At 47.3% G+C, this 116,436-nt stretch overlaps 7 protein-coding genes and 2 long non-coding RNA genes across 16 annotated transcripts; 5 read left to right on the plus strand and 4 right to left on the minus strand.

Moving 5' to 3' along the window:
• Positions 1–30,377: 30,377 nt before the first annotated feature.
• On the plus strand, positions 30,378–45,928 carry LOC103533075 (actin-related protein 2/3 complex subunit 1A). 2 transcript variants are annotated; one of them, XM_030459564.1, is made up of 10 exons: positions 30,378–30,601; positions 33,783–33,864; positions 34,582–34,686; positions 36,879–37,101; positions 38,490–38,597; positions 41,944–42,156; positions 43,308–43,383; positions 43,551–43,744; positions 44,459–44,549; positions 45,452–45,928. In XM_030459564.1, exons 2-10 carry the CDS (start codon positions 33,801–33,803, stop codon positions 45,488–45,490), a joined length of 1,113 nt encoding a protein of 370 aa, XP_030315424.1. In that variant the 5' UTR covers positions 30,378–30,601; positions 33,783–33,800; the 3' UTR covers positions 45,491–45,928. The 2 variants fall into 2 exon arrangements, with proteins under 2 accessions (XP_030315424.1, XP_030315425.1); XM_030459565.1 differs by lacking the exon at positions 41,944–42,156 and having other exon boundaries at positions 30,410–30,601.
• A 2,389-nt stretch (positions 45,929–48,317) lies between these two features.
• On the plus strand, positions 48,318–55,887 carry LOC103533108 (actin-related protein 2/3 complex subunit 1B). The gene is made up of 10 exons (XM_030459566.1): positions 48,318–48,440; positions 51,229–51,302; positions 51,932–52,036; positions 52,493–52,715; positions 53,113–53,220; positions 53,545–53,751; positions 53,995–54,070; positions 54,150–54,346; positions 55,056–55,146; positions 55,630–55,887. Exons 2-10 carry the CDS (start codon positions 51,239–51,241, stop codon positions 55,666–55,668), a joined length of 1,110 nt encoding a protein of 369 aa, XP_030315426.1. The 5' UTR covers positions 48,318–48,440; positions 51,229–51,238; the 3' UTR covers positions 55,669–55,887.
• A 1,540-nt stretch (positions 55,888–57,427) lies between these two features.
• PDAP1 (PDGFA associated protein 1) lies at positions 57,428–65,300 on the minus strand. Its single transcript, XM_030460072.1, has 6 exons — positions 65,224–65,300; positions 62,749–62,840; positions 60,895–61,002; positions 60,072–60,193; positions 59,192–59,343; positions 57,428–58,307 (listed from the first exon to the last, which is right to left on the minus strand). The coding sequence occupies exons 1-6, from the start codon at positions 65,234–65,236 to the stop codon at positions 58,249–58,251; spliced, it is 546 nt and encodes a 181-aa protein (XP_030315932.1). The 5' UTR covers positions 65,237–65,300; the 3' UTR covers positions 57,428–58,248.
• Positions 65,301–65,521: 221 nt separating this feature from the next.
• BUD31 (BUD31 homolog) lies at positions 65,522–67,914 on the plus strand. 5 transcript variants are annotated; one of them, XM_030460079.1, is made up of 5 exons: positions 65,522–65,606; positions 66,039–66,200; positions 66,834–66,956; positions 67,165–67,331; positions 67,638–67,914. In XM_030460079.1, exons 2-5 carry the CDS (start codon positions 66,107–66,109, stop codon positions 67,686–67,688), a joined length of 435 nt encoding a protein of 144 aa, XP_030315939.1. In that variant the 5' UTR covers positions 65,522–65,606; positions 66,039–66,106; the 3' UTR covers positions 67,689–67,914. The 5 variants fall into 5 exon arrangements, with proteins under 5 accessions (XP_030315939.1, XP_030315937.1, XP_030315940.1 ...); XM_030460077.1 differs by having other exon boundaries at positions 65,525–65,606; positions 66,105–66,200; XM_030460080.1 differs by having other exon boundaries at positions 65,583–65,818.
• A 455-nt stretch (positions 67,915–68,369) lies between these two features.
• On the minus strand, positions 68,370–72,271 carry PTCD1 (pentatricopeptide repeat domain 1). Its single transcript, XM_008498930.2, has 8 exons — positions 71,789–72,271; positions 71,408–71,548; positions 71,006–71,224; positions 70,627–70,728; positions 69,594–70,331; positions 69,258–69,374; positions 68,930–69,112; positions 68,370–68,683 (listed from the first exon to the last, which is right to left on the minus strand). Exons 1-8 carry the CDS (start codon positions 72,173–72,175, stop codon positions 68,507–68,509), a joined length of 2,064 nt encoding a protein of 687 aa, XP_008497152.2. The 5' UTR covers positions 72,176–72,271; the 3' UTR covers positions 68,370–68,506.
• A 202-nt stretch (positions 72,272–72,473) lies between these two features.
• On the plus strand, positions 72,474–79,036 carry CPSF4 (cleavage and polyadenylation specific factor 4). Of its 3 annotated transcripts, XM_030460073.1 has the most exons (9): positions 72,474–72,721; positions 73,563–73,613; positions 73,863–74,015; positions 74,765–74,860; positions 75,210–75,303; positions 75,726–75,798; positions 76,465–76,500; positions 76,598–76,690; positions 77,960–79,036. In XM_030460073.1, the coding sequence occupies exons 1-9, from the start codon at positions 72,619–72,621 to the stop codon at positions 78,026–78,028; spliced, it is 768 nt and encodes a 255-aa protein (XP_030315933.1). In that variant the 5' UTR covers positions 72,474–72,618; the 3' UTR covers positions 78,029–79,036. The 3 variants fall into 3 exon arrangements, with proteins under 3 accessions (XP_030315933.1, XP_030315934.1, XP_030315935.1); XM_030460074.1 differs by lacking the exon at positions 76,465–76,500 and having other exon boundaries at positions 72,475–72,721; XM_030460075.1 differs by lacking the exon at positions 73,563–73,613 and having other exon boundaries at positions 72,475–72,721.
• Positions 79,037–79,414: 378 nt separating this feature from the next.
• Positions 79,415–87,434, minus strand: LOC115599181. The gene is made up of 3 exons (XR_003988187.1): positions 87,236–87,434; positions 86,971–87,041; positions 79,415–79,427 (listed from the first exon to the last, which is right to left on the minus strand). It is a non-coding gene; the product is annotated as an uncharacterized LOC115599181 (long non-coding RNA).
• ATP5MF (ATP synthase membrane subunit f) lies at positions 80,217–81,937 on the minus strand. The gene is made up of 4 exons (XM_008498899.2): positions 81,852–81,937; positions 81,654–81,761; positions 80,699–80,815; positions 80,217–80,337 (listed from the first exon to the last, which is right to left on the minus strand). The coding sequence occupies exons 1-4, from the start codon at positions 81,862–81,864 to the stop codon at positions 80,309–80,311; spliced, it is 267 nt and encodes an 88-aa protein (XP_008497121.1). The 5' UTR covers positions 81,865–81,937; the 3' UTR covers positions 80,217–80,308.
• On the plus strand, positions 81,737–92,536 carry LOC115599180. Its single transcript, XR_003988186.1, has 5 exons — positions 81,737–81,795; positions 82,842–82,962; positions 87,147–87,231; positions 90,862–90,963; positions 92,095–92,536. It is a non-coding gene; the product is annotated as an uncharacterized LOC115599180 (long non-coding RNA).
• Positions 92,537–116,436: the final 23,900 nt, after the last annotated feature.

Genomic DNA, 116,436 nt, shown 5'->3' on the forward strand with positions numbered 1-116,436 from the left:
GAAGCCCAGCAGATGGCTGGAAGGGTGCATGAGGAACCCACCTAACATCAAGCAGATTGATGAGATGGCAAACATGACCTTCCCAAATGAGGCCAGTGCCCTGGACAACCTGTGTCAGCACTGCACCCACATGAGGACCCATGATTTGAAAGGGCAGAGGGGAATGACAAAGCAGCAGGACAGGAGCTGCTCCTACCTCAGAGGGCCAGTCTGTGCTGCTGGAAATTGGCTCTGTGTGTGACTTAAAGCTTCCAGTGTCAGCTCATGCCCAAGTCCCTCTTCCTGGCCTGTCTGACACTTGTTAAAAGCAAGTGGGGAAGCACCAGGACATCTGAGTCTCCCTGCTTTGCTCTGCCTTGTCTTCAAATTAATCCCCTGCACTTCTTTTTTTCCCATTCCTAAAAGAGAGGGTGATACTGATCTGTGGCTGCAATGAATCTATCCTCACACAGAGCTCTGGGGGCTTGCAGGTGGTCTGGAAACTGAAACAAATAGCAGTGGGAGGAATAATCACCCTGTTTGCAGAAAGCATGGAGATTCTTGAGAGAGCAGTGCTGTAGAGCAGCCCCAGGGATCCTCAGCCAGGTGGGATTTCCCAGCAACTCATTTCCTGCCACCTGCAAAACCAAAACATAGTAAAAAGTGTTTTATTTGGGTAAAACATTGTGTAAAGCAAGTTGTCCAAATAATAACAGAGATACAAGCATCAATAATCAGGGCTGGAGACTTGGTGTTTTTTCTCCTGATAGCAATGAAGTGTTGTTGTTTGGTAGCAACAGAGAGAAGCCCTCCATGCTTCAGTCTGCAGAGGCATTGCAGCTTCTGAGAGCAGTGGTTTCTCTCCTCTCCTCTCCTAATGGGGGTCAGTAGAACAATTGAGAATTTAGAGACATAAATAGCAGCTCCATTTGGCCTTGCAGCAAGAATCCTGTTATTCCAGCCTTGTGGGATTCCTTTGGTAGCTTCCTATTTCTCCTTTCAGCTTCCTCACCACCAGAGCTCTGGATTGTCATGTCCCAGCTTGTACCTCTCTGCCTGTTTCCTCCTCCACAACTTCTCCCCCCGAGGCTGTCCCTACCTTACACACATTCCCAGCCTGTCTTATGCTGCCCTCTATCCTTGGAATCATCTTCCTCTTTCTACAAGCAATAAACCTCTCTCCTCTTTCCTCTTCTTCCTGTAGATCCCAGCGCTGCCCTATGGATCTCTCAATCCTGGCAAGTCTCAAAATCCTTTTCCTGGAAGGCTGAAGTACTGGAAACTGCATCACACTTTGTATTGGGTGATCAGCCAGACTTCTGCCAAATCCACAAGGCTGGACTCCTGTGGAGAGCCTTCCATAGGGCTGAACCTCCAAAGGAATTACTGCAATTCAGGTTTCTGTGGAGGCCAACTGACAGAAAATGGATTTATTGGGTTGCTCTGGAGAGTGAAGAATAGTTGTGCTCAGTGTTGAGCATCCTGCTGATGCTGACTTCTATCTCCTTTTTGTAGGAACCCCTGGAAGATCAAATCATCCAGGTGAATCCTATTTTGGAGACCCTTGATAATGCTACAACTCTGAGGAAGAGCAACTCATTTCGCTTTATAACTACCAGCTCTTCACTGATAAATCACCACTAGGTTATTCAAAGATGTATCCTCAGAAAAAATACAAACAAAAATTATTTTTAAATGCTTACTCAAGCAGTAGAGAAAGTTTCTATTTGCTGACATTTCACATAAAGCATAACTTTGTCAGTTGATTTTGTTTTGACTTCATATTTTACATGTCAACAGAAAATAATAGCTTTGATAAACCCCAAATCAATGCCCTTTCACCTGTTTACTGCTTCAAAGCTTCAGATGTTTTCATTTTGGTTATTTTTAATTTTGAAATTGTCAGTGAAATTGTAAAACATCAGGGGTTTCAACTGATGTCTCATTCACTGTTTCTGTGTGCTACAAGCTTCTGCCATATGCTGCAGAGAAAGGAGTTTTTCTTTAAGCTCTAATACAGAATCCAAGAAGAAAGAGGTTTTTTATAGATCTGATCTTTGAAAAGATTAAATTTCCTCTCACTGACTTGCAAATTTGCCCCTACAGGCAATGCTGTCTGTCCCTGGTGAACGCTCAGAACCTCTCAGCTACTTTCTGTTTTCCTACAGATATTGCAATCTTGATTAACAGACTGATCTTTTATTTTCTCATCTAGGGCAAATTTATCTGAATTCACCGTGGTAGCAGAGGGAAGCTGGCTGGGGCAAACACTGAGAGTTGTAAGTAAGCACCTCATTCTTTTTATTAATTTGCCTTTGGATTTTTTATTGTGTTAAACAGACCCTGTTCTGATTACTTCAGACACGTGCAAATCTGAAGTGAATTCTGTTAACCTGAGGGACTGCTGGAAATAAAACCAAAATCTGCCACAGCAGTTCCATGCTTTTAGATGATGACAAATTTATTTCTTCTTTCTTGAGTTGCCTCTGAGACTCCGTGAGAACACAGGAAAGACACAATGCCTCCTCCAAAAGCTGTACATTTTTCATTCCACAATTCTATTGTGACCATTAGTCACATTCATCAGCACAACACTACAATTGCCTTGTGACCAGGATCCTAAAAATAGCTACCAAGGAAGGTGCATTGTTCTTTGTTTGCAGATGTGCAGCCAAGACTGAGTTGAGAAGCGCAAATCCCAGCTCTCAAGGTAAAAAGACCCCACCATGTTTCCTGACTGAAGCCCTTTAGCATGCAGAAAAAGGAGAGAGGAAACATATGGACCAGTTATTCTTTAATGTGGGATTGTCTGCAGCCCTCCTACTTTCAACTCATCCCAGATTTGCATCACACCATATGTTGGATTTGCCTCTCTGGACTGCGGGCCAAGGCAAGTTTCAGGTTGTTTACTGGCAGGTTAAAATCATGCTCTGAAAGTACCACAAAAGGATACTGTGGTTCTTCCTGCACTCACAGGGCTTCCAAAGGATGCTGCTGAAATGTTGGTTTTTCTGATATCAAAAACAAAATTCTCACTGACATCCGTAGGGTCACATCATGATTTTTCCAATTTCTCTCTGCTACCTCCACCTGTATGTGCTTCCCTCTGTGTTCCAGGCCTGGAGAAGTCATGTGTCCTTTCCCAAGAAGTAGCTAAAAGAGATTATCAGAACTTCCATCAGATTCGCTCCAGGAAGAAACTTTAACATAAAGGTGTGGCCCTTTGTGTGTTACTCACTCCCTCTAATGCACCCAAGCCCTGCCCCATCCTGTTTCTAGAATATGAAATGTACTCACCAGAGCTCTTTTTGGTTGGAGACTGAAATGGGTTTTCTCCAGTAGGGGTTTATTACTAATTAGCCAGGAAGAAGAGGACTGCAAGTGACTTTTCCTTAGGCAGGCCAGGGTGAGAAAAGAAATCTGCCTTTCCTTATCTTGATCAGTGCATGGCGAGGTGCTGCTTGATCTGGCAGGGCTGCCACTAAGGTAAAAATTATCATTTTCCAGCTGAAGTGTTGAGCTGCTTTGTGTCAATTGCTTGTGTCTCCTCAGGTCAAGAAAGACAGCCAGGACAAGTTTTTCAATACTGTTGGAAAGGTCTGGATGTTCAATCCCACTTACTTTGACACAGCTGCTATGTCAAAATCTCTCAGGCAGCCCTAAGTAACTCAGCCCACAAAAGCCTTGTCACTGAAGTGCTACACTCCACACATGCTGAGGAATTGAAAGCCAGAAGAACCCTCAGACTCCAAGCAGAAAGCTCATGTTATGCCTTGCCTGGTGTAATCACCTCCTGCTCTGTCTTACTGCAGAAATTGCTTCTTGTGCTCAATCCTCATCATTACCACTGGGTGCATCCAGGTGTGATCACAGCAGACAATTTGGGTGTTGGGGAAGTGTCACCAATCACTAATGTAAGTCTGGAGAAAAATCAGTGACACTGCAAATACAGAAAACAAGATGCTGCCCCCTAACCCTGGCCTAAAACCCTCCTAGGAATAAAATTCAGCTTTTTCAACCCAAGGAAGAGTTGAATAAGCTTCTGAAAGAGCAGCTAGAGACAGCATTAAGATTTGTTCAGTTCCCTGTGAGTAGTAAAGCCTGAGTATAAAAGATCCATTCCAGAGCAGATGAGCTTGATGTAGGGGTTCCTGGTTAACATTCAACGGCCTGGGGTTTGCAGGGCTTCAAACAAGCTGGATATGGAGGTTGTTTGAAGCCTGAAAACTGACAGATCAGAAAGCTATAGCAGAGTGTAGTGTAACAAGGCAACCAGGTGCCCCTAATTGCCAGGGAGTGGGCATGAGCTTGTGTTAAACCCACCTGTGCCCAATTAGGGCAGGGCCCCACTGCATGAGCAGGACCAAGGGGCCAATAAAAGGTGAGGCCTGAGACACAAGCTCATGCCCACTCCCTGGCAATTAGGGGCACCTGATTGCCTTGTTACACTACAGAAGAGACCAGGGGTTAAAACCTGCTCATCTCACCTACATATGTAATCTCAAGTAGCTTTTGAAAGAGAAAGACTTGATTCTTTGTCTGGTTTTGACACACATTTTCCTTTTTAATTTTCCTTTCTAATATCGTTTTGAAGAGTTATCTGTTACTGAGCTTATTGGGAATGTCTGCTGGCTCCTGAGACTATTATTATAAGCAGGACTTGAGCTACAGAGAGATCAAACAGTCTCCAGCTGCCTAACTTCCAGTGCCCTTTCTAGCAGCTGTTGGTATTTTACAGCTTCCAGGATTTGTACATTGCAAACAAGCCCTTTGTATGAAGCAGATATGATTTTCACAGGCAAAGCATGGCTCACGAGTAACACACTGCAAGCTTCTCTGGCATGATCAGAGTGGTGAGCTCTGTGAGAGCAGAGCATGATGTTCCAGCAGAGCCACACTCCCTCCATGGCTGTGCTAGCTGAGAGGAGGGATAATTGCTGTAAGGAGATGTTGCTGCTCATGTCCTGCTGGTTTGAAAAAGCAGGGTGAAGAGTGGAATGAGCTGATATCCCAGCTGCTCCGTTGCATTTTCCTCATGATATCAGAGACACTTGGAACAACTGCTGTCAAAGCACACAGTTCTTAGCTGGCATCATTCAGGATCCAAAAGAAAAGCAGAGTATTGGTGGTTTACAGTGATGTTAAACTTCTCTGTCTCAGGGTAGTCTGAAGGGACCTGGCTGGTCAAATTTCAATGGGCTGGAAAGTTATTGTAGATGTTTAGTGCTATGGGCTGCCTTCCAGTTTATGGTACAGATTAAGAATTCCTGTGTCTTGATCTGTGTCCCTTCTGTCAGGGGAGCCTTTGATGTCCTGGGCCCCAGTCCAGAAGAGATCTGTGTTTACAGGCTGACTAAGGGCATCAGGCACTCAGGCACTATGAAGTTCAAGCAGCTGCCAAGAGAGGAGCAGGAAGAGCAGGACAACATGGAGGGACACAGGGATCTCATGCTTGGTGACTGCAAACCAGGACAAAGCCAGCATGCAAAGAGCTTAGCCAGTTCAGTAAGACTGAAAAAGCTGCTGAAATCAGATTGTTTCTGGGGAATATAGAATGACCTTAAATAACACACTGATTTATTTCCTTTTAAAATTAACAGACGTGGTATTGAGAGTCAGAGCTGGCATTCACAGCTGCCACAGGGCAGCAGGCCTAACCAGATGGCTGAGCTGTCAGCTAAGGACTTGATCCTTCTTTGTTGAGCAGCCCTGCTTTGCAGGTGCTTTTGGAACCCTGGTGGAGCAAACAGGCACATCCCTCCCAGAGCACAGGTGCCCAGACACTGCACAGCTGCTTTAGGTCCTTGTTTGAGGTGTGTATTGTTACCTCTGCTCCACCCAGCAAGCTCTGGGGCAAATGAATGTCTCTGTTGCCTTCAAGAAGTCCTGCAGGCAGAGATGGGCTCTGCCACACAGAAACAGCCACCTCAGGAATCTGTTCCAGTAAAAATTAAATGAAAACACTGTGCAAATCTCTGACCAGTGATGCATCCATTGAGCATTTTCACGTGCAAAGAAGAGTGAGGCTGTTTTATGACTCCTCAACATGTTGCCACTGGCCTTGATTAAAAATCTAATCCTTACAGATATCCTGAAAAGGAACAAAACCCAAAAATTCAAGCCCAGGCTTGTTTCTAGTGCCATAAAACTGTAGAAAAGCTACCCAAAAGGCACATCAGCCAAAGGATTAAATTCATTTTTGCTTCTGTTGCTTACATTTTGCTGGAGGAGCCAGAGCCCTGCAGTTCAGTGCAGCTTGTCTAGCTTTTCCTGGTCTATGTGACTTGCCCCTCTGCTGTGTTGTCAAGCAGCCATGCTAATACTTACCAGCAGGAACAGTATTTAAGCATATTATCAAACTCCACCAGTTATTCATATACTCCACTGCACAGACACAGTGACAGAACATGACCCAAGTGTGAATCACAGGGCCTTTGCTCTCTCTTTTTTGCACTCAGCAACTATTTCCTTTCTTTGCTACCAAGCAGGTTTTTGAAAGTGACATTTTGACTGTGGCGGAATATGTTCTGATTGTGCTTGGTTACACCAGTCTGTAAGCCACATTGTTCCCTTTGTCAGCGTATCAAATACGAGCCTAAAAGGTAATTTATAATCTCTCCGCAACATCCCTTCCTTTGGCAATTCTGCAGAATCCTTTATTCAGGGCAAATGGGCCTTCCATGGTAAGCCACCTCCATGAATCCCAAGACTCCAGGGAGTGCATTACAACATTAACTGTACCCCCAGAGGATTTCCCCACAGAGGATTTCTCCATCTCCCTACACAGATTAACAATCAGAAATCTCCCTCCTCATGCACTGCTACTGCTCTGTTCTCTTGCTGGTTGTGCCTGTTACCCCCTGCTCCTTTCCAGGTGTGACAGTACCACATGGTGGCTAAAGAAGAGCCAGGCTTCCCTGAATGAACCAGTGGTGGGCTTGCACCAAAATTCCAGCATTGCTCCTGCTCTGAAGAAGCCAAGCAGGCTGCAGGTAGGGTGAGCTTTATGCAGTACAATCAATACTGCCAGCTCCACATGGGGGGTGCTGCTCAGTGCTTCCCCTTCATTTTTCTGTGGAAAGGATTAAGTCTGCAATTCTGACACTCTCTGCACACAGGTAACAGCCTCTGCCTGTCTCTGTACCTTTCTCTTTCGTGCTGAAGGACAACCCAGCTCTGTCCTTGAAAATTCTGCCCCTCCAGCACTAGGAGGCAGCGGGACAGCCCGTGCTCCCTTTGCTGAGGGAAGGCACTACAAGCCCTGCTGCAGCAACGTGCTTTGCACAGATGGAAGCTGAAGTGCAGTCCCGGTTTAATGATGAGCTGCATAATCCCCTCCTGGCAGGCAGTGGCCTTCTGCTGCCCAGATAAATGTCAGGTTTCTATCAACTAGAAAAACTTGCTGCCTACAAGGATTGTCATCAGCCCAGCCCAGGGTTTTGCAGTAGAAAGGTGAACGGGAAAGAGTTCAGAAAACTGGTTTGAGGGGGTTGAGCTATCAAGTAGGGTCAGAGCTTATTTCTACTTCCTGCACTTGCAACTCCATGTGCTATCCTGGCAAAGCAGCAGCAGGCTAAGAGAGAGGGGAGACTCTTGTAGTGCAAAAAATGGTGTGTGCCAACCCCTTGTGAATGCAGCTCCTCTCCCTTTCCCTCCTGGATTTCCTTAGAGCAGTTAACAATGAAAGAACAACCTTTAAAGCTGAGCAGAATGCAGATAAAATGATGCATATTTCTATTTGGTAAGCAATTTATCCAGACAGCAGTGCTCACTGAAGTCAGTTAAGACAGGTTTCCATTGGAGGCTACAGTATGCTGCTTCAGCTTGACTCCTTTTCAGGAGCACTTCTGGTATTCTATGCGATAATAATGATTTTTAGCTGATGGCAGCAAGAGGCAGGAGAGAGGGTCCTCTTTTGTGACTGGCTCCACCTTCTACAGGGTAAGCAATCATCCATGCCTTTGTATAGCAGCAGCACCTCAGGCTCCCCTAGTTTATCTTCAACCCTGCCCACTGCTGGATAATGCCATTACCCTGATTTTACCAGTGCACAACTAAAAGAAAGAGGTCTAAAGCAGCCTGTTAGTATTTTGCCTTGAAAGCCACAAGCAAAGAGGGGAAATAGATCACAGGGAAATCCTTGTGTTACCATTTCTGTGGTATGCAAAGCTGACTGCCAGCTGATATGGTTATGGATGGGCTCAATCCAGTCCTTTCAGACATCCTTGTTTGCTTTTATAATGCACTGTGCTGCCACTCCACCCACTCCTGGATCACTGACAGCCACGCAGGACTTTTCACATAAACCTAAACAAGTTCAGTGCATGTGTGCTGCCTCCCTGTCCTCCCTAGCACCTTCTCTCCCTAGGGGCTGGTCCACCCAGCAAGTAAAAGCCCACTGCTGGTATCATGCAGCTCTTCCTCTCAGTTTGCAAGGGGAGAAATCTTTTCATTGTCAACTCTTTGTAAGATGATGTCATACAAAGCAATAATGACACCACACTATAAGCCAGAATCATGCAACATTTACCTAAAACAGTTTCAAGTTCAAACCAGGCACAAGGTTGCTTCCCTACATGTAAGTTTGTTCCCCTGGGCCAGTAGTACCAGGCTCACTTCCTACCCTCCTCTGGGGAGCTTGTTTTGGGGTTTTTTTCCCCAGCTGTGGAACACAAATGACTTTATAAGACAGATGTTTTTCTCTCTCCAGCCTTGGTAGCCTGTTGGGTTTTTTCACTCCATTCCTCTTTGTCTCATTCCAGGAGCAGCTGAACAAGCTGCTGATCACTTTGCACAGCACATCCCTGCATTTCATCCACTGCATTGTTCCAAAGGAATTCCAACAGTCTGGTAGGTGTCTGCAGCACTGCAGAGCAATCCTCAGGCAAAGTCAGCACAAGCCGTGGCTGCTGAGCAGCAGATCCATATTCAGGAATGAAAGAAGTTGGGTCTTCAGTCTCAGACTACCTGGTACTCCATCCCTTCAAGGGAATGTTAGCTTGAGGGATGCTTCTAAGTGCCAGGTCTAGAGACAGGATGTCTAATCAACCTCTAATCAACCTCTCATTTCTTAAGAGAAGCATGAATTAGGAAATGCATGACCTGGAACCAGACAACTTGGCCCCGTTATTTACTAGGCTGCATTGCTTCCTGCAACCCTTTTTTTCCCAGGATCAGCCATGGGAACAGTGAGTGGCTGGGAAGAAGAGCAACCTAGGTTTTCACCTATGATAAACAACAAAATGGAAGGGCAAGTAATGAAAAGCAGGGAACAGCAAACAAATCTGCTGTGAATAAGCAGTTTCTGATGTTTGAATCCCAACAGTGTGCCTGAATGCACACCTTCCACTTTCAGATGAGGGCAGTAGGCAGACTGGGAACATCTCTTGTTCCTGGGAAATCAGAGGGAGTGGATGTGAATGCCTTCCTTCCCTTCCTTTCCCACTTCTGCATCCCCCTCCAGGTACTGCCACTTCACACAGACTGGGAGAAACGTTCCCAAGCTTCCCTGCCACCACTATTCCACTGCCATGCCCCTGGGCTAGGAAGCTAAAGCAGAGAAGATCTTAAGCAGAGATTAAGCCTTTCTACACTGCCACTAACTGCAGCTCTTATATCATTATACCTGTCTTTCTCATTTTAGATACCAGAGCCTGAATCCCAGCATAATCCCTCCAGGGTTTGTGGACAATAAGAAGGCCTCAGAGTTGCTGCTTGGCTCTGCTGACCTGAGGGAGAAAGTACAGAACTGGATATAACAAGATACTGTTTACTGCTACCAAATTGAGCTAAATAAATTGATGGCAGTTATGACTCAGCATGCCTTTGGTATAGATAGAGCTGCAGAGTTAAGAGTTTCTACAGCAACCCACTTCCTCATGCATATGATGTTCTCTCTCACATGCTCCCCAAACTGACTTCTAATCAGACAGTGCAGTTAATACAATGCAAATGAAGCACACCTTAAGCTCTGCCATAAATCTCACTTGTTCTTTGCTCTTTCTTAGGCTAAAATCTTACTGAGTGATCATTTATCCAGTTTAAGACTGGAAAGGAAAAATGGAGGGAGACTGTTGTAGCTGCCCAATATTAGCAGCACAGATCCTCAGTTTTGCACATATGTTTTTGTCATATCATAACAAAAGCAGCTCCTGACACAGCCGTGCAAAGCAGAGCATTCTGTCCTTTGCAGGAACCAAAAATCTTCATTTCCTAAGTTTTATAATAATTAAACAATATTCATCACTCCTCCAGCCTAATCTGTTTTTAAATTTCAACTTCTGGATGGAGGTAAAGTGAGCCAGACATTGCCCCCATCTTACTTTTAAAGACAACAGCCACAAGATCACTACTATTATTTTTATATTGTTACTGAAACTACTTAGTGCCTATCCTGGCCCAGGAAAGGACAAAGTCAGCAAAGACTTTCACCCCTGCAACTTAATGAGATCTTATGGTGATCCCAATGGTGTTTTTTATAGCTAGATGCCTTGGGCACAGAAAAGGCTAAAGAAATCTGGAATGCTCCATACTAAAAGTGAATGGAACTCAATTCCTAAATATTAGTCTTCCATTCCCATAATCTCCCCAAACTTTATCCACTTTGTAAATGTAAGCAGAGAGACAAAGTACTCTGTGCTGGGATCCTGTTCACATTGGAAGCCATGAAATGAATTTCTGGCAAAGATCACGACCATGTCTGAATGTCATGCTCAGAGCTTCCTGTTGACGACTGAATACAGAAAGATGCAGGAAAAAAGGCATCTTTGCAGAAAAAAAACCTAGAAACTATTCCGTAAATCAAGGCAGCATTAGAACCAACCACTAATAATTTACTAGCAAGAACTATAAAATTAATCTGGGACTTCCAAGCTCTACATCCCAGTACATAGCACACTAATGAAGCTTTCCTGTTTTTTCCACATGGCTCCATGCAGCAGAACAGCACTGCAGCCAGAGCTCCAGCTCTGTTACCTCCTGTGCATCCCCCCAAGGACCAACTGTTGGAGAAGCTCTGTGACTTTGCAGAAAGCCATATCCCTGTCCAGAATCCCAGACTCCTGTGGAGATGCTGTGAATCTCCTGGAACCACAACACACACATTTATGAGTCACAAGAATCTGGTTTTGAGCTGTGCATTCTTTGTGTCACTACCTATGGCACCTGTGGCTGCAGGATAGAGGGAAGATGGGAGGCAAGAAAACACCTTTTCCATTTCCTTCCAGTTCACTTGTGTAGCTATTTCTATTTGTAAATTTCCTGCAGTTTTTGTTTCTTCTAGTGCATGACAACTTCAATTTCTACATTCACAGTAACATTTTTTTAAACAAAATTCTGTCATCCTATTTCCTATGTCAGCAACTGCCATGACTCTTCTTGCACACCAAAAAATTGTGGGGCACGAAGGCTTCCCCCATTTGACTGAGACTACATTCTGACTCCAGCACTTTGCTGCCTGGAGTCGCCCTGCATACATAGCCTGGAAACAGAACTCTTTCTAAGCCTGTTCTAAGCCTGTTCTGTTTGTTACAGGCTAAACCTGATGGCAATTCAGAGGAAGGTCCAGAAGTTTCTGCAGCTGCTTTTCTGGGAAGGGTGGAAATTGTACAGCAATATACTCAGATGTTGTCCTGTTCTGCAGAATTAAACAGTGGTAATTACAGACAATGAGAACCTTGGGATGTCTGGGCAGGGAAGATAAGGGTTGGGAAGAAAAATAACAGCCATGCTCACTTAAGTAGACACTGAGAAAGCTTGTGACTTTCTTGTTAATTATTAATAGTGCAAGGGGCCTGAATAATTTCTTACCAAATCAATGTCAGAAAAGTTAGTAAGTGGAGAAAGCCCTGAAATCTGAGTCAAAGCCTGCTGCCTCCAGGGAGTGGGAAGAGAGTGCCTGTAGAAATTCAAGACCTGGACTTCCCAATTCTAAAAACAGTACTGAGAGAAGTGGTGAGGTTCTGAAAATGGGAATACAAGATTTCACCATTCAGTAGCATTAAAAAGCTGAATGAAAGCTGCTTGGTTGACTTCTCTCACACAGGACCACACTGTCAGCACAAAGTGGCAGTTTCAGCTCAGGCTCCTTCACTCAGCGCCCAAATGGATAATAATGGTTTTCTGGTAAGAGAGGAAAGAAAGTGCTGACCAAGATATCCAAGTTTAGTTGAAACAAAACTATGTTAAAGCAAATTTCCCACATACAGCTGAAACAAAATCTACTTTTTTACCTGAGGTCACACCTTCCCAGCTCCAATGTGAACCAAATTCACCTCCAAAGGCTTAGAAAGAAACAGCTTTCAAAGGGTTCTGGTCCCATTTGGACTATTATTAGTATGTATCATTGTAAGATTGCATTTTTATCCATTCAGAGTCTGGAATGTAGTCCTGATTTCTATGCTGGCACACAGATCTGCTCCTCTGCACCATAACAACCTTTTCTAGGAGTTGTATTACTCACATTATGCATATAAAATGCTTTGCACTACACAGGCATTTCAGGAAGCAGCAGGCCTCCCACTGGTATGCAAAAAATACAAGAATCTGATAGTAAAAGGACCACCTTAGGGCTTTCAGGGACCATTATAATAGAAAAAAAGGCTTGTTTTGGGAACCTCATTGCTAGAACTCACAAAAGAACAGAGGAGCAGACAGCTACCTTCAGCCAGGAGAACAACCAACTCCCCATCCAACTGCAAGCCAAGCACTATCAATAGGGGATAGGTAAAGGCTTAGTCTGCAGGGCATCATCTTTCTCCAGTGACTCAGGAGGCTCCTTTTCATAATACAGAATGAACAAAGAGTATCTGGGGATGATGCCTGAGATTCACTGACAGCCTGACTGTATCTTAAATAAAGTTAAGTCCTCAGAAAACAGAGGAGACTGAGAGGCCTCATTGTCACAAGTTCCTTTCCTGGCCAACCACTGATGCTCAGCATAACCTACAGTAAAGCAGGGTGGCAGCTTCTTAAAATGTAAGCTCTTCTTTAAGGACTCGTCCATGTACAAACAGCTTTTTTTAATGCCTAACTTTAAGAAGCTATGGTTTGAGTCACAGAGATTCACATCAACTATAACAAGAGGTATGTTAAAGGAACCTTCATAAACTCTGCAGAGGCAAAATCTTGCATTTCCTGCTAATGGCAGTTTGCTGCTGTGGAGCAGGTTTCATAGGATGAACACAGGATTCCTTCATTAGGAACAAGAGAACTCAGATGATGAGATGAATGCTCAAATAATGACATCAGAAATGGATCCACTGATCCACACCCTGGGTCTGAAGGAGCTTATTTGAGTGCCAGCAGGTGGATTCTGAAAGACTAGGCCAGCAACTTGAAATGGGGCTTTGAAAAATTGGAACATTTCAAAGGGCTGGAGACCACCTTGGCTAAAACTGAGAGGAAAAGCAAGTATGAAACATGACAGAGATGTTTTTTTTCTGCTTCATTCTTCAGCAAAATAAGCCCTGACAACCATTATAGGTCGCCCAGGCAGAGCACCCTTTGGGATACTCTTATCTCCTCAGCTAATCTCCCCTCCAGTTTCTTATATTGCCTTCCAGTATCTCATATAATGTGTGGTAGATTTAATTCTACTCTTTGTCCTTCTACCCCACTGCAGTAGACATCTCACAGCAATTTCTAGAGAGCACTCTACATAGAAGACATCATCTCCTCTACATTCTTCATTAATTATACCCACTTCTACATAGTGCTGCTTCTACAGCACTCCCCTCCACAGCCATGGAACTCCTTTCCACCTAGCCTTGGGGATTACTTCTCCCTCTCCTGCACTGTTTTTCATTTAATATAACTGGAGGAGTTTTAATCTGTACTGTAGCAGCCATGAGGCTGTCTGCTGCTTCTTCTGAAGTCAGTGTTAACATCCAAGGGATGAAAAATCTCACAGATGCCTCATATGTCTCAGAATTTATTAACTGAATCTCATATGCCTTCTAAAGAAATGTGAGCTTCCAGTGACATTTTGTCCTGATGCTGTGTGATCCACAAAACCTGTGTGATGTTCCCTTTCCTGTCTGCAGGCTTCAGACCACAGAGTTCAAACCCTGACTTCAGATCTCTCTGCTCTGAATGACTCAGTCACGAAATTCCAAAAGAAGAGGGCTTTGGAGGAAGTTCATCAGGCAGAAATAACTGTTGCATTTTTCTTTACTCTCTCTCTCCCATTCTCATTTTCCCAGTCAGGGGAAAGGAAAAAAAAAACACCCAACACTGTCTGCTTGCTTAAATACTGCGAGACTACAGCTTGCTACACAAACAGGAAGGGAGCTGTGTTTTTCTGGGTATTAACTCGTGGCAGCACAGCAAAGTGTTGCCAATTTGTGCCACTGTGAATTGCTGAGGGCAAGCAGGATTCTTCTGTAAGAGTCACTGCTGGTCCAAGTTCCTCTAGGCCTATTGAAAATGCACACACAAAGCACACACTGCTTTCAGGAAGCACCTCAGATGAATCTGTTCTTTGGGTTTTCAGTCCACTGCCAAAGCAGGGCAGTTAGGTTCTCATCCAACTCTCTGCACTACTCTTGGTCTCTCCCTTCCTAGAAAATTTCAAGGTGTTCTTGCAGGCCAAGAACAGCAGCAAACCACTCAGATGCATGAGGTGAGGAGCAGTTACTCTGGTCTGTATTTTATATGGCCCTCTTTGGTCTGTTTTTGACATCTTGGGCCCTTCTGATGACCATCAGCTATATCTGTGTAACAAAGTTCTTTATACCAGATTCCACATTTTTCAAGTAGCTGGAGGACAAGTGAGGACAAGAAAAGAAGATCCAGGGAAGGTGGAAAAGGCTTATCATAAAGCAGAGAATGACCTCAAAATGACAACCGAGAACCTCAGTGAGATGAAAGGAGCCAAACTTGGAAGAGGTTGTAAAGAATTAAATGTCAAGTTTAACAGAACTTCCCAGAGTACATCATAGCTCTGACAGCATTAGCTACACCTGAAAAGTCACTTGATTATAAAGGCACAGAGAAAACCCACAGGCATACCCTCAACTCTTCAGTATTAATCCAGTGAGAAGCCAAGTACAGTTCAGTAGCTCAGGAAAGCAGAATCAGAAATGCAGGATTTTTTTCCTAAGTCTTTCTCTGACTCATTGTCTGATATTTGGAATTCATCTTACACACTCACCCACATACAAAATGTGTATAATCACTGGGAAGTTCTGAGGTTTAAATGATCCATGTTTATGTAAGGCCTTATGATCCCCAGATAAAAACTATTTTAGAAATGCAAAATATTATCACAAATTATAAGTTTATTTTAATGTCACTATTGATTACTCTAGTGATGGGTCTGCCAGAGCTTATCTGACAAACCTCCCCATAGAAATTAACTTCCCAGAATACAGATACCCAACTCTATACTATCCAAACCACTAATTTACCTAGCTAAAGAGCTAAGTAGCTAAGACAATGTGCATGATCATTAATAAATACTGTCAAGCTTTGCCAATTCAAATTCTACCACAGTGCTTCACAGGGAGTACAAGAAATTATGCTTCAGGGCGAGGCCACTGGGATGCTTAAGTGACAAGAAAAATGAAGTGCTGGTGTTAGTCTCTGAGAGCAGCAAACAGACAACTCAGCTTCCTGGGGTGCTCATGCCTTTACCTGCAGATTAACTACTGATGGGGTAAGGAGGAGCTTCAACAATGGAAAAAGGGAATCAAGTGTCCTGCCAGTCCCATGAAGGAGACAGGACACTACATCTCAACCCACTTCCAACACAGATTAACCTGGACACTGTGGAGGAGAAATTCTTATTTGGGTTAACTCATTTGCTCTAACTTCTCACCTCACAGGTGCCTGCTTTCACAGCTTTATATTTTTTTATAAGCCTGAGTTGGCACAGAAGAAATATAAAGACTTTTTAAACCTACCCTGCCAAAATGGAGTCAGGACCTCTATTATGCTTTAAGCCCTTGAATAGCAGAATTACCTGAGATTTAGTATTTATTTTTCCCCAGGTGTATTTTGAGGGTTTTTTTCTACAGCAAACTCTGACTACTTCCCTGTTAGCTTGTGAAAACCCTCAGCTGGGAAACATTTGCCTTTTTAGCTTCCCATGAGTCAACAGTTAAGCCAGCTCCGAGATCCAGCTTGTCTTGTATATTATCCACTCACTCTAAATTCCACTTAGTTTGAAGCCTGGGGAACTGTATGCTCACTGCAACTCTCCTCCCACGTTGCTATGACCAGAAGAAAAGTGATCCGCTGCAGGGATCTCCTATTCTGCAAAGACAGATGATAGATCTTCTCCTCCACATCAATGCAAAAGGCTACTGCAAGGCACTCTCCCTCTGACCATGGAAGGAAAGGTGGTAAATAAAACCAGAAATGAGTCCACAGCTCACAGGATGTACAGTGTTCCTGTTCTGAATTCAAGGATTTCTCTCATCCAGTGTCCTTCAGTGCTCAAATATTTAACTAAAACATCAGCATTGAAAAAAAAAAACAAAAACCAACCCCACCATCATGAGCCACAAATCTTGATTACAGCTACTTCTACAAACAAGCTTCTCTTTTCCTAAAGTAACCAAATCAGCTTGCTTATATTCCTGAAGGCCAAATTCCAACATGATGCAGGAAGCTAACCACACTGCAGATAACATCAGTTGTCTACTGAGACACCTGGCCAGGTCTTTCCTGCTTTGTTGGCTCAATATTCCCAGATCATTCCAGGACTGAAAATCCAGTATGACAAACACACAGAGGAGTGAAGAAATGAAGATTCTTGTTTGTATTTCCACAAATTGCTCTCAAACCTCTTGCCCGTGGACACAGCTGTGCTTGTGTGCACCCTCCAGGCCCATATATTGAAGAACTGGAAGACCTGGAAGCTGAGCATGCTGTAAGAACACAGGGAGCAGTAGGTAATGAAGCAAAAACTCCTCAAGGGAGTGATTACACCTCTGAAAAGATCTGATGACATTAAACTACTAATTAAAAACCAAAATTACTCAGGAAAGAGTAATAAGATGGACAACAATGCTGAACTCTCATTTTAGCCTATGCAAACTCACCATTAGAAATTGCACACACTGCTTTTTTTTCGTAGAAACCTCTAAAGCAGCCACTTACTGACAGGAAAGGTCCTCCGCAGAGCAAGAGAGTAGCAGGCTGGGGATTTCTCTGCCCTGTGCTTCAGCTACCAAATCACCCCATCAACTTTTTACAGTTCTGTAGTGATGGATGGATCTACTCTAATAAATCTTATGTAAATTGCCAGGATGTGGTTGTTAAATATATGATCAGATTCATTAGCAATGGAAAGGCCTGAAGATAAAATACAACCTTTTTTGGGACTAAAATAATAGAGTGCTCTCAATACATTCTGGTGACTAATACAAATGGATATCATCAATAATAAGTAACATTTCAATTTGCTTTAGAAATGCTAGCTAATTAATTCTTAACCAGATCAGGAGATAGGTCAGTTTTTAGGCACTTTGCACAGGTGGGGAAAAAGAGGAAAAGGAACTTGTCCAGTGACATAAAAAGCAGCAATGTCAGTTAATGCAGAGCACTTGGAAATTCCTGTTTTCTCTTTGATTATGCCTCACCCTTGCTACTGTTATTTCCAAAATGGTTCTGCTTCTTCCCCAGCAGGGAATTCCTTAAAAAAAAACCCCATCAATGCAGCCACAAGCGCAGCCATGAGTGCAAGGCAGACCTCAGCCCTCTGCAGTGCAAGCTCACTGACGGGTTGGGCATCCCCCTTGCTAAAGATCAGGACACTGCACTCCCCCTGCCCAGCAGAATTATCCTATTATAATTACAACCAAATGGAATAAACTGAATTTGCAAGAGAGGAAGGGCTTTTTGGCCCTTCAAGCAGTCCTCCTCAGCATCATGACACTGACCTCTCTTACAGCTGAACTCAGATGCTCACATTCATGAGCTGGAAGATAGCCTGTCTGAAACCAATGCCCAGCTGGCTGAGGTGGAGAAGAGCCAATTTGAAATTAATGCCATTAGACTACAAGGTAAATTCCTTGACAGCTTTGTGCAACATTACCTCCTTCTGATCCTTCTCTTCCCCTAACATTTCATCTGACTCTGGTAGCCCTGCCCTGTCTGCTCTGGACAATCTGCCCAGTCCTTCCAGCCTTTACTTCTTTTTCTCTCCAGTCAGATTGAATTAGTTCCTCTCCTGCTTCTTGATGCAGTTTTCTCACAGCCAAAAACAGTCAGCTGAGTTGGGAGCACGAGGAAGCTCAGAGCAGGCTTAACCAGACTGTCTACATAAAGATTTTGCTCACCTTGCAAGCAGGTGACCTCAAGACACAGCTGGATGAAGAATCAGTACTGGGGACCACCAATTGTCTACAGAGGTTTCTGCTGCTGTGGGACATGCAGTGTCTGCTCTTTCACACACTGTCCTCTTTAGAGTAACAAAGCTGTTGTGTTAGCTCTCACAAAAGAAAACTTTCTCATCCAAATTAATCTCTGGGCTTGTTACCAGCTGATCTTGGAGGCAGCGTGGGGTACATGAGCCTTGCATGGATATGAAAATAAGCTACAGAATCTCCCATGAGTCAGCAGTAAAACAGAACACACACCTCTTGATGCTCAGCCCACTGCCCATTCAGTGGGTCATGCAGCAGTTTATTTGCATAGATCACACAAGTTTGGCTCCAAATATGCCAGTATTTCAGGTCTCAGTCTGACACATCTGTCTTGGAAATTTCTGCTTATCTCCAAAGAGCAATTTTAGTGCTGCACCTGTGTATCAAAAGTCTGGCAGGAATTCTGTGTTTAGAACAATCACCAAATGGGTTTACTGTCATAATGCCTTTGAAATACTGTTTGAGAGAAAACAGTGATGATGACAAGCCAAGTGCTGTTTTCAGTTGTATGAGCTCAATTAAATTCACTACAGGATGGCAAAAAAAAAGGTCTTATGGAGAACAGGAACTTTGTTCCTGACCAGGAGGATATTTTGAAGCCTGAAATGTTTCTAGCAGGTCCAGGAAAGAGATGTTCAAGTCAAACACTGCAGCTCTGGGGAGTGAGGTCAGTGTATTTGTACTTCCACCGAGACAGACACACAGTAATGCTGTGCTGCCTCTAGTCCTGCACTGCAGCTGTACTGAGCCTGGCAACACACAGCATGATTTGGACCCAATGAAAGAGCACTTGGAGGAAGAGGAGAGCAAAGCTGAACTGCACTGCCTGGTTTCTCAATACCAAAGTCATAGTCTGGAGGACTAAACACAAGACCTGATGCCATTGAAAGAACCAAAGAGCTAGAAAAAAACCAAGTGAGCACACAGCTTTCAGGGAGCCTGGGATGAGACTTACAGCAATCTCATTATTTGTTTTGGCTGCTTACAGTACTCAAAAGTTTGTAGGTGTGATCTGTTAGGACTTAGTTTGGAAAATCAGAGAGAAAACAAAGGGCTCCTGCCAAGAGAAAGAAAATAATACAATAATAAACAGGGACTTTTTAGACCTTAACACTTATACACTAAGAGCAGAAAACCAACACTAATTCCTTCTGATAAAGGCTTGAATTTGGATAGTTTTTCTTCATTCCAACAAGGACTTTACTCTTCCAGCAGCCCTGCAAAAGCTACTGGCATTTCCTCTGAACAAAGTGAGCATCAATTCAGATTAAGACCTTTAGTCTGGTATCACAGGCTAAAAGTAGGACCCCACTGCTCATCTGGAGAAGACAAGAAATCCAGGATATTCAGGAGAGCATCCAGCACAAGCTGACTGGAGGCCTTGGGAGTCTTACTGTTAACTCAGGTCAGCTTTAGACTGGTCGCTTATTTCTTACTATTTTAAGACCTTCTTATTAAATCTCAAGTAATGTACAGCTATATGAAGCCAAGCTAAGATTTATCACAGCAAGAAAAAACTCAGATGAGATCCACAGCTAATTCCTAGGCACACACAGCATGCTTTTCCTAAGCTCATTAGCTGACTTCCAAAAACAAGAGTACAGCTAGAGCAAAAGTCCTCCTTTACTGCAAGGCAAGGTATTCATCTTCTTTTTAAGGATAATGATATCCTGCTTTGAACTTTTCTGTGGTGCAGTACCAGTGGGTTGGCCACTGGTTATTAACCAGGCTCAAAGCAGATCTAAACAACATGCAGCTTAAACACCAGCAACAAATGCTCCTTCATTAAATTAGTATTTCCACTCTTGCTAGTGTTAGTGTAAGCACATGAATAGTAGTGTAACTGTGAGACATCTGAATAAAAATGTTACTTAAAATAGGCACAAAAGGCTGCTGCAAATCCACTGAAGTCCTTGGGTACCTGCCAGTGTCTGCAGTCAGCTTTAGAACAGGTCTCAAGAGCTGAAAATCCCACATACAGCATTACATTACTGGGCTGAAAAAAAGAAATCTGTTTCACCGTTGCTTTCTTTAATGAAGCAGTTCTTTATTCTCTGGTTCCTGTGGTGTGCTTGTCACCATGGTATCTGAACACATGTGTGGATCATAAGGGTATGTAGAATATTTGTGACTAAAAGCTCCTAGGAAAGAAAAATGTGGCTTTCTTCTTTCCCTTCATGACAAGCAGTTAAACACAGTCTAAAATAGCATTGAGTAACACCTTGTTTGCAACTGAATTATCTTTGAAATAAAGTCACACTAATCAACCCAGGCAATTACTTACAGCACACATCTGCCCAAGGAGGATCTGAAGTGGAAAACATTTGATCCACAGAAGCATCATTATAACCACAGCAGTAAGGAAGACCACCATACTGATGGGAACTGGGTGATCTTGTTAAATTCCTAATGGTGAGGAAAGAAAGCCTTGTAAACATTTTAATCATCCATTCAGAGTGACCAAAAGAAACTTTGCCAGGCATTAGAGTGGCTGCCAATTGAACTGCAACGACCTGGCAGGACATGCAGGGAAGTGAAGTGTAAAGAAAACTCGTGTGCAGTAAATGCTTGGCTTTATCTTTCCAGGCCAATGCTGCTTGTGCTGCTCTGGATGAGAATCAGGGAGCTTTTGATAAGATGCTGGTGGAATGGCAACTGAAAATGGAAAGAGCTGCAGGTGGAAGTGGATAGTTCCCAGAAGGACTGTACATGACTGAAAATTTTCAAATTAAGATGTCTTAAAGACCCCTTGGAGCACCTGGAATCTATGAAAAAGAACAAGGGTACTTCAAGGTAGTGTAATGTTAAAAAAAAAAGAACAAAAAAACCTGCAAATCATAAGCCCCTTGATTCTTACTGAATGATCTTTTGTGGGGTCCTCCAGCTCCAGTTCCACTTCTCTTATTTCAGTGCTTCCACTCTCTGGGAACACACATTTGATGCACTAAAGTCACAGCTTAGATTCTGCCCTGGGGACAGTCTGCACTAACACACCAATCCTACCCAGTCAACCAAGATTGTAACCAGCACCAACTGCTGCTTCCAGGGCTTTGAGGATCACATCTGAGATCAAGGTTTTCTGACCCCAAAACACAATCAGAGGAGCTTGGTTGAACTGAGAGTCACATCAGGAGGTCATTAATCCAGGCTGGGTCACAGAGCATCACTCGTACTTTGCTGAAGGGAATACTGAACTGGGTACAGCATTAGGTTTAAACAAGACACAGGCTACAGTCCCAGTTTTGGCTATCAGCACTCTTGAATTCTGAGACATTCACTCATGGGGCAATTAATAATGAGCAGCTTTACCCTGAGAAGATGGCATCCACTTGAACCACAGTGGGGAGGAGGCAACTCCAGGACTCAGTTCAGAGCAAAAAAGTTAAAACTCCTGCCCAGTCTCCCTCTTTGCATCACTTCTTCCCCACTGGCTGTACAGGCAGACCAGCTGCCTTGGCTCTTTTCCTCTTGGTGTTTAGAAAAAAAATAACACAAAACCAACCAACCAATACAAAAATCCAAACAATCAACCCCAAACTACTTCCATAAATTGCTAAAATTGATCTCTTACAGGAGTCTGGGAGATGACACTGTAAATATTTAGAAGATGCTACAATCTGCTGCCCTTGTGGCCAACAGAAAACAAGTGATGGACTCCCTGGCACAGACCCAGTGTCTTCTGGGCTATCTTCCCCAGCCCTTTGCTCTGGCCTACACTGGCTGGCAGAAGGCCCCATTCTGCTGCACAGAGGTGATGTGGTGTCCTCTCTGAATTTTGTAAGAGCAGCCATCTGAAAGGGGGGGAGGGGAAGGCTTGATAAAAACTGGAAAAAGATTTTCTTGATTTAATAGGCTTCATTCTTCCACCTCCATGAACACACACAGCAAGCAGGGCTCATTCAGAAATCCAGGATAATATTTAGCAATGAAAGAAAAGGGCAGCCGATATAAAGTGACTGGAATCATTTCATGCCATCTCCATTCAAAGAATCTGCCTGGTGCACTTTGTAAAGTTTGCAGTCCTGAAATAAACCTGTCATATGAAATACCCGTTTTCCTCCCTAGAGGAAATTAAGGATCTAATCAATCAGCTAGGGGAGAGAGGGAGGGAGAGCGAGAGGGTGGAAGGGAGGGAAGAGCATTCATGAGCTGCAAAAGACAGAGTGTGGAGATGGAAAAGGACAGACTGCAGATGGCACTGGAAGAAGCAGTCTTCCCTGAGGTACCAGTGCAACAGATCCGAGAGCTCCTGCCAGCCCTGTGCCTGCTGCCCACATTCCATCAGATGGATTTTGTGTGTTTAACCCCACAAAGGGCATTTGCTCATCCATTTGTGGCACCCTCGCAGGCTAAAGATTGTAAACTGGTTTGCATTCTATTCATGTGGGCTCAGATTAAAGCTGACATGGATCCTAAGAAGGAAGAACTTGAAGCAATCAGGTATAGCAATGATGACCTTGAGTCACAGGCAAAGGCTGTAGCATGGAGGCTTTAAGTTAAACACTAAGGAAGTTTTACTATGATTAATGGCAATGAATCGTTGGACCAGATTGTCTGGAGGTTGCTGAGTCTCCATTACTGGAAGTTAAATGCATTCTGGTGATACCTCATCAAGTGGGAATGGTTTATCAGGAGGTGATCCAAATTTTAGGAGGAGATTCTTAAGATGACCTCTTGAAAGGACTCTCAGCTCTGTGTTACAAAAGAAGGCATTTATGAATGGCTGGGTGCAAAATCCTGGTATCTCAAGCAGGTTTGAAAACTTGCTGTATTTTTACTAGTTGGTGGGCAACAATCTGATACAAATGCTGGATGAGACTCAACAGAACAGAATGCTGCACCATATGCTTCACTGGACCCTGCAGAAATCATCACCAGCATGCAATTGAGTCTCTGCAGGAGAGTCTGGAGACTGAAGCTAAGGTAGCTGCTGAAGCACTCAGGCTCTAGAAGATGAGATACTGACCTGGGCAGCATGGGAATGCAACTGGATATGGTGAGCTTGTCAGGACACTGAATAAATTTCAACATCAAGGTAAACTGGAGAGAGTGGAAGCAGGTTCTGGGATGGAAAAGCACAACACCAGTTCTATTTTATAGCTTAAGCAACAAAGCAGTAGATTATTTAGTCTTGTTTAGACAGACATCTTGCACAAATTGAGACTTTATATTCAAAAGACCTGGCTCTCCCACTCATACCAATTTCAACCTGCAGTAGTTCCAACAAACCTTATACAAGACAAACGTTGCTATCAGTTTTTGTCAAACTGGAAACCCAAAGAACTAGTCATATGTAATTAAAGCTAAGATCTGCTTTTAAAAGCAGTTGAAATCCCTGTTTGAGCATGAAACACACTAGAAACTAACAAAGATGTAAAACTAATGAGCTTCCCTTGGCTCTTCATTTCTAAAATAAAATAAAACTCAGTAAGCCAGTACTTTAAAAAGCACCATCTTAGCCCAGCTTTGCTCCCAGCGAGGCCGACAAAGACTTCTAGCAAACCTGATGGAAGACCCAAGACATTGCTGAACTCTTCTGAAAATCCCACCTTAAAAGTATAGAATTCTGCCTCCACTGAAACAGTAGCTTCACTGGTTGTTTCCATGGTGCTGGGATTTCTTCCCTAGGCTGTAGCCCACAGTGAGATGCACTTTAATGAAATTTTAAGCATCGCTGCATTACAGATTGCAGTATGAAATAACATACCTGCCAGTTTATTTTGTGTGTAGATTTAAGAAAGTACTTTTTACAGTCACCATTAAAGTCTGCAGCTCTTTTGCATAAAGACCACACCTGCCAATGTTTCCAAGGAGAGGGAACTTAATATCTGAAAAGGACTGATAATGCAAAAAGCATTTCTCAGCCACAGTTATGGATCACCAGTTATAGAACCTGAGTCGTAAAAGTGGCTTTTATTCAAATAGGTTAAAAAATGCAACCAACACAGTCACTTCCAACTGATGGATGATAAAAGGATAGGTTTTTAGCAAGTGAACTGCTATCTCCATATCAAATTATGGGTTTAAAACTTATTTGCTATACAAAACCTCCATAGCACAGAAATTGTGCAGCATTCTGTAACACAGTGGCACATTTATTTGAAGTTGTTTTGCTGAAGAGCAGCTTGTGTGGCTAGAATGCAGTTTTTCTACTAAAGCTTCTGTAGTTCTTTCCTTAGAGTGGGTTTATCTTTTTCATTATTTTTACAGCAGCAACAACAGCCCTCCAATGATTCATATCAGTAAACAATAAGCAATAAATGACCTGTGGGGTTCATACTTTGTGAGATAAAAAGACACATACATATTGCAAACTGTTGAGCAGAGACTGCCTTTGTTGAAAATGCAATCAAATAGTTTCAGTCATGTCTAAAGCCAGCTGCTGCTACTGCAGCATAACACTGAAACAAATAATATTGGTATATAAATGCAAATTCATACACACAGACATTCAGGAAAACATACTCAAGGCCTTCATAAACAACAGGGTCTATTTCTGCCTCAGAGGTTTATCATCATTCTGGCTCTCATTTAGTGTGCAGGTGACTACAGGTCCTGATGTTCTGTAGGGCAGATTCAGGAAGGATGAATCCCACTTGGCTTAACAGTGCACAATTTTCTAGAGAAAAAACAAGCTACAGAAAACTGTGATGCACAAATCATCTCTCTGAGAGCCAAACAGAAGAGCTGAACAGGTAGGACATTCTGGATCTCTAAGAGTACCTTCTGCCCTCTAGAATCAGTCTGCTTATTACTAAATGAAAGCTGGAGTCTGACATTCAATACACTACTAATGAGCTGAGGAAATCATCAGTGTGTACTGAGCAGCTGATGAGAGAGCAAAGAAAGCAGTGGCTGATTTAAGTCACCTCCCCATCTTTCTGCCCTTCACATTGGCAATTGGAAGCCCTCAGATATACATTCCATTATTTCTCTCTGGTTTGAAAGCACAGTGCTAATAATAGACGTTCAGCCCTTGCATTGCTTTTTACGATCCTGAAAAGCAGAATGCACGTTAGCTCGCTGATTGCAGCCTGGCAAAATTAATCCACACAAGAAGAAAGCCACATCCTCTCTGCCTCCTGGGTAATCTACATCACAGATGGCACCCCGAGGAATTCCTCCACTTCCTGTCGATTTGTCCTTTCTTTCACTCCTTACACAACTCCACTCATCACACCTAACAGGCCTCCAACAAAGAGTAGGCTGGCTTCCCCCTCTAGCTAGTCAATGGCATCTGTAATTGGCACAGAGGGAAGAGAAGTTGCCAGCACTGAGCAGATTGCTCCTTTGGCACTGTGCTGACAACTGGCACTTCAGAAATATCATTGCTAGCTGTGGATTTAATGCAGAGCATTTCCTCCCAGAGTGAGCCTGAGGCTTCTGCCACTTCTGTGATTTCACCTACTGCATGTTCAGACATCTTCACCTTCTATTCACAGCATGCTCTGAGCCACCCTTTCCATTCAGGGGTAGAAATAAAAGCCTGCAAGGTCATTAGAACTAAAGCTACTGACTTAATTATGAGAGGGGAGATTGACTAGCCCAGTGGTACTAGGTGAGCATACCACTACCTGGTTTAGGGTTTGATCTACAGTTGTCCAAACCAGCTGGGATTACATCCAATGATTTCAGTGAACTGTGGATCCAGTCTTTAGAAAAGCATCCAATAATGCACAGAAAAATTAAAGACATGGCAAAATTTATCAGAAGGTAACAAAGATAGAGTCTGCATATCCTAGCTTGTGTAAGTAGCTGTGCTGTCAATCTGCTTCATACCTTCCTCACAGGCATCCTGCATGGGAAAAGATCCAACAGGAGCAGCATCATCATGTGCACCTGGAAAAGATTAAGAATAACTCTTAAATTGCAACCCTAATTCAAGATGTTATAGGCTGAGCCCTTAGCCCTGAAAGTAGAAAAAAGCAGCACCATCATGAAATACCAGGCTAAGAAAAACATGTCTAAATATATAAGATCATTTCAACACAGCAGCCAAGAAGCTTCTGCTGCACCTGAGCTTCCACATTCAGTGCAAAGACCTGAAAATAAACACTTTTCTTTAACAGTCAGCATCTCCCAAAGGGAATGCATCAATTTTAGGAAAACCAGACTAGGCAGAAAAAAATGCATGTAGGACACTCTCAGCCCACTGAAGCATGAGAGGACTTCAGCACTCTGCACCTTGCACACAATTCATCAATCAGAATCTTTATGGTGCTTGCTTAGAGTGGTAACAAGCCACTGGTATCAGCAGATGATCTACACCCACAACAGAGAATTTTGCAAGGTGTTCTGTCATTAGTGGTGTGACTTGCTGTTGATTTTTCAGCTGCAGCAAAACTCTAGAGAACAAGTAGCTTCAGATTCCTGGGGCTGATACCATCTCCCTATTTCTTTTTCTGTTCCTTGTAATTCCACATCAACACTTCAAAAATCCCTTCTGTAATCATTTAACCTTCTACTCCTTCTCAGATTAAGAAACTAGAAATAGAGCAAGAGTCCAACAAGAAACACCATGTGGAGACTGGAAATTCTGTACAGGAACAAGAAGCCTCTAAAGGAGCCAATCTCCACAAATAATGGCCACAAAATCAACTGGTGCATGCAGGAACGGCTGGAGAAGATGCAGAACAAACTGATATAAACATACAAGATGCAAACTGAGGAGGCTGTGTGTATTCCCTGCTCCATCACCATCCCATACTGACAATGCCAAAGCACAATTTTGCTGCCATAATCTAAAAAAAAAGTGAAATACTGCTGCTCCTTCTTTTCTAGCAAACATTTTCTTTAAGAGCAACATTAAAACCCTGCTGTCATCCAGTGTATCACCTTGCTGCTGCTCACCAAGCCCTGCTTGGACAACTGGAACAAATGCATTTAGGCACACAACCTTTGGCCAGCAGGCTAAAAGAGCCCAGATGCTGCCAGATGTCACATAATTTACACTTGGCTCTGAAGGTGGTCATCTAGAGCTGGAGCCTGGGGGCTCCTGGCACGAGCACACAGGTTCCTACCCTCTTCACCACAGATCTTCCCTGGCAGCAGGAGAAGAGCAGTCAGCATCAACCTCATCGTTATCCAGAAAGCCAGGATGCAAAAAGACTGCAGTCAAAGCCTGGTTTGAGCTGCACACAGCAGGAGCAGTCTGTGTTCTTTCTCACTCTGTGCCATGACCACTGCTCACATTCCACATAAAGTTAGAACAGGAGTTGGCAAGGGGACACAGTATTAATAATAAAAAACCCTAGGGCACTGTCTTTCCCTACTTAAAAATCCCAAATTTGCAGTTATTCAGATAATCAGTGACTTTCTCTGATCTTCAGGCAATGATAATTCAAGAATGCTGCTGCTGAAAACCAATTTTGACAAATCACTGTGATCTGGGTGGCAATTCTAGAGAATCAGGGAGTACAAACAGGGGAATAAATGCATTTGTTGCCTCTTTTTAAACATCAGGCATGACATGACACTGTGCTGGAAATTGCTGTAATTTCAATTTCTGAGGTGAACAATGCAAATATTCTAAATTGCCTTTCAAAACAAGTATTTTCATCTTCAATTACCACTTTGTGTACATAACAGCCAGCTTTCAAAAGACCTCTTTTTTACTAGCTTCAACCCATCCCCATGCTTTTGCTGTTTAAAAAAATAAAACCAACAACCTCAAAGGATGTCCCAGCTGAATCTTTTTAATAGATATCTTGAGGTTGGACTGCATCTAAATTACTTTCACTAAAATCAGTTTGGCCTTGCTTTGAAGGTCTTAATCTCAAAACCACTGGCCTCCTGTCTGGCTAAGCACAGCATAATTGTATCAGCAATCCAGCACAAACAAGGGTGGAAAATTCTCTGGAAAGCTGCACTGGAGACAGGGCCTTAGCTTCTAATGCATCAAAGCTCTGCGGAGTTCCTCATTTAGATACTTTCACCCCATCTGGTGAAAATGATTTTGTATACATAAAACCCTGCTTAAACAGAATTTCATCCCTGTTACATAACTTCACTTGGCCTACTTGGGCATCTTTACTCTGTGCAACTGATCTAGTTTTATTGTTGAACCAATAAAGGCTGTCATGATTAAACATCTCCCAGCCAGAGCAATACCACCACTGGTTTGGGAGACCAGTGGCCTCCTAGTGCACTTTTACCATTCTCACAAATATTTGCAGGATCCATTCCTGAAAACCCCTCAAGGAGAGTCCTACATCCTGCCAAGTCTGCTCAGTGCAGGGCTTGACTACTTCAAAGGAATCACTGAGGATTTTTCTCACTGTAACCCTGATCTGCCTTGCTGTTATCTTGGCTTGTGACTTCTCACCCTACCCCCAGTTGGACACAAGAACAAATTGTTCCTTCCCTCACAGCAGCAACCTTTTATCTGTCTGAAGGCTTACCACATCTTTCCTCAACTTTCTGTCCTCCTAACAGGCTCAACAGAAGGAACATGATTAAAGACTGATTGTTACTATGACTTTTTCCCCACCAAATATTCACATTTCTCTTGTGCAGAGCCCAGGATGGGGCATAATCTTCCAGCATAGCTCACCAGAGTAGATTTTTGTGCATGATTTACTACTTTTTCTTAACTGCACCATGTTTTTCTTGACTGCAACAGCAAGATGTTATAAACTCCAACTTAGGACCCACAGCAGCCCCTCCATCCTTTCCTGCAGCACAGACAGCTGCTCAGTTCTTTAGTCTTGTAACTGTAAATTTTAAGTGTACAGCAGTGCACCTTCTTCTTAAGCCTTTTTTTTTTCCAGACCTCCCATTTTGAAGCGTAGCTCTGCCACTGGATTTATTGTCTTCAAACTTGATCTCATCTTCAAATACAGTAATTACATTCTTTATTTCATCATGGATGAGTAAGAGACCCAGAGTAATTCCCTGAATGAGCACTGATATCAAGTATGTTTTTTCCTCAACCAGTTTTACAACTCCCTCAGAGTGGCATCATCTCGATCGGTTTCCCAGTTTATTATCAGAATATCCTGCAAGCCAGAGTCAGAAACTCTACTCAAAATCAAGATATACGACTTATACTGCTTCTCCTTATCAGCAAGCCCTGTTATGCTGCCAGAAAAGGAAATGAGATTGGCTCAACTCATTCACAACAAAGCCACACTGGCTAGCAATCACCTTCTTGTTTCCTTCAAGATGCTTATAAATTATTTATTTTCCTTAAGACTCAAATTAAACTCAAAACTGCTCCTCAGTATATCTGGAAATCACTAAATCTTTGCCCACCTGCTTTTTTTTCTTTTTTTTTTCCTCTTCTGTGTGTCCTTGAGTTCACAAAACCACGCAGGCAACGGGAGTTCTAAGTTTTACAGAAGCCAAAACATGAGGCCCCAAACAGCAAGCAACTTCTCAAGGGGATTAAGTTGCAGGGCAAACTACTGCAAATGCACTTCATTCTACATTCCAGTCAGGAGCAGAGCAGCATCTGACTTTGGAGAGGATTGTTACCTCCTGCAGTGGGGAGCCACCTTCCTTCCACCCTTCAGCCTCCAGAAGGAAACTCACAAAGCTCTCCAAGACCCCTCACATGGTAGCCCTCCAACTCCTAAGTCAGCACGGTGTCTGCAGAGGCTCAAGAGATCTCCTTTTAATTCACAACCTCTTCATGCCTGTGGGCTCCTCCATGGCTCCTTTCCTCATAAGCCCTCACACAAACCAGCCCCCACCTCCCCTAGCAGCCCTTCAGGCCTCCTGGCACCCACACGACCTACACGCACCGGGCTCCAAGGGGGCACCCACACCCTCCTTCACCTTACGAGGCTGCAAACACCCAAGGATGACCAAAAAAAAAAAAAAAAAAACAAACTTTCTAGGAGAGAAACCACCGCCTCTCCCACAGCCCCTCCGCACTCCCCTTCCCGCCCCTCACTGAGGTAACGAACGCCCCCGGACGCGCCCCCTCCGCCTCCTTTGTCTGCGGCGCAGCCCCGCCCTCCCTTCCGCGCATGCGCAGAGCGGCGCCCGCCGCCGCCCCGCCAGCCCCCGCCCCCCCCGCAGGGCAGCTTCGGCGCATGCGCGGTGCGGGGAGGCGGCCGGCGGGCAGCGCGCAGGCGCAGTGCGCGTTTCCTGGCTCCCTTGTCAGTGCCGGGCGTCCCCCCCCAACCCCTACCCCCCCCCCCAGCCCCTCGGCCTCCGCTGACGGCCGCTCCCTCTCCCGCTGCCCGGAGCGGAGTCGCGTTGACTGACCAGAGTCCGCGAATCCCGCTCCGCTCCTCTCGCCTCAGGTGAGTTCTCCAGCCGGGGGAGGGAGGCTGTCGGAGCGGTGCTGCCGGGCCGGCCTGCCCCCGCCCTGATCGGGATTGAGGGGGGGGTATGTGTGAGGTGGGGGGAGACTGCGGGCCCGCCGGTTCTGAGGGGATGGCAGGGGGAGAGTTACCTCAGCTCCGGCCTGCTCGGGGGTAAGGGCCGTGCCCGGCCCTGCTGCTGCGTGGTGGGGCTGAGGGCATCTTCTGGGGGGGTACCTTGTGGGGGTGAGGCGGTGGGGACCCTGAGGGGACGGGGAGGGAGCAGCCGGGCGGGCTTTGGGGGGCAGCCCCGGCCTTGCCGCCTGTCCCTGCCCTGCCGTGGCCTCGGCAGCAGCTCTGTGCACCTGTGTTATCAGCGCCGGGCAGGGCCGCAGCCCGCAATCCATCCCAAACCGGTCGGCTTTATCATGCTAATGGTGTCCTTGTGTCAGTGGGCTTACCTGTGAGAAGTCAGCCTCTTGGGAAAGCTGCGCTGAGTGAGTTGGGAGGGAATGACAGGAGGAGGAGGAGGAGGCAGTCCGCAGTTATAGGCTTTCCACAGGCTTGAAAGGAATGGAGGTGCTCTGAAAATAGGGGATTAAAAAGATCCCGTTCTCTCTCTCTCTCTCACATGCACACACACACACACACCCATGGTGTCGGCACTTCTGAGTCTGCATCCTTGCCTGGTGCTTGTCCAGGGATGGCCTTATCCCACGTATTTCTCACCCCACTGAGAGATGACAGCAGCCAGGTCCTGTGCTTCCCAGACTTGATCGTTTCATTTTGCAAAAGAAAGAACTCCTGCAGTACCAGGGTGCAAGGTTTTATTCTTATTTATAAATTTTCTTGAAGCTCGAGGTTACCTTGCATTTGGAAAAGAGGTGAGGGATAGCTACTTAAATACTTGGCTGACAAAGTTATCAAAAGAATATCATCCCTGTGCAGAATTCTAAGGTTGGCTGACAGGATGGCATTGGATTATATCACAAATCATAGAGCCAGTTGCATTTTCTCTTGTGAAATATGAGTTAGATTTTGTCTTTGTATTGGTAAGGAATAAATGTAACTGGAAGACTTCATTAAAACTTATCTTCTGGAAGAAAATAGCACTGCAGCTATCAGATGACAAAAATAGTGCTTTTTGAGATTATCATCACTGTTGATTTTCAGGAAATAGCATTCAAACCAAAATGGAAAGTGGTTGCTTGCTACAAGTTGCTCAAGAATCTCATTCAGTAGGAAGGAATGGATCCTACTGTTTGTCTAGGCTGTCTTTGGGTACAGCATGTAGGTTCATCAAAATCAGACCTAGAAGCCAGAATGGGACCATATCATGTGTACGTAGTGCAAATCTGTGGAGAAAATCCCAGGGTTGTATTAGAAACTGTTTCAAAATAGCTGCGTTCCTTGGGGAGGGGAGGTTGGATATTTTTACATTTGATTTCAGAAAGAGTAGAAAAGGCTGAGCATTCCTGGTTGGTAGAACAGCTCTTCAACTTTTCCTGTATATGGAAATGTGCTGCTACTGAATGTTGGCATGGGCTAAAGCAAAGTGGAGGAAAAAGCAATTTGCAGTTGTGTTTTGCTTATGTTAACACAAGGAATGTCCAAGGTCAAAGGTAATTTGGATTATGTCAGCATTTTCATAAAAAGCAATTAATTAGTTTGCTCGAGTTATTAATAAAAAATAATTATTTTGCTCAAGACTGCCTGTATTTAGTATCTTCATTTGATTGGTAAAATATGATTATTAGAAGACCCATTAAAATCACTCTGGTTAAAATGGTGAATTGGACTTTAAGCTTGTAGAGCTAAATGTTATATTTGAAATGTAGCCATAAGGTTTTTTTCTTTAAATTATTTCTTTAAAAAAAGGAAAAAAAAAAAAAAAAAAGTCCCTCCAATTATCTGCATTGGTGAAGTACTGGATCAACTCTGCTTCAGGATTCATCACTTTCAGCATATTTTTTAACCTAGTGGTGTGGTAGCAATTGCAGAGCTCCCTGTGCAGGTACTCCTCATTGATTCACTCCTGAGTTTCAGTTGGACAGCCACTCATTTCCTGTTTACTTCCAAATTCTTACCTTTCCTGAGGTCTCCACCCTCTGCTAACATGGCCATACTTGGGTATGTTGTAATTTCAGGCTACAATGGGTGTGGATGTCTTGGAATGTCATTACAGAGATGGTTCTTTTTTAGATGTATATCTGGGGATAAAAAGACTTCAATTCATCCACCCAAGGATAAATTAGTAAAAATCAGTAAAAAAATAATAATTAAGTAAAATAAGTAAAAAGAAATAAAATAAGTAAAAATTAGTGGAATATATGGAAGGACTTGATAAGTCCAATTTCTATGTATTGAACTACTGATATTGTCACAGGTGGCTTGGAGTTTTTAAGATGTTACCTTCCATCCATTTATGCTGCCCTTCCTTAATACAATCCATGGAATAAAATATAGTATTTTAAACAATTTTGTAATGGTGGGTCAGCATGCCACCCACTGCAGATGTTCAACACCTTCTCTTGTAGCAGTCATAAGTTAAAAACTAGGTGTCTAAAACCAAATTAAAATACAGACTAGAATGATTCAGCTTGTTAGTGTTTGAATTTCATGAGGGCAAAAATCCAACTATAAAATAGCTGATTGCTAGGGTTAATTTGGAGACATTAGTAATTGGTTAATTACTATCTTAATAATTTTTCCCTGGGATACATAAAATGGCTTTATCAAATAATACATCATCAGATTACAGTTGCATATCAGTATTCTGGACACACCAATTTCATCAGTTCACTTAGTTATTTTTTTTTTTCCAAGTATTTTGTTTCCACAGTAAAACTCAGGTTTGTTAGGTTTCCTAAGAGTTTGGCTTCTCTCCTGTGAGGGTGCAGAAAGAAAAACATCCATGTGGCTTTTAGGGCAACTGCAATTAGCCAGAGAGAGCAGGACAGATAAAATCCATCATCCTGCTGAAGATCCTGGGTTGTGTGGCAGAGGCAGCTCTTCAGCAGCATTACCTTATCTACTGGATAGGTTGGGATCTCCTTTGAGTAAATTGTAATACTGGACTTGGTAAATGTTGAGGGATTATTTTGCTTTAATAATCGCCTAATTTTGGAGTGTCTGGTTTTTGATTTTACACCTTTCAGCTCTTTCAATTTTTGCACTGTAGGAATATCCTGGACTCGGAATGTCTCTACATCAGTTTTTACTGGAGCCAATCACCTGCCATGCGTGGAACAGAGACCGGACCCGTAAGCAATACCAGACTTTTAATTTTATTTTCAATTGCTGGTTTATCTTTGCTGCCAGTTTGTGACCTGGTAGTGTTCTGGATCACATGTAGAGGAGGTCTGGTCAAATACATAGTGCTGTCTATTAAATGTTTCACTTATGAGCCAAAAAGAATCTTCTAAATCTGAACTTCTCAAAGCCCATAACTGGATTTCTGGTGTATGAGCAGATCTGGTTTTACAGGTGTTGCAGAAGCTCTGCCACTTGGTCTGCACCTCATGAGAATGATCTGGCCCTTACCCTCTTTCATCCTCTATTCCATATCCCAATATGTAGCCATAAGGTTTTTTTCTTTAAATTATTTCTTTAAAAAAGAAAAAAAAAAAAAGTCTCTCCAATTATTTGCATTGATGAAGTACTGGATCAACTCTGCTCCAAGATTCATCACTTAGGGATTCCAATAGGGATACAGCAGCCTTTTCTTTTACCAGCCTATTTTCTGCTTCAGTGTGCACTGTTATGTTCCACGTGTGCTGTCTTTCTGTGCACTATACTCTTGACCAGGCTATAAACATAATTATTTTAGATTATCATCTTGGCCCTTTATTTACAAAAGCCATGTAATGCTCTGAAATTTGAGAACACAGCTTTTTAGATTGGAAAGACTTCCAGAGTTAAGCATTTGGTATTAAAAAAAAGCCTTTTGGACTTTTGAATTATTTTCTTTCTTCTTCAAGAGATTGCCATTAGCCCCAATAATCATGAAGTCCACATCTACAAGAAGAGTGGGAACCAGTGGGTGAAGGCTCATGAGCTAAAGGAGCACAATGGACACATTACAGGTAAGAGAAGACTGTGCTGTGCCAGATACTAAGTTTGCCTGTCCCCTGCTTTCCCCAGCTGAGAATCTGAACTGGAAATCTGCAAGTATTGAGTAAATAGATCATTTTTAGGTCATCATTCCCACTTATGGGGAGCTTTGCAGCATTTTGCTGGACTGCATGCAATGATTGCCTGCAGGAAAAGCACTGTTTCATTTCCAGACATTTTGGTAGAGTAGCCGAGCCTTTCTTTTTCACTTGTTGCTTATTTTTCATCTGTAAGGACATAATGAGAATAAATATTCAGAGGTTGTGTCACACCCTCTTAGTGATACATGCTGCTCCCTTTCCAGTGCTAGTGTTAAAACTTTGTCACGGGTACAACCATTGCATTGATTTGAGGTTTCTGGCAGCAATAAATATTCTTTTATAAAGACTGTATAAACACTTGAGGTGGTCAGTCCTAGATGTGTGACAGGCCATCAGTGAACAAATTTTACTGCAGGCCCAGAGTATCTGTAGCTGCACAAGGAAAATGCAAAAGAGCTGCTATGATGAGTCACAAGGTGTTGCTTTTAAAATGTGGTTTTCCTGTGATAGTCTCTTACATTACTTTTTCTTTACATGGTGATATAAGAGCTTAATTCTCTGAGGAAATGAAAGTAATGAAAACAAGCACTTGCTCAAAACAGCAATATCCTTCCTTGTGTTCTTAGCTCACTAATGGGCAGAAAACTATCTGCCCAGAAGTGTTTTGCAGGAACTTAATTCAATATATCTGATTCTTGCTGTCACGGTGCACAACTGCACGTGCTGCTTTGTGAAGAGTCACTTGGGCTGAATTTACAACCAACGTGCTGTTCCCCAAAGGCACTTCTGTGCATTTTTCTTGTACCTGTTAGTGTTAGAAGCCAAATATTCATGGCTTGGGAGGAAGAGTTCTCTGTATAGCATCTGCCTTTGGAATACTCAGTGCTGTGGTTGTTGTAAAGAGGAGGCTTCAGCTGTGGTTAGACACAGGAGACAGAATGATCAAACCACTTGAGGAGTGATTCAGCTCCTGCCACTCCAGCTTCTGATCACAAGGGACAAGGTCCCTTGCCTGGCCTCTGTGTCTTGATTCAGAGATTTGTGGTGAGCTGCTTCTGTCCACTTCCAGGAAGAGCATTATTCCCTTTTTTCTGCTGGTTTAATTTTCTGCTGAACTTGTCATGAGTCAGAATGCTAGTGCTGATGCAGAGGAGGTGGTGGGTGTGAGAAGTAGAGAGAGGCAGGGTGATCCTCCTTTCAAAGGCACTGCTAGATTTATACCTGTAAGTGGTTTCAGGCTACCAACCTCTTCAAAACTGAACTTTTAAAGCCTAGCCCTATTTTTAAGTAGATCATATATGAATTAATATACTAAAATTACTACAAATTCTTTCCTTGTATCTTTTTTTTCAGTTTGTGTGCTTAAGGAATGATTTTTTTAATACAGAACCCAGTATGAAAAACTATGGAAATATGATTTTGTGACAGCAGAGTTAAGGATTACATTCTGCATCCTAACAAACGTTGCTAAAGAAAAGATGAAAAATAAAATTCCTGTGAGACTTTCCAGTTGAGAACATCCTTCATTTCATAGACAGAAGCAGTTGCAGGCTTATCATTTTTTTGCTTTGAATCTGTTACTTTTGCTTGGGCGGTTTTTCATTCTCATAGCACAGCTTAAACCAGCCTGGAAAAAAACGTGAGGATTGTATCAGTACATAAAAACTGATAACATCCAGCCCAAAAAACCCCGGCTATCTAAACTTTTAGAAGATGGCTGCGGTCTGGCAGGAGGCAGACAACCGTGTCAGAGGTTTGTGTGCACAGCTTCAGGATTGCTGGCTTTCAGCTCTTGAAACGGGCTCCCCGCAGGAGCCTGTGGCTTGGAGGCCTTATCCAGCCTGCAGAGCTCCACCTGTTGGCCAGCCAGCAGAGCGGGCTCCCCCAGCGGGCAAATTCCCGGTGGGATCTGGAAAACTGGGATCTCGATGAAGGCAAGAGGGACAAACCGATAGCCCCGAGGGGTTAAAGTGGTGCCTGGAGAATAAGTGAACAGGGGAATACTGACATAACAGTGATAAGAGTCTCTGTGGGAGAAGGCAGTGAGGTTGTCCCTGCTTTGGCTTACTGTAAAGCAAAGAGGATGAAGGGAAAAGTTAATTAATGGGAGCTCTAAATTGCAGGAATTGATTGGGCTCCCAAAAGCGATCGCATCGTAACTTGCGGCGCCGACCGTAACGCCTACGTCTGGAGTCAGAAGGATGGGGTCTGGAAACCAACCCTGGTGATCCTGAGGATCAATCGTGCAGCCACCTTTGTGAAATGGTCTCCCTTGGAGAATAAATTTGCTGTGGGAAGTGGAGCTCGCCTTATATCTGTGTGCTACTTTGAATCTGAGAATGACTGGTGAGCTCTTTGCATGCCTTTTAGTCATTTAAGGTCTGCTTGGGAAAGCTAAAGCCTGGAGTTTAATGTTGGTTACTAGGTTACTGGTACACTAATTCTTCAAATCTACAGAAAATGTAGAGGGATAACCCTCATCAGTTCTTTCATGGACTTTTTACATCTTAAAGAGTAGGTTCCCTCTTTTGCTTCTTTATTCTGCTGTGGTACCTAAATCTGGATGCGTTCTGCTTGACTGCCATAAACATGTTCTCAAAGTGTAAGAATTTCTGCAGAGTAAAAATCTCTTTACCACAACTGCTTGATTGAAAAAAGAAATGTTCCCCCCCCCCAAAACACCTTTTCCGTGATGAACGAAGAAATCTTCTCTTGACTGTAGTTCAGTACAGGTTATTTTGGGCCATTTCTTGTTATTAAAGAGTTGAAGTGTGTCACTTATCTCCAAGGTGGTCTATTAGGAGTTTGAGCACCTGGTTTGTGTTCTGGCATATATTCCTGTCACAGTTCATAGATTTCAGCCAGGACTATTAATGTTTTGGGTTTATTTCTCTTTGGCATCTAAACTTAATGCTTCTGATTTTTAATCAATCTGCACTCGTAGCTGTACAGGCTGGAGCTGCATCCACTGTGTCCTCTGTAGGTGACATTAGTAGGTTAAGTAAATTATTTTGCATTGAATTAATGTGCATAAGACCCTAAGTGTCTGTGCCTGCTCCCTTGTGTGCAGTCTTCCACCTGGAGATGATAAACAATGAGACCATTTGCAAAATACGGTTTAAAGATTGTTTTGGCCTTTTATGCTTTATTAGCATTCCATCTGCAGAAGAATCAAAATCCCATATATTGAAGACAAATAATTTCATGTTGTGCCTGGTGGAAGCAAATTCAAAGAAAAAAATGCCATCATCCCAAAGGCCACCCAGTGTATAACAGAATTCATTATTATTTTGTAAACAGATCAAACAAACTAAATCTGCTGAGTCATATTTAGGTTAATATTGATGCATTTAACATCAGGACCACTTTTCACTCTACTTCAGATAATTGAGAAGCATACACTGGTCGTGTCATTGACAGTTCACCCATTTACTTGTGTTTTGTAGTTATTGTATTTTTAAATAGTAGAAAAGTCAATAGTCAAGAGAGAGGACTATAAAACTCATGGGAAGGACGTGGAGAGGAAGAACACTTAGTGATCTAAGAAAACAGTGCTCCCTCTGCCAGGGAGAAGGCAAGGACCGTGCAAAATTCACTTATGAAAGATTTGAGCAGAATGTTGCAAAACTGATGTGTTCAGTCCCTGGCAAGGGGTGATCTTTTTGAGGAATGTTTCATGGGTTTATGTGAATCTGGTAAAACACTTCCCTATAATTTTTTCTCTTTTCATTTAGGTGGGTGAGCAAACACATTAAAAAACCCATTCGTTCCACTGTCCTTAGCCTGGACTGGCACCCCAACAACGTTTTGCTGGCTGCTGGATCCTGTGACTTCAAGTGCAGGTGGGAGAAAATAAAGCATCTATAAATCAACTGGGATTACTGGGGCAAATTAGTCAGTACCATGAGCATCTTGACCATGCATTTGCTATCAGAATAGAAGATTGCTCACTGCATACTGTCATTGTTACCAAAATAAAATACCCAGCTTAAGAGACTTTGGCTTTGGTGCTGCTGCATGCAGACTTTGGGCTCCTGACTTTTCTCTGTTGAGGGATACAGGTGAACTTAATGAACTGGTGGGTTACTTTACTAGCAGTATACAGTTAGTAGTACTACTGTGCCTAACTGAGCCCTGAGTTGTTAGGCTGAAATTAGTCTAGCAGGTGCTATCTTGTAGAACACCTACACTGCTTGTTAGAATTAAAAAACCAGCACCCTAATGGTGTGCTTCCAAAATTCAGTCACTTGGCACTTCCAAAGGTTGGGTCTCATCTTTCTCTTCCTTGAGTCACTTGAGTTCTCCCCTTTGCCTGTGCTGCACTTCAGGTTCTTGCAGCCCCGTGGTGAGCAGTGTCAAGGAATTGATCCACCTGAAACTCAGGGCAGCAAAACACATTTTTGAAGAGCATTTTAAAAAAAGAGAGGCTGTTGAAAACAGATTGGCAGATGAGTGAGATGGTGAAGTCTTTCAAACTGATGGTGAAATTACACCAGAACGGATGTGTCCTGCAGGTCAGGGTCACTCCCTGCATGGGAAACTGCAGAGGGGTTGAGTAATTCTTATTTTACTTAATCACTTGTACCTTGGATAATAATGAAAGCTTCTTTTCTTACACTCTTCATGTAATAGAGCAATTTTTAAGCTTCAAAGTGTGTACTAAAAATGACTAAGAAGGAGTAGGAGAGGGAGGTGGGATCAACAATTGCATTCCTTATTTCAGAATGAAATCCATGCATCTGAATTTGATCCTTTGATACCCTTTGTGAAAGGAGGGACATTAAATGAAAGGTGGGAAGATGAAAAGAGTTGTCTCCCCAGTATTAATTAGATAAACTATACATATTCCCTTCCTTTCACAAAAAAGTGTGGTATAAAGCACTCATTCATCTCCCAGAAGCAGCTGCTTTTCACATGTGAACATTTTTTCATGTGTGTTCAGAGAGCATCTCAGGACTCTGACATTGGGTCAGCTGATTCTGTATCTTTTACTTTGGACTTCAGCTACAGGCTTTGTTTGGTGCTTGCTTTATGTGCATTGCATCCCTGATTATCTCCTCCTTCCTGTTTTGGCTGAGAAGTTAGACTTGAATTATTTTCTGTTCAGGATTTTAGGGTCTTTTCAGGGGTTGGATTTTTTTTCCTTTGTCTGTCTTGGTTGGTTTTGTTTTGCTTTTTTTTTAAGGCAGTCTGTGGTTCAGTGAGTTTCCTAGGAGCATTCTCTAGAAGATTTGCTTAATCTTTTTGCTTCCCATCAAAAAACTCAATTGTGTCCTGCATCTTATTCCTCTGAAAAATGGTGTTTGTTTTTCAAAAAACAGATCTTGTTTTAAAACACTTGGGAAATCTTCTGCTCTTGCTTAACATTTTACTTTAGGATGAATTATTTTATAATTTTGCTGTTTTATTTTAGAACTCTCCATACAGAAACCTTAAAAGAAGAAAGAAAAAATAGTGTGTTTATGATTTTGTTTCTTCCCCAAAACCATAAAAGTGTTTTGGTAAATGATACCTATCTCTAGAATTCTAATTTTAGGGAATGTTCAGTTACATATCCAAGGTAATAAAGATACCTGGGCCTCTAAAACCCATCTGTTCTGATAGGTGGTTCTGAAGAAAATTATGAAATGGATCTGCCAGAGCCACTGCCAACTAATAATCAGCTAAGTGGGAGACATTTTGGAAAAAGAATGGAGAGCAGAAAAGTCTCCAAGTTTCTGGATTTTCAGCAGATTTTTTTTGGTGGCTGGCCTAGATGAGCTCCTCTTACATTTATCTGGAGAAATGTATATATATGTATAAAAATACATATATCTACATCTAACAGCACTGCATAGGTGTGAATTTTTTATTCTGGGTGGAAAAATGTTTCTGTAGGAATGAAAGTCATTTCACAATGTTCTTTGAAGGCTGAGGCCTTCAAGCTGAGATGGTTTGGATTTTAAAAGAGAGGAAGACTTCAGTAAGGGAAAAGACTTTTTTTTTGACTAGCAGTTATCTTCAAGGTCTCCCACTACTTATGACTGATTTTTCTACCTTGTGTCAAAGGCTGTTGCTTTAAAGATCTTGTCCTATTTCCATACATTAAGAGAGCCTTCCTTTCAGATGTCCCTCTAAAATTAAGTTTGTTGAAGGATTATCATTAGATTGCATTTAAACTGATAGAGCCAAATATAAATTCCGACTTAATTCTCTGAAAATCTCTACCTAATATAGCTGCACTTAAACCCTTCTTGTTCCAAGTGATCAGCTTTATTTGAATAAGCTGAATATAGGTACCTTTTGAAGTGCATTCCCCACATATGTAAAGGATTTAAAAAACAGGGGGTGGGGAAGAACATTTCCTTAAACTCTATAAAATAACTCCTCCTTGTGTTTGGCTGCAGCCATGAATATTTGATCCTGGCTCTACCCTGGAATGTTTTCCTGGTAGTAGTATGGCACAGCTGACTTGCTCCTCCTTTTCAATGGACTCTAATCCTATGTTTGTGACGTCCCAGGAACTTCCATGGTAACAGTCAGGAACACCATATTGTGGCACGTCTGAATCATGCAGAAGGAATTTGATGAAAGGGGGAGGCTTTCTATTTAAACATATCTTGAGGATTGTAGTGCTAGGGAAAGAAAAAAAAAAAAAAAAAAAAAAAAAAAGAACCTATAAAAGTATCGTGGCATTTCAGGTTTTCAGGAATGAGCCAGAATAAAAGTGGCTCAAAGCTCCTTTGCTGGCACATGAACATCAGTTTTCTTTCTTTGAAATCCTCCTAAAAACTGAGTGTTCTTCAAAAGTGGGTAATTTTGTAGGTGTTTGTATTAGCTTCTAATTATACTGTGCAATTTGTGGGGTTTTTTCCTAACTGGAGAATTGACTCTTCAGAGTTAGTAGCTCCACAAAAGGATGAAAGGGAAATCTCAGCCCAGTGGAAAACGCAGTGACAGTGTATGGTTTTGTGCCATCTTCTGGAAGATGAACAGAATTTCTGAGAAACCTCTCTGTGTGTGTTACCCTTTGTGCTGCTGTGTTCCCTCTGTGTACTGACACTTCCCTGCCACTTGTGGCTTTTTGTTTAAAGATCCTGTGGTGTTTTCTTTTAGCAGAATTAGAAAGCATCTTTTTTGCTTCTTACGTGAAAATGTACAGCAGCTCCCTGGAGGCTTTTCCTTCATGCTGGATTCTTTTATTTGCAGGGTGTTTTCTGCTTACATTAAGGAAGTTGATGAAAAGCCAGCCAGTACACCGTGGGGCTCCAAAATGCCTTTTGGGCAGCTGATGTCAGAATTTGGGGGTGCTGGAAGTGGTGGATGGGTGCACAGTGTCAGCTTTTCTGCCAGCGGCAATCGCCTCGCCTGGGTCAGTCACGACAGCACCGTGTCAGTTGCTGATGCTTCAAAAAATATGATGTAAGTAGGCTCATTCTGTGAGTTATTAGCTGCTTGACACGAGAAGGAAGCAGTATGTGGAAAGCTGTGACTGCTTTTCTTGACAACTTTACTGTAGGTTCCAGGAATCTCTTTGAGGCCTAAATAAATAAAGCAGATTCCTTGAATTTTTGATGATCTCATTTAAATTTCTTATAAGACTTCTTCAGTGAGGGTACATTCTTTTGCTTTGAGGGGGTGTGTGGAGCATTTGAAAAAAACAAACAAACCACCAGCCTTCCACTCTTGTGACTGGGGAAACAATATTTCTTTGTAATGGATCCAAGAGACCTGCAGGGACATGCTCACTCCCTAACTGCTCAGACTCTCCCCACGCAGACTCTGCAAACAAGTTGTTCATTTCATGAAATGTTAACTACTCAACCACTGTCCTTAGGGAATCGTTGGTGTGAGGTTTCACACCTCCAGGTCCAACAAACTATTTTAATAACAGTTCCTTCTCCTGCTCTTCATCCTGAGCTGAATCCCTTTTTGCTGTTTGTGGCTTTCTGACCCAGAGGGATGAGATTCCCCATACGTTTTGGTAGCTCAGATCTCTGGTGGATGATCCAGGTGCTGCTGTCCTTTATTTTGAATTATGGTTCTGATGGGTACAGCTGTGTAAGTACCTGGTTGGGGATATCATTAAGTATAAAGTGTTCTAGAATTCTTTTCTCATTGGTTGTAAAACCCCAAAAGTTGAGGGGTTTACATATTATGTATGTATATATATATATATATATATATATTTTATATATCTCATTTAACATATGAGATTTTTCCTCCTGAGAAGATGATGTCAACACTAAAACTTCCAAGTGTCTTGTATGTACAAATTAAATTAACAGCTTCATCAATATGAACCTCTTTTGATGGGATCCTTTATTAAACTCTTGTCACTGTTTATACACAATTACTGCCTAGAACACTTAGGTTTTTTAGATCTTTCAGGACACCTTCATTAGCTTAAAGCTTTTTATCACAAATTGCAGCTTTCTGGTGTCACCTCAGGACAATTGACTTCTTTGCCACTAATTCTTGTTCAGGAACAATCTCTGGGTTTTGTTTTTTTTGTTGCAGCTAAAGATGGAGAGGTTTCAATGAAGCCCTTTAACAAATGTTCTTGTGTTCAGGGTTTCACAGCTGAAGACAGAGTTCCTCCCACTCCTGAGTGTCTCCTTTGTCTCTGAGAACAGTGTGGTGGCAGCTGTAAGTGTCTCTTATTTTCCTTGGAGAGGGTTGGGGTGTTTTGGAGAGGGACAAACCCCTTGGCCGCAAGCAACCTCCTCCCTAGTGTCTGCCTTTAACAGCAGCAGAAAAAAGAAGGAGTGGTTGTGCTCTGTTCCTTGACCTGCTCTCATGGCATCTCCTTGCAGGGCCACGACTGCTGCCCCATGCTCTTTAACTGTGATGACCGTGGCTTGCTGACCTTTGTTTCCAAACTGGACATTCCAAAGCAGAACATCCAGCGCAACATTTCCGCCATGGAGCGCTTCCGAAACATGGATAAAAGAGCCACTACGGAGGATCGGAACACCACCTTGGAGACCCTGCATCAAAACAGTATAACGTGAGTGGCTGGCTCCCCTCAGGAAGGGAAGGAATGCTCTGCACATCACCTGGGTTGTACCACAGCCCTGGGACAGCTCAGATTTGCTCTGCCAGACGGGCGTAGCTCTTATCTCCTTTCCTTTCTTGCCTTTCGCTATCAGTTCTCTGTTTCTGGGGCGTCTGCCTGAAGGTTGGTGAAGTTAATCATTCACAGGGCATGCACACTGCTGCTCTCTGCTCCTGTTTCAAGTCTTCTGTAACTTGAACACAGTTTTATCTTTTCAAATGTGTAGGTAGTTCTCAAGGTCAAGGTAGCACTTGGTAGCACCATTTTGGTGGTCATCAAAATTCACCTGAAACAGGAATTCACAGCCCAGCTGCCTATTTCAGATGTTATTTCCATGTATATTTATTCATCAAAAGGATTGATTCTGGTGAATTAAGTAAAAGATCCTTGCATTTAAAAACTGTGTCAGCCCAGAGGATGCTGACATTTCTGAGGCAATTTGTCTTTATCCAAGGAAAATGCTCAGGCTACAGCTACCAGCTGATAAGAGCTTTCAGCATCCATTTTCTTTGCTTATTTTCCTGAAGCATTGCACCAAAAGTCAAATCTAAGCTCTGCTATACCCATGTCTCCCTTTGAGAGAGCAGCAGCTAATTTAAACCCAAATTTCTGAGCTTCCTGGCTGTCTGGACTGGGTGCTTTACAGATCTCCCTCTCTCTTTCCAGCCAGGTGTCTATTTATGAGATAGACAAACGAGACTGTCGTAAATTCTGCACCACTGGCATTGATGGAGCCATGACCATCTGGGATTTCAAGGTAATGACTCTCCTGACATGTTTCTGTGGGCTGGGTGGGTGTTTCTTTACCTCTACCATCAGTTTGGTGGGGGAGCTCATCTCTGATTCAGGCTGTTTTATCAGTAGGAAATCCAGACTGGGATAGTCAAGACCATTAGTGAACTCTGAAGACAGATCCAAGTTTCAGCATAAATGCAGAGATGTTTTGTTGAGCAGACAGGGCTAATCCCAACTTAATTTTTTAAATGGAATTATTTCATGTCCATGTAGGAATTTTTGCTTTTCCAAGCCTTACCTCAGCCACAATCAGGTTTGAACAATCATTGGCATGACAAAGACCCTCTCCTTGCTCCCATCCCTTTGGGCTCTGCTGAGTCTTTCTGCAGAACATGCCCTCTCATAATTAACTTACCAAAGCAGTAAGAGGTTTTCTCAAACAGGTAGAAAATACAGTGAGCTCTGTGCTGAAATTCCTGCAAGAATTTAATAACAATACATAAGACTTACGAAATTTAGTAACAGCACTAAAGTGTTTGCTTTCCTGAGGACTGGCAACTGGAGCTTTCCAACAGAGCTCTCTGCTGGCCTCCCCAGGCTGCCCAGAGCTGTGTAGTGCCTCTTCAGAAAAGAGAAGTTTGTCTGTGGTCTATAATGCCAGAAAGCCAAATAAGAAATGGAGGTGGGTGGTATATAAGCTGCTTCAGTGCCCTTTCAGGGAAAAGAAGTGGAATCATTGGTCTATATATGTATCAGTTTGAAATGAGTGGTCTTTGCCTCTTGAATAGGAGCCTGATCTCAAGTATTCAGAGTTTTTACCCTGTTGTGGGTTTTTTTTAATTAAGATATATTTATTATACTGAATTATTTAGCCCAGGATACAGTCGATGGTTCTGATTAAGTTGTTTTTTTTTTTCTTTCAAGACCTTAGAGTCCTCTATTCAAGGTCTACGAATCATGTAAGGATGGATTTCCATGATCTAGCAGGACAAACTGCTTGACAGAATGCAGCTCCCACATCTGCACAAACCTGAAAAGGGAGGAGGAATGTGGAATATTTGGAAACACTGAGAAAATACAGCTTGGCAGATTTTTCTTTTGAATCTAAATTTGGTGAATTGTGTTGGTTTCAGAATCAGCTGTGATTGGTTTTTTGTTGTTGGGTTTTTTTGTTTTTGTTTTTTTGGTTGTTTTTGTTTTGTTTTTTTTGTTGTTTTGTTTTTTGTTTTTTTAATTTTATTTTATTTTTTTTTCGGTTGGTTGTTTCATTCCATTCTTTACCAAAGCTGCTCTTTAAGTAGTTTATTGCAGGCAGTTATGAATCACTAACTTAAAAGGGGAATTTTATGTAAATTGTCTGCTAGAAATAATAATAATAATAATAAAAAAGAGAAAAACTGATTCTTTGTTTTGATGCTCATTAGCAGTGACTTAAAAAAGGATATGAAGGGAACTTGCTTTGAGAGGGAGGGAATACCCTTCCCTGGTATTTTCTGGCCTTGAAACAGGAAGATTTCACCTTATTTGAGTTTCTTGAAGTTGACAGATGAAGACTTGGAGTTCTGATGGAAGATTCAGCTGGGCTTCCATGGGAATTGTTCCCCTGAGGTGATGATTTTGGAGGATGAATGCTTTTGTCCAGCTGGCTCTGAGTTCTGTCTGCCTGGCATTTAATCCACTAATAACAGCAAATTTACCCAAGTGTCTTTTTTACTTTCCATGGAGTGGGTCATAGTTTTCCAACTGTGAATGACCAGAATTATTTGTAGTTCCCCTTTAGGATTTGTACAAAGACTCCTCACAGTGCACTGCTTCACATACAGGGTAGAAAGCAAAAAAAAAAAGAAAACCCAAAAACCCAACCTGCTGAGCCAGATCTTAGGAGGACAAATTAACAGCAAATCACTTTTTAAGGCCACGAAGCTACACAGGGAAGCTGCTGTCATGTTGGAGCTGAGTGCTCAGCCTATAAAATTCTGTTTATAATGGCTGGTAGAGAAATGAAGTAGATTTAACAGAGGTGTCAGTGTGGTCTGGCTTCTGTGCAGAGCCTTTGTCTCCAGGTGACTGTGTCCTTTTGAAGTTCACTTTTGGGCCTCCCTGAGGCATTTGCACATCAATTATTGGATTCTCTGGGGTTAGTTAAGATTAACAGTGCTGCTGCCTCCAGGCAGGCTCTGCTCTGGAGGGGATTATCTGGCTCATGACATTTCTTTACCAGGTTTGAGACTGTCATTTCTGTTGAAAATGCAGAAGTGTCTTAAAAAAAAAAACCCAAAACCAACAGTGACTAAATTTACCACTTCCTCTGGAACCAGGGTTCATACACTGCTTGTTTTGCAGCTCTGAGGGAGCAAAAAGGGAGGGTGGAGGATGAGCCCCCAAAGCTGACAGTTGCTGCTCTTCTCCTGCAAGAGAATTTTGGTTTGGCCTGGTCCATCTCTGTGTCTGTTTATCCAGACAGTAAGGATTTTGCTTCTGAAGCCACCTTTTGAAAGTGTGGTGTTTTATCTCCAAAAAGTATTTAAAAAAATTGATTCTAAATAGTCTGGTCCAAATGATGCAAAAGATTGCGAGGGGAAAAAAAAATAATGAGAGAGCTGAGGAAAAAAAAACCCAAACAACTGAATGTTTATGCCTTTTGCTTTTTTCTACATGAGCTAGAGAAGGAAAAAACCTGATGGCTCCAAAAAGCCAACAGACAGGTTTGTGGGAACTGCTGTAGGGTGTCATCTGAGAGAAATGCATATGCTTCAACTCTGAGATTAAAAAAAAAGAGTGGAGATGTTTATAATATTAGAAAAGAACTGAACGAGGGGAGTACAAACAGCCATCACTTGAGGCATAATTCAAGTTAAAACTGCAGGGGTTGGGCAGAGCTCAGCACCTTGTGCACCATCCGATGGTGGGAGGTGGGAGCTCTCTGGGTTTCCAGGCCCCTGCTCTGCTCCTGGGCAATGTTCTGCTGGTTTCCCACCACCACAGGGGTTGGTGCATGTCTTGCCTCTGTGTTTCCTCAGTCACCTCCCCTGCCTGTGACACTGTGCTTTGTATCACTGGTGAGATTCCACGGGCATCTACAGCTGATAATCATCTTTCCAAGCCCTTTCCAACCTTAATGATTCCAAGTTCTGTGATTCTCAGCAGGTGCACTGAGCTGCTGCCTTGGAAGTGATGCTCATGGTTGCAGCCTGAAGTCTGAGGATAAAAATCCCTTCCCCTGAAGCAGGATGGGGGAAAAAACCCGGAGAGATGTGTGTCTGAGGGGGTGGTCCACATGCAGGGTGTTCTATGCCCACAGTCAGCCTGGGCTCGGCTCCCACTGAGCTCCGTGGGATGCAGGAACCAGCGGCTGCGGGTGTCCGGATCCCAGCACCGCGGGGCTCTGCCGAGCTGTGAATCTTCCCCGGCCCTGGGAGCCGAAGCCAACTCACATCTCCCCCGGGATGGGCTCCAATCGCAGCCAGCACCCCCTGCGGGCCAGCACCGGCGGGCAGGGCACCTCCATCCTCCCGGAACACCTCAGGGAGCGGGGTACCAAGCAACCCTCCCGCTGCTGGAGGGACTGGACGGGGCTCCTTCCCTCCCGGTCGCATCCTTAAGCCCTGGAGCGAGTTGTCCGCACCCCGCCCGGGCTGCCGGCAGCATCGCATCCCGGGGCCGGTGTCCCCTCCACGTGTGGCGATGGCGGAGAGGCCTGGCTCGCAGGCAGGGGCAGGGCGGCCGCCGAGCTGCTTTTGCGCTCCCCCAACGCCCACGTAAGGAAGTGGTTGCATTTCTCGGAGAGGAAAAGGGAAGTCGGGCTGGCTCGGCGGGGCGGACAGCAGCTCCCGCCGCTCGCTCGCTGGGGGCTGCGGTTCGTGTCGACTGCCCAGAGTCCATGAACTGGCCCCTGCCTGCGCTGCCCAGCAAGGTAAGGGACAGGGACACCACTCTGCCACCCCAGCGCCCAGCGGGGTCTGTCCCGTGGGGGCTGTGGCCGTCACCTCCCCCGGTATTCACGCCCTGCTGGAGGGGAGGTAGGGATTGGGGGTCTGGGAGGGTGCAGGCAGCGCCTCGCTGCTCCGGGGTTTCGCTGTGGTTTGGGTTTGTTTGGTATTATTTTTTTCTAGCTTTGTCAGAAAGTTTGAGTTTTATCACTCACCGGAGGCCCAGCAGCTGTGGGGTTGGTGGGAAGGGTCCCCGGGCAGGGGTCCTGTGGGGCTCGGTGCTGGCAGAGCCAGGACTGTCCTCAGTGTGTCCTCTTCTCGGTCTGTCTGCTCCTCCTTGGTCTGCCTTCAGCTTTTCCCCGTGTGAGGAAGAGGAAGGTCAGAGCTGCCTTCATCTGCCCCGGGGCAGTGATGTCCCCCAGGGCTGTGTTGGAGAGCCCCACAGTGATGTTGGGACGGAGGACAAGTGTCCCCGGGCTGGCTGGCAGGAGCACCGGGGGGTGACACCATCATGGGGTGTCATGAGCAGAGGGGCTCCCGGGGGGTCGGTGCGGGAGATCTGGGTGACCACAGTGGCCTGGGACAGCTTCATGGGGTCCCGGGGGGGTCCTGGGGGGCCATCACAGTGTTCTTGTGCCCGTGGGTGCAAACCCACATCCTGCTGCCCCGCCAAGTTCGGTAAAACAAAACAAAACAAAAAAAAAACCAAACAAAAAAGAACCCCAGCTCCTCCAGCTGTGGTTCCCTCGCCGGGACCGGGAGGAGCCCCTAGCGCTCAACTCCTGCCAAGGGTTGGTTATCTCCTCCAAGGATGTTTCCGAACTGCTTGGCGCCTCGGGGCTGGCCGGGGAGATAACGGAGCTGGGTCGGGTCCCAATCCCACCCTGTCTGCCCCGCTGGAAATGCCCCTTTTCCTCCCTTGAGAGCCCTTGAGAGCCGAGCAGAGCGGTAGCCACAGCCTCTCCGATGCCCTTCCCTGCTGGGAAAGGGGCTGCCGGGCTCCCCGTGGGTCACCCCACGGCTCCAGCAGGGAACTGGCTGTGACCCAGCTGCTGGGGAAAGGAGACAGGAACGGCTTTGGGAAGTGATGGTCCCAAGGGCCAGGAGCCTGTCCCTCCTCATCCCGTGCTCCCGTGGTGGCTGGAGGACTGCTCCCCAGATGAGCCCATCCCTTGGGGGGCTGCTGTTAAATGGAACAGCAAGACCCCCCCCGGGGAAAGGAGTCCAGGCCTCTAAGCATCCAAATCAAACAAAAAAACCCCCCAGCATTGTTGTTTTCTTGGAGAGTGTTGAGGCATGGAAAGCACCATGGAATGCCCTGCCTCCCATCCCTCCTCCCCTGGTGCCATTTCATCTGGGTCCCCCTATCATCCAGGTCCCCATTCCACAAGCTTTTCTGCTCCTCAGCTTTTCCAGCACCCCCAGCATCTTCCCCACTCACTGATGGTTTTATTTGGCCCTGGGTGCAGCTCCAGCCACGGGGCTCAGGGTGGAGGCACCTGGTGGCAGTGGTTTTGTCCCCTCCCGTGGGTCCCCCCCTGCAGGACTGGGGGGAATGGGGGTGGGCAGCTGCCTGCCCGGCCATGTCCTTGGCATTGGGGTTTTTACAGGGACTGCTGGGGATTTTGTCCTGGGGTTTTGGCAGGGGCTCAGCTGTGTGGCAGGAGGGGTTGTGCAGCAGCACTGGGATTTCTCCTCGTCCCAAAGGCAGGTGATGGAACTCCACAGATGTTCTTTTCACCAACTCAGGGACAGAGGTTTGCTGGGAGGGACTTTTTTTTTCCTTCCTCTGTACTCCTCTGAGCTGCCAAAGTAAATGGGAAGCGTTCAGGGAGTTCCCAAAACAGCCAAGAGGCAATCTGTGAATAATTCCTCTCCATCACCCTGTGATGTTCCCCTCCATCCTAGTCACACCTTGGCCATCAAGGGGCTGCACCTCTGCTCCCAGTTCTGCCCAGCACTGGAGCAGAGGTTCAGGATGCTGCTAGGTCCTGCAGCACCAGAGCAATGGGTGGGAGCTGCTGGGAATGGGGTGAGCTCAGCTGGGGAAGGGATTAGTCATGGGGTCTGAGCACATGTGGGGTGGGGTGGGATGGAGGTGCCTCTGTGAGTTTTTCTCTCTTCCTAAGTAAGAGATGGGGAAGGAATGAGTAGCCTGGGCTACTGGGCAACCTGGGGCTGGTTGGAATGGTTGGAAGGAGGAGGTGCTGCCCATGGCAGCCTGGGATGTCTTTGGGGTGGTGGTGCTGGCACCCAGGTCCCCATGTCCCCATCCTGCCAGGCTCCATCTGGCTGGGGCAGGATTACAGGTGTGGTTTGGAAGTCCCTGGAAGTGGTTGCTGCTTCCCATCTGGCTATGGGACACCCCTTTGGGACCCAGCTATGGGGTGCCTGGCCCCGGGGCACCCAACCCTGGGCATCTGGCCATGGGCACCCATCTGACCCCCCCACCACAGGACACTCAGTGTGTGGTGCCCAGCCATGGGGCAGCACCACGGGGGGGATGTTCAGACCCTCCTCACCCCAAAGCTGGACCTCTGAGGCACCCTTCCCCTTGCTTGGGGACACTGAGCTTGGGGACACAGAGCTTGGAAGTCCTCAGGGAAACCCCATCCCGGGCAGAGAGGGGATGTGGTGGGCTGCAGTGTGGGGCTGGTTCCGTCAGGAGGGAAGGTTTGGTGGGGCTGGGAGGGGGGGGGTCCTGCTGGGGCTTTGTCCCCATGGCCAGAGCAACATCTCCTGATGGCTGCAAGGGTTTCTCCCTGTCCCCAGCCCTGTCACCATGGCCTACCACAGCTTCCTGCTGGAGCCCATCAGCTGCCACGCCTGGAACAAGGACCGGACCCGTAAGTACAGGCAGGGAACCCCATCCCCAAATCCCCAGGGACAGCCCGGAGCACCCAATATCCCAGCTCAACATCCTTGGGGTGTGTTTGAGGAAGCAGGACAGACCATGGACAGATCTGGGGGCTGGGATGGAGTCCTCCTGCATCCCCCTGGTCCCACTGCTGGGGCAGAACCTAGACGGAGGATCCCAGCTCAGGGTCAGGCAGTGCAGGGCGGGATGGGAGGAGCTCTGGGGAGCAGAGCAGAGCAGAGCAGAGCAGAGTCGGGTGATTCATGGCTCGTGGCATTTCCCGGCCTCGGTGCGGGGGATGTGGGAGGGAACAAAAACGGCTTTCTCTGCTGGGCTGGCTTGCTGGGCAGGCAGGGCAGGATGGAGCTGGACAGGAGCTGAGTGCCTGCAGCCCCATCCCATCCCATCCCATCCCTCCCATCCCATTCCCCCATCCCATCCCATCCCATCCCACCAGCCCTGCAAGGCCCCACAGGACAGGGGGACAGGAGGGCACTGGGCTGTGGGTGTCCAGAGGAGCTTCTCCCTTTCCCACAAGGACAGTTTGCAGGAGCAGGGACAACTTCAGGGCAGCATGGGGTGGAGGCTGAGGTTGTCCTGGTTGCTTTCACCCCACAGAGATTGCCCTCTGCCCCAACAACCACGAGGTCCACATCTACCGCAAGGATGGGGCCAAGTGGACCAAAGTCCACGAGCTGAAGGAGCACAACGGGCAGGTGACAGGTGAGTCTGAGCCAGCAGAGGGGAAGGAGACATGGTTGCTGGGTGGCTCTGCCCTGGAGATGGTCCCAGCCCCACTTGGTGGCACCAGCAGCTTCTGGGTGGGGGTTGAGCAGTGGGTGGGAGAGGGAACATGTCAGAAGGGACCCAGAGGTGAGAAGGGGGAAATGGGAGGGATGGGAAAGAGATGGGAACAAGGTAGAATGAGATTAATCGAGTGGGGTGGGATGGATGGATGGGAGAAGATGGATTGGTGGAAGAGATGGGGTGAGATGGGTTGGGATGGAATGAGGTGGGAGGGATCGGGTGAGATGATTTGGAGTGGATATGGAGGCAAGGAGGGACTCGGGTGTAGACACCACCCAGAACAGCTCTGCCACCACGTGGCCTCCAGCCCTGTGTGACCCCTCCACATCCCCGTGGCTCCCTGGGCCACCATCCCCCCCTTCTGCCTTCCAGGCATTGACTGGGCCCCTGAGAGCAACCGCCTGGTGACGTGTGGGACCGACCGCAATGCCTACGTCTGGACCCTGAAGGGCAATGTCTGGAAACCCACCCTGGTCATCCTGAGGATCAACCGGGCTGCCCGTTGTGTCAAGTGGTCCCCCAAGGAGAACAAATTTGCCGTGGGCAGTGGCTCCAGACTCATCTCCATCTGCTACTTTGAGCAGGAGAATGATTGGTGAGGTCCTGCCAGGGCCTTGCTGGGTCTGCCCTGGGGGAGATGGAGGGGAGATGGATAGAGAGATGGATGGATGGATGGATGGATGGATGGATGGATGGAGAGAAGGTTGGAGAAGAGGGACATAGATTGAGAGATTGGGGACCAGAGGAGTTGGATGTGAGACAGGAGGAGATGGGGGAGACCAAGAGAAGCTGAAGGAGGAGGTAGAACAGGAGACAGATGGGGAGATGGAGGGAGTTGCTCCCAAACCCTGTTGTGCAGGCTTGTCGCCTAGGGCAGCTCCTGGGGTGCCTGTAGCCCTGATCCCCATCAGCCAGCACTGCAGAAGCCCTGGGGGGTTCCTGGGGGTGACAGTACCCCCTCCTCCCCCCAGTGCCAACTGCTCTCCCCACAGGTGGGTCTGCAAGCACATCAAGAAGCCCATCCGCTCCACCGTGCTCAGCCTGGACTGGCACCCCAACAATGTCCTCCTGGCTGCTGGCTCCTGTGACTTCAAGTGCCGGTGAGGAGCAGGGTGGTGGGTGACTGGGGGGGTCCTGAGGTGGGGGGAGGCCCGAGGATGGGTTAGGGTCCCACCCTGGCACAGCAGGGAGGTGGCTGGGGGAGCCCACAGCCCTGCCTTGCCCATGGGGTGGGTTCCACCCCTCTGGGTGCTGCTGGGAGGCAGGGATGAGGCACAGGGGAGATGCAGGGAGGGCTGTGAGGTGTCCCAGGGACCATCCCGACACCACAGCGCCCCATGGGGCTGTGTCAGGGAAACTGAGGCACTCAAGGGTGCAGGGATGCTCAGGGACACACGCCGGGGCTCTCCATCCCCCTCTCCCAGGATCTTCTCAGCCTATATCAAAGAGGTGGAGGAGCGGCCCAGCCCCACGCCCTGGGGCTCCAAGATGCCCTTCGGGGAGCTGATGTTCGAGTCGAGCAGCAGCTGCGGGTGGGTGCACAGCATCTGCTTCTCGGCCAGCGGCACCCGCGTGGCCTGGGTGAGCCACGACAGCACCCTCTGCCTCGCCGATGCCAACAAGAAGATGGCGTAAGCAGGGCTGGGGGGGGGGGGGGAGGAGGAGGGGGCTGGGCTGGGCTGGGGGGGTCGAGCCTCCGAACCTACCCAGGGATGGAGACACCTGGGTCGGGTCAGGTTGGGCGGAGCAGACGCGGGAGGAGGAGGAGGAGGAGGAGGCGGTGCGTCCGCTCCTTGCGCTGCGGTGGCTCCCACCAGTGTCACGAACTGTGCCGGGCTCAGCCCCCCCGCCACCCGAGCCTCTCCCCCTTGCAGTGTCACCTCCCTGTGCACAGAGACCTTGCCTCTCCTGGCTGTCACCTTCATCACCGAGCACAGCCTGGTGGCCGCGGTGAGTGCGCGGGGCGCGGGGTGGGGGCAGCGCGGGGGGCGGGCAGGAAGGTGATGAGCGAGGCTGCCCCCTCCCCCAGGGCCACGACTGCTGCCCCATGCTTTTCACCTACGAGGAGAACCAGGGGGCTCTGAGCTTCGGGGGGAAGCTGGATGTCCCCAAGCAGAGCTCCCAGCGTGGCCTCACCGCCCGGGAGCGCTTCCAGAACCTGGACAAGAAGGCGAGTTCCGACACCGCAAGGGCCGGGCTGGACACCCTGCACAAGAACAGCATCAGGTGCTTCCTGGGGACAGGGACAAAAGGGAGGGATGGGCTCGGCTGGGGCACCCACCCCCAAGGGGTGCTTTGGGGTCTTGGCATCCCTCGGCTGTGTTATGTCTGGGTTTGGGAGAGGAGACGTCTCTGGAGCATCTCTTGAGTATTCCTGGACATCCCTGAGTATCCCGTGAGTATTCTTGGGCATAAACTCATAGAGTGGTTTGGGTTGGAAGGGACCTTATGGGTCACCTACTCGAACCTCTCTGCCATGGGCAGGGATGCTCCTCATCCAGACAAGGATGCTCAAGGCCTCATCCAGCCTGGCCTTGAACACTTCCAGAGAGGAACATTCACAGCTTCCCTGGGCATCCCTGAATGTGGGTGGGGGAGATAGGAGGGATCCAGCCCCAGGATCTGGGACATCCCTGAAGCATTCCTGGAGCATCACTGGGCACCCGTTATTATCCCTTAACATCCCTGCATGTGTGTGCAGAAGATGGAGGGGGTCAAATCCCAGGGGCTGGGACATCCCTGAACATCTCTGGAGTATCCCTGCCCAATGGTGGGGGAGAGGGAGAGGTTTGGGCCCATTCCTGCTCATCTCTGGAGTATTCCTGCCCAAGGGTGGGGGAGAGGGAAGTTTTTGGGCCCATTCCTGTTCACTGATGACCCAAGGTCTCAGGGGGGCCCTGGGGCTGACCCCCCTTTGATATTTTGCTCCCCACAGCCAGATCTCAGTGCTGGTGGGTGGGAAGGCCAAGTGCTCCCAGTTCTGCACCACGGGGATGGATGGTGGCATGAGCATCTGGGATGTCAAGGTGAGGTGTCCCCACCCTCCCTCAGTGTCCTCCCCCCCGCAACCCCAAGGCTGGGAGTACCCAGAGCTGACCCCTTGTTAGCCACAGTGTTAATTGCAACCCCCCCACCCAGCTGCTCTGCAGGTCTTTGTGGTGGTGGTGCTGGGCTCCATCCTGCCCACAGGGGTGGGATCTCCTTTACCCCACAGGGCTGGGGTCGGGGGGACACCCCTGGGTGGCACCTTCACCACTCATCATCAGAAGGGAGGTTGGCACCAGCCTCAGGCAGGGATCCAGCTCCCTCTCCTGGCTTCAGCTTTGCCCACACAGCTTGGAAAACGAGTCCAAAACAGCTGGGATTGGGATCTCCTCCTGCCAGGGAGGGGCTGGCATTCAGAGGACACCTTCTCCCCAAAATCTGTCACCCCCCTTAGCTCCCCAACCACCTCCAGTTGCCTCAGGAAGTCAAAAGCTGATGAGGAGCAACCTCTCATTTTGTTTCAGAGCCTGGAGTCAGCGCTGAAGGATCTCAAGATCAAATGAAGGAGCCAGCCAGGGAGGGTGCCCCACTGCCAGCCCCCCCATGCCTGCTTTGTCCCCAAGCCCTGTGCCACCCCAGCCAGCCCCGGTGGCTGCTCTCACCCAAAGAAAACCTTTTCTTTTTTCTTTTTTATTCCACTGTTTTTGTTACCACCCTACCCGATGCTGGTCATACATCGCTTCAAGAAGCCACAAATAAAGTTGGCATTTTCCCTGCCTAAAGCAAATGATTTTTAGGTTTTTTTCTTCTTTTTTTTTTTTTTTTTTTTTTTTTAATAGTTCAAGGTGGGCAGGGGTGTGATTGGAGCTGCTGTGCCACAGCTGTCACCTCCATTCTGCCCCCAGCTGCAACAAGGATGCATCAGGACCCTGGGGGAAAAGGGGGCCAAGGGATTGTCATGTTCAGGGGAATCATGTTCTACTTGGAAAAGGTTTTTCCACCAATTTCTGCACATTCAACTCATGAACAAGTCCCATCCCTCTGCCTCTCCACACCAGGCATCAGCCCATGGCCTCCCACCTCCCACACTTTGTCTGTCACTTCTGTCCCCATCATTTCAGCTCCTCCCTCCCGGAGCTGATAGTGAGGGCACCTCTCCTGACACCTCTCACCACACCCCCAGTGTGTTTCCTCTCACAAACCACACCTGGGGGCAGAGCTTTGTCCACCTGTGGAGATGGTGGAGTCCTGTGTCCAGTTCTGGGCCCCTCAGGAAGTTCAGGCAGGAGATTGAGGTGCTGGAGCAGGTCCAGAGAAGAGCAAGGAGGCTGTGAAGGGATCCAGCAGAATTCCTGTGAGGAAGGGCTGAGGGAGCTGGGGGTGTTCAGCCTAAAGAAGAGGAGGCTCAGGGGAGACCTCATCACTCTCTGCAACTCCCTGAAAGGAGGTTGGAGCCAGGGGGGGTTGGGCTCTTTTCCCAGGCAACTCTCAGCAAGACAAGAGGGCACAAAGGGTCTCAAGTTGTGCCAGGGGAGGTTTAGGTTGGAGATGAGAAAGAATTTCTTTCTGGAGAGGGTGATCAGGCATTGGAATGGGCTGCCCAGGGAAGTAGTGGATTCTCTGTGTCTGGAGATCTTTCCAAAGAGCCTGGATGTGGCACTGAGTGCCATGGGCTGGGAACTGCAGCGGGAGTGGATCAAGGGTTGGACTTGATGAGCTCTGAGGTCCCTTCCAACCCAGCCAGTTCTAGGATTCTGATTCCAGCTCCAGGAAAAGGGAAGCTGTCCCTCAGGGTGTGAGCAGGTAGCTCAGTGCCATTCCCTGCAGCACATCCCTGGAGCCAGGAGGGTGACACACAACGAACCACAACATTTGTCTCTCTGACTGTCACCTCTCTGACAGCCACTCCCAGAGCTCCAGGAGGTCCCTCCTCTGGGGCTGGATCTCCTCCAGCTTTTGCTGAGCCAGACTGGGAAGCACTGGTGTGTCCTCCCCGGGCTGCCATCAGGATTCCCCGCATCGCCTGGGGCACTGCTGGTCCGAGCAGCTCCTACGGCTCTGCACCCAGACAGGACATGTGGCAAGAGGCGACAGCCCCGGGAATGACCTCCTGACACCCTGCCGAGGTTCAACAACAGCCCGAGGGGAACAGTTCCCTCCGCCTTGGGAACCAGAGACAGAAGGGAAAAGCTTGGGGCCCCCGGGCTGCATCTGCTGCTGGGGCTCCAGCCAAATCCCACCCCCACCAGGCTGTCACTGCACCTCGGGGCTCCGGCTGCCTGTCCACTCGTGTTCCTTTCCACACAGGCAGGCACAAAGCAGTTATGATAATTTACATTTTAATCAGCCAAATATACAAGTTCTCTCGGTTTGGCTTTTTTTTTTTTAAACTTTATCAAGTTTTTTTTTTTCCTTTTTTTTTTTCCATCTGGGTCTGGTACAATTAATGTGGTTTTCTTGTTTTCCTTTAAACAAAGGATGATGTGGTTAAAAACTGGCACTATCCCTACTAAGGAGAAGGCAAAAAAAAAAAAAAAATGAAGAGGAGGGAAAAGAGGGAGACTGGCTGCAAGAAAGGAGAGGTGAAAGTGGGAAGGAACAGCACTCCATATGTCCATGAAGTCAAGCTCCCAGATTACACTGCAACACCCTGCAGCAGAACATGATGGGCCATGTGTCCCACAGGATTCCTCAAGACACCATCCCTCAGGCTCTCATCAGCAAGTCAAAGTTCCCCCTCCCCCATGCCCCACCCCACAATGACCCCACAATCTATTTTCTTGCAATCTAAAATGTGAAGCATCTCCCCTCCCACACAGCTCCCTCCCCCTCCCATGCCCCCCCCTCCCCCTCCCCCAGCTAGGAGTTCTTAACCCTAAAACCAGCCAAAACATTCAAGTTTCCAAACTGTTACAGAGAATTGCTGTTCAGAATCTGCACCCAAGGCAGCAGCTGCCCCTAACCCCAAATGGAAATCTGCACCAGGATGAAGACAAACACATCGTTGGTGTCTCTTGGGAGGTGGAGGTGACTTGGATGCTGCAGCACACCCTACGTGGCAGTGATGGGATGCAACACAACAGAGTTCCTGGCAGGCACCAGGCACAGTTCCCTGGTGGTTCCTCCTCTTGCCTGTCCTGTGCCTACTTGTTAAGGGATAGTGACTGCAGTCTTTTACCTGCCATGGCTGCTTCGTCTTTTGCTGGGGGAGGAGAAGAAAGAACAGAGGTGTTGTCAGAGGAAATGGCCTCAGGTTGTGCCAGGGGAGGTTTTGATTAAAGGTAAAATTCCTTCGCCAAAAAGGTTGTCGAGCACTGGCACAAGCTGCCCAGGGAAGTGGTGGAGTCACCATCCCTGAAGAAGTTTCAAATCCGTGTGGACGTGGCACTTTGGGACAAGGCTCAGTGGTGGCCTTGGCAGTGCTGGGTTACCAGTTGGTGACCTTAATGGTCTTTTAAGATCTGAACCAAAATGGTTCTGATTCTGTATATGAGGGATTGGTGGTGGCCTGTCAGCCCCAGAGACTGGGATCCTGGTGGCAGCAGAAAACAGAAAACCAATCTGACCCTGCCCAGCAATCCCTGGATGATCCCCCCTGGAGTTACAAGGAGCAGCTCCTTCCCTGCATGTTCCCTTCTGTCCTTGGCCTCTCTTGAGGAATCCACCAAGCTCCCTGCTGGTGACACACAAACTGCTCACTGAGGACATTCTCTGCTCATCAGCTTTCTGGTTCCCAAGCTGAAGAGAAAGTCCATGCAGGGGAGGAGAGGAGCCAATTCCCTGGGTAGTTTGGATCCCCAGCAGGCAAAGGAGGGAAATCCCACCCAGGACAAGGGATGGAGCAAGCACTGCCTGGGAGGAAATCAACTGCCTGAGGACAGTGTGGGTACCAAGGGGGTTCCTGGTCAGATGAGCTTTGTTAGGTGCAACACCTGGACCTGGTTTTGCCAGGAGGAGTTGTAAGGACACTCAGCAACCCCAGGCAGTCTCAGCTGAGGGATTATCAGGTGCCACATGAGAAATGACACCTCCTGGCACACCTCATTGCAAAGAGATGCCAGAGGATATGATTCATTACTCTCTAACCTTTTCTTTCTTCTTCTTTCTTTCTGGCAGCTTCTTCCCTTTGCTTCCGGATGATGGCTAACCTGGCCAGATCTGCCTTTGCTTGCTCTGTTTTTCCAGCTAGGTGCATCTTCATGTACCTTTCTTTTGCCTTTTGCTTCTCTATTTCCTCTCTGTTGGAGTGAAACACAGCAATCAGCACAGAATCCTACCAGAGCTGGGGAGGACTTTGATTAAAGGGGAGGGGTTTCTGCCACCAATTTTCAAGCACAGGTTCTGTCTGCTGCAGAGTTTAAACAGGAGTGACAAGACAGATGATTTCTCCCTTTGTTCAGCTAAAGGACAGACACACAGTGAGGTCACAGCACCAGGTTGTGTTCTCCTCATCCTCACCCTCTCACAGGTGGGTTTCCATTGGAGCAATCCACCCCAAACCAGCCAGCTTAAATCTTTCACTCTGACACTGTCCCTTGCTAAATGCAACCAGATGAAATGTTGGCTCTCACCTCGCTCATCTGCTCAAACAAAAATTTCCCTGGGACCCCTGGAATCAGGGAAACTGCTGCCTGCCACTCAGGCACCTTCTGCAGCACCCCTGCTAAATGGATTTTGGTTAGGTCTGACTTTTGGGGTGAAAGTCCAGGAAAGGAATGACCTACACCTGCCTCACAGCACCAGACTTCACTTTTCCAGTGCACCCAACCCAGCTGCCTGGCTCTAGGATGGCCACAGCTACTCCCAGAGGAGAGAAATCCCCTGTGAGGTTTCTGAGGGGACATTTTGAACCCCCCCAAGTCCTGCCCACACCCTTCCTGGGCTTCCCTGAAACCCCAAGGCATCCACAGGAGGGAAAAGCCTCCCCAGCAGCAGGAGGAGGGATGAATCCCAGCAGGACACTCACCTCTCTCGTCGGGAGAGTTCTTTTGGCCCATCCAGGTCCAGCTGAGAGACTTTTTTGGTTGTCTGGATGACCCTGTTGGGGTTCTCTATGTCTATCAACCCTTCCACTCCTTTGCGCTTTTGCTGAGGGGGCAGAACAAGAGGGAGGTTAAGGAGCAGTCCCACACCCAGCACAGCTGTATCAGAGAGCACCCCAAAAGGGAATTCCAGGACCTTTTCACTGCCAGACAGCAAAACAAATCTGTAAGAACCAAGATTTAGCCTTCCAGGCATCTGCAGCATTTTATTTTATTAAATTTTCTTGCTTGTGCACTTCACTTATAAGCTCATTTAATTGCATTTATTGAATTTATTGTATTTAATTTCATTTATTGCATTTCATTTCATTTCATTATTGAATTTCATTTTTTGCATTTCATTTAATTTTGTTATTGCATTTAATTTATTGCATTCCATTTATTGCATTCCATTTATTGCATTATTGAATTTCATTTACTGCATTTCATTTCATTTAATTTCATCATTGAATTGATTTATTGCATGATTTTTCATTGCATTCATTGCATTTTATTGAATTCCTTGCATTGCATTTCTTGCATCTAATTTAATTTTATTTATTTAAATTTAATTTAATTGCACTACATTCACTGCATTTAATTTAATTTAAATGCATTCCATAATGCAGCCAAGTAAGGGGGTTTTTTGGCTCCTAAAAAGAGTTCTTCCATAAAAATTTGGCTGCAGGGAGCCCTCAGAACTGGGAGTCAAGAGCATGAATCCCTCTCGTGCCACACGAACCTGGATGAGGCAAAGGAGTTCAGTACCTGATAATCCTCATCATCTTCATCACTCTCATCTGAATCTAAAGACTTCTTCTCCTTTTTTGGGTCCCCTGTTGCTCCTTCACCTCCTTCTTCTTGCTCCTCTTCTTCCTGCAAAACCACAGGAAATGAGAGAAGATGAAAATGTCACAAAAACTCCCAAACACAGCAAAAACTCCTCAGTGAGCTCGTTCTGGAGGGATGAGAGGCAGCTCTGAGCACCTTGGTGTCCCTGGGGTGGCCCTGATGCCACCTCCTGCCTGTCACAAAGCAAGAGCTGCCTAAGGGGGCATCACCTTGAACACCTCTGCTGCTCTGCCCAGGAAAATTATTGTGAAAAACACTTTATTTTCCCCAAAAGGGAAGATCTCCAGGAGAAATTCTGCCCCAGGCTGCCAGTGCTCAGTGTCTCAGGAACTGGGAACTCCACTGATGTGGTGCAGAGATGGATCCCAGCCCAGAGCTGGATAAAAAAATTAGAGAGAAGAGCAAATGGAGAAGGACCAAGCACATAATCCAAGGAATTACAGCTTGCACCAGGCAGAACTCTAGGAATTAATTTGTAAATCATTTAAAGGTAAGATTAGAAGAACCAACACAGGTGTGGACAGCTTGCTTTGCCCTCACCAGAGCAACTGGCAAAGGGGATGAGCTCCAGGCAGGAAGAGGAATAATTTTCTTGTTTGGTTGGTTTTTTTTAAGCTTTCACTAATGGAAGAGTGGGAGGTGCAACCATCACTACATGGATTACCACAAAAAAAAAAAAAAAAAGAAGGAATCCTTCTCCTAGAGCAGTTTTCTGGTTTGTTTTCAAACCAGGCAGACATTTCCTGGGGGGTCCCCTTTGTTCTGCTCCATGTCCAGTTGGTGTTTTTATGACAACTCTGAAGCTGGCATCCCACTGGCAGGAGTTGGAATCCTGCTGGAAAACAGGATCAGCCCCATCAAGTGGCTTCAGAAAGCTGCAATGAAACCCAAGAAAGTGGAACCAGAAAAGGGGGTTCTACTTCAGAAGAAGAAATACAACCCAAAGTTGGAATATTTATGCACCACAGAATTTTCCTGAGACATTAAAAAGGAGTCAACAGCATGGCTCAGACCTGCTTGTGAGGGTTATCTCCTTCTGGGAGGTATTAATCAGTATTTCCTACATGGAATTTTAATTATTCTCAGTGGTGTGAGGCTTCAGCTGCAACAGTGGCTTTGGGCTTAGGCAGCACTTTCAGAAAGTCACAAAAGCAGCAGGGAGTGGCACTGGGGCTGCAGGAATCTGGGAATGAAGAGAGTAAGGACTGCAAAAAGCAGCCACACCTCTCCAAACACCATCTGAGGAGGGGAGGGGAGCTCCTGCATTCCTGTCTGGGGCACAGAAAGGAGCCCAAAAAAGGATTCATGCCAGAAAACTGTTATCTCTCTCTACAGGGTCAGGGGCAAACAAGAAACTCGTGTATAGGAAAAAGCCAAGGGGGTTTGCAGTCTTTTTAAGTCTTGAAGAGAAAGAGGGGAAATTATAATAACTCCAGTATTCAGTGAGAGGTGAAGATGTGAGGCCTCTTCCCACACAGCCAAGCTGCAGAGCATGAATGAATAAAAATAAAATAAATAAAAAATCAGCTGATACTGGAGACCAGCACGAGGAGATATGGGGGAAAAATCTGTGTAGAGCTGCTGCTTCATCATCCTCCCTACCCCTGAACCCTCAAACTGAGGACTTGGCCTCAGTTCTGTGAGGAACCAGACTGGGTCACACCCTGCAGTCTGCCTCAGGATCCACACTGCAGTCCCTGACAGAACCAGAACTACTGAGCTGCACTTCTGGTTTGGGGCAGGAAGCACAGAACATGGTCCCACACATACCCTTGCCTTCTGCTTTTCTGCTTGGAGCTGGGCATCAATCTCCTCTGGACTCGTGTACTGCCTGGCTCGGCCTTTGTGGCCTCCTTTTCTACCTGGATATAAAAAAAAATATTTAAAAATCAATAAATGGTTTAGTGGCAAACTTCCAGAAAGGCTTACTCCTCCTGCAGGCCTCTGGATTTTCAGTGAAGATAAGACAAACCCAAACAGCTCCTCTGCTGGAATCTAAACAACAATAAAAAAAAAAAAAGGACACATTCTGAGTGAAAAACTCCAGGAATTTGGGGTGAGTTACACAGAGAACTCCTGCAGACCTGGGACACCCCCTTTCCCTCTTCCATTCCCTTCCTGGTTGGCTTTCCACACTTCCTGAGCACAGGAAAGCTCCAACCCGTCCCTCCTGGGCCCCTCCTCTAGGGCTGTGCCAAGGGAAGAACAGGAATCTCATTGGCTCCAAGCTTTGGGAATGGAATGGGAGCTGAGGGAGCCTCCATCTTTTCCTGCTTTATGAGGGAAAGAAGAAAAATACAAACAAACCAACCCAAAGCTCTAGGGACTGGGAACTCAGCTCAGCTGGCCAAGGGGTGAGAAATTCTGGGGATTAATGAGTTGCTGAAGTTATTAATGCTTCCCTGGGGGAAGGGGGAGAAGCCTCCTGCACCCCCCACGGGTCACCAGTGGGTGGTGGGGAGGGCTGAGGGGATTTTCCTTCCCCACCCTGGGGAGGTCTGGCAGAACCTTCAGCTTCTCCTGATCAGTTCAGGAGCTCAGAGCTGAACTCTGAGGTTTTAGTTCGGTAAAAGCTGAGCTGTGGAATAAATGACCCCACAAACCCCACCACGGAGCCTTACGGAGCCCCTGGAAAGGTTTTTTTGGTTTTTTTTCCTCACAGGAAAAGCCCAGATCCTTCCCTCCAGACCCAGGAATCAAGCTGGGGGAGGGATTCTGACACAGGGGTGTAGAGAGAAGAGAAGGGGAAATTGGTTTAAAACTTGAAGAGGGGAGATTTAGGTTGAACAGTAGGAAAAAAATTCTTTAATGGTAGGGTGGTGAGACACTGGAAGAGGCTGCCCAGAGAAGCTGTGGCTGCCCCATCCCTGGCAGTGTTGCTCCAGGCTGGATGGGGCTTGGAGCACCCTGGGCTGGTGGGAGATGTCCCTGAACATGGCAGGGGGTGGAATTGGATCCTTGGAGCTTTAGGGTCCTTTCCAACCCAAACCATTCCATGATTCTATGAAACCAGTCCCAGCAGCATCTCTTACTGTCTGCTTCCCATCTCCAGTTTACATCCAGCAAATGCCAAAGTCCACTCCACACCAAACCAACTCCGACTGCCAGGGGCACAGAGCCCTCTGCTCCCTAGGAGCCAAAAAACCCCTGAAGCAAAGATTTAAAACACTGCCAGGGAACAGAGAGCTGGGAATCCCCAGTTCCAGGGCAGTGCAGCAAGGTTGGAACCCAACCCAGCAGGGCTGGAACCCCCCCCTTGCTCTCACAAATCTCACACCAAAGCTTCAGCCCCATCCAAAAAAAATAAAACCAAAAAAACCCCACACAAACCCAAAGTGCTCCCAGAAAAACCTCAGCAGAGGCAGACTGGGTGCTGAAGCGTGGGAAATAAAGGTGATGAAACAAAGTGGAGCAAGCCCCGGGGCAGGTGAGTGAGGAAGGACGGGGTTCCCCCTGCTGCGTGGGGCTGGGGACGCCGGCCCAGGAGGAGCGGGTTATGCAGACGGTGGCTCTGGAGAAGGTTCTGGGTGGCTCCAGCTCAGCCCTGCAGCCCGTCCGTCCCTCCTCGCTTCTCCTTAATCACCCCAGCAAGTCGGTACCTGCTCCCCAACACCCAGATGCGGCGCTGCCGGAACCACATGAAAGGAACCGCGTTTGGAGCCCCTAACCCGAACCGCCCGGACCAACCCCTCAGGGACGGACCCTCTGCCCGGATCCGGCCCCGTCACTGAACCACCCCCGCTGGGAAAGGCGAGGAACCCCCCCGGGATCCCCGCTCCCCAGCTCCGCCCCGGTGGAACCGGCTGCAGTGTCCAGCTCGGCGGGGAGCACATGGAACCCAAAGGGCTCCCGGGCCTGATGGGTGGGGGGGAAAGGTCCCGGACACCCCCGGGAGCTGCTGCAATGCCCTGGGGGACACAGAGCGGGACCCCCGGCTCTGAGAAAAAATCTGCGATCTCTCGGGGAGGAGGGGGCGGCTCTCCCGGAGCGGCCCGGGGGAGAAAACCGAGGCCCCCCCACAGTCAGAAGGGGAGAGCAGCGAGGGGACCCCCCCCCCAGGTTCCCGTGGGGGAGGAGGAGGCAGAAGAGCTCGGGGGAAAGGGGGGAGAGGGGCGGAAGGGCCCTTCCCTCAGGCCCGGGAGCGGGCACCGCGTCCTGCCCGCCTCAGCCCAGAGGCAGCGGGGATGTTGGGCTCTCTGCCCCCTCGCCGCTCTCCTCCCGCCCCGCTCCGCTCCCGCCCCTCACCTCCTTTCGGCATCGCGGCGGCGATGGCGGCTGCAGCGCGGCCCCCCCGGACCCCCTCCCGCTGACCCGGAACCGGAACCGGCCCCACCCCCACGCGTGGCCCCTGGGCTCCCGCCCCGTCACCGCGGCCCCGCCAGGACCCCACCGTGGGGCTGCCCGCGGCTCTCCCTTCTCCCTCCTCCCTCCCCGGTACTCCCGGTACTCCCGTTGCCCGCCGCCCCGCAGAGAGGAGCGGAACCGATTTCCCCGCTCTTCCCCGGACGAGGCGGGGGCTCCCCCGCACGAAGGGTTTTTTTCAGGCACTGACATGGTCAGCCCAGAAGGGCGGGGCCACGGGGAGAGAGGCCCCGCGGCTGCGCGGAAGCGGCGGCTGCGCCCCGGAGGTGAGGGGGGAACCGGGCCGGTACCGGGCCGGGGCTTCTCCTCTCCGCTGCCAGCACCGCCCGAGCCCCGGAGGATTTGCTGGGGACGGGTGGGGCGGCCTCGCCCCGGTTTTCCGTCGGGGGGGGGGGGAGTTGTTGCCTCAGGGTGGGCCGGGCCGGGTCGGGCCGGCTTTGGCTTCGCTTTGCTGAGGAGCAAAGGAGGATTCGTGTCGGTGAGGAGGCTGCAGCCGCACCCCGGGCCCTGAGGGAGAGGGTGGAGGGGGCTGGGAACAACCTGGGCTGGGGGGAAGTGTCCCTGCCCATGCGGGGCCTTGAACTCGAGGTGATCTTTAGGGTCCCTCCCCGCCCAGACCCCTCAGGGATCTTCTAAAGGGGCACAGAAACCTTCAGAGAAATCTCTCTTAGCTCCTTTCCTTTTGGGTTTTTCCTCAGGACTCTGAAGCACACCCGAGTGCAGGCAAACCCCCATCCCATCCCCTCCCTTTTCCCCTCCCTCAGCGATGCCCAAGGTGAAGAGGAGCAGGAAGCCTCCCCCGGATGGGTGGGAGCTGATCGAGCCGACGCTGGATGAGCTGGATCAGAAGATGAGGGAAGGTGGGAAGCAGAGCTGGGGGGGGGGTGTTCAGCAGAGTTGGGGGGCTGCAGGGATGTGACCCCAAAGCAGCAAACCCTCAGGGCTGTTCAGGGCACTCCCTGGTGTGAGGACAGAGTGGCTGCTCCTGTCTGAGCCTCTGCTCTGGGCTGACCAGCCATGAAGTCACCTCAGCTCAGGTCATCCCTCATCTTTCTTTTTCTATTTTCCTTCCCAAAAGCAGCTGTTCCAGAGCAGGTCCTTTCCTTTGAGTCTTCTCCCATTAGGTTGAGTTTTATCTCTGTAACATATTAAAGGGAAATGGTTTAAAACTTGAAGAAGGGAGATTTAGGTTAGACATTAGGAAGAAAAATTTTAATTAGAGGGTGGTGAGACACTGGAAGAGGTTTCCCAGAGAAGCTGTGGCTGCCCCTTCCCTGGAAGTGTCTCAGGTCAGGCTGGATGGGGCTTGGAGCACCCTGGGCTGGTGGGAGGTGTCCCTGCCCATGGCACAGGGTTGGAATTGGGTGAGCTTTAAGGTCCCTTACAACCCAAAGCATTTTATGATTAAAGTTACGAACATTCTGGGAATGCTTTATTGCCAAGAGACTTGAGGAATGAAGTTGTTCACCTGACCCCTGGTGTCTGTGTTCCAGCGGAGACGGAGCCACACGAAGGGAAGAGGAAGGTGGAATCCCTTTGGCCCATCTTCAGGATCCATCACCAGAAAACACGTTACATCTTTGACCTCTTCTATAAAAGAAAAGCCATCAGCAGAGGTGAGGAATGCAAACGTGTTACCCTGGGAGGGGGGAGGCAGGAGGGAGGGATGGGTGTGCCTGTGGGTGTGGGTGTGTCTGGGGGGGTGTGCCTGTGGGGTGTGGAGGGCAAATGGAGGGAAGGTGGTGGCTGCCTGGGTTGTACTGCTGTAGCTACTACAGGCAGTAACTCCTGATGTGAGTTTCTGGGGTGTCTGCTCCTCTCCAGAGCTCTATGAGTACTGCATCAAGGAGGGCTATGCTGACAAGAACCTGATTGCCAAGTGGAAGAAGCAGGGCTATGAGAACCTCTGCTGCCTGCGCTGCATCCAGACCCGGGACACCAACTTTGGCACCAACTGCATCTGCAGGGTCCCCAAGAGCAAGCTGGAAGTGGTAAGGGCTTGGCAGCTTCTTCCTCTGCGAGTCTGGATATGGGGTCTGACTCCTCCCAGTCAGCAGAGCAGCTACTGCTGTTCTTTTGGGTCATTTCCCCTAGTTTTAATGATTTCTATCTTTGCTGCTCGAGTTGTTACCCGGTTGGTTCTAAAATTCTGGTTGACTTTAGCACAAAGTTGTTTAGAATAATGAAAAACAAAAGAAAAGTGGAGGGTAGGACTCTCCCCCCCAGAGCTGGAGGCCTGAGGCTGCTCTCTGCTCCCCCAGCAGGGCTCAGCTCCCCTCCTCCTGTCTCTTTTCCAGGGCAGGATCATCGAGTGCACGCACTGCGGCTGCCGGGGCTGCTCGGGGTGAGGCTGCCAGCCAGGAGCTGCTTTGGGAATTCTGAGGGATCACATCCTGCCCCACAGACTCGTAGCCACACTTCCAGCCACTTCCTGTGGGATGAGCATTGCCCTGTAGCAATCAAACCAGCAGGGTATTCACTGGGATGGTGTGTACAGGGAGGGGTGGGTTGGAGAAGCTTTTGTTTTGCCCTGGATTATTATTTTAAAATAAAGTCTGACCTCCTGAGAGTGGTGGCATCCTCTGCAGAAACATTTCCCTCCCCCTTCCTCCTGCTGGGGGGTGGTTGGAGGTTGCTCTGAGGTTGTTTTTAAACCAGCTCTTACCCTTCTTTCTCAACAAAATGAATTTAAGATGTGTAGAAATAGAGTTCTCAAGTATCCACTTTGCTTCTGGCTCTCCCCTGATCTCGTGTAGTAGGAAGCTAAAGTGGCACCAGGGCTCTTTGCTGAGGTTTGGAACTTGGAATTAGTGCTGGATCCGTGGCTCTGGAATGGCAGCAGGGCACACACAGTGACTGGTCACACCTCAGGTGCCCAGACAGGCTCAGAACACAGGGAAGAGACAAAGCAGCACTGAGCTCCAGGATCTGTCAGATGTGACTCACTGTTTAGCCCAAGGTTTGTTATTTGCAGCTTGCCTCATCCCCTGCAGTTTAGGGAAATTCCCTGGAAACACATTTGCTTCTCCTTAGAACAAAGGATAAATATTTTATTATGTAGTTACCATGAGAAATCATGGGAATACAAAGCAGCTCAGTTACAGGGACCAAGTTCCAAGTCCTCCCAGCACAAGGATGATTCAGGACTTCAGCCTCCTCCTCCTCCTCACAGCTCCCTCTGCTCCTGCTCAACCTCCTCCTTATCATCACCTCCCCCAGCTTTGGCCACTCGGTACTTTGCCCAGGGGTGTGGGGTCTCCTCTCCTGCCATCACTTTTAACCACCTGAAGTAGTAGCCACGGAAACCATCAATTTTCTCCAGGTATATGTTCTTTGACTTGTACTGCAAACAAAATCAGAAAAAACAAGTTTCAATTAGACGAGAACTCAGTAGCAAATCAGAAAACCCAAACAAGTTTCAATTAGACCAGAACTCAGTACCAGCATGTGCCAGCTACAAGCTGCTAAAAAAACAGCTCAAACAGCCAGAAACCTGAAGGAAAAAAAGGCTGAGGCAAGATGTGCACCTTCTCCTCCCTCCTGGAGGCTTTGAGGTTGGCTTCACATCCACCCAGGTGTGGCTACTCACCCGGTCAAATTTTGGAGGGTACTGTGCTGCAAACTCCAGCTGGCGGATGATGACTTCGTTGGGAGGCACCTGGTTGTTCCTCATGTCCCTCAGGATCTGGGTGAGGTAGTGGTAATCCAGGTGCCTGACTGCAGCAGAGATGAGGGTGCTGTAGATGAACTTGTTGGGAGTTACTCCAGACCTCTGGCAACAAACAACAAAAAAATTCTGTTCATGAGTAGAGCTGCAAGGTTTTGCCCCGAGAACACAACCACTCAGCACCAAAACCTCAGTGGGGTTTTTTTTTACCTCTCCCTGCAGCTTAAACCTGATGCTGCAAGTTCCTCACCTTCAGATCTGTGAGCAGCTGCAGCCCATCCTCCTCTTGGTGACAAGCAATTGCCAGGTTACAGAAGGTCTGGAGGTTGGGTGAGAGTCCTCTCTTCACCAGAGCTGGCAGCAGGCTCTGCAAGACACAAGTGTTGGCATCAGTCCCCAAGGAGTCACTGCTGCCTTCAGACAGAGCTGAAGGTGCTCAAACAGAATCCAGAGTGACCACCTAGAAATCAACCTGGGTTTGGGGAAACCCCCGTGGGATTCCCAGTTTCTACAGTGGGGAGAGAAATGGGGCTGACAATGGGATGAGAGAGGATGGTGATGGGGCTGCTTCCGAGTTCCTCCTCACCTTTGCTCCTTCCAGGTCTCCCCGTTTACTTTTCTTCCTTATTAAGGTGTTAAAGAAGGTCACATCCACATTCACTTTATGCTCATCCACGAGTGCCAGCAAAGAGGACTCGGAGGGGCTCTGGGGTTCCACCAGCTCAGCCAGCAAGGTGAATGTTTTAATGTTGGGTTCTGCATTGTCCTCTTTCATCTTCCTCAGGAAGCCCTCCACACCCCCCATCAGAACCAGCCTGTCGGATGGCCTGGCCACTGTCCCCAGGGAAACCACAGCTGCGTTGGGCAGCACAGAATCCAGCAAGTTGGGCAGCTTGCAGGAACACAGCTCCTGGCTGGGGTGTGCTTGTTGCTGCTCCATCTCGTTCTGGCTTCTCACCAACACTCCAGTCCTGCTGGGAGCTGTGCTGAGAGCAGCTGGTTCTGTGTCAGCCCAGGGTACTTCTTTATTTTGTAGCTGGAGCAGATTTTCAGGCTGCACCAAACCCTCCTGAAATAATTGGTTTTCCATAGCTTCCACATCCAGCTGGACAGCAGCTGCTTCCTCTGATCCTTTCTTCTGGCTTTTCCCCTTCTGCCTGCCAGGTGTCAGCCTCAGCTGAGGGCAGTGCTGGTGGGTGGGTGTGAGCAGGAGCTGGGATGCCAGGGCCGGGTCACCGATCCCGCAGTCCCTGGCAGCACGCAGCATCAGGTTGTAGGTGTGGCTGTTACCTTTTATCCCTAATCCTGCCATCTCTTTCCAGACCTGAGGAGGGAAAGATGGACACACCAGGTGCAGGTGTTGTTAAACAACAGGAATGAGTTTGCAGCACGAGGCAAGGAGCCACCAGGCAACAACCAGCTGCCTGGAGTCAACCCAGGGAGGTTTATGAGTGTACCAGGGGTTCTGATGGAAGTTTTAATTGAAAGAAATTCTCCTTGGAGGAGCTGAACTCCTCCTGTTTCACCAGCCCTGAGCAACCCCCTGCCTTCCCTGCCCTCAGGACACAAGTTACAATTCAGAAGGACTTTTCCTCCCTGCTCAGAACATGCTGACAAACCTGCAAGGCGTATCGGAAGCCACTGGCTCTGTCCTTTATGCAGCCCATGAGGAGGAAGCTGAAGGTCTCAGCTGTGGGAACGTGGCCTTTCTGGACTATTTCCTAAAAGAGCAGAAAGAACATTAAAGTTCTCAGTTAGCCAGACCAGCTGCTTCAGGAGAAAAAGAGTCCCCAAGTGCCTGTGCAGATCCTGGATTCTCCTGTACAGGGAATTTGGGGGCAGGAACAGCAATCCTTTTAGCTACTCCCAAACTGGCCCTAATGTGAAGAGCTGCTGTGAGGGCTCTCAAAGAACCAGGTGAGTCAATGGGTCTTCAAAATGAGACAGCCCAGCTCTGAAACCCACAAAGCACACCTGTGACAGAAGTCACATCTTTACCTTCAGGACATCCAAGCACATCCTGAGATCTGAGCAGAGGGCACAGACCTTCAGCAGTGCATGGTAGGTGACCAGGTTCAGCTCCTTGTTCTTGCTCTTCAGCTGCTGCCTCAGTTTCAGGGCACTCTGCAGCCCAGAGTCCTTCCAGGGAGACTCAGCACAGGCATTGAACAGGGCTGTGTACGTGGCCTCACTGGGGGTCAGGCCTCTCTTTTTCATCTGAGGGAAGAGAAGAAGGATTGGAAGTGGCTGTTTAGGACCTGCAGAAATCCATAGCTTGTTCTCTAGGGCTGGAGGCTCAAGGGATACAAACAGGGACTTGAAGGTATTTTGGAGAAAAAGTAATGTGACTGAATGCTTGAAACGGTTAAAAAAAAATCTGATGAGAGAACATCAACCTACATCATTGTAGAGCCTGAATGCCTTCTTGACGTAGCCAACCCTGCCACAGCCACCGATGAGAACAGTGTAGTTGCTTTCTTCTGGCTGCAAACGCTCCTCCTTCAGCATCTGCACCTCAAACAGCTCTAGAGCCTCTGCCAGCTGCAGGGAACAGGAGAAATCCATGATAAGGCAGCAACAGGATTTATTACAATGAATATTACTACCCATGGCTGTGGGCAGGTTGTGGTGGAAGCCCTACAGAGTATGGGGATCCTTCATGAACTCTTATTTTGCTTCTTTCTGTAAAGATTTTAAGTGACAGGACAGTACAGATGGGACTGAGCTATACCTTTCATCACTGCTGTTAAAACCCAAACAAGCCAAGTGCCGGGGACAAACCTTGTCCTCTCTGATGAGGGCTTTGCACTGAAGGAAGTACCAGTACGGGGTGTTCCTGGGACGGCGCCGTCGTTTTCCTTCTGGTTTGTCCTCTTCTTCTTCTTGAAGCTTTAAATTCCGAAAGCTTGAGGTGGTTTTGTGATAAAATTTTCTAGAAGAAAATTTATTAGACAGCGTCCCGAACTCCACACCTTCATCCTCCTCCTCCTCTCCAGCAGGGCTCTCTCTCGGGCCACTACGGGGCAGGTTCTGTGAGGAGCACCACGGCCTCCACCCTGGCGGCGACCACCGCTTGCTAGGCCGGAGCAAGCACAGCGCTTCCCGGGGTTTCTCAGGAGCTGCCCAGGCGAGGGGCCGCAGCGGGAGGAAAACCCTCAGCGCCTTCATGGCCGAGCCGAGCCGAGCCGAGCCGAGCCGAGCCGAGCCGAGCCGAGCCGAGCCGAACACACTCCCCCCCCCCCCCCTTTCCTCCTCTCCCTTCACCTGAGGCGCGGCGCATGCGCGGCCGGACCGAGGAGGGGGGCGGAGCCTGAGGGCGCGCTGTGATTGGCCGCGTGCCGCGCGCTGGCTGCTGGGCGGGAGGGTGAGGGGTGAGTCCCGGCATTCCGCTGGGCGGGCGGCGCGGGGCGGCCGAGTGCTGCCGCCGCCGCCTCCCCTCACCTCAGGCACTGCCGGCGCGGAGCGGAGCGGGCAGGGCCGGGCCTTCCCGGGCCCGGCCGCCCGCCGGCCCTGCCCCCCCCTCCTCCTCCTTTTCTTCCTCCTCGTCGTCCTCTAACACCGCCACCATAGCTCCCTTGCCTCCCCGTTGCCGCCGCCCCCCAGCCGCCACCATGCAGGAGCTCATCGCCAGCGTGGATCACATCAAGTTCGACCTGGAGCTGGCCGTGGAGCAGCAGCTGGGGGCGCAGCCGCTGCCTTTCCCCGGCATGGACAGTGCGTGTGGGGCTCGCTCCTTCCTCCCCGGGAGGGATGGGGGGCGGCTCTTGGCCTGGGGACTGGGGACACCCGTGGGCTTTGGCTGAGGGAGAGGGTGGGAGGGGGGGTCTGAGTGTCTTACCCAGGCTTTAGCCTTATATCCACTCGGCTTCTGCTTTCCCTGTGAGGTTTGTGTCATAATTCAGGTGTCTTTCTTTCCTACTTAAAGAAAGATGTAGTTAGGACCTAGACAGTACCTATTTTAAATAAACATCACTTCCTTGTAAAATACTTTGATTTTTTTTCACTCACTTTTGATAAATGAGACATTTTGATGGCAGGGAATCTTCATCTTAGCCTCTAAATCTTTTGCTTTCAGTCTTACAATCAGGTACAGACTGTCTCAAGAGACTCGTATTCAGCTGAAACTTGCTGTCTGGGCTACTAAACTTATGTTTTAATTCCCTTGAGTATTCCTGTTCTTATCTGGATCAGCAAAGGAGTACACAGTAATGGTTGTCTCAGGCTGTTCTGCTAAAAAAAAATAAATGATTACGTTATTGTCAGAACTGTAAATGCAGGATTCACTGACAGGATTGATTTAACAACAGAGGAAAACCACACCAATAAAACCTAAATATCTGAAAAGCAAAACAAGTACCACCAAACCCTTGCAAGTTCCCTCTGTTGTCCCTCAAGGAGAATACAAATATTTGTGAGGGCCAGACATGAACACAGTATTCAAGCAAAATATTCCCCTTAACCATAACCCTGCTTTTCTTTTGATGCTGAGGACCAGATGATCTTAAAAGTTACCACGAGACTGTGTTAAAATCATGTTTCTTTGTTCTCTCTACAGAATCAGGTGCAGCTGTCTGTGAATTTTTTTTAAAAGCAGCTTGTGGCAAAGGCAAGTCATCTTTCCAGTGCAGTTTTACTCTTGGGGGAAAAGGGGGGAACTAGATTTTCCATCACTGTTCAGTGTACTTTATTTTTATTGTAAAGAGGGGATAATTGAGCTAGAGGAGGACACTGGAGGAACAACTTCATTATTCTGATGTAATTTTGGAGTGGGAATCGAGGTGTTGCTGTTTGCCTGTGTCTGCCACGGATTTTCATTGCTCTTTTTCCCTCTTTTCCTGGCCCTGTCCTGCTCCAGGAGGGATGTGCCCGTTCCGACACATCAGTGGGGAAAAGACAGTGGTTTGCAAACACTGGCTACGGGGGCTGTGCAAAAAGGGAGACCAGTGTGAGTTCCTGCACGAGTATGACATGACCAAGATGCCTGAGTGTTACTTCTACTCCAAATTTGGTAAGGGGTGTTGCAGCTCCTGCTTGGTGTGGGAGGGTCCCTGCTGGGTCCCTCTCCTCCATCTCCACAGCTCTGAGCCTGAGGATGTTGTTAGATTGTGCTCTTCCAGACCTGCTTAGTCCTTCACCTTATTACCCCCCCAAATTTGTGATGTGCTGTAGTTGCCTCCTCTCTCAAGACCTCATCCCTCGGGAGAAAGAGGGGGGAAGCTCAATTTTTTTATTGGGTTTTATGCCTTTTGTTCTGTTTTGGGTATGAGCTGAGTAGGCTGAGCAGTTGGTCTTTGCATGAGTTTTATTTTGGGGAGCTGATGAGCAGCAGAGGGCATGGGGGTGCAAAACTTTTATGCACTTGCTTTCCAGCTCTGGAGATCTGGACATAATGAGGCAACTTGCTGTCAGAAACTTACAGTCTTGTAGGTTTCCTTGGATTGAGGTTAGTGTGCAATCTGTAGTTTCTCCACACTTCTGGTGCACTAAATGTTTGGGTTTTGTTCTCATGACTGCTTCAAATGTAGTTTCCTGCATTGTTTTTGAAAGCACAGGTGAATAATCCAGTCTGGTAGAAATTTACTTAACCAGGGATGAGTCCTTGGTGTTCTTCCTCTAGGTTAAGGCAGGCAGCAAGACTGTTGTGCCTGAACTGACACAATGTTGGCAACAGCTTTGTGACCCCAGGTCGTGTTTTGAGAGTTAATTTGATTTGCAGCCTGCAGGGGTCACTTAGAAGTGTGTTTGCCTTTGGAACAGGGGAATGCAGTAACAAAGAATGCCCCTTCTTGCACATTGACCCGGAGTCTAAGATCAAAGACTGTCCCTGGTATGACAGAGGCTTCTGCAAACATGGTATGTATGGCCCACAGCTGCTGCTCCTGGGGCTGTAGTGGAGGACAGGGTGGTGCTGTTCTGTCTTTGGGGCTGTAACTGGAGGACAGGGTGGTGCTGTTCTCTCTTTGGGGCTGTAACTGGAGGACAGGGTGGTGCTGTTCTCTCTTTTCTGGGGCTGTAGATGGAGGACAGGGTGGTGCTGTTCTCTCTTTTCTGGGGCTGTAACTGGAGACAGGGTGGTGCTGTTCTCTCTTTTCTGGGGCTGTAGATGGAGGACAGGGTGGTGCTGTTCTCTCCTTGCTCGTGGAGCTGCTGGGTGCTGGGGTTTGGCTGGATGGAAGCTGAGCTGCTGAGCTTTGTGTTTCAGGTCCCCTCTGCAGACACCGGCACACTCGGAGAGTCATTTGTGTGAATTACCTCGTAGGATTCTGCCCAGAGGGACCTACCTGTAAATTCATGCAGTGAGTATCCTTCCAGGATCCTCTGGAATCTCCTGTTTTCTCTGCTGCATGTCAAACGAGGGTGTTCCAGTGCTTCCCAACAGCTTCTGAGATGTGAGCAGAGTTCAGTTTGTGCTGATTTCAGGGTCTGGGGCAGGGAGTGAGGCTCTGGGTGGTGATCAGGTGCCAGCAGTGCAGTGGGATCACATGGATTTGTAGTCCAGAAGATTTCACAGCTAGAGACAACAAAATGGATTGGATTTCCCTGTGTGTAACTGCTGAGCATCAGAATGAAAAGAGAAGTGTGTGTGTGTGGGAGGTCTGTTTTCCAGCAAGACTGAATTGGCTGAATGTTTGTGTTCTTTGGAGGGACTTGAGTGAGCTGCAGGTGCAGTGTCAGCACATGATTTGAGAATCAATTTTCTTGTTTCCATCCAAACCAGCCCCAGGTTTGAACTGCCAATGGGAACCACAGAGCAACCACCACTGCCTCAGCCAACACAAACCCAGCAAAAGGTACCCAGCTCCCCTGCACACCCACCCTCAAACCCCTTCCCACAGACCTTCAAAAGAGGGAGCATTGTCCAGCAGTTGGAACTGGACACCTGGGCTCTTGGATCTGGCTTGCTGGAAAGTATTGGAGAAGACAAAACCTTTCCTATTTTACAACAGGGGATGATTTTTTTGGGTAATTTTGAAGTTGGGGGCAAATCCTCCCCCCAGCCCTCTAATGTCCATCATCTGATCACAAGGGCTTGGTGTTGCCTTTGTCCTGGCACTGTGATATTTTGCTTTGTTCTGTTTCTCCCCTCACCTTGGTTAACCACCTCAGCTGTCAGTGCTGTGCTCAGGGGCCAGTCCTGTTCCTTGGGGCACTGCCTGGCAGGGAGTGAGCTCTGCAAGCATTAAGCAGTGAGCAGCCCTGAGGGCTGGAAGTGCTGCCAGTGCTCCAATTTGATGAGAAAGATCTGGTCACAGAGCAGCCCCGCGTTACACAGAAGCCCATCAGATGAGACTGCTCAGTGGTCTGCCAGGTTTTGTCACTTGTGTGACATCTCTCAGAGATGGCAGTGGTGTTTTAGCAGCCTAAACCCACTCTTTATATCTGCTTTCTAGAGAAAAGCAGGATTGCTGGACTTTTTGTAAGACTCAGTGTTTGATTTCTTCTCTCTGGTGCTCCAGCTGGCAGAGCACCCACACAGACTTGAAGGAAAATTGGTAATTTGATGTTTGGGGTGCTCTTTTTTTCTTAACAATCATAAGGGTGGTTATCCTTGATGTGCATTGAACGAGTCTGAACTCTTCTAACCAACAGAGGACACCCCAGGTCATTGGAGTCATGCAGTCTCAAAATAACAACACTGGAAACAGAGGACCCAGGCCACTGGAGCAGGTCACCTGCTACAAGGTAATTCCAGAGGGGAGGGATGAGGAGGGAAAGCAAAAGGTGTGGGATGTAACAAGTGTGGAGTGTGAGTCTCCTGGACTGTGTTGTGCTGCTTTGCCAGGGGAAGAGGGGCTGTTGTGATGAGGGGTGTTGGTCCTGGAAAAGGTTTTTTCATGGTGTGAGGAGCTTCATGAAACATGTGCTCAGCAGATGTGGCTTTTTGTGTTCTGAGGCCTCCAGGTTTGTGCACAGCCTCACTGGGACAGTTCAGAGAGCTGTAGGACACTTTGCTCATCTGCTAATAAACAGGAGACCCTTCCACTGTGGCAGTTCAAGGAGACTGCTGAGTATTTCAAACCAACAGTGAAGATTAGTTTTGTTTCTTGAGTTACTTTGCTTATTCTTGGTAATGGTGGAAAGCTTTTCTTCTCCCCTGTGAGTATGCAAGTAACAGAAATGGAATAACCAAAGGCTGCTCAGTGTTTTGCCTGTCAGTGCACTCTGTTGCTATCAGACCAAGGAATGGGTTGTTCACCTTGGCAGTTCCTTGAGGAGCACTGGTGAAACTTTGACACAAGTGATGTCCCATCTCTCTTGATTTTTTGACCTAACCACTAGAAAAGGGCAAAGATTCTTCCCATCCCATCAGCTTTGACACTTACATTGTTGTCAGTGCCAGCTTTTGTGCTTTAGGTTTTTGTTTGGGTAAAAATTCCTGTGACTGGACAGGGATCTTATGTAGCTGAATCAATTTCACTGAAAACTGAATAACTGCATGTAATTTTATCTGCAAGGAAGTTACATATCTGGAGAAGACTAGCACCAAATATTGGCATTTCCCTCTCTGGGCTTGAGTATCTTCAAGGTACAGAGTCATCAATCTCCTGATCAGATGGACCTTTGTCTAGTTTGGCAGAGCCCATCAGGAGAGACCCCATGGATCTCTGATACCCAGTGGAGCAGGATTGGAAACCTCAGGTGTTGAAGTTCTCTGTGTGTGCTGCAGCCCTTTGCTGTTCACAGTGGTGCTGAGAGTTCTCTCCTTTGCAGTGCACTGTCAGTGTCAGGGAGCTCCCAGGGCAGGAGCTGCTTTTCCTCCAAGGGGTGGAAATAGCCCCTAAATCATAATCCTGCTGACACCACATTTCACTTCATCTGCTAAATGCTCCATCTTCCACATGTGGAGAAGCTTCCAAACTGGAAGCTGGCTGGAAGCTGCTTTAATAAAGGCACCTAGAGAGAAAAAAACCTGAACTGTGTAATAACTCCTCTCTCTTCTTTCTCTTTTAGTGTGGTGAAAAAGGTCATTATGCCAACAGATGCACCAAAGGACACCTGGCCTTTCTCAGTGGACAGTGAGAGAGCAGAACGAAGAGTGCAGGGGAGCTGTTAGCACTGAGAAAAGGTTTCTGCCTAGCACCATGTCTTGAACTATTAATCAGGTTGTTTTTTAATGCCATTACTGAAAGAACTGGTCAGAGGCTGGCTGCTGCTAAGCAACGTTTTTGTAATTGTCCACAACTTTTTTTTTTTTTTTTGGTATGTTTTAACCTTTTTAAAAATAGATTTTGGCCTCAGCCCCTTTTCATTGAGCCCTGCCAGAAGGCAGAATCTAAAAGCAAACAGCTCTGGAATCCCCCCCCCACCACTGCAGCACTCTACATAAATGCATCTTCTGCCACTGTTTCTTTGAAGTGTTTTCCTTCTGCCACTTCTCTTTGGAAAACCTGCAGCGTTTCAGCCCTCCCTGTGGGAAGCAGGAAGACTTGACTGGGAAAACTCATCCTTGGGATGCCTTCCTTTCAGGGAGGAAGCAGGGATTCTGCTGTCCTGTAGCTCTTAAAAAGTCAGGTTGTGTCCCCAGCTCCAGCTTGCTGTAGTGGTCACACTGGTGGCTGATTTGAGGTGTCGTGTACATCAGGCTGTAGAACTCTTCATCCACGTGTTTGTTTCTTTGCTTCTTGCTATGCTGAGGGTCAGGAATTCATCTTCTGGGGCCAAGGGGAGAATAAATTGGCATCTCTCTGCTTAGCTAAACCATGAGGAGGAAGTGTTGTAGGAAAGCCACCTCTGTGCTTGTTTTTCCTTTTGCAAAAAGCCAGGAGGGAAATGAACACAGCTTGAAAAGTAGGAGTAAAAGAGCCTTTTCTGAGCCCCCCTCACCCAGCTCACACTGAGCAGGTATTTCCATAGCCTGGAGAAGACCAAGGAGTGGAGGTGTATATTCTTGTGGAACACTGCTTTTAAAAGTGGTAGAGCACTCTTCTGAGAGCAATTTTTGCCAGCCAAACCCTTTCATTTTGTGAGAAGACTGTTTCAGAAGGGCCAATGATAAAATGTGAATTAAAAAAAAAAAAATTTCACCTACAACATGAGCATTATTTATTCTAACCCATCTCTCATTTGCTGCCTGCCATTATACTTTGTTTTTATTCAGATGTTCTGATGGTAAAAGCTGGCTGTGAGTTTTGATTTTTTTTTTTTTAAGAACAAGGTAACATGATCAGATTAAGAGAAAAGGACCAAAGCTGTTATTTCACTGTGGAGAGCCAGTCACTCAAAACAGAAGTTCCAGGTCTCAGTGACTGGGGTTACAGGCCCTCAGGCACTTCCAGCTTCTTGTGTCCCCTGCAGTTTTAGGGGCCAAAGCACGAGAAGAATTAATCTGCATATAACTGGGCATGTGAAAAGGGCCCTAAAGCACCTCAGTGCCTGGCTGCCTTCCTTACCTTGTTCAGGAATTTACAGTCTCCACTACCTGACAAGATGTTTTCTAAAACAGAAAGCCCAGCCCACCCATGAGAATATTTTTTTATCCTTAACAAGCAGTTTTCATTCTCCCTCCAGTTTGGAAGAGGATGGTGCTGGTGGTCCCTCTGTCCCCTGCTGCAGTTCCCAGTGACAGCACATGGTGACAGTAGGTGCCTGGGGATCATCAGCTGGGACCAAACCCACCCACATTTATGCACAGTGGCACCTGTTAAACATCTCACCACTGTGCTTCAGTCAAGAAACAAAGTTTTTCTTCAGCTTAACTTCATAGATCTTTGTATAAAGTCTTCTAACCTTATACATGTCCAGAATAACCTTTCAGCTTCTTGTAGTTCAGGAAATAGGCAGCGTTTTGATAAAGATGGCTCATTGGAGGCAAGAAGCATCAGCACCCCAGGGACAGAATCAGAGTTGCAGACTCCTTAAAGCTCCCCCAGTCTAATCCGAGGCTCTGCAAGGATGGAGAACTGCCTACAGGCTCCAGGTGGCAGTGACAGCATCAGAAACCACTCCAACATCACCTTGGAAGCTCAGGTATTCTTTCAAATCAAAACAGTACATCCTTGCAGCCTGTCTGTAATGGCCATTAGGAAGAAATCCAGTGCTCTTTACTTTTATCAGTTAAATAAGAATCAGTATTAACAGCTTCCCCAGTTCAGAATGCAGCTGGAGTAGCACACACTCTCCCACCCCTCTCTGAACTTAACCTTTAGGAGTGAAAACTCTTAATGAGGACAAACTCACCCACACAATTAACAAGTCAGTGCAAGTCACCTCAGGAAGCATAAAGTGTGTGCACTTTATTATTGGTCAGAATAATCCAAATTTACTTCAGCTGAGGCTGTTCAGGAGCTGCACCTTCACCTTTCAGTGGTACTTTCTGTGGCGGTCGTGTTCTGTAACAAAGTCATGCAAGTTAGTTTTGCCACAAAAAAGAAGAACAACCCACAGCTGAAATTCCAAAAAAGAAATTGCTTCCCCCCCAAAAAAAGAAAAAAAAATAAATCAGTGTTTTGTTTCTAAGCACTCTCAGGTCAGACAGACAACAATACCTGTTTTTATCACTGAGGAAATACCATCCCTCCAGTGACTTACTAAAAACATTCCAGTTCTCTGTGCCTAAAAGTTGGCTTCCCACAGTCTCAAATCGAGCAGCAATGGTCACCACAGGCCCATTTTGTTTCTAAAATCATCATCAGGGTGTTTTTATCACCCCGAGGTGCACTGTGCATGTTCATCCCTACTGTTTTTACTTACTGATGTGGCTGTAGCTCCAGACGTAGCTGAGAACAACGTAACCAGCCAGCACCATGGAGACCCCACCAAGGCCCCCTTTCTTCACATTGATGTATTTGTTGTAGTATCTCTCATAACCTGTGTAGGAGGAAAAGTTGTTTTCATAGCAGCAAGGCAAGTTGTGTATTTTGCTGTGTCAGAAAGAAGCAGCCTGGTTTCACAGAACTTCGGGAAACCGTTTCTAAAGAAAAAGGCAGGATTGAGAGCAGGCAGCCTGTGTGTTAGCTGAGCAAGGTGAGCTCAAGGTAATAGTACTAAGCTTTAAGAAGGAAGAAAAAAGGACAATTTTTCACTCAACATTATTGTCCTGCCTGAGTTTAAGCTGTTTTGGCATTACCAGTTTCTTTAATATAAGTGTAAATACACATTATGTAGACACTTGATTTGATCTTTTGTGTTTACACCTACTTGAATGCCATCTCTGGATTTACAGCAAAGTGCATTGGCCAAAGCTTTTTCCAAGTGATCTATAAAACCCTGTGTCCTTTCCTACTGTCTCTAGGGATCAGCTGCTTTCTTCTGTTTGTTTGCTTGGGGTTTTTTAATACCTATTAACTTGTGATGTCAGAAAACATCCAAGATTTTCGGCAAATAGGTTGAGGAGGCAGGTTACCACATTTCCTCTGTTTATACGAGAAGGAATACAGCAAACAAACCTCTGGTTGATAAAACCCAGAACAACACCTTTACAGACGGGCGAACAGGGTGAGGCTGTTGTGGGACACCACAAACCGCCCTGCAGCAGCCCCTGCGCTGCCGGATCCCCCCCAGCCACCACCACCACAGCCATGAGCAACTCGCGCAGCTACAGCTCCGCCCGGCTGGGCCAGGAGAAGGGCTGCAGCCCCGCCGAAGGGATGCGGGATGCGGGGAGCCCCGGCACCGACCCCCCAGAATCCCATGAAACCCCCCTCACCTCTTTGCATGGCCCCCATGATGCCACCGGGGGTGAAGTCCCTCATGGCCAGCCATGTGGGCAGCTGGCCCAGCTTCACGTCCAGCAGCTTCGTGTCCTTGAGGAGAACTGAAGAGAGAAAGAGAGAGAAAGAGCCCGCTAAGTGAGGAGAAAGGAAGGGGGGGACCCGCGGTCACCTTGGGGACCCTCAGCGCTCACCCGGCTGCGCCATTTTGCCGCGGCTGTGGGGCTGACGGGAGGAAGGGCGGGCGGGAACCCGGATGGGCGGGAACCCGGATGGGCGTGCGGACGGGGCGGGGCCGCCGCCATGTTGGGCGGGTGGCTGCCCCCTCAGCAGGGCTCCCGCTCCCCGTTGTCGCGTTGTCCCCGTTCCATCTCTTCACCTGAGGCAGGCTCTCCATTAGTGGGCGACTGCACACGCCGCCTCAGTCGCCCCAGGCACAGCGCTGAGGGCTCCCAGTGTGGGGGCTCCGCCTGGTGTCCTGTCAGGCTGAGGGGTTTTCCTCCCCAGTCCCGCTGCAGCATGGCTTCCTCAGCAGCCGGGCTCCTTGTCAGGGAACAACGGCCCAATGATGCCCGATGATTCCTTCCTGGTGTTTGGATACTCCAAAAGGCTCCAGTGCCTTGTACCATCCCCTGCCGTACATCGTGAGGTACCCCTCACATGCCGGTGCTTGCCAGAGCTGCAGGTTGGGAGAATGTCGCTAAGAGAAATTCCCAAGCCCTCATCGGCCTCATCCTGAGACTTCATCAGGAACCTTTGGAGGGCTGCTGCTGCCCTGCAAATGAAACTTTTCTAGCACGTCCTGAAGAAGCTGCAACTCAACACTAAATGTGTGTTCTGTTCACTGATAGTACACACAGCAACACGTTTGGTTTGTTACCGTCTATTGTAAGAAGTAAAAGCTTCTCAGACGTCTTCCAGTGGGTCACCTGCCCTCCTCTGCAGTCCTGGGTGGCTTTAAAAAAGGAGGAGAAATGTTAGACTGTATTTTTTTACAGAGAAGTGGTTGAGGCACCATCCCTAGAGCTATATAAAGCCACCTGGTGGTGCTTAGGGTCATGGGTTCATGGTGCACTTGGCACTGCTGGCTTAACAGTTGGACTTGATGATCTTAAAGGTCTTTTTTTTTCTGAGCAAAACAATACTATGCAAGATGGATAATACATTGTGTGGTCCCATTTCAGTGCCCACTCAGGACGTTTCCCTGTGGGAACACGTGTTGCCTCTTACTACAGCTCCTGTGGAGGATGCCAAAAGGAAAAAGAGTGACCGGGTCTCAGCTGCATAACCAGAGAGGTGGAAGAGGTAATACATGCAGATAAAAACAAGTTCCCCTTTCTGCAACACCAATGAGCCACACAGATTTATTTAACTTTCCCAAGTGTCTTTCTGGGGGGGGGCTTAGCGCACGCAGACCCCCAGAAGAACCACCCGGGGCAGATAAATCCCCTGCAGCTCCAGCAGAGGTTGGGGTGTAGGGGAGAGGATTCCAGCAGGTGTCACCCGCACTTAGCAGAAGGCATCGCTGGGAAGATGCTCTCAGTCAGCCTGACCTCTAGAGGTTGATGAAATAAGTGTCAGGTTTTGCTGTTTATTGCGCTGAAATCTGGAAAGCAAAGTGATACAGCAGTAAACAGGGAGCAGCCATCCACCTCTGTTTTATCCGGGTCAGCCCGGACCCCGCATTTCCTCGATATTAAATCTCTGTCCCGCAGAGAACTGTTAGAACGGATCAGAGATGATGAAGACTAAATTAAGGATGCTGAAGGGGGCTCACAGGGCTCCTACATGAACACTAATCTCTGCAGCTTTTACTTCTCTTAGGTTACAAAATCTCATTTGTGGCCTTCCTCCTGCCACTGCAGGATTCTTGCTTTAAAATCCACCGGATTTGTGTTACCTGGTATTAAATGAGCTAAGGCACAGGACCTCTCTTGTCTCAAGAGGTGCATTGCTCTGTAACACATCTTACTCAGAGTTTGGCCTGTGTGTCCAGCTTCACCTGCTGAGTTACTGAAATTGATTTATTTGCACTGAATGTGCTCTCTGCAACATAAACAGAAAAGTAGAAGGAATAAATTACTGTCTTTTTTTTTTCTTTTACTTATTAACAGAAAGTAGGATTAGGAAAGTACAGTGGGCCTGATCACTTGAAGAAAGGGCTCTAAATTTATTCCTTGCTAAATGGGTAAAAAATCCCCTGATTGAATTATCCTTTATTTTATTATTGGACTTTACTGGTAACTGTCATTTTATCTCTGAAGTGTCCCCTGATGAACTGCTCTGTGGTCTTTTACAGTACTTGCATAAAAGCATGCTTCAAACTTGCTTCCCTCATTCTTGCAAGGCAACCTATTGTATTAAATAGGATTACTCATGCAAGGCAGATTAATTCACCTACAGAAGAAAAGCCAGCAGCGGGTGCCTCATTTTAAGGAGTTCCCTGCAGAGCACAGAGAGTTACTCAAGTTGCCTATAGCAAGGGCTGGGGAAATTTGGGTTGTCAGAGTAGGAATGGAAATCCATAAAAAAAGAGACATCTCCAGTGCAATCAGGGACCTCAATCTTGATCTGAGCTGCCCACCCTGCTAGAGGATGAGAGGAATGGTGCTGTTGCCTTTATGCCATTTTAATCTTGAATCATGCAGGAAGAGATAAATGATGTGCACAAGGTTTTGCAGCACGTTTCCTCCCTTTGATCCATGCTGCTGGGCAGTACTCAGGGTCTTGTTGGTTGATCCAGATGGGAGGAGGAGTGATGAAAAAAGTTACTGCTGCTCTATTTGTGTTTGCTTACAAGAATGCTCACTGCCCTGCTTTCCTGAGCACAGAAGAAACCACACATTGGAGAGCCAGTTTCCTTGTCTATAGCTCCAGACCTGCTCCGGGCAGCAGTGTGACCCCAAATCCCTGTTTCTTATTCTCAGTCCAGGTTTTATATCAAGGATTGTTCAGGCTGTTTCTGTTCCCTGCCTTTTTCAACATGCTGTCTTTGAGTCTCCTCCTCCACCTGTATTGTCCATCCACACATAACCTTTCCTTTCATACCCTACCCAAAACTCTCCTCCAGGAGCCTCCAGGTGCTTGAGCAGTCTTGCATTGTGGATGGAAACAGGCTTAATGTTTCCTTCAGCTGCCCTAAATAAAGGAACGCAGCTAAACCTACCAGTTTTGAGAAGGTTCAGCCCAACATGCTACAAATAAAAGCCTAATGGAGTGGTGCCCTGAGGTTTTCATCTTACTGAAGCTCCGTCTAGAGAATGCCATGAAGTTTATAAGTAATGGCATGGGAATAATAGGGAATACGTCATCCCAAATCCCAGGAGACGTCAGTGGATACCAGAGAGGTTTCCTTTTCCGGTCGCAAGCGTAACGCCTGGTGATGCAGCTCCCAGAGCAAAGCTTCAGCTGTGGCCCAAAACGTTAAGCAAGGCCTTTCATTGAAGTTGCTGAAAAAGGAGAACTGAAAAGCAGAGCATGCCCTCCCTCAGACTGGAAGGTTTTAGGGGCTGGGATCATTTTCCTGGTCTCTGTGCCACCTGTTGAGCACTCGGGGTCTCAGTGGCCCTACAGCAAGGTGCAGAGAGGGTGTCTGCAGGTGGGTGAAGTAGCACCTGCAGACTTCCTGACCTTCAGGAAGGTCAAGAGAGAAGGATTTGCAGAACTGATCCCGCGCCCACTGAAACTGATGACAAAGCACCCGGTGCTTTTAATAAAGGATCAGACCTGCCCGAGAGGACAGATAGGGTTCTGAAACATGCGGTTTGGCATAGGATGCTTCTTGGCTCCTAAATGCTTATTTCAATCTGATGTCTTCCCACCAGCTCAGGTTAAGCGGCCGCAGCCATCAAGGAGAAAGAGAAATCATGGGCTACCAGCACGTCCAGAAGCTGAGTGGAGAGATGGATGTTTTATCAACCAATAATCTGGAGAAAAGTTATGGTCCCGGATACTTGGATGCAGGCTGGTTTTTTAATTGTATGGACAGTTAGATGTGGTGAGGAGCAGGGCAGCTGCTCAGCTTAGATCAACCTCATTCATCTAAAAATGTGCTTGCAGTGGAAACCAGACTGCCAAGCCAAATAGGGTGAGAAAGAGGTGTGGAGTTTGGATTCTCTTCCCTGGCCAGACTTCCTCAGAAAAATGGTAAATTGCCTTGAATAGAAAATAATACCTCAGGACTGACCCTGCAAAAGCAGTTGGAAGAATTAACCTGATTGTAAGTGGATTGCTTGCCCTGTGTTATTACAGAGCCATTTTCCTTAGTCAACCTCAAAACACTTTACAAAAGAGATTGCAGACCAATGATTAATAGTTTAGCATGTACATAGATAGTTCTTTCCTCTTTTGCAGCACTTGAGTTACGGATGTAGCTTGGTGCTCCTCTAATAAAATGTGTAAGTTAGTATTCTGTTTATCTTTTCAAGTGGAGACATTTGAATTCTGTGTTCTTCAATGGGGAGGGTAAATTCCTCTCTCCTCCTCTGGTCCCATCCTTCTGGCCTTTGCTTGTATCTAGTGTCAGTTACAGAAATACCTTATTTTGCAGCAGATCAGCCTGCTGGTTAGCTAAATATATACCTGGGGGGGAGATAATTATACACTATCAGTAGTAAAACGTAGTAAAATAATTTACGTTAATTAAAATGCTTGCAAAACCAAAGCAGGAATTTTCACTGAGATAAATCTGCTGCAGTGACAGCTGTATCTGAGACTGCCTGCTTCCCATAGAGAAACATGAAAAGAATACCAGGGACCAGGAAAAAACAGTTTCTTTGAGCTAAAAAGAGGAAAGACTTGTGCCCACGGGGGAAGCTGGAGTTGTATCAGTCCAGAAGGGCAGGGCTGAGCACATCTGTGCATCTGTGATCTGCCTTCATGAGTGTGGGGAAGGATGGTGTGATGTATCCCATCCCATCAACACGCCTGCTTGGTGAAGTGTGAGTGGCCCAGCAGGAGGGTACAAATGGAACTTATATTATTGGGGGAGGATTTGGAGATTAATTAAATAGTTTGGCAGATGCTTAAGAAAAAAAAAAACCCACTTTATTGCCATCTTGGAACCCGTTGTCAGTTCCTTCAGCACAGTCTTTGTACTTTTCCTCTCTTCTCACTTTTACATCTGGTGAAAATACTCAGCACTTGCATAGCCTCACGTGGAAATTATCCATCCCTCCCAGCTGAAGCTGTGGGTGACACTTCTTCCTCTGCTACCTTGTGTCTGAGAAGTTCAGTTGCTGGAGAGTCTGGGATGTTGTCACTTCCACAGCCCCATGACACCTGCTGGTGTTGCTTCTGCAGATCTCAGGACACAGCCCATTGCCTCTCCCCATTGAGCACTTCCTGAAGGGCTATATCCCAGGGATTCTTTCTTCCTGATTTACCTGTGGCAGGGAGAAGACATCAGATTGAAGTGTGTGAGCCAAGAGGCATTACTGTTTCATTGAGAGCTTTTTTTTTCTTTTTTTTAATTGTCTCTCACTACATAGGTAGCCCAGGCCTTCCAGCTGGGTCCTTGCACCCTCAGAGTGTCAGACCATGCCTCGTGCAGGATTCATGGCTGTGTTTGATCAGGTACCTGCTGCTCCATCTGTTCTCCCTTTTCTCAGCACTCCTCCGTGGTGCAGCGTGGATGCACGCGTGTCTCTTTGCATCATTCTGTCCCCACAAGTATCTCTGAGTTTTTGTTGTCAGACTTCACAGACAAATAGCAATGCCTGGCACCCCTTCCTTGGCTTGCACCAGATCAAATCTGAGCTTTTTGCAAGGCAGTGAAAGTGGCACGACAGCCCAGTGGCCATGTTATCCTACACACATGGCAAGAAAGGAGCTTAAAGCCAGGGTGAGAAAGAGATTCCTCTCTAAAGATCAGCCAGGAGAAGAGTGGGGTTTCAGCCATGAGACTGGCATTCAAGCAGGGCACGTGGGTACCCCCCTGCCCTGCAGGGTGAGCTGGGAGGGATGGCAGGGGATGGGGACAGGGGAGCCAAGCTGCAGCAGGAAGTGTTCAAATGTATTTCATTTCAGGGTGACCTTTAACAGGTGTGGATTTACTGGTGGGGAGGGGAGAGGGAAGTAAGCGAGGGATTAAGGGGGCTTTAGCCTCCCTCCACTTTAAGCACCAGCTTGCACAGCATTCCGGTGCTGTGAGATGCAATTTGTAGCTCTGTGGCTTTTTATCTTCTGCTTCCCTTGGCTCTGGTCAGGGTTGTGGCTGTCCCTGGTCTTTAGCAGCTCTGGGGATTTAATAGATGGAATTCTGGAAGGCCAGGTGTCAGATATAAACCTAGGGTGCAGGATGGGGGAGAAAAAACCCACCCTCTTATCTGCAAGAGGTGACATTTACCCCGTAGTGGAAGTGCCCAACCCACAAGGTGTGTAGTGCCCTCCCTGGGTGACTTTGCCTGGAGATGTCCTTGTCCTCGTGTTGCTGCAGGCTGCTGAACAGCTGCTTCCCTCTAACTCAGTGCCTGCTAGAGTTCAGTGATGGATTAAGGCAACTCTCCATTTTCCTTATCCCTCTCCAGGGGGAGTTGTAAAGTTTAATTAATTACATTTTGTAAAACATGATGAGATTCTTGGGTGATAAATGCTACACAAATGGAGAGTATTTTTTAATGAGCACTCTATGACAGCTGCAACAAAGTGCTTGTTTAATCAAACTGATCTGAGCTGCAAAAAACCCTCACCCTGCTGCTATCAAACAGAAATGTTGCTAAGCACTCTGCCTTTCATGGGCTATTTGATTTGAGGGTGCCAAGGCATTTATTCAAAACTTTTAACAAAATAAAAAGGCAAGGAGTGTATGTGTGTATCTGTACACCACACACCTTCCCCTTTGTGTATGCAGTTTAATTTATATTAAAAACCCATTTCAAACAGGGAAGGGAAAGCTCAGTTACCTGTGCAGCGAGATGTGAGTTGTGTGGCAGGGTACCCCTGACTGTGTCAGACACCAGAGTTCTGGCACGATATATTTTGTGTTTTACAAGTTTCCCACAGCTGTGGGTAGGTGCAATCACCTTGGCTGCAGCTTCCCTGCTACTGACTCCTCAGCAAAGGAGGTTAAAATGAAGCCTGGGAATGTCTGTCTTTGTTGTACACTGTGGTGTAAGCCCAGCCACAGAATTAAAGGTAGTTTCTATAATGAAAACAGCACCCTGCTGTAATTGGAAGCAGAGTGCCATTTCTCTTTTTTTTCTTTTTTTTTCTTTTTTCTTTCTGGAATTTGGTCAGGAAAAAAAGAGAGTGATTTCTTGAGCTAAAAGACTTGCCCTGGGCTACCCAGTAGCTAGAACTTCAGCCTTACACTTCCTCCAGAAAACTGCTTCTGCTCTTATCAGAATGCTGAAGCATCAGATCATTGGTGAACAGAGAAGAGATACAACTTGAAGCAGCACTTAAAGCAGAGCCTGGAAGAAGCAGTCTGTAGATTTCCATCCAGTGATGACACAGCCCAATCCTACACAGTCTGTGGGACCCAGGGATGCTCCCAGCAGAGGCTGCTGTGGTTTCTGGCACTGATGGGGGGGAATTGAAGTGGTGGCAGCAATCAGCCAGAGCCCCCCTGCATTTCATCTGCTCTACCATTTCCTTAAAGCTGCTGCTCTGCAAAGTTTGCCTTTTCGGGACCTTTTATCATCTCTGCTTCTTTAGGCCAGCTGGAGTTTTCCTTAAGGGGAGAAGAAGAGGGGAATGGCCTCTCTGCAGATATTGGCTGGCTGTGCCAGGAGGAGAAAGAAGACACCAGGAATGAGCTGTTGAACCCATGGTGAGATGAGAGGGATGAGTGAGACATTTTAGGGAATAACCAACCCATCAACCAATCCCACAAGCAATTTGTCTTTCCTCATTATAAGGCAACACCATAGTGGGAGAAGTGTAGGGCCATTCCTCACAATATTTATTGCCCTCTAGCATCTCTGTGAGAAAAGTCTAAGTGCTGAGTAGAGCAGGAAATTGGAAGTAGATTGCACAACCTGCACTTCAACAAAGTTCTTGGCCCTTCTGTGGAAAAGAGAGTGCCTGAGTTTCAGAGCTGGCTCAGCTTTTGCTGTCCTGGGAGAAAAAACAGTGTAGGTTTGGTTAGAGCTGATGGAAACTTTGCTGGTCTAGATAGTAAAGGCATCCCAGAGTGCTGCTTTAACAGGAGGAAAATATCTCCCAGTACTGTTATTGATCTAACTGTGCCTAAGATTAGCAAACCAAATGCACTTACATGAGCTACTGGAGTTTACAGGACCTCTGACAGGAGGGGGGTGCCTCTGTGTTCCTGCCTCTGAACATATCTCTTTACAGCCCTCTGTATGTACAGCATTTTCTCAGAAACCAGCCTCAGGGACAATTATACATTAATAGCTACTTCTTTCAGAAGCAGCCAGCCTTGCTCCTGAGAAACAGTTATTTTCAGGCAGTCTTGTTCCTGAGGAACTGCTATTTTTAGTGGGTTCTATTTCTGAGGAAAAAAAAAAATAAAAAAATGAAGCCATTTCTGTATCCCTCCACCATGGCCCAGACCCACTGGCTGTGGTTGACTTGCATTTTGCAATAAGCACTTCCTCTTTTGCATCTGAGTCGACTGAAGAAAGTGGTTCTCCAGCCTTTCCAGAAAGCAGCAATCTGAGCTGGGGCTAATTATGCAGAGAGGGCTGGTGGGAGGCAAAGCCCTGCTCACATACTATAGATTCCATTAGAAGGAGTAGGGAGATGTAATAGGGCTCTCCTGGGAGCTGCAGGACTTTTAGATACCTAATTTGGAAGTCCGTTCTGGTATCCATTTTCCACATCCCCAGAGTAATGATTAATCCTGTACTCCAGGTTCCTCTGAATCAGTTTGTAGCTGTAGTAAATATGGGCTGCACATGATAACGTCATTGATGCTGTGGGTAAATGACTTGAGGCAAGAGAAGCTCAGGTTCTGTGGCCATTAACTCACTGTGCACACTCATCTGGCAGGGCTTTCAACTTGGGAATCTGCAGCTGAGATAAAGGAGGCTCTGTCAGAGCTGAGGAATGTGGTGTTTTGCAATAGAAGTACCTCAGATGCTGAAGGCCCCATAAAGCCACCCCAGCAATGCTGTGTTCTCATTCCTGCAGCATGGACCCAGAGAGCTTCCACGTGTCCTTGTGACCATGGCCTTTCAAGGGGCACTTGGCAGATGCAACCACATGAAAATTCCAGTAACACCTTTTTGTTATTCACAGATACAATGCGAATACTGGTGTCCTGGTACAAGAGGTCAAGAGATTCTCACCATGCTGAAGCTGTCCTGAATTGTTGCAGAGCCCGTGCAAAGTTCACCTCAGGTGTGTTTTGATCTTTTCCCCTACAGCTGCTTCTGCCCCTGATGGGTGTGTGGCTCAAGGTAACAGTTTGGAGGATGGTGACACCAGCAAAGAACTGTGTCATTCTAACAGGTCTTTCCCTGTCAGGGTGTTGCTGTCTGGATTCACCAGTATCAGCAGCTTTAATCTTTGAACAGGGTTGTGGCAATATTGAAAAAAAAAGCCACCCTTCTTTGCTCAGGCACCATTTGCTCAGGGGCTGCTCTCTAAAGTCTCTGGTGTGTGGTCTGAAGGTCACTTTTTCTCAGAGAGAGGCTCTTCTTTCCTGTCTGAGTGAAAAGGGAGGCTGTTAGCAGTTCAGCATTGTAAGCAATTTCCCTCTGCTCTTGTGCAGGCAATACTGATGAACTTGGTCTCTTTGTGAACATTACTTACCTTGTTTTTAACCCTCTGCAAGAGTGGAGCTTGGTTGTGTTTGTCCTGCAAAACCAGACACTCCTCCTGCCCCTCTTTTTAAAAACTATTCCTTGTATCCTCCCATCTCCAGGAAAAATTATTATCTCTGGACAGTTTCCTGAAACCCAATTGTTTTGGTATTCTGGTCATAAGCAGAGCTTTGCTCAGAGTGTGAGTGAGTCGTGGCTGCTTTTATCACGAGAGCCTGTTATTGGCACTTTTCCCTTTTTACTGCTCCACTAGAGAAAGGCAGGCAAAAAAATGGGACAGAAATCTAGGAAATGAAGGGTAATTTACAGTTCACAAAAGAGCAGTAAAAATTAATTAGCTGTCTGAGGATCCATTCTGACCTGGGCCGGGGAGTTTGTGCCAGCTCTTTGCATTGCATTAACTGTCTGTGCTGTGCTAGGCTGCTGAGATCAGGCTTGTGCTGTGAAATTAAGGCTCTCTGCTGAGGTAGAAGTCCTTTGGGGCATGCAAAATGTGTATGCACACCTAATTGTGTGCCAAAGAGACATGATGGTGCATATAACTCAGGTCATTACATGCTCAACTGGCTACTTATGACGTTCACTATTAGTTGTCACAGTTACTGCTCATGTAAATTAGGGATGCAGTTATCCACATAATTTAACACTGGGCTCCTTTGAAAATCCAGGCCTGATTCCTCCTCCTTTTCCACGTTGGTGTCTGCAGGAATGAAGCACACTTTACACACCATATCCATATGGTTGAGTTCCAAAAGGAGATGGAGCCCCAGAGGAACTGGAGAGGTGACAAGACACTGGCCCAGCTGGACCAGTTTGGTCCTGGTGAGGGATGCAGGAACTGAGTGACTCCAGCATCTTGCAACTCATGTTGCCCTGAGAGTCCTCCTACCCCTGACAGCCCTCCAGTCAAGCCTGAGATCCCCCACCTGGAGAAAGAACTTCACAAATCAGAAATGTCCTAAATTGGATCCTTTTTGGTACATAATTTTCAAAACTGTAATTTCCATTTGAGAACTATTTGTCCTGATCCTGAGCATCAGCTGAACTCAATTTTTTTTCCCCCTGTAGTTTAATTTAGGCAGCAGATGCCATCAGAATGTTAATGCCTTCTTAATTCTCACCTACATGCTTTTATTCTTATTAATTTGTTATCTGGGGCTTTAATATTCTATTTTTTTCCTACTTTTGATCAGTTGAAATAATCTGATGGCAGCATTTCAACAGGGCTTGCAATGGGAAAGTGTGTAATGGTGCATCACGGATGTGTGTTGCTGTGTATCCTGCAGGGTGCTCAGCTGTTGTACTGTGAGAGCATGAATCATGTGAGATGGTTTTAGGTGATTATAGATGAGGCCTCACTTATCCCTGCTGGGAATAACCAGAGAGGGAATGAGCTTTCACCACCAGTTCTCTGGTTTTGCCCAGTGCAATCTAAGGGCTGGTAAACCAATCTAAGGGCTGGTGAACCAGGAGTGTGTGATCCTAACCCATGGAAGTGCAACTGGGCTTGAATTCAGAGTGCTTGGACAGCTGCCCAGCTGAGGAGAATGTTTTCAGTCAGCACCCTTAAACCAGCAGTACAGGGAGAAGATGGAGGTCTACCCACGGAACTCCCTCTTCTCAGCTCAGTGATGGTTCTTCCTAAAAAAGAGCCATAGGGAGTGGGGCAGGGAGCTTTCCTGGCTGGGATGCAGTGCTGGAGGATGTCACCTGCCAGGAGCAATGGGTGGCAGGAGCTCTTTGCAGTGAGGTGGGGATCATTGCTGCCCCTCAGCCAACACCAGATCTGACTGCACAAGGGTGTTGCTTGGGTGCAGGGAGGTGGCAAGGTTGGCTTCTGAGACAGGTGTAGTGAACATTACCTTGGAAAGGATGTTTCAAGCTGGCTAGAAATAATAAAAATAAAGTTAAGGAGCACCAGAGAAAATGAACAGTCTTACTAATTTAATGAAAACACTTCTGCTTAAAGGATGAAGAAAAATGCCCAGTTTCTGTCAGTGTGGTTTTACTCACTGCTGGCAGCAGGGAGAGGGTAAGCCTCACCAAACCCTGCTGGCTACTTTGGTACAATTTTAACAAGCAAAGAAGCCCTGCTGCCCAGAAATCCACCTGGAAGAGGTCAACAGAGGGAGAGGGGAACTATCTGACCCTTTATGTCGTGACAAAACTGCTCTTAGTGCACTCCCAGGTAGGCTTGGGGTAAGGAGCTGGAAGGGTATTTTAACATGACTGAAAGATACGAGATTTTCTAGAGGGGCTTTTCCTCATTGCAAGAGAAAAGACAAAAGAAAAGGTTTAGGCTGAATCAATATTTTACTCTGTTGGTTCTCAAGCCCAGTTTCTACAGTGAGTTCCAATATGTGCATCCTTAGTGCTTAAACCTTAAGCTATTAAGTTTCTTTTAGGATGTCTAACTCTGGGCTTTCAAAACCACCTTCTCCTAATCATAGCATCCTAGAATTGGCTGGGTTGGAAGGGACCTCAGAGATCATCAAGTCCAACCCTTGATCCACTCCCCCCGTGGTTCCCAGCCCATGGCACTCAGTGCCACATCCAGGCTCTTTGGAAAGATCTCCAGACACGGAGAATCCACTCCTTCCCTGGGCAGCCCATTCCAATGCCTGATCACCCTCTCCAGAAAGAAATTCTTTCTCATCTCCAACCTAAACCTCCCCTGGCACAACTTGAGACCCTTTGTGCCCTCTTGTCTTGCTGAGAGTTGCCTGGGAAAAGAGCCCAACCCCCCCCTGGCTCCAACCTCCTTTCAGGGAGTTGCAGAGAGTGATGAGGTCTCCCCTGAGCCTCCTCTTCTCCAGCCTCAACACCCCCAGCTCCCTCAGCCTCTCCTCATAGGATCTGTGCTCAAGTCCCTTCACCAGCCCAGTTGCCTCCTTTGGACCTGCTCCAGCACCTCAATCTCCTTCCTGAGGGGCTGAGGGGCCCAGAACTGGACACAGGACTCAAGCTGTGGCCTCACCAGAGCTGAGCACAGGGGCAAAATCCCTTCCCTGGACCTGCTGGCCACGCTGTTCCTGAGCCAGCCCAGGATGCCATTGGCCTTCTTGGCTACCTGGGCACACTGCTGCCTCCTCTTCAGCTTCCTGGCAATATTTATATATATATATATATGTATGTCAATAATGCCACTGGCTGGGTTTTGGAAGACACCTATTCAGGAATAAGGGTGTGATTCTCTGTGTTCTTGTTACTTAGGGATGTCTTGGGATGTCTCCCAGACTTCCTGGGAAAAGCATGAGACTGGGTTCCATTTTACCCCTCCAGTCTGCAGATACCAGAGGGTCAGAGCAAACATGTTTTCATTTGACCCTCCCTACAGGATGAGGGGTGGAGAAAATTGCAAAGTCACATGGTTGGCTTTTCTAAAGAAGTTCTTGAAGGTGACATTTGTGTTCATGTAAACAGGGGCCTGCATTTGCTCTCCTAAACATGTCTGAGTAAAGTCCCAGTGCAGATGTGCTGTTTATTGACTGTTATGAGTAACTGGTTAGTGTGTGGAGGTTTTTGTACAGGATCTGTGCTCACAGCCAGGCAAACTATGCAGTTAGAAGTGCTGATTGTGTTTGTTGGAGCACAGTGAGTCCAGATCAGAGCTTGCTCATGTCCAGGCATCCCTGAAGTGTGACTGCAGTGGTAAGAGGTTTGTGAGAGAAAATCTCCACATTCAGCCCAAAGGCTGCACAAGGCAGAGGCCTGGGTAATGGCTGCATCCAGCAGTTTGGTGGGAAAAATCTGAGTAGGGAGAAACTGTGGCTTCCATTTGGGCAGATCCATCTGCTGATGGGACCAAGGATGGCTCAGCACCCTCTAGAAAGCTGGGATGAAGAAACACGAGCGGTGCATGGAAATTAGGCATCAGATTATTCACAAGGATCTTCTGGCCTTTTGATTGGCTTCCAGGTTTGGATTTGGAATTCTTTTATTTCTGGTGCATGAAGGCAGCAGCTGATGGGTTGGGCCTCAGGAGATGCTCCTGCACCTGATGTCTGGATTCCAGCAGGAGCCTGTGCAATGTCAGTCGCCCAGCACAAGCTGCCTCCCCTCCCCTTCCCTCTCTACTTCCTTCCACAGGAAAGTGGATCCTTCTGCAAACCAGTCCCAGGTTGGAGAGAGATTCCAGTGGAAAAAAATCCAAATGCTTCCAGAGGCTTTGCCCTGTCCACCACCCTTGATCCTGAGTCCCATTAAGAGATGATGGCTTTCTGGCTGCTGCGTGACACATGGGATATTGTGGATAGGACTTGAAGAGGTCGATGAGAGCTGTCTGAATCATTCATTACCCAGTGAAGTAGGTGAGTGACTGCTACTGTCCTTACCCTTTTAGAGAAGGATGCTCAAGCACAAAAAGGTTGAGAGATTTAGGGAAAGTCCTTCAAGCAGGAAGCAGCAGAGTTCAGAAATGATGCTCGGTGCCATGCTCAGACAATTATTCTTCCCTTGATTCTCTCTGGAAATCATGTACTAGGGATTGGTGTTATTACAGCTGGTCAGTCTATGCCATAGAAACAGCAGAATGTGACTTTAGCATTTTTCTAGTATTTTTTGGTAGTTCATGAATCAATCAGCAGAATGTGACTTTAGCATTTTTCTGATATTTTTTGGTAGTCCATGAATCAATCACAATTCACCAAACAGTTCTCTGCATTCTCCATGATCAGCTTGGTAGATGTCCTGTGTGCTTGATTGGTCATCCAGTTCCCATAGGGTTTTTCCTGATTCTTGGTCCAAGCAATGAGTCTGTTTGTAAAAACAAGGAAATCCTAACTCTTAGATTTCTGCTAACATTCCCTGGGGCTGTGTGGAAGGGTTCTTTGTTTAGGCTTCCCAACTGGTTTCTTTGCTCCATTCATGAACAATGTTGTTAATTGTGACACAGGCACTAGTGGTGCTTGGTCCTGAATGATCACAGAGCAGCAGTTGGGTGGTCCTTGTCCCCAGGGACTTAAAGAGATCAAAGTCTGCAGTGTGCTGCAGGTCAGCTCTGTCTTTATCCTTCCAGCTCTAGTGCAATTGTGAGAGGTCAGTAATAAAAAGAGCAGAGTGGGAAGAAAGTCTTCTGCCTGAGATCTCTCTCTGAGGTAATTCCAGGATAGTGGGGAATATAAACATTCATATATATACTCTGCTAAATATCTATAATTGAGTCTTGAAGAGACTTTCTGTCTGTTTGGGAGCAACTGTGAATGCCTGCTAAATAACACTCAGCCATTCATGTGGCAACTCGGGTGGTCTTGATTTTTAACCAATAAAAGAAGCAGCCTCTTGATCCCTGGATTTTTTTGCAGGATCTATTTCTTTCTCTCTTTTTCTTTTTCCTTTTCCCAGCCAAATGCTCAAACATACCCAGAAAAGCCTGTTCTTTTCCCAGCTGCCTGCATCTCCCTGGCCCTCTCCCATTTCAGGCCTGTTTGACCTTGCCTTGTAACCAGATGTTTCACTGGAAAACTTACACTTGGCAGAGCCTGGGTTACATTCAGCTGCTGGTGAACTCTGCCTCGGTCAAGTGGCTGTAAACAAAAAGAGCCCAAGAAAAACAAAACCTTTTCTAAACTGAGTTGGCCAAAGACAGGACTGAATGCAGAAACGCAGATGGCCATTAGAATGTTTGTGAGGCTGCAGAGAGAAGCTCATCTGCCATCCCTGATCTTCAAAGATGGGTTTCTCTTAGCTGAGGGATCTGTTCTGGGGGGGATAACAACTATTGTTCCCCTGGTTTCCAAGGGTCTGGAGACAGATGGCAGAGAGACCCCTTCTGATGCTGCCTGTGGGTGCATCATACTGTTTGCAGTGGGTTTGAGTGAGTTTTTGGCCAAGAGAATTTAGAAAGTAGTGGCTTGCTGGCCTGAAAGTCTCAGAAGGAATCAGAAGAATATCATAGTAAGATGATTAATCAGAGATACCTTTTCTTCTGTGAGGCATGTCACATGCCTGCTGAGATTATTCACCTGGTGCCTGTAGGCTGGCTTCCTGCTGAAACCATCCTGTGCTCAACCCTTGGTCAGGAGTTGTGAACTGTGTTTAGTGGGGTTAAAACTACAGCAGTTCAGATTGTCTGAATGTTGCTCTTCAGTCTGGGAAGTGGCCAACTCTCAGCATTCCCATTTTGTGCAAGGTGTAGTGGGACATGAAGCATTACCTTCATGTGGCCAGAGCCTCACTTGCAAGATGGCATCCAGGACAGCATGGCATCTTCTCATCCTGAGAGTGACAAGTTATAGGAGTTGGGGGCTGCTGCCCCAGGCTCTTACAGCTTGCTTTGGACCTGGGGTTCAGATCCAAGAAAGTTTTTACCATTTGAGTTGTGGTCAGACAGTTTAGAGCTTTACAAATAGTGAGATTTGCCCCATCATCTCTGAGCAGGATCAGCTCTTGAGCCAGAGCTCAAGGATTCTCTGGTAAAAGGATGTGTTGAGACCTCTGGGAGAGGGATGGGTTGGTGCACTGCCCATTGCTGTGCCAGGAAAGATGGATGGATGCCTGTGGCTGAGCAGTGTACACACAGCATTGTGTTGATATCCACATCAGTGATTTCTCCTCCACAAGGGTCAGGCTTGCCTGTCCCCAAACATCTGTTACCATTCAGCAGCCATCCACCACTATGTTGAGATATTTATCCAATATTCAGTATTCCCTCAGAGGGAAAAATGCCATCTCCTTCTTCTACATTTACACTGATCCAAGTACCAGCTTGCAATAGGAAATCTTGAGGTGACCTGGCTACAGCCCGTGGCCACTTTCTCCTCTGATCTATCTCTGGCCCCATAAATAATTTTTAATAACCAGAGTGCTCTTAATGCATCAGTTCTAATGTGGGCTGGATCTGTTTAACCTAATCTGAATATTAAAGCTGGTCACAGTGATATCTGAGCACCTGTGACTTCCTCAGATCAGCCAGAATTCAGGACTATGAAGCCAGTGGCTTTTCCTGTTCATGCTGTACTGACACATCCCTCTGGGGGTGATTAATCCCTTCCAGAGATGGCATTAAGGTCACTTACACCAAGGTAAGGAAGAGATTAACAGGGACACGGGGCAGCGATTCCTTTCAGATTCCCAAATGAAAAAGTTTTCCAGCTTTCCAGACCTTGGCTTCGGCATCTCAGGGAGATATTAATCTTTTGTAAGAAGCTCCAGGGGTGTCATTGCTCAGCCAATTGGGCACAAGGATAGAGCTGGAAAGAAGAAGGGATCTGATGACACTGTTTTTGCTCTCTGTGCTTAGATCAACACTTCACTCTGTTTTAAACATCCTGCTGCCCGGCATCCCACTATGGCCCCAGCAGGAGCTATTTTAATCCCTCATCATTCATCAGGAGGCCCCTTCCTGTTCTCTCTCTATCTGCTCCCACATCCATGTGTGTGCATCTCCACCAAGAAATCCCCAGTGCTCACTGTTGCTGGAAAGGTCACCCAGGGATATTCACAACAGCAGGTGTAAAATTAACAACTGGTGTTATTCCAATCATCTGGCTGGAAGGAAAACATTGGACAATAGGTAAAGCTGGGCTGAAATTTCCAGCTGAAGGCTCATTGCCTGATATAGGATGGCAGATTGGTGGCTGGGAACTCTCCTAAGAATGTGAAACTGATAGGGTATTAGCAGGCCCTCTCTGCCCCTCCAACACAATTGTTTTCAGCTCGCTCAAAAATATTTGGAAATGTTACCCAGTGGGATGTGTGGGTGAGAAGGCATCCTCCAGCCAATCAGCCAAGTAGATTTCAGCCCTCCCCTTAAATTTCAAGCTTTTGTTTGCCCTGATGGAAGGGAAGGTGAATCTTCCATGATTAATTTAGGGATCTGGAAGCATTTTGGATGAGTTCCTGCAGCACACTAGCAAGTGGATTATGGTAATTGTGGAGAGATGGCAAGATAGATGGATGGATATGTGATCAATATGGGTTCTGACTAATGATCATTTTTGTTAGTGGAACTGATTTTAGCTGCATGAAACAATACAATTATCACTCATAATGGCATCTTGATGGCAGATGTTTTTTGGAGGCATGAACTGTAGATCTTGTTAGACCTTGACTAATGTCAACAAGAAGAATGGTGGCTTGAGTCCATGAGACTCGGAGTAAGATTTACTGTACCATTCAGGCTGTGGATGATAGGAAAGTTGGCAGCACAGAACACAAGGAAGAGTGGGAAAGATTGTTGAGAAGCTTGGTTTAAACCATGGTGAGCTGAGTTGTTTTGCAAGTATTAGAGAGTGCAGTAGCTGTGCCCAGCATGGAGAAAGAGTTTGGCCCAAGGTTCCAACACAGAAGTCTTACCTCTGTGAAGTAAGAACAATCCTATGGGGCTTGCTGCACCTCGAGAGTGGTGCATCAGTTCCTACAGCTGTCTGGCTGCTTTAGTCTCCTCTGCCCTTCCCCTTCCCCACCTTCAAAGCTGTCATTTACTGTGATGTGCCACCAGGTTTCTCTTGGCCAAATGCTGCCACACCACAGCCACAGCTTGTAGGCTTCTGGCCAGCTCACATGTATCCATCCTCTGTTCAAACAGGTCTGGTACCAGCTCCATCCACCACAGCCCGGGGCTCTGAGCCTGTGGAGAGATCCCACTGCTCTCACTTAGCAGGGATCTCACACATGGGCTGTGCTGAGGAAGGATGTCTGGGCTGAGAGGAGCTCTGATAGTGCAGTGTAACCCTGACAAACGTTGTCAGCAGTGCTGCCACCGCCAGCAGGAGCAAGGGGGAGGACTGAAATTCTCCCCTTCAATTGGGTGAATTTGACACCTTCTCGTTCTTGTGTCCTCGTGGCTCAGCCACTTGACATTTCTAAACATTCTCAAGCAAGTTCACTGGAAAACTATCCCATGTCAGGAGCTGGTGATGTCAAGGCTAATAACAGTCCTGGGGTCAAATCCTTCAGATCCTTCAGGCAAGGGCCTCAAGGTTTGGCTCCAAGTCAATCACAAGGTCTGTCACGTCGACGACGGCTTATCATGAATCTCAGCTCAAACCTTTCCCAAACAAAGTGTGTTTGTTTGGTTTTCCATGCAGGCAAAGGTTAGCAGTTTCCAAAGCAGTTTCTTCCTTGTGTGGAGCAGTTAGCTTGGAATGGGTGACAGCACTTCTCCTGAGAGCAGGTGATGGGGACAGTGATAAATCTTGGTCTGGGAAATGTTGCTCTTTCCCTCTGGAATGGAGCAAGGTGATTGTTTTCCTCTCTAGAAATGCTGTTGGTTTTTGTTTTTTTTCTTTTCCCTGTGTCCTCTTCCATCATTTGGATGTAACAATGCCACTTGGCTGCCTTTGTTAATGTCACAGTGGAGCTCAGAAAGGGACAGAGCCATATTGGGAAATGTGCAGCAGGATGGGAGGGAAGGAGATAGAGCAGGGATCTTACTGTCTCACATTGCTGCTGCCATGACTAAAGGAATTGTAGGATGACATTCACTTTGCTGTTACATTATAATCCTGACAATGTGTTGAGAACGATGCCACTGGAATAGTGTCCAAAATGATAATTATAACCACTTCCTATTTTTAATTTCCTCTTAATAAGGGAAACAGTGGTCGTCATCCAAGCAAAAATGATTCTGCTTTGCCCTTCCAGATGTCAGAACATTACAAAGCACAGGTTAACAAACAATGATGGCTCTCCATAGGCCTTTCTTCTGAACTGAAAACTGTGCAAACCCAGCCCAGCCAGACAAACACATCAGGAGGCACAAACCAGGGCACTACAGAAAATGCTGCACCTGCTTTTCTGTTGGCCTCTTTTTACAAGGGAGTATTTGAATCATGGAGAAATAAGGTGACTCGCTCCTTGTCCCTTGGTGAGTCAGTGGAAGAGAACAGACTCAGCTGTTCCCATCTCTCTGTTTTTCTTTCTCAAATGGCCTTTTTGCTATTTTTTAGATTTGACATAATGTTCCTAAATATGTAAGCTGATGTTCAGAATTGCTGAGTCCTCACTAATTCCCCTCCAGGCTGTACCTAAACAAGATATCCATGGGGAAAGTTGTCTTGTCTTGAATATCAGCAACTGCTAATGGTTATTCCTCTTGAGGCACTCACCTAGGTTTTTGCAGGTGGAGCTGTTTCTGCAGCTCTGCACACCCAGCCAACCTGAGAACCTGCACAAGACAAGAAGGAGCACAGCAGATAGCCCCAGACTGTTACCAACAGTGTGACTATTTCATGCATCCCTCCTGATGACAGGAAGTCCTTTGACTGGAAGGCTTTGAGCAATGGTGTCAAAAGTTTTAGCTGAGGGAAAGTTTGTCCCTGTGGCTTGGTTGAGTGCTGCTTCACTTCTGAACAGCTCCTGACACTCCAGAGATGGGGTTTCTCATTTTGCAAAGCACTCAAGTCCTGATGGCTTATAGGAAGTTTCTATAGGATCTCTCTCCACTGAAGGTCAGGTTTTGTGAGATCCTAGAACCAGGGTCCTGCTGTGCTAGAAAAGCAGAAAGGCGATGACTTTATGAAGTTAGCAACATCTGAACAAAACAGTGTTTGTGGCTCAGACAGCAATTCCAATTATCCAGCACTTAGGCATTGAGAAGATTCAGATAAGAGGTCTCAGATTTAGCTCCTCTCGTCTCTCTGGAACTTAATGTGACATTTTTAAAATTTTTTTTTAAGCAGACAATCGAATCTGTGATAGCAAATTTCAAGTTAAAAGGAAAAGATTGTCTCTGCAGAGAATGGCAAGAATGATTTTGGCTCTAGGGTGAGGTTTGTGACCCACCTGAAGCATGGGTAGCTCTCATTACACACACTTTAAACAGAAGCTAGAGAGCTGTTGAAAGAGTAGCTGGATGAAATCCTATGGCTTTTTTACTAGAATATTTGAATCCATGATACATCATTTGCTGTACTAGGTGAAGTTCAACAGAAGTGCTGTTATGCTTCCATTGAGGCTATTTATACCCTGGGACAATGTAAGAACCTCTGGCTTCTGCCTTAAATCTGAGAAGAATCAATTGAAAATCATATAGTTCTTGCAATATTAGATCAGATAAAAACGTTAACAAAAGCACTGCCCTGTAGCTTCATCCATTTCTTCTCCATTGCAAGGAGCTGGATTGCCAAAAGAAGAGGTGTTATCACCAAGCTGATTAGAGCTGTCTCCCTGCCTTCCCTGGAGTATTTTTATAGGTCAGTCCCTCTAAAACGTAAGCTCTCAGTTCCTGGCAATTTCCCTCATAGGAGGGCTTCCCAATTCTCCTTCTCACTGCATAGCCACCCACAAGCAGCTTTTCAGTCATCTGAATGATTGTAAATCACTAGCATATAGCAGAGCTTTAAGGAGCATGTGCAAAACCCCTATATACTAATCCAGCAGCAACGTATGGAGGCTTGTCTTTATTTTCTGGGGCAGATAATCATCATCTTTAGAAGAGCTCCTTCCTTAACACTTTGCTTCTAAAAGGCCATCAATCCAATCCATTCCAATCCAATCCAATCCAAATCTGTTTCCTACCATGAGCTAAGGCACTGAACCACTTCTGAGGATTGCCCATTCTTGCTACTCCTAGCTGCCTGGGTAAGTCAGCAAAAACTTCTGCAGAGCTCTGACTCCTGGCTCCAGGGTTAGGGCAAGCAGCAAAGTTCTTCCTCTCTGAGCTTTTCCTATCTGCCACAGAGCTGCCTGATTCTCTCCCCCTGCTTGCCCTTTCCATTACTCTATGGGGTGGAGAGGAAGCAGTCCTCTGAATCGAAAACTCTCACACCCTTCTTTTCCCCACACAAGTTAACTCCCAGCCCTTTCTTGCCTCTGCTCCAGCCCCCTTCTGAGCGTGCTCTCATTAAGACCCCAGAGGGAGGAGGTGATGCTCTCAAATTGTCTTAATTGCTCTTGTTTATGCTGGTTACGATGGCAATAAGTTGCCATGCAGAGGAGGCTTTCTTCAGATGTGCAGGTTCCCCATTGTTCCCTATTCTGAAGGATTGTCTGTAGGCAGCTCCAAGTCACTGACAACAATAGATGAATCTGCAGCTCAGTAATCCTGGGTGAGTCACAGTCACACACGCGCGGGACCTGCCACTGGCTGGGACCTGCCACCGGATCTGAGGGGAGCTGAAATCTTGCTGGAGTGCTCCTGCAGGCTGCTGAAGAGAGAATGCTTTGCACTTGCAAGGTTTCTGCTATCCAGGAGCTCCCCAAATGTGAATGGAGGATGTTTTGCTAAGGCAGGCAGTGACTCTTACACTTACTGGAAAGCAGGGAGCTGGAACAGAGTGTGTCTGTTGTCTGATGTACATTTGCAAGTTTTAAACAGGGGTCAGGGATCCTGACTTTTAGTTCCTATCTATCTGCCAGGCACTCTATCATCCAGATCCTGAAGAGGATCTTTTATGTGTGTTGTGAGCTTCTTGTTCTGTATGCCATTTATCACGCTTGACAAATGACAGAAAACAGCTCCATCTCACAGGTTCTTCTCTGGACCTCTGCAGTACAGTGCCTGGGTCTTCATTTGGCAGAGCCCCACTGGTGATGATCCTGAGGTGCCCCAGCTGTGGGTTTGCCCCTTCTATCCCAGTGTTAAGTTTAGGGCTTCATGCTGGGACTGACTGCATTGGACTTGGGGTCCTTCTCTTTCCATTCTTTTCTGGATAGTCCCAGTCTGACAGATCAATACCAGAGACATGCTACAATCCCTCTGATCTGTCCCTTAAACCAAGTGGTTTCTGTGTTATCCTTCCTCCTGTATCCCAGGTACAGGTATATATTTTTAAATATTTGTGCCCTCCTACCACGTCCCCACTGGTCCCTGTTCCCCTGGGATCCATCATTCTCCTTCCACAGACACTCCATGCCTCCCTGCCCTTCTCACCCATCATTCTCTCTACTTCTCCCCTGCTGCAGGGGCTACCATTCCCCCCACTTTTCCTTTGCCCCATGCTGGGTGAAAGGGGAGATGCCTTCTCCCATTTTTTCCCTGTTTGGGATATACACTATTCAAAGAGCAAAGAAGGACTGAGAGGAAGGCTGGGTTGTGCTGGAAGGGATTAACAGCTGTCATCAGCTTGCTCTGGACTCTAAAGTCCATTACAGAGCCATGTCAGGCTGATGAAACTCCTCACCAGTTTCCCATTTGCTGCCTATTTTCAGTCCTTGGATGCTGACAACAGCCCCATAATTTCCAGTGTCACTTAGGTCTGGTTACCATATTGCACGTACTCCAGCAGACAGACAAGTGGAGAAATACTTTCCAGCTGAGTGTGAAAAATTGCCTTGCTCAGTCCATAAGTAATGTGCTGCCTTGAGTCTGGCTAATTTTCTTCTCCATATAAAACAGTGCAGTTGCTGCATAATTTTGTGCATTACAAAACCACCAGATCTCAAGAGCTTGATGGTGGGCCAGGCCCCAAGTGTGTCACTAAGCAATTACTGAGTCCCTGTCTGCCTCAAGCTGAATAAAACCTTGAGGCAGAAGCTGAGGACCTGACCCCTGTGATTGGATCTGTGTGCTTTTCCATATTCATAACAGCAGTGTGCTTATACTGGCTCAGCAAAGGGCTGATTTGGTGTCCTGTCTTATATATAGCCCCAAAGAGGGTGCCTAGGAAGGACTAGGATGACTTTTCTTCCATAAATATATATTTCCTTTGGAAACATGACTTATAGAAATTGTTAGAAGTCCTAGGTAATCAGTAACCCTCAGCAGATTTCTCTTCCACCAACTTTTCCAGGCTTCCCTGAAGTTCATACACATTTTTAGCCCCTTTGACATCCTGTGGCAAGGAGTTCCTCAGCTTAACCACACGTCTCCTTTCGTTTCAACCTGAAATCCCAGGAGGTTTTGAACCTGCAGCCCTTCACACCCTCACAAAGATCTTGAATTGACCACGTATTTAGCAACAAAGTTTGCCTACTTTCTCCATCTATTTGAATCCACTCTCTGCTGTAAATCTGCACAGAGGTGTAGGAGAAATGGAAGGAGAAATGTGGAAGAACCTGAAAGTCTTTGAATGAAATCGTGCAAAGCACTTCCATGAGGTGCCCAGTGGTCCCCTACAGAACAGTCCCCTTGGAGTCACCCCATGGTGCCATCACTAGCTGGTGACATCTCCCATGCTTAGGAGCAGGACCTGGTTGACAATCCAGAAGAGGGCAATGGTGACACATCCTCACTGGAGCTCTGAGCACCAAAGGAGCTGAGGACAGCCACAGCCAAATAGCCAAACCACCTTGGCTAGCAAATCTGCATGTTCCTGGCTGTTTTGTGGCAAGCAGATTGAAGTGGGAGGCAGCTTTCAGCTACTGTCTCAGGTCAGATGGGACTGTCAGTCAATTGTTAATTATGACTCTTCTTCTTACTAATTTCTGTAACTTCTATCACCATGGCAGCTAACTGCCAGGGAAAGATTCAGCCAGAAAAAGGAGAAGACAACCAAACTTTTCATAGCAAGGGAACAGGAACCAGCTACAGAGGAGGGGGAGTGAAGGAAGAGATCTGTACAGTGTGTTCTAGAAGAGTCTAACACCATGCTCTGAGAGCTTCTTGGGTTTACCTTTCCATGGCCCTATCAAAAGGAGTCAAACCTGAATTCTGACTGTGCTGTGCTTGAGACCTGATGTTCAGCTGTCCTGCTCCCAGCACAGCACATCAGGAACAAGCAGTACCTGTTCATAGCACAGGATGCTGGGCACTACAATCTTTCTCACTCTGCCAGTTGCTGGAAAACTCCATTATTATCCCATCTTCTCTGCCCTGCCCTGGTCAGTGATCAGTTCTAATCTTTGGTGATGGCTGTGTGTCTGTATAGGGAGGCAGGAGGGGAAACTTGACAGCTCTTGGAGCTCTGATTAATTTTTAAACTTCCTCTCATTCTGCTTATTTTGTACCTTTTGTCCTGATGCTGAATGTATTCTTTCCCCCATATGTCACTTCCACAGGAATGCTGTGGAGATGAAATGCCACTCAGCCATCACAGAGCATTTTAGCTGTGGAAGCTGATGGAAAGCCATGGGTTGGGATCACGCAGGGTCCTAGGACAACTGGTGACTGCAGCAGGAACACAGTGAGTGCCTGAGTGCTTCTGAAACAGGGGCAGAGCAGGTTGCATGGGATGGTTAAAACAACAGCCATTTTGTTGCTGTTTTGCAGCAACATCATACAGTTCTTGCTCAAATGACTGTGTCTGGCCCATTCAGCAACTTTCATTTCTGATTAAGCTTTCCAGCCTGTAGGTATCTTCTTTCACACCTGTCTTACCATTTCCATTTAAAAGAGTTTAATTTAGAAACCCATTGTACCTGGTCCTGCACAGACCAAGCCAATTTATTTTACATAAAGCCTCAACACTTTAGGGAGACAGACTTGTTCTAAGGCCTTTCTGAAGGGATGGATGGACTTGTGCTTCAGGTATTGGTTTGAGATCTAGGAGAAATGGGCCTTGTTCTGTCAGTGTTCCCGAGACCTTTATCAAATCACTTACCCTGCCTTGAACATAACTTCTGTATCAGGAAAATAATCATTGTAACAACACTTTCCCTACCTCTAGTTTTAGGAGGATAAATATAGTTTCTAGATGTTATCAAAGTCCTTGTGTTCCATGCTCTACAGAATCACAGAACCATCTGGGTTGGAAAGGACCTCTGAGATCAAGTCCAACCCTTAATCCCCTGTGGTTCCCAGCCCATGGCACTCAGTGCCACATTCAGTCTCTTCTTAAAAACCTCCAGGGATGGAGAATCCACCCCCTCCCTGGGCAGCCCATTCCAATGCCTGATCACCCTCTCTGTAAAGAATTCCTTCCTAATATCCAACCTAACCCTCCCCTGGCAGAGCTGAACTCCATGCCTTCTTCTCTGACTGGTAGCTACTTGGGGGAAGAGCCCGACCTCCCCCTGGCTCCAACCTCCTTTCAGGAGCCTCGTCTTCTCCAGACCAAACACCCGCAGCTCCCTTAGCCCTTCCTCATAGGATTTGTGCTGGATCCCTTCACAGCCTCCTTGTTCTTCTACAAATAGAATAAAAAGCTGATTTCTCTGCGGGAGGTACCTGACTGCATCAATGCGAGATGGGGACAGCAGGCGGGTGCAAGGCTGCTGAGAAACTATAAAACCCAGAGCTGAGAGGCAAAAAAAAAAAGACCCCGGGGCCTTGCCCACCGGCTGCCTTGCTGCTGTCAGCATTCCCATCGGCATCTTACCGGGGAGGGATGCGGGGAGGGAGGGAACAAGAGAACGAATCACTCCGTGGGCGTTCACAGGAAGCTACCCCCGAGCGTGAGGGAGAGGCGAGGGACAAGGCACACGAGGGGTGGTTTGAGAATCCACGTGGGAGAACTTCCCAGCAGGGCTGGGGGACGGGAGACTCCGTGAGATGCCTGAAGGAGGCACAAACACCCCACCCCTCCTCAGCGGAGAACTCAGCTGGCACGATCTGAGCGTTTCATTCACTTGAGGTTTTCTGCTTCTTCACTCGTTGCCCCTGAGTTTTGCATCTCCAGGCTCTTTTCCTTCTCTTTCATTCTCACTGCCACGACAACACGTGAGTCTGAGGAGCTGTGTGCGGGGAAAGCTGAGTTTGCACCGAGTGTGACTCGAATCCTTTGCAGACCAGGCAGCAGAGCTGAAGGGAGGTGTTCTCCATCCACAGGATGATAAGAGTGGGTGAACTTCCCAGAGGCTCTGTGCCCTCCAGAGCTCTCATCACTGTCAGTCAGGTTCTTCCCCACAAAACAGTAGTAGAGGAAGCTCAAGCATTGCTTTTTAATTTAATTTCAGTGCTGCCACAGTCACTGACGTCCTCACTAATCCTCTTGCTGCAGCAGGCTGCTAATCAAAAACTCCTTGCTCGCCACTTTGGCATCGTTCTGAGAAGCCAATGGAGTGCAGAGATGCTCAATTCCTCCCCCTCCACACACCTTCCATTGTCTTCAGGACTGACAGCTCTTATGTGGAGCAGTGACAAAAGCCAGCTGATGCTGTCAGGTCCTGGTACAATTGCACTGCAGGGAAAAAGGGGACTGGGTCTGACTCATCTGAGCCTCCTGGAGCTCAAGATGCCTTCCACACGTGCTGTCTCCTGCTCAGCACAGAGCAGTGCACCTGGAGTGGCTTCTGGGTGCTGCTCTGGGAGTCAAAAGTTGACTACAGGCCTTTGAAAAGGTTAACATGGGTGGCCAGCTGGGTAGCCAACAATCCTTGGAGATGTTGGAAAAACCCATAGGTACTGGGACACCACCTGCTTTCAAGGTGACAAACACTATTGTCCCCAGCTCCCATCTGGAGGATCTGGGGAGTGGTGCAGGGCAGAAGCAGTGTAGTCAAGGATCACTGCTATGTGGTGGGGCAGAAGTGAAGTCTCCCAGTATTGTGAGGGGAGGCAGCTGAGGTGTAGAAACATTTAGGGTGAAAAAGACCTTGAAGATCATCATCGTCATCATCATGGAGCCCAGTGTAAGTGTGCAGGTGCTGGGACTTCCATGGCTGCTGACACAGCAGAGGTTAAATGCTCTGATTTCATCCACTCCTTCAAGGTGTTTCCTCAGTTCTACCTTAGAGGTCTGGAATGACCTGGAAACCCTGCACTTCCAGTTGACTCAGTTTCCCATGAAGGAAGCTGCAGTTTACTCTTCCTTTAGAGCTGCCCAGTTCTTCATTAGCTCCAGGAGCAGCAGCAGTTCCAGTGACATCCATTACAAAGAGGCTTTGCTGTAGCATCAGCTGGGGCATGGCAGAGAGGCCAGGGACACAAAGCAAAGCATCTTTGAAACAAGAGAGTGTAAGTGTCCCCCTGTGCCAGCTGCAGGGACATCTGGATGGAGCTGGCTTGGCAGAGCTGCAGGAGTCACCAGGGTGATGCATCACCAGCAGGACCCAGAGGTCCCCATCAGATTCCTTCTCACCCCAGGGAGCCTCTCCCCACCTCTTCATAAAGCTTTGTGCTGCTCTGAGGCTGCAAGAAACCTGTTCTGCTGAAGTGATGCAAGTGAACTTAGAAAAACAAAGAAGGTTGGAGTATTTTAATTAAAAAAAAGCAAAACAAAACAAAACCAACCAACAAACCAGATCATTTCTGTGGTCTGGTTTCCCCACGGATCCACCAACAGTTGCATCAGTACCGCTGAGGGGGTGGAAAACTGAAGTGGGGGCAGAAAAGAACAAAAACTTTCTAAGTCAGCTCTATCACTGAAAAATTTGTGGATCTTTACAGAGTCCTGTAGCCTCTTATCCCTGACTCGAAGAGCTGTCTGGTTCTTGTGTGCAGGGACTCAGGCAGAGAGGGGAGATGATTTGTGTGAAGCTGAACTGGGAGAAGCTCAGCAGGGGAGGAATTGCTACTTGTTCTGAGCTAGGCTAATTATAATCTGTGTCCTTGGAAGCCAACCCTTCCCCACTCTGCTTGCATAACAGGGATCCTATAGCTCCTTGCAGGAGGAGAAGGGGTTCCCTCCCATCACTGCTGTACACAGCAGCCTGTCCCACCACCAGCCTCCCAGCCCAGTCTGGATGTCAGTCCTGCATTCCCTGGAGGGCTGCTGAAGCACTTTGGATTCCTGGGAGATGAAAACCTTTCTAGAAATGCAGGATCGAGTTACTCTTAATTCCTTGCTGTTTGGGATCAGACTGAAGCCTGCTGCTTAATGGGGGATAAGTGGATGTAATGCAGTCAGTCAATAACTTCACGCACACATGCAGAGCCCTTTGGATTACTGATTGCCAAAAAACAGTCTCCCTCATGAACCCTGCAACACCCTGACTCAGCCCTGAGCCTTCTGACTTTGTTTTTCCTTCTTACAAAGTGACATTTACTTTTAACTCCCCTCCCCTCCCTTATTCACCTCCCCCCCACCACTTATTCATTTTTTTTTCCCCCATAGAAATTTTCAGCTTGTCACTCTCCCTCTCCCTGCCTCTTTTCTCTTTGCCTTTTGCAGTGGGAGGCAAGATAATAATAACACGAGCAGTTTTCAAATAAAAAGCCCCACGTGTTACCTGGGAACTGTCTCTCAGCATCCGAATACCCACCAGGGCAGAGATCGCTGAGTCCCGGCTGTTGTTTTATACCTGCCAGACACTGTTTGTGTTTTGTCACTAAATGCTGCTGTCAGGTCTGTCACTCGGTACAAACAGAACTGACTGGGCCCTTGTAAAATAGGATTTCCCTTTACACCTCCCTGCTAAGCACTCCTCACTTTTTTCCCTTCCTCCTGACAGGGGAAATTGCTGCTTTGGCTGCTGCCGTGGTAGTTTCCAGGCTGGAGGAAAGAGTTTGGGAAGCTTTGTGCTCTCTGCTTCATCACTCCCAAACACTCCTCATCTTGGGCAGCCCTTTGGTCCTGCCTGACATCTCAGCAGGGAGAGAAGTGTGAGATGAAGGAGTCAGTGTGCCTGCCTGCCTCTCTCTGTTCATCCCCAGTTCCTGTTCAGCTTCAAGTTGAGCCCTTCAGAAGTTCAGCATTCTCCATAACCTCTTGAACTATCGAGGCTTTGGCTACCTCTTTTTATGGCCTTACTGAATTGCTCCTAGCTGGAGAAAATTGCAGGAGAAGGAGCTCCAGTCCAGGTTATTCCTGTAAAACCAAAGGACTTGCAATGGCTCCCTGAGGCCCCCCAGATGGGGAGGTGCAGGAGGTGATGCTGCACTCATCCCAGCCCTCTCCATTCCCCCAGAGGCTCTGAGTTAAAAAGCTCATTTGACTTTTATGAGAGCTGGAGAGAGCAAGCAAACAAAGCCTCAGGGTTTAGTCAGTGGGTACAGAACGTGCCTCTTCCTTCTCTCTCCTTTTATTCCTGCTGAGAGCTCTCTGAACATGTGGCATCTGCTCAGCTCGGGAACCTCTCCTCAGGAATAAGCCTATTGTTTTGGGGGCAGGAGAGCATTTCTTACCATCTCAAGTGGGGATAGCCTTCTATTTCACCTCCAGGACACCTTGATACCTTCTGAGCTCCAAGGAAGCTGAGAAAGGCAGGGAAAGAAGGAGAAAGATGCTGGAAGTGTCTTAAAACATGGACATGCTCTGTTGGACGAAGAAGTGATTCAGACATGAGCCCAAAAGCTCCCAGGTAGAGGCAATTTGCCTCCCTCCTCTTTCCCAAAGCTCTGATTTACAATCATAGCCTTTCCTTTCCACTTCACCAGTGGTGGTGAGCAGAGAAATTCACAAACCTCAAGTTATGGTCCCCATACCCTCAGACTGAGGGTCTGGCTACAAAGGTGAAGCTGGAGGCAATGTTAGGAGCTGCACTAGGAAAGTTTCTTTTCCTGCACACTGCTGGGTTTTGTTGCTGTAACAAACCTCTTCCTTGGCTGCTGGAACTGTGCTCTGGGGCTGGGAATGAAGCACTGCTCATCCTGCTCATCCGTTCATTGCAGGAGTTTTGGGAATCTTTGTAAAGAAGCCAAGAACATTAAAAATCGAGATTCCTCCCATCCCAGGCCCTGCCTGACATTACACAGATCCTTTGTTCTCCCTCCCAAGGCCTCAGAAAAGCTCTTCCAACATCACATTTCCCTGCTCAGCCTCTTCCATCAATTAGCACTTATCCATTAACTGGCCATGAAGAATTCCATCAATTAGCCTCATCTCTTGAGGATCTACTTCCCCAGGTGCCAGCAATGCCACTTTAGCACCAAGAAAGGAGCACTCAAGAGATACATATATATATAAGTGCTGGTATAGGCCCTCCTTGTCTTTGCTAACTTTGTGGTGCTCCTGGTTTCAGCTGCTCCACAGAGGACTCAGTATCAGCTTGTATCCTTCTTATTGCTTGGAATCCAGCACTCTGGGCTGTGCTGGCAGAGAGGAATCAGACCTTTATTGCATCAGTTTTCTTGGAAGGAGGATGTGAGGATGCCAGGAAGGTTTTGAAACAGCCCATGGTATCCTGTCAGCTTGTCAGGTGTGATGGCTCCAGAATGGTAAGAAATGAGCTCTCTGTGTTGCAGTGCAAATTGCTCAATAAAATAAGTGTTTTCCAAGGAGGAGGAAAATAGTAGGAGCTAGCAGAAGAAAGGATGTTTTCAGCCCTTGAAGGGGAATCTGTGGAAAGGAGATCCTTTTGAAAGTGTGAAATGGTGTCAGGTGGGACAGTGTTGTTACTCGTTTGATGAGAGCAGTCAGCTGAAAATGGGGGACTTACAGGTCCTCTCAAGGTGGGAGGAGAAAGTAGCAATAGAGTGGAGGTTCCTTTGAAGTGCTCTGGCCCTGCAAGGGAAGGATGTGCTTCCTGAAGATGCTGCCTGCCTGAACCCAGCAGGAATCAGAGCAGGGGATGTGGCCATGCTCACAGCTCTGTCAGTGCTCAGCACAGGTATCTCCACCCCTGACTTCTCTGGGCTATGCTCTCAGAGCCTTGCCTGGCCCAGCCTGGAATCTCCTTGCTGTTTTTCTCCCTTTTCCATGATTTCTCCTGTTTATTTTCCCTGGCACATGCCTTACATTTAAGACAGCATGAAGTTTACTCAGCCCATCCCTGAGCACACCTTTGTGCTTTGGTTTTGCACTGTTTGATGGATGGATGGATTGCTGCTGGTTTGTTATCTTCTACCAGTGCCTGTTCTCCTCATGGTAAAGGTGAGGGGCAGGAGCAAGAGAGAAGTGGATTAACTGGGACTGCTCTACATGTCCAGGAGCTCTTATACTCTGTGTTCATCTTGCAAGGGAAAAATGATGGAAGACATCAAATTGAGGATACCCAAACCTGATCTAGGGTGGACAGGGAAGGGGAAAGGATATGGTGTTTCCTGGCAGCTGCTTTATGCTCTTGTACCCTCCAGCTTCCGGTAGAAGAGGTAGGAGCAGGGCATACCCGCCTGGTATGAGTGGAGCTGGACGTGGTTCCATCAGCCTGGATGTGTGTGTGTGTGATTTGATGCCATGATTTTAGTGCCCAGATCCCTTTAGAAAGCTTCTCCACCTCCTCTCTTTTCACAGGGCCCTAGGGGAGTGTGGCCCAGCTATTTCCTATCTCCCTAAGGGAAATGCTAAACGAGGACCCAAGAAAATATGTACTGAAAACCTCTGAGTAAGCTGCATGTGCTCAGCTGCCCTGAGCTCAGACATGCAGCCTGGTGCTGCTCTCTGTTCAGCTCAGGTAACACAAAGGGAAAAACCAGTGGCTGCCAATTAATTCCTGTTCACGATGCCACCTTCCTGCAGAGCACCACAATTTCTGCAGAGGGCACACGGCTCGGTTTTGTCGAGTGCCCAGCCCACAAAGATGCCTTCTGGCATTCCTGAGCTGTCCATGAGCCCATATGTTCCCAGTGGGAGCCACGGAGCCATCAGGCAGTGCCGGATGGAAGAGTGTTTTAACTCATGGGTCAGAGGCTGTGCAGAGAAGTCCATCATTCCCAGTCACTCCTTTAATTGACACAGTGAAAGAAGCCACATCTTCCTGCCTGATTCTGAGCAGGGCTGTAATTGAATTCAGCTCAACATCTCTGCTCCAGCTCCCACCCCTCCCCAGGGGCCCTGGCAATTAATGATAGATTTTTTTCTCACCTTGGGAATTTTTCTTTGCTCCCATTCTTTTTATTTAATAGGATCTAGTGAGAAACCCGGTGGTAGTAATTCTCCCACCTCCTGTTTCCTACCTTTCTGAAAGGTGCCTCCTGAGGAAAAGTGCTTGGGCATTAAAAGAGAGGCAAGTGAACTTCAGGGACTGAAAACGTGAGCAGCTTTCCTTCCTTTTGTTCATTCATCCTTTCTCTTGCTCCTCTCAGGTCTTTTGTTTCTCCTTGCCAAAACTGCTTGTGCACACTTTGCTCACGATCTAATGAGGCTGGTTTAGAAACTGCAAAGCTCAATTGGATCTTTTTTTTTTTTTTTTTTGAGGGCAGTATCTGTTTAACCTTTTTCCCTTGGCATCTGTCTCTCCCAGCAACCTATTTGCAACTCGGATGATTGTAAAGAAATCCCAGTGCTGACTGGGCTTAACAGGGGGGTTGCTGGGGACACAGGCAGGAATATGTGGCAGGCTGGAGGGTACAGCTACTCCGGGGACCTGACTTAGCCTGGGCTCTCTGAGCCCTGCCAAACCCAGAGGTTTTTCATTGCTCCTTGAAAGAGAAATGTGATTTGCATGTCAAAGAGTGAGAAAGGACAAGGGGTCGGCAGTTTCCCAATCTCTTTATCCTCTTCCAGTCTCTCTTTCCTCTCCCCATACCCCCCTCCCAGCTTTCCTTTTGCCATTCCTATGCCACCGAGGGGTTATCCCTGCCTTAAAGCCTCCAGCCAGCCTGGGCGAGCTCTTGGGGTTTCTTAAACTGTTGGAACCCCTTGAACATCCTCCTTAAACTTCGCCCTCAGTGCTGAGCGTGGGGAGCTTCCCACACAGCCCAAAGTTGGGTCCCCAGCCCCCGGTTCTCCCCCACAGGCGCTGACGTTCGAGTTTCTGCCGGAGGCGGTGAGGGGAGGCAGTGCTGGGAGAACATCTCTGAAGCACTGAGGGTTGGAACGTGCAGAAAGAAGCAAGGGGATGGGGTTGGGTGGTGAACTGGGCGAGAACGTGGTGTCTCCAGTCCCTGCTGTTAGAAAAAGGCCACTAACCCTGCTCCTTGCCAACCACGGGTGGTGGTGGGTGGGAGGAAAAGGGAGGAGCACACAACCCTTCCCTGACCCTCTCCGTAGGGGTCCACTCTTCCTGCATACACATGTGAGGAGGAGGAGGGATGAAGTTGCCCAGGTTTGGTAGGAGATGTGGGTTGGTTATACATGATGCCTGCCTGAAGGACTGGAAGGCAGAGCTGCTTTTTCCTTCCCTTTGCTCTCTGATTCTTTCCTGGTTTCTGGGAGATTTTCTTGCTTGTTGTTGGAGTATTTTGTTTTGGTCTGATTTTTTTCTTTTTTCTTTTCCCCCCCCCACATGGTTCAGCCAGGTTGATGCTACACTTCTCTGTGGAGATCCAGATTCACTGTCCAGATCTGGAAGAGGAGAGCCAGGAAGATGCTCCTACACAGCTGGGAAGGGTGTATGAACCTCAGGATGTTTTATCCCACCACCTTCACATGCTGCTGAGGTTGGTTACACCAAAAACTTACAGAACAAAACAGCTTTGCAGTGTCCCAGAGATACCAACACCTGCCATGCCTTGTGAGAGCAATAACCCTCTCTCCATGTGCTGAGACCTAATTTAGCTGGCAGTGACAGTCCTGGAGGCAGGGACAGTCATACTGATGTGTGCTCATGTCCTGCCTCCACCAGCTGTGAGGAAGAGGAGATCCCTGTGAGGTTGTGCTGAGACATCTTTGGGATCACTTGCTTGGGGACATTTAAGCATTTGTTTTCTGTTCACTGTATCTGGCTTTTCCCAGGCCTGGCAGAGAGCAGGGAAGAGTCACCTGCAAGTCCCAGCTCAGATCAGTGGGAGCTGGGCTGTTATCCTGTGCCTGCACAGGGTTTTTTTCATACTCCATTTCCTTTGTGGACAGAAAGAAGTGTTATCAGGAGGCTGCACCTGCTTGCAGCTGAGGAGAGGGAAGCCTCCTGGAAGGGGCAGAGGGTGGTGGTGATGTCTCAGGAGTTCAGGAAAAATCAGTGGAACTTTGTGGACTTTGTGGAACTTGATTTGGTAGAGACTGATAATGCAAGCTGGTGGTCAGGGTGGTTGGAAAAATCATTGTCATCAGCAGAGGACGACTCAGTTAAAGTCATCACCCTGGTGATTTGTAGAACTGAGCTGCTGGTGTCAGTGTGAGCTTCCCCAGCCCATGGGTCAGTAAAAACTGCAGCTTCCCCCACCCTGCCTGCTGCCTGGCTGTTCATAAATGAGGAGCACTCCAGCTGCCCCCATTGCCCTCCTGGGCACAGCTCAGGCTCTTGGTTCCATCCCACAGCAGTTCTTTAGTCCTGGGGACCCCCAGTTCTGACTTGGAGAAGTCACAAAACCCCTGGAGAGCAGAAGATGTCCAGAGAGTTAAGCTGCATGGCCCAAGGGAAGGGAGGGCAAATACCTCTGAGTTAAGGAGTGATCATGTGTGTGATGCATTAATGAGGAAATGGAGCTCAAGGACTTCATCAAGAATGTAAAGTGAGTTGGTGGCAGGCTGGAAGTCTCCTAATGGCTGCTCTCCCCTGCATTGCCACCCTCTTGTGAAACCAGGACATG

This window comes from Calypte anna, chromosome 14 (assembly GCF_003957555.1).
Source record: "Calypte anna isolate BGI_N300 chromosome 14, bCalAnn1_v1.p, whole genome shotgun sequence".
Taxonomy (NCBI): Eukaryota; Metazoa; Chordata; class Aves; order Apodiformes; family Trochilidae; genus Calypte; species Calypte anna.

Coding starts and splice junctions, on each gene's coding strand:
- PTCD1 (XM_008498930.2), bottom strand. CDS start 72,175: ATGAAGGCGCTGAGGGTTTTCCTCCCGCTGCGGCCCCTCGCCTGGGCA. Junction 71,549..71,788: donor CCCTCATCAGAGAGGACAAG/GTTTGTCCCCGG, acceptor TGTTCCCTGCAG/CTGGCAGAGGCTCTAGAGCT. Junction 70,729..71,005: donor TGTGCTTGGATGTCCTGAAG/GTAAAGATGTGA, acceptor CTGCTCTTTTAG/GAAATAGTCCAGAAAGGCCA.
- LOC103533108 (XM_030459566.1), top strand. CDS start 51,239: ATGGCCTACCACAGCTTCCTGCTGGAGCCCATCAGCTGCCACGCCTGG. Junction 52,037..52,492: donor GCACAACGGGCAGGTGACAG/GTGAGTCTGAGC, acceptor TCTGCCTTCCAG/GCATTGACTGGGCCCCTGAG. Junction 55,147..55,629: donor TGAGCATCTGGGATGTCAAG/GTGAGGTGTCCC, acceptor ATTTTGTTTCAG/AGCCTGGAGTCAGCGCTGAA.
- PDAP1 (XM_030460072.1), bottom strand. Junction 59,344..60,071: donor GAACTCTCCCGACGAGAGAG/GTGAGTGTCCTG, acceptor TCACTCCAACAG/AGAGGAAATAGAGAAGCAAA. Junction 58,308..59,191: donor GAAAGAAGAAGAAAGAAAAG/GTTAGAGAGTAA, acceptor CTCCTCCCCCAG/CAAAAGACGAAGCAGCCATG.
- CPSF4 (XM_030460073.1), top strand. CDS start 72,619: ATGCAGGAGCTCATCGCCAGCGTGGATCACATCAAGTTCGACCTGGAG. Junction 73,614..73,862: donor AAAAGCAGCTTGTGGCAAAG/GCAAGTCATCTT, acceptor GTCCTGCTCCAG/GAGGGATGTGCCCGTTCCGA. Junction 74,861..75,209: donor CAGAGGCTTCTGCAAACATG/GTATGTATGGCC, acceptor TTTGTGTTTCAG/GTCCCCTCTGCAGACACCGG.
- ATP5MF (XM_008498899.2), bottom strand. Junction 80,816..81,653: donor CATGGGGGCCATGCAAAGAG/GTGAGGGGGGTT, acceptor CCTCCTACACAG/GTTATGAGAGATACTACAAC. Junction 80,338..80,698: donor CTGGAGCTACAGCCACATCA/GTAAGTAAAAAC, acceptor ACTTTGTTACAG/AACACGACCGCCACAGAAAG.
- BUD31 (XM_030460077.1), top strand. CDS start 65,531: ATGGTCAGCCCAGAAGGGCGGGGCCACGGGGAGAGAGGCCCCGCGGCT. Junction 66,201..66,833: donor GGATCAGAAGATGAGGGAAG/GTGGGAAGCAGA, acceptor TCTGTGTTCCAG/CGGAGACGGAGCCACACGAA. Junction 66,957..67,164: donor AAGAAAAGCCATCAGCAGAG/GTGAGGAATGCA, acceptor GCTCCTCTCCAG/AGCTCTATGAGTACTGCATC.
- LOC103533075 (XM_030459564.1), top strand. CDS start 33,801: ATGTCTCTACATCAGTTTTTACTGGAGCCAATCACCTGCCATGCGTGG. Junction 34,687..36,878: donor GCACAATGGACACATTACAG/GTAAGAGAAGAC, acceptor TCTAAATTGCAG/GAATTGATTGGGCTCCCAAA. Junction 44,550..45,451: donor TGACCATCTGGGATTTCAAG/GTAATGACTCTC, acceptor TTTTCTTTCAAG/ACCTTAGAGTCCTCTATTCA.